This window comes from Podarcis filfolensis (genome assembly GCF_964270895.1).
Source record: "Podarcis filfolensis genome assembly, chromosome: 6".
NCBI lineage: Eukaryota > Metazoa > Chordata > Lepidosauria > Squamata > Lacertidae > Podarcis > Podarcis filfolensis.
Genome location: NC_139609.1, coordinates 62,840,085 through 62,968,160, shown reverse-complemented (window position 1 = coordinate 62,968,160; position 128,076 = coordinate 62,840,085). Strand labels below are relative to the sequence as shown.

The 128,076-nt window shown below is 42.8% G+C and overlaps 5 protein-coding genes across 7 annotated transcripts; 2 read left to right on the top strand and 3 right to left on the bottom strand.

Annotated features, from left to right (window-relative positions):
* Window positions 1-40,928: 40,928 nt before the first annotated feature.
* Window positions 40,929-42,773, bottom strand: ADORA3 (adenosine A3 receptor). Its single transcript, XM_083617569.1, has 2 exons — window positions 42,074-42,773; window positions 40,929-41,858 (listed from the first exon to the last, which is right to left on the bottom strand). Exons 1-2 carry the CDS (start codon window positions 42,400-42,402, stop codon window positions 41,234-41,236), a joined length of 954 nt encoding a protein of 317 aa, XP_083473695.1. The 5' UTR covers window positions 42,403-42,773; the 3' UTR covers window positions 40,929-41,233.
* Window positions 42,774-49,250: 6,477 nt separating this feature from the next.
* LOC310764154 (adenosine receptor A3-like) lies at window positions 49,251-55,764 on the top strand. The gene is made up of 2 exons (XM_083617575.1): window positions 49,251-49,748; window positions 53,420-55,764. Exons 1-2 carry the CDS (start codon window positions 49,420-49,422, stop codon window positions 54,018-54,020), a joined length of 930 nt encoding a protein of 309 aa, XP_083473701.1. The 5' UTR covers window positions 49,251-49,419; the 3' UTR covers window positions 54,021-55,764.
* A 1,599-nt stretch (window positions 55,765-57,363) lies between these two features.
* Window positions 57,364-66,163, bottom strand: ATP5PB (ATP synthase peripheral stalk-membrane subunit b). The gene is made up of 7 exons (XM_083617611.1): window positions 66,007-66,163; window positions 65,879-65,924; window positions 62,552-62,697; window positions 61,683-61,846; window positions 60,322-60,447; window positions 58,228-58,407; window positions 57,364-57,497 (listed from the first exon to the last, which is right to left on the bottom strand). The coding sequence occupies exons 1-7, from the start codon at window positions 66,035-66,037 to the stop codon at window positions 57,426-57,428; spliced, it is 765 nt and encodes a 254-aa protein (XP_083473737.1). The 5' UTR covers window positions 66,038-66,163; the 3' UTR covers window positions 57,364-57,425.
* A 1,069-nt stretch (window positions 66,164-67,232) lies between these two features.
* On the top strand, window positions 67,233-75,041 carry WDR77 (WD repeat domain 77). The gene is made up of 10 exons (XM_083617526.1): window positions 67,233-67,495; window positions 68,492-68,677; window positions 69,489-69,630; window positions 69,715-69,764; window positions 70,963-71,033; window positions 71,278-71,332; window positions 72,050-72,121; window positions 72,214-72,322; window positions 72,568-72,636; window positions 73,670-75,041. Exons 1-10 carry the CDS (start codon window positions 67,372-67,374, stop codon window positions 73,827-73,829), a joined length of 1,038 nt encoding a protein of 345 aa, XP_083473652.1. The 5' UTR covers window positions 67,233-67,371; the 3' UTR covers window positions 73,830-75,041.
* Window positions 75,042-82,556: 7,515 nt separating this feature from the next.
* Window positions 82,557-125,222, bottom strand: LOC310764084 (uncharacterized protein C6orf132). Of its 3 annotated transcripts, none has more exons than XM_083617338.1 (5): window positions 124,994-125,222; window positions 107,494-107,609; window positions 92,586-92,661; window positions 86,010-89,022; window positions 82,557-84,897 (listed from the first exon to the last, which is right to left on the bottom strand). In XM_083617338.1, exons 4-5 carry the CDS (start codon window positions 88,853-88,855, stop codon window positions 84,792-84,794), a joined length of 2,952 nt encoding a protein of 983 aa, XP_083473464.1. In that variant the 5' UTR covers window positions 88,856-89,022; window positions 92,586-92,661; window positions 107,494-107,609; window positions 124,994-125,222; the 3' UTR covers window positions 82,557-84,791. The 3 variants fall into 3 exon arrangements, with proteins under 3 accessions (XP_083473464.1, XP_083473465.1, XP_083473463.1); XM_083617339.1 differs by having other exon boundaries at window positions 124,972-125,220; XM_083617337.1 differs by lacking the exon at window positions 124,994-125,222 and adding an exon at window positions 123,164-123,657.
* Window positions 125,223-128,076: the final 2,854 nt, after the last annotated feature.

The window sequence follows — 128,076 nt, the reverse complement described above, 5'->3', positions numbered from 1 at the left end:
AGGCTTATCCCAGCGGGATCCTGCTCCTCGTAAATCTTTCTCTGTAAAGTCACTCGAACTCTGGCATTCCAAGAGACCAAGAAACAGAATTGCAAGGAAAAACTTGACTGTATTCATAGGAGGGCACAAAGTGCTAGAAGTAAAACCTAAACAGAAGCCAAGCCAAACCTTTATTTCTCCTGGTCTACAAAAGGCAAAAAATAAATAAATGGGGGGTATCTTCTGTGAAACCCAAATCAGATCACAACAAAAAATATTTTTCTCATATCGGTTCATGGTGAGGGTGTGAACAACAACAACAACAACAACAACATGATACAGTAGTACCATCTGTCACCATCCCCGACAGAGTGAATCACAAGTGCATAACACAAGAGTTTCAGTGCTTAGCTGTTTAACTGATGTCTTGTTTGGTCCAACAGAATGACAAATTGGGAGATAATCATTTTTCTCCATAAGGCTCAGGGGTCTAATTAAGGCTAAAGACCCAATAAACAAAATATCCCAACAATGAAGGACAGAGGCAGGTGATGCAATGATTTTAATGATTTCAACTGATGCATTTTAGCTTCTGGATGATTTGATACTTTTAAGCCCTTACCATGTGGAGGAATATTCATGTTCAGCAGCCAGTGGACCTATTACTTCTTGCCCTTTCTCCTGTCCTCTTCCCCCAAGGTATTTCACACTACAGTATTTCTTGGGAAATGGGATGGGGACAAATGGACAGCCACAGCAGGTCACAGCACAGTTGTATAGAAGGGAGACTCCAGGAGATCAGACTTAGGAGGGCCATATGATCAGGGTATCTATGAGACGTTCTCTCCTTCTCTGCTGAGCGCATGCACCAGGGATAGAACTATCTCTCCAAAAGGCTGCCCTTCATTTCAATGCTTCGTATGTGGATACCTTGCCTATGCAAAAACAACAAGTGCACATTTTAAAAGGGAAAACAATCTACTTAGCATATTGGCCGCTTAAGGCTGCAGGAAGCAGCAGTTGCAGCCGGCCACAGACCACAGCTGCAGGCGCCCGTCTGGTATCTGGGCGGCCAAAGGATGGCATCATTTCCTCTTACACCAGCCACTCAGGATTCTAGGGGGTGCCTGTGATTTTGACTAATCATGGTCAAGCCTGGAGGTGTGACCTGGGGACGCAGAGAAGATTGATGACTTGTGTCTAGTCTGCTCCTTGGACATAAAAAAAGCCATGCTGGGGTTCCTCTCACAGTTGGAGCTCAGGCTCCCCACTCGCCACCTGTAGCTCTGTGTGTGGGTCTGCCTGTCTTAGACCTTGCTATGAAAGAATTCAGTCACTGTATTGGGGGCCAGGGAAGAATTTGCCTTCAGAGAGACTGGGCCTGTCTGGGGGTTTTGCCTACCTCACAGCAATCATTACAACTTGATGGTGGATAAGGCACGGGTTTATCCTTAGTATGGTTGGACAGCGGGTCGGAACCTCCACCACCAGCAGCTGGTCCAGGGAAACAGGGTATCCCTTAAAGGATTGTAGAGGTGCTTCTGTCCAAATGCCCAGATGGAGGTGAGCAAGCCATAGATCCACCCAGGTGATCTTGGGCAGGGTCACCCTGATTTGGTTAAACCTGCCAATATAATCAACCAGGATACACTCCCAATGCCTGCACTAAAACCTGTTGACACAGCTTCAACTTTCTTGAAGTTGTAGCCTATTTAAATCCCAAATGGTAGCCCTGTGTTTATTGCAATTCTGCCAGCTGTAGAGCCCACAGCTTCTGGCTTCACTGTGGCTGAGGCCCATCATAGCTTTTACCACATTGCTCAGGCTTTGCGTGGAGGTATCTGTTTGTTTAAATGAGACTGGGTGGGTTTTAAAATAGCCTGGTGTTTAGCAATAGAAGGAAGTTATGATAAAAACAGCAGAGTATGATATGAGAAGTGTAACAGATGGCCTTCCTCTATGTAGCTAGCTTCCCCCAGTTTTCTGTTTCAGGGCATTGAAATTGCAGACTTGCAAACAGCCACAGATCAGAAGAGATCAAGCCAAACACAGGCCTCGCAGGGTCACTGCTGGGAACCGGATGCTGCCCTGGATGGACTCTAATAGACTGCAATTCTTTGCACACTTTTCTGGGAAGAAGGCCTACTGAACAGCATGGGACTTACTTCGAAGTAAACATGCATAGGATTGTGCTGCTAGTCTATTTCGGCAGGCTGTGCTAGATGGTAGACAAGCAGACCAACCCAAGGAAATTAAAACTGCAAGGTTGAAAACCAAAAACAATGAATACTTCAGAATTGTGATGTCTCAAAAAAGAGAAAGAGCAATATTTTTCAAACCTCGATAAAACTGACACACAAATCCCTTCTAAACTTGAGCCTCAATAGCATAGCCACACAGAGTCTATGGCTCCTGCTCGACTTTTTCTGCCTGTGACCAAACCCCACACGCAAACATCATGGCCACTTTGCCTTCCTGACTTTTGCACATGCCCAATATCATGCCAGTTATACATATTTATATTGACTTCAATAAAGTCATGATCTTTGCTTTGTAACTGAACCTGCATTGGCTGTATATAGACCTAAAAAAGGTAAAGGTAAAGGACACCTGACAGTTAAGTCCAGTCGCAGATGACTTGGGTTGTGGCACTCATCTCGCTTTACTGGCCAAGGGAGCCGGTGTTTATCCACAGTTTTTCTGGGTCATGTGGCCAGCACGACTAAGCTGCTTCTGGTGAAACCAGAGCAGCGCACGGTGATTCAGAACACAAGTGGGGCAAAAAAGAGGAGCAAGAAGTCAGCAGGCTGCTCTTCTTGCCCCTCATGGGTTTTAATAGCAAAATTCATGGGGAAAAAACAGCCAGTCTGGTAGTGTTCTAAGAGGGCCGTGTTCCACACTTCTTGGTGATACAGCACATGCCTTGCCTGCAGAGGGTTCCAGGTTCAGACTCTGGCACCTCCAGCTAAAAGGATCTCAGGTAGTAAGTGATGGGGAAGGCTTCCATCAGAGACCCTGGAGAGCTACTACAAGCCAGCAGAGTCTGTGAGGAGCTAGATGGACCAAAAGGGATGGGGAGAACGTTGGTTCAGTTCACATTTTAATGCGAACCTGCCTAAATGGGCACTTTCTGAACCAACACACAAATCAAAACACAGCTATCCTTCAAAATGCAAACTCCTCTGAATTGTGTGACACAGTCCTTCAAACAAAAAACTTATATTATGAGCCATTGGGAGAAATGTGCACAAAGACGCTTGTGAATTTTCATGAGGAGCATTTTTAAAAAATCACAAACTGGGAATGTGGTAAACTCAACTTAAGACTGGGAAAATGAGAAAATGAGATAACTCCGTATCAACAGATTAGTCTTTCCCTAGACTGGCCTGATAGAAGGCAATAAGAAAATAAGAGTTTAATGACTTTCCTAGAAAAGTAAAGTCTTGATCAGGGATATCATACTACCTAAGACTAGCTAGCCCTCCCATCCAAGATGGAATGGCAACTTCTCTCAGTTCTCTAGAAAACAACTAATGCAGGCTTACCTGTTTCTCTTGTGTGCTAGTGGCCCCTTCATAATTCAATTACCAGTGATTTATCCTGTCTCTACAACTGTGAACGCATACTTTATTTCCCCTCTGGCTTTGCAGGAGAAGAGGACAGCATGCCAAAACCTCGTGCAGCAGATATACTCAATTCCTGCTTTGGGAAATGCTCGGGTTTTCATCCACCAGAGCTGCAGTTGTTGAAAAAGGAAAGCCGAGTGCATTTTTTCCATTTCACAAGAGTAACAAAGTATTAATCATAAACATTGGTCTAGGTTGCAGGCTATAAAACATGGAGTTCAGCTGACAGAATGCCTCATAAACTTCCCAGTGCTGAGATCTAGAAGACTTTTGATTTACTCCGTGTATCTGAACTGAGGCAAGCTGCAGCACACGGCACATTTCGCCCTCTCTGCATCTGGATTCTTTCAATGACACCGAGACAACCCTCTTCCCCACCCCCTTGGCAGAGCAATTTTTTAATTATTAATTCCTACGGTGGTGCTGAGCCATTTCCTTTGTCCACCAATAACCGTGCCCTGGTCTCAGATTCTCTCTGTGGTGAATGAATTTTGATGTGGAATGTGGCTTGCAGAGAAAGGTAAGTTTCCTACCATGTGACTCTCCATGTGGAAACTGACACGGAACAACTGGTTGGGAAGACTGCATCAATGCAGTGGTTGAGTATTCAAATGATTCCTCCTCTTGTCTACCTGACATTTGAGGCTAGGAAATGTGACCTGCCTTCCTGACTCTTTTCTGCCAGGTATACCTCTCAGTTATGGAAGACTCAATCCCACACCACTGTATTTCTAAGGCATTGCATTGTTATCTCATCCTCCTTCCATGGAGTCCTAATTGGCGCTGTGGGTTAAACCACAGAGCCTAGGACTTGCCGATCAGAAGGTTGGCGGTTCGAATCCTCGTGACGGGGTGAGCTCCCGTTGCTCGGTCCCTGCTCCTGCCAACCTAGCAGTTTGAAAGCACGTCAAAGTGCAAGTAGATAAATAGGTACTGCTGCAGTGGGAAGCTAAACAGTGTTTCCGTGCGCTGCTCTGGTTCGCCAGAAGCGGCTTTGTCATGCTGGCCACATGACCCGGAAGCTGTACACTGGCTCCCTCAGCCAGTAAAGCGAGATGAGCGCCGCAACCCCAGAGTCTGTCACGACTGAACCTAATGGTCGGGGTCCCTTTACCTTTAAGCACAAATTTCAAAAATGTTTGGCCTGCTCTCTATTGAGGCAGCATAAGTTCCATCCCTGCCAGGCATCTTCAACTGAAAAAGACATGATAGCATATGATAGGAAAACTGTCTCTTCCTGGGACACTGGAGAACTGCTGTCAGTCAGAGTAGAAAACACCTGGTATAAGGCCGCCTCCTGTGTTACTATGAGGGAGCTGTTCTGTGTTCCATGATCTGCATTTATGCAATTGATACCAGGTTGCTGCAGACTTGCAATAGAAGGGAGCAACACTCTAGGAAGGAAAATGAGAAAAAAACACTAGGAACAACATTTTTTTATAAAATCGGACCATTTGCATAAAACATTCAGGCTTGTGAAAATGTTCCCTTTTGATTTAAATAATAATATCAATCCTCCCTTGCCACATGAACAAGCACTCTCAGTGCACAAGTAGCACAGCTAAATTCTGAGTTATACCTGCTGCTGTTTACCCAAATTGCCAGTCACGTGCATTTTGAGGCTGTACCAGCAACGGATAGTTTGAGATGAAGGGTTGGAGTAAGATAGCTCCATCCAAAACACCAACATGTTCAAGCACAACTTGTGATCTGTTGCAGCTTGATGTGCTGTCATATTTCATCACCGGAACAACGTTTCTAAAACTTTGTAATCTTGTTAGTGAGATGTTCAGTTTGTTTGTGATCTGTGCTGATTCATCTCCTGACCAGGAAATCCTTCCTGCTATCTGGCACGCATCGTTCTCAGCCTGAGGAACCCATCTGCATGGCTCCTGAGAACCACTGGCAGGTCCCCTCTCACCACTAAGAAATGTGCCTCAATCCCCTTGCACTGAGCTATTGTGGTATGTATTGTTGTACTAATCCTCTCATTCTGACTTCTCAGCGCATTAATCCACTGTGGCATGTGTCCACAGACACCTTATGTAATGAGCCAAAAATAACTATCTTCTGTCAAGCTAAATTTCCCAGGCCTGGTGCATCCCACAAGCTAGGATCCTCATTCTAGGCTCTCCTCCTCCTAACCACTAGACCTCCAAACCGCATACAGTGTCATGTGCCGTATAAGGCTGCCTGTAGGCTTTTCTGTCTTGAGAGCCTTTGCAGAACTTAAAATGAAATCTCTCACGATGGTGAAGATGCATTAGAAAAAGAGAAAGTGGAACCGAGGTGCAAATAAAAAGAAGGCAAATGTGGTTTTTCAGATTTCATTATTTTTATGCCCATTATATTGTTTTGCATGAAGGCTAATTCCAGCATTGGAACGTGAACCTGTGCTCAGACCTAAAATAGGTGATGTAATGACAAAAATAAAAAGGCTATCTGAAATTGCAAATTGCCCAGCTCTGTGGGGCTTCAAGATCTTCATGAAATTTTTTAGCAGTTTTTGCATATAACATGACTGTTCAAACCAGCAATAAGCCACCTGGGAGGCAGGGGCAGCTTGCAAACCCTTGGGGTTATCTGAGTTTCAAAGGTGATTTCCAGACATGCTTGAATCCAGCCCCCTCCTTTTTTGGAACCTAAGAGCACAAGTGTGAGTAATAATTCCCAACTTCTTTCTATTTCACACACGCCTCCATTCATCAGATTAGCACCAGACCCCAACCAGTCACCATCCTCATGTAAATTCTGTGGACTGCCTGCTTATAAACCATGTAAAGCCACGATTGCTCTTGACTCATGGAGCATTTCCAGTGTGTGAGGTCTGACTTCAAATTGCTTTCTCAACCCGACAGTCAATCCCAGTTTCCTCCCTGAGTCAGAAGCTGAAGAAACACTGTCTGGAGGTTCCTCGTTAGCCCATCTCTACTCACTCCGGTCCTGTTAGGCATGGTTTCAGTCTGCTCCTCCAGCCTTACTCATGAACCGAGTTCCTGGCTTGTGCGTTCAGGAAATGTACTAGGCAGGAAATAGACTGGGAGCCATTTCCTTTCCTGTGCGGGAGGGAGGTGATGATGAGCCTACAGAGAAGGTGGAGCCGCACATTAACACAGCTGGAATATAGAGAGCTGCATGGTGCAAGGATGTTATTCTTGGGTCGTGGGAGGAGAACGATTGCCAGCAAGGAGGCTCCAGCGCCTTGGGCAATAGCACAGCCAGCCACTCCCTTGGAAGAGAGTCATTGTTTCCTATTTCTGCATAGCAATGAAGCAGCCACTTTCAAAGATCAGCACAACAAGCAGACAGGATTTGATCTGAGAGCTCTCCAATGCAGAGACCTCAGTTTCTGAATAGCGATGAACATGAGTGGGTGGGAATGTAGCGGTGACCTTTCTAGGCCACTTGGTTATGAAGAGACATAGTGGGGAAAAGGATGGAGGTGATTTGTGTGTGTGCCTGTTCCCTGGGCTCTCCTGGCTCTCCTTTGGCTGGCAATGACACGGGGCTCAAGCTCCTGGAATTTTATTGCAGATCTTATCAGTCTAACAACTCACTGATTGAAGGACAAGAGCATGCAGTACTTTCTTTAAAAAAAAACCCAACAACCTCCGATTAAATTGTAAACATGTGATGGTTATTAACATCAAACCAGTTTAATTCCACTCACCAAATGACGGCCAAATCAAGAAAGCAGAGATGGCCGATGTTTTATGTCTCTTTTTTAAAAGAGCATTTTATTGATCTTTTAGTGAAATAGCATCGATCAAGTCCAACAAAACCTCTAGAGTGTTACGTGCTTATATCAGTCCAATATAAGAAGGAGAAAAATGAGCGAGGGCACTGTCAGATTACTGGCTCATTGAATATATTGCCAAGGCTTTAACTATCTGTGACACAGCCTCTCCATAAGTAGGCAAGAGTGGCTGGAGGTCTTACATCAACGTCACTTCTGCTTACATAATTGATACGTGGGGGATCAGGCCAATGGCCCATCTAGTCCACAGTGGACAACTGGGTGCCTGTGGGAAACCCCCAAGCAGGATTTGAGCAGAAGAGCACACACACACCCCTTTCCCCTGGTTGCCTGCCACTTCTATTCAAAAGCACTGCTGCCTCCGACTGTGGAGGCAGAACATAGCCATCATGGCTACTCGCCATTGATAGCCCTCCGGTCTAACCCCATTTTAAAGTATTTTTGCATTCCTGCACTGTCCCATTGTGGACTTATAACATTTAAAAAAATAAAATTTTAATTGCCTCACTTGATCTGCAAGGGTTTTTGCACACTAAACAACAACCTGTCGTTGCAATAATGGCTGCAATCCTAAGCACATTTACCCCAAAGCATACTGAATTCAATGTGGATTTCTTTAGAGTATATATGTTCTGTATTCTTCACTGTTGGATAGAAGAAGGTGCTCCTTGCCAAGCAGGGGTAAGAATCTTCTGAAATTTCCCCTGCTAACCTGTCCTTCCCCTTTCTTTTTGGCCTCTGGCTTCCCTAGAGGGCAAAGGTGGGAAACCTGTGGTCCTCTGGGAGTTGCATGACCTCCCACGAGGCAGCCCCAACAAAGTCAGTGGTCAGAGATCATGAGAGTTGCAGTCACAAGTTCCCTTCCCTGCCTTAGTGATAGTGAGTTGCCCAAGGGTAGATTTCTGAATGCACATTTATTACCCTATGACTACAGTACACAAGTGAGGACTTGCATGCATAGAAAAGATGTCACAGGTTTGACAGAGCTAGCATACCCTTAAATATAGGACTTCATTTTTTCTAATCATTTGCATGCTCACCTGGCAGTCCTCAAGTGATAACAAGAAGTATACCATCATGTATGGATCAGCCATAAGACCATGTAAAAAATATACATAGCTGAGATGAGCGTGCAAAAACCAGTTCTAACAACAACTACAGCAAGGCGCATTTTGTTTCAGGACCTACTAGCATCAATGGCTCGGGCAACCCATTCAGATGGGCAAGGTACAAATAAAATTAACAACAATTAGACATGACATCATAGATCAGATCTCTCAGTGTCTTTTTCTTTAATTAAATTATTATTTTTCACCGCCCTTCATCGTAAGATCTCAGGATGGTTAACAGAATAAAATACAGGATAAACAAGTATATAATTTATTATTAAAAGCAAGTGGGGAAAATCTGATTTTGAACATGGCGCTTTTGCCCCTGTGCTAGGCACAGCAGAGGAGGGGGAGGAGGAAATTTGCACATGCTGGTGTATTTGTATAGATACAAATAATTACTATAATATAAATAGGAATACAATACATCTAACCACTGCGGGAAAGGCGGTGACCCAGGTGCATGCTTAGCCTGCTATTCAGGCGGCAAGTGTTGATGGGCACCTTCAGGGCCCCTGCTCTCCCCTCATATGATTATTTGCCTTTAAGTTAGACTTGGATCAGATGGGCCTTCCAGTAGAAGACCCCTTCTAACAGAACTTTTCCTCCAACATCCCTTCAAATATAAGACTAGCCTCTATAAAGTCAGACATATGGCCTCCCTACCCTGTACCTGTTTTCCAGCCCCAACCAATGGCAGGGCAATGATATTAGCCACCAAGGAGACAAAGGCAAGTACCCATATTTCAGCTGGGGATGGGAAAATCTGTCGATCTCAGTTTTTCTCGGTTTCTCATTGTTCCAATCTTAGTTCAGTTATTCATATTTATCCATCAGTTTGTGAATTTTTACAGAAAGTCCAAATGCAAATCTATCAGCAAATTTCTCTCCATGTGGATATTTATACAAATACATATTGCCTACATATTACACATTTTTGCAATGCCATTTGCCCTAATATAAAGCACCCTTGCATGTTATTTTCACTAAGATATACACTTCTATATTATCCCAGTGTATATGTGTATTCTTTTACACATTATCTAGCTGGAGAACTGCATTGCAAAATTCAGAGAAGTGTGAATTTTGAAGGATTGCTGTGTTTCAGTGTTACCTCGGGTTAAGTACTTAATTCATTCCGGAGGTCTGTACTTAACCTGAAACTGTTCTTAACCTGAAGCACCACTTTAGCTAATGGGGCCTCCTGCTGCTGGCGTGCCACCGGAGCACGATTTCTGTTCTCATCCTGAAGCAATAGTTCTGGGTTAGCGGAGTCTGTAACCTGAAGCGTATGTAACCCGAGGTACCACTGTATTGTTTCAAAAAGTACAAATTAGGTAGGTTTGTCATTCAATTAGAACTGAATTGAATTGCCCCCTCCCTAACTGCAGCTTATTTTTGCCCCTTTGTAGCCAATACAGCATTGGGGGGGGGGCAATTTTCCAAAGAAAAATGGGATGAGAAGAAAGAGTTAAACCTCCCTACCACCACCAGTGCTGTAGCCCCAATCCAAACTGCCTTATCAGCAAAACAAAGGACATTGGACCTCCCACATCACATTAACGTCAGCCCTGAAGATGTGTGGAACTTGTGAATTGCATGACCTGATTCATACAAACCCCCCGAACATGTTCAACACACCTTCGGGAGGATGATTGGCAAATGAGAGTATGTGGAGTTCAAAAGACACAGATCAAGTTTCTGTCAACTACCTTTTCTTTTCACCAACACTTTTCACCCACTTTATGATGTTCAGCTTAAGATACAGATCAGAAATACTGAAGTACAAGGTGCCCCCATCCATTTTTTTTTTATAATATTTTTATTTTTTTCCAAATAGACATAACATACATAAACATACAAAGACAAAAACAAAACAAAAAACATGTACCATTTCATGTCCTAATTTCTTATACTTTTCTTCCCCGACTTCCTCATGCCTCCCATTTCTGTATTCCAAATTCTTATCAATTACTCAGCAAATCTTCCCTTATTTTAATTTAAATTTAAACTAATCTTCCTTATTCTCCTTGTCTTAACCATTGCTAATAGTAACCATTTGCTTTCCAGTCCAACATCATTCTAACTTTCATTAATTTTGTAATATTTCTTTAAATAGTCCTTGAATTTTTTCCATTCTTCTTGCACTGCTTCTCTTCCCTGGTTTCGGATTCTGCTCGTCATTTCTGCCAAACCCATGTAGTCTATCACCTTCATCTGCCATTCTTCCAGTGTGGGTAGCTCTTGCGTCTTCCAGTACTTCGCGATGAGTATTCTAGCTGCTGTTGTAGCATACATAAAAAAAGTTATATCCGTCTTTAACACCCCTTGGCCGACAATACCCAAGAGAAAGGCCTCTGGTTTCTTGGGGAAAGTATATTTAAATACCTTTTTAAGTTCATTATAGATCATTTCCCAGAATGCCTTAATCTTCGGGCAAGTCCACCAGAGATGAAAAAATGTACCTTCAGTTTCTTTACATTTCCAACATTTATTATCAGGCAAATGGTAAATCTTTGCAAGCTTGACTGGGGTTATGTACCACCTATATATCATTTTCATAATATTTTCTCTTAAGGCATTACATGCCGTAAATTTCATCCCGGTGGTCCACAACTTTTCCCAATCAGCAAACAAAATATTATAACCAATGTCCTGAGCCCACTTAATCATAGCTGATTTAACCGTTTCATCTTGTGTATTCCATTTCAGCAGCAAATTATACATTTTTGACAAATTCTTAGTACTTGGTTCTAACAGTTCTGTCTCCAATTTTGATTTTTCCACCTGGAAGCCAATTTTACTGTCCAATTTAAACGCTTCATTTATTTGATGATAATGCAACCAGTCTCTCACCTTCCCTTTTAATTTCTCAAAGCTCTGCAGTCTCAGTTTGTCCCCCTCCTTTTCCAAAATTTCCCAATATCTTGGCCACTTGGACTCCATATTTAACTTTTTAACTGCCTTAGCTTCCATTGGCGACAGCCACCTTGGAGTTTTATTTTCCAGCAAATCTTTATATCTAACCCAGACATTTAATAGTGCTTTTCTGACAATATGATTTTTAAAACTTTTATGTGCTTTAACCTTGTCATACCACAAATATGCATGCCACCCAAAAATATTGTTAAAACCTTCCAAATCCAAAATGTCTGTGTTTTCAAGAAGCAGCCATTCTTTCAGCCAGCAAAAAGCTGCCGCTTCATAGTACAATTTAAAGTCTGGCAGGGCAAACCCCCCTCTTTCCTTTGAATCCGTTAATATCTTAAATTTAATTCTGGGCTTTTTGCCCTGCCAGACAAATTTAGATATATCTTTTTGCCACTTCTTGAAACAATCCATTTTATCCATTATTTGCAATGCTTGGAACAAAAACAACATTCTTGGCAATACATTCATTTTTATAACTGCAATTCGGCCTAACAAGGAAAGCTTTAAGTTAGACTAAATCTCCAAATCTTTTTTCACTTCTCTCCAAGTTTTTTCATAATTATCTTTAAACAAATTCACATTTTTAGCTGTCATATTTATACCCAAATATTTCACTTTTTTAACCACAGTCAACCCTGTCTCATTCTGAAACCTTTCTTTTTCTATCTGTGTCAAATTTTTCTCCAAAACCTTTGTCTTTGACTTATTCAATTTAAACCCTGCCATTTGACCAAACTCTTGAATTATTTCCAAAACTCTTTTCGTGCTAGCTTCTGGCTCTTGCAATGTAAGTACTAAATCATCTGCAAATGCTCTCAATTTATATTGTTTAGCTCCGACCTGAATCCCTTTAACCAACTGGTCCCTCCTAATCATATTAAGCAAAACCTCCAGGACCGATATAAAAAGTAGTGGGGAGATAGGGCACCCCTGACGTGTCCCTTTTTGGATCTTGAACTCTTCTGTAACCACATTATTTACAATAAGTTTCGCTTTCTGTTCAGAGTATATTGCACCTATACCATTCTCAAACCCTTGGCCTACCCCCATCCCCCGGAGGTTCTTCAACATAAAACTCCAAGAAATATTGTCAAAGGCTTTCTCGGCATCCACAAATATCAAAACCGCCTTAGTGTTTATATTCACCTCCAGCTTTTCCAAAATGTCAATTATATTCCTTACATTGTTCGACAAATGCCTTTTTGGGAGGAAGCCCGCTTGGTCCCCATGAATCTCCTCCATCAAAACTCTTTTCAGTCTCTTTGCTAAAATATCAGCAAAGATTTTGTAATCCACATTCAATAACGAGATGGGTCGGTAGTTTTTAAGTTGAGTCTTTTCAGTCTCTGTCTTTGGTATAAGTGTGATATAGGCCTCACTCCACGTATCAGGTGCCCTTTCCCCCTCCATAATCTCATTACAGACTTCCTTCAAAGGCTGTATCAGTCCTTCCTTCAAAACTTTATAATATTTAGAAGTCAGTCCATCCGGCCCGGGGGATTTGCCCAGCGTCATGCCTTGAATGGCATCTTCTATTTCTTGTGCTGATATCTCCTGATTCAAAATTGTTTTACTTTCCTGCGAGACCTTTTTCAGCCCGTTTTTCTCGAGGAATTGTTGTATGTCCATTTCATTCTGCGGCCCTTGTGTGTAGAGTTGTCTAAAGTAGTTCTGAAAACAGTTCCTAATTTCCACTGGGTTGCTTATATTCTTTCCTTCCACCTCTATATTTGTCACCGTGTTGAGTTTTTGTCTCTTCTTTATTTGCCAAGCCAATAACTTACAAGGTGCCCCCATCCAGTGTCTTAAGCAAATGCTCTTGGGAATTGTATTTTTGCAAGATACTGCGGAAAAAAGTTGTATAAAAAAGTTGTGTAAGAACCACATTAGGAAACCACATTAGGAAACCATTAATCTTTTAATTTTGAAACTGGCACAACTTGTGATAAAATCCTGACTGTTTCTTGCTAAATAATAGCGGCTGTCACCATTTTTTTAAGAAATGCATTTTTCAAATCACATTATCCCAAAAGCAGATATTACATGATTCACCACAACATATTTATTAGTGTTGGAAGGCAACTTTGCCTTCCGATAGTTGATAAATTTCACAGGAATCTGCAATAACAATGAAAAAACGTTACGGCTTTGTTCAAGAAAACCACATCATTTATTCAAATCAGAGTACCACAGAAGTCTCTTTGATACAGTGATTTAATAGACATTGTGCACATGAACAGCAAGTCCTGTTCATATGTCAACCTATCATTTCCCTACAGTTACTAATGTATTCTAAACAGAGGTGGCTCCATGTCTTGGGGGCGCACTTGGAGAAGATTCCTGCAGGGAGCCACCCTCCTTGAATAGCCTAAACTTCTACTCCCCCCGTGGCTGCTGCCCATTTGCTTAATTTGTCCTTCTGAACCCAATCTGTTATGCTGACCAGAGGGAGAGGCCAAGACATGTAGAGGGAGCCAAGGCAGCTTCTCCTGTTGCTGCTCTGAAGTACCACTAGCAAGCAGGGTCACAGGACTCGGGGGGAGGGTGTGGCAGGAGGGATGTCAGAGAATTCCAACGAAAACAGAAATCACTGATGTTTGCTTATTTGTTCCATGTTCAGAATGGAAGTCAATCCAGTGAATATGATCTGTGTTCACTATTGTTGCTTTCAATCTACAAAAATACATAATTGATTATAATCAAAATCTTTCTTGGTCGTGCACATTGTGTTCTTTCTGCATTAAAATGAATGGGGTGGAATACTGTAATGACAACACAACTTAACACACAATTTACATATTTATGTACTTCACACCTCAAAGTAAATTGTATAAATTCCGTAATTTATTCATCCTGCTGCCCACTGGGGCTAATGTATTATTTTTTGCAGAAGACAAACTGCAGCAGAAAAGAAGCAGTGCTGCATGTAATAAATATAGGGTGAAACAACAGCAACAACAAAAAGCCTTATTACAATCCCAGTGGGCAGTTGTTCTCTGTTGGTGCCCTGATTATATGCCCTACCTATACAAGGGCAGATAACTGATCAGTAGCGGCTAGGGTTTTCAAACTGGTTTTCAAACAGTGAAAATCCAGACAGAAAAGTTTTTGAGCCTTTTTAAAAGGAAAAACACCCAAAATGACACTGCCAGCATGGGTTGCTATACAGCTGGATTTTCCCAGATATTTTAGCGATTCCTGCCTCTGACTGCAATATTCCAGATATGTCTGGGATATATATATATATATATATATATATATATATATACACACACACACACAAACACACACACACATTTTACTACTGAAGGAGAGTAAGCTACTTTGGTTCAAAAAGGGAACATCCAATCCTATGCATGCTTGCTTAGGAGTACGTCATACCAAATTCAGTGTGACTTGCTCTCGCGTGTGTGAATAATATTGAAACCTTTGTTGTTTTAAAATTATAGATAATTTACACTTTGCTCAACTATTAGGGCTTATCCACACTTACCTTTCCTCCATGCTTTCCAGGCACAGTCTGCACTTTAAAGCTCTTTGTCCAAGTGTTCTTCCCCCCCCCCCTAGACCTTTCCCTGCAAAACCCCACTTTTTAAATCCGTGAATAATCTGAATTGTCATTTGTTCAGCTTTAAAGAGTGAGATTTCACAGGGAAAGCTTGAGGACAAAAAAAGGGGGGGGGAGTGCTTGGGCATAGAGCTTTAAAGCATGGACCTGGGCCTGGAAAGAGAGGGGTGAAAAGGAGGTGTGGATAAGCCCTTAGATATTGTCTTGGGGGACTGGTTCACTTTAAGAATTTATATTTATTCCACTTGACAAATGTCTAACAGGAGATGTTTTGCATTCAAGGCATGCTCATGGCCAGCTCTGCAAAACAAAGGGCTTAAGCGGTCCCTCTTGTGGTAATCTGTGGTTCATTTTCTCTTTGTAAAGCGTGTGAGCAGTAAATTAAACAGGGAATATCTGCCATCACAACAAAGAAAATAATTTACTATGGCTAAACCAATATTTGAAGAAAGGCAATGGAAAATTAAGCATAAGGACAAGATGATGGAGGACAATTCTGAAAGGTGAAAAGGGAGCCAAAAAACCCACAGTCAGATTATAGGAGCAGAACATTTCCTCTAGGAATGGGACATGGTCCTCAACATTAAATTTCTTGTTTGCATTTCTTTCTGTTCTTAACAAGCCAACATAAGCACACAATTCCAGGAAATAATGAAAAAACGCCACTTTTCTGCTGCTATATTAGACCCCTCTCCTTGGTTCCAAATGCTTATCACATCTTTTACATAAGAACATAGGAGTCTGGATCAGGCCAATGACCCATCTAGTCCAGTATCCTGTTCCAGTGGCGTAGCGTGGGGGGTGCAGGGGGGGCGGCCACACCGGGCGCAACATCTGGGGGTTAGGGTTAGGGGGCGCAAATCCACGGGTTGGGGGGGGCAAATCCATGGGTTAGGGGGCGCAAATTACTTGCCTTGCCCCGGGTGCTGACAACCCACACTACGCCACTGTCCTGTTCTCACAAAGGCCAGCCATATGCCTGTGGGAAACTCCCAAGCACAAGAGCATTCTCCCCTCCTGTGGTTTTCAGAACTGGTATTCAGCACCATTATTGCTTCCAGCTATGGAGGGGGGCAGCGCCTTCATGGGTAGTAGCCATTGATAGCCTTCATGAATTTGTCCAGCCCTCTTTTAAAGCCATCACTGCCTCCTGTGGGAACAAGTGTTGACATTATAGGGCTGGGCTTACCCTGGAGAAGGGAAAGCTTGGTTTCCTTTCTCCACTCGAGGGTAATTAAAAAATGCAAATATTAAAAGTGTACAGAAAAAAGCAAACAAATTCATCTACCAGGTGCTTTTGCTTATCCAGCTCCCCCCTCCAAAAAAAATTCTCTGTGCATTTATTTTATAGTGAGAAATAGCAAGGTATCGTGTTGCTTTGGGCTCCATTGAAATGAACAGGAGCTGTGCAAGAGCTTTGATGTGAGCTTGAGAGAGAGAATATCCTGGAGGGTTGTGCCTAAAATGGCTGCTTACAATTACCAGATGGTACTGTTGAAGACCAGTTTCTACTGCCTACAAATTACCCATTTGATATAGTGATGCTGCTATTCTCGGAGCCATTTAAAACAAAGTTTGCTTTAGGTCACCTAGAAACCTGAAGTGCTGGGAATTATTCCCTTACGGTGCTGCCTCTCATATCTAACTTGCTTCCGTAATGATTGCCATATATCGTATGTGGTCATCCTGATGCCAGTCTGGCAGAGGAACTGGATTTCCTCCATGAATTGGACTTCCACGAGATAAGAAAACCAAATATTTGCCAGCGTTTAGCAAACAGCCGCAGAGAGAAAGGCACAGAGATGCATTGCAGCAAATGACATTTAAGACATTTTCTTCCACATAGGTTGCATTTTAAGCAGAGTACAAAACACAAAAATTACCAGGCCGGTAAGCTGCTACTCTGGAGTGAATGTGGCAATGTAACACAGAAAAGAACCATATTCACATGATCAGGCTGCATCAAAGATCCGTCTGATGTAAGAGATGGCCTACATTCAGTCTGTTTATCCTGCTTTCCCACTTTTCATTCATTCTGTTCTTTCTTTGCCCGAGTGGGCTGCAATGTTCTTGCATGAAACTTCTTGCTATGTTTGCTATTTTTTCTGAAGATCTCTCCCTGGGGGCCCCTCCAGATGTCCTTTTTATTGTGCTTTAATGATGATTTGTGCTCACGATGCCATTGTGGCAGTCACACACAATTCTGCTTTCAATACTGTTTATACCTCCAAAAACTCCGGCAGTCACACTGCTTCCTTTCCAACCAGTTCATATCCTACAACTTCCTGCTGTAATCCCATAGGGTTTTCTGGATCACAAATGGTCTAGTTTATTTATCTTCCACTTTCAATGCACAATAGCCTCTCCAGGCAGCAGAAATGTGGTAGCACTGGTGAAGCATCACAAAACAAAGTGAAGCAAAATAACTCCACCAATAATATACCACTACAGTGTCCATAACATGTTTCAGAATGCATATGCAGTAAAACACCAGCTGGGAGATGGCCAACACCTTACAATCCAGCACTAAAATAATCTGAACTACAGCTGCACTTAAGTGACAGTTGAACACTCTCTCTCTCTCTCTCTCTCTCTCTCACACACACACACACACACACACTTATTTATAAGACTCAGATAAGTTAAGGGACCACCCAAACAAGGTTCTGCTTTATTGATACCTTTGAACGAACCATAGAATCACAATTGGAAGCATAGCTGTCAACTTTTCCCTTTTCTTGCGACGAATCCTATTCGGAATAAGGGAAATTCCCTTAAAAAAAGGGGAAACGTCGACAGCTATGGTTGGAAGAGATCCCAAGGGTCATCTAGGCTAACCCCCTAAAATGCAGGTATTCTGCCCACAGCCATCCCTGGGTGGGCTCAACCCACCAATCCCCTGGTTAACAGCCAGATGTATTAACCTATTGCATCTTCAGTTCCTCTGGTAAACACTCAAAGTTGTATTCCTACCCCCCTTCCATTTTTTCCTACCTAGGGTCTTTAAGCACCATCCTACAGACAAAAGTAAAGGAGTGGGTGCCTTGTCTTACTGTGCTCTGATCCCCATTCTCAATATTTCATCTTGAGCAAAATCTTCCCAGCCGTTCCATCATCATCTCCTGCAAGATCTTCCATCATGATGCATTCTTTTCTTTTCTTTAACTAGCCTCCAAAGAGCCATCAGGCTGCATGAAATAGCCACTCAATGGTTTGCCTACATTACTCAAAATCATGACATTATAACTTGGCAAACAATAAACTCTATTAATTTCTCCCCTGCTTTAGAATGAATGTTCTGTCCGGAGCCAGCCTCTCACTGAGCAAAGCAGATTGCAACGAAGCTCAGAGCACTCACCCAGCTGGGGCTCAAAGAAACTCCTGTTGCAGACTCCCCTGATGTTTCTGAGATCACAGCAGCAACACAAAGAATGACAGCACATTCGTCTTGGAAACAGTGATGCTATAAATCTAGCTGTAAGCCAAATCACCAGGAAATGTTGGCAATCCCAGCGGGGGCAGCCAGGGCAAATTGGGCAGGCTTGGGGACTGGATAACTTTTTAAGACCAGGACTTACAAGAGATGGGAAAACTGAGATGAGGAAGGTGAAACAGCTTGATCTCGCTGGGATTACAGATCACACCCACACTCAGGCTTTCTGAGAAGCTATAAAACCGTATGCAATCACACTAAACACTTTGAGTAGGATGAGGCAGGTTTACTGTCCGCCACATGACTGTTCTATAGGATCTGCATAAGCACAGAACTAGAGCACACCATTCATCATCTTCAAGGTGTCCCCGTTCTTTTTTCCTTTTTATTAAAAAATAATAATTCTAGTCCTCAGGTCTGTGCAGATAGACTAGAAAGACATGGTCAATCCCTAGTGAATCCTTAGAACCTGGGATGGGAAGAAGAGAAGCTGAGCATGATCCCAGTGGGCAATGGTAGGATTACAGTGTCCTGGCTCTTTTGTTCCTTGCCATGACTACCAAAAGAGGAATGAATTGTACACATATTTCCTGATGTGCCGTAATTCTTGCAGGTTGCAGAGTTTTGGTCATCTTGGTCCATTAGCTGAACTACCTAGGGGCAGAATCTTTGTTTCCCTGCTATAATAGCTTCCTAAGTTAACAAGTTCCTATTACACACCATCCTGAGAAGACTGAAGTGCCTATCCTAGCTCGGGCCCCTCCATTGCTGATTTTGAACCTGGGTGCTAATGGAGAAGTGTAGAAAACAAATCAGTACCATGTTTTTGCAGGCCCACAACAGAACTCCTCTTGCGTGGATCAAGCAGTCCATGTCAGTCCCATTATAATTTGCACTTGCCTGTGAAATGGCTTAAAAGAGACTGATGGAGGAACCATCACTGGAACTGATCAAGTATAGCGTAATGCCAAGAATATGCACTGAAAAATCCTTGGTTCAAACCTCACAGCAGCCAATTCCATACTTTGTAAACAGCTGTGTTCAGAAGAATTTTATTCCCAAGTAGGAATGGAAGCGAAATTTGCTTCACAATTTCATTTGATTCAGAATATCACATTCCCACTTTCCTACACATTATGCAGTCTGAAACACAGCTATCCTTCGAAATTTGCCTGAATCTTGTGACACAGTTCTTGAACGGTTTACAAAAATGGACGTGCGTGCATAAAAATGAAGATTTTTATGAAAATTGCATACAAAATGCATTGTATTAGGAAAAATGAATACATTAATCAAAGCTGCATATAAAAATGTGTTTATTAGGAGAAATTTGTCCTAACGTGCAAATTTCAGGAAGATTAACAAAAAAATCACAAATTGCTGCAAAATGTGGAAAACTGAATTCAAAACTGGAAAAAGGAGAACTTGAGAACTGAAACTGACTGATCCTTCCATCCATACTCTCAAGTAAGTGTGCATTGGATTAAGCCTATGTGGCCGAAAGCAAGCTGTTGTTCTTTCAGTCCCAGCCCCATATCTGCAAAATGGGGGTGATGATGACAATGCCAGGGCTATTTTAAGCATCAAAAAGTTAATGTCTGTGATGCCTATGAAAAATCTAGGCCATTGGGGCCACTAGAAGGAAGAATTAGGTTCCAAAAAGGAGGAGGAAGCAAGCACCGCTGAACATGGTGGGACTTACTTTCAAGTAAACATGCATCGAATGTGCTTAGCTTTCATGTATTAAACAAGGTCAAAACAGTAACATTCTCCCATGGGTGTATGCTGTTGTTACACTTTTTAAAAAACAAGAAGGGGGGTTTGGCTATTTTGTATTTCTGATTATTCAGAAGAAAAACAGTTGCCACTGAACCATTTACAGATCAAAGGCACTCTCAAAACCTTGAACTTCTGTTGTGGAAAAAGATAGACTTCAAAACACACAAGTTTCATCTAAAATAAGATATGCTTCCTTTCCAAAGCTCTCTTCAAACTTATTATGCTGGAATATTCTAGTGCGAGAGGAACCATCATCCTGAAACCTTTCCTGAAAGGAAATGGACAGCTTGTCTCTGGGGATTCCTAAGGGCTGACCCCCACAATATTTTTCTCTTTTGTTGGGGAGCGAAGTCTCATCTAGAGACTTTGCAGATGCCTATGCTGCAAATGTAAGAGATGGATCGTGTAAAGAAGGGCTGGTTAATCTTATTTTTGGCCCAAAGGCTCCATTCACCCTTGGCCAGCTTTCTGGGAGACTGCATTCCAGTGGTGGATGACTGCACTCTGCACACACACACCCCACATACCCACACAGATCCACTGAGGAGATCATTGTCCTCTTTTGGCTCATCAAATGATGCATCTCATGTCAGTGGTGGGGCCAGCTGCAACCCCTGCTGGACACCGGACTCACCTACCAAAGTGTATTGTTGACTTAATTTCCCCTCCCTTTCACTGCCAAATAGAGGAGGTCTTGGGGGGCCAGTCTTGGGTCAGACCAGGTCGGGCCCTGGAACTGGAGATTGCTCCACAGGCAACTTTTATAGGTGTAGCTAGACTACAACTGGAATGGAGCTCTAGGTTGGTTCTGGACATGGAGCTTCACCAGGAAGACCCAGTCCTATGAGGAAAAGTAGAAAGAACTGGAAGTGGCTAGCTTGGAGGAGGAAGACTGAGACGACATGATAAGCTTCTTCAAATAACCAAAGGGCTGTCACCTGGAAGAGGGCAAAATTTTGTTCTCTGCTGCTGTACAGGACTTAATGGGCTTAAGTTTCGATTGAACATTAGGAAGAACATCTTAATGGTTGGCAATGGAAGCAGCTACCAGGTGGGAGGTGTCTCTTCCTCCCTGGAAGTTGTCAGGTAGGAGCTGAACAAATCCAGAGCATGTTGGAGATGCTCTAGCTCTGGATTGCCTGCATTAGGCCAGTTGGCCTGCAAGGGCCTCTCCACTCTATGCTTCTGTGATGCTCCAACTCTATGATTCTAGTGCCTGCCTGTGCTGGTGGCAGCGGATCGATTCCCCATTACTGGTTAATCCACATATTTTTACACTGTTACACTCATTTAAAGCACATAGCTTCCTCCTGAAGAATCATGGGAACTATAGTTTACTCACCACAGAGCTAGAATTCCCAGCTCCCTTAAACAATTCCCAACACCCTTTTCAAACCCTATTTATCATTAAAAGGCCCCTGAGTGATAATGTCTTGTTTTGCTCTACCATGTGTGGAGCAAACTGGCAGAATGTTGCAGGAAGGAGGCTATTTTCAAATCTTTCACCCTTGTCTGAACTTCCTATGCAGGAAAAGAACATGGGGTGAGGGATTACTTTGGCTCCTATAGTACAGGAAGCGCATGATCACTTCATGATCATGGTGACTGGTTGTTTCCGCTGCTTCTTCCCACAGCATCCCGATTTGAATCAGCTACAATGCTGCAATTCACTACCCACAATCCTTCACTGCTACAGCTTTGACTCATGCTAAGAAAATCTTGGAAGCCCCACTATTGTCTCAGCACAGCAGAAGATGGTGTAACTCGGTATCTAATCATAGCACACTCCGGCCAGGACATAAAACCTACACAGAGAGCTTAACTCAGATGACAAGGGTAGTGTAGCATAGGGTTTTATCTCTCTGGTCACATGATGTATGGGCTTAGAGCTCACAAGGGGGGGCTGTGCCAAGGGAAGCAGTAGAGAAAGGAAGTTTAGAGAAGTTTTTGATGTTTGATGTTTTATCGTGTTTTTAATATTCTGTTGGGAGATGCCCAGATTGGCTGAAGCAACCCAATCAAATGGGTGGCATACAATTAATTAATTTATTATTTATTATTATTATTATTATTATTACACTTAGTTTGCCTGACTTCATGACACTCTTCAAAACTTGAGCACATTTCTAGGTTGAAAGACATCCCTTATAGTTGCATTCACTATTATTAGTGCTAATTACGGTATTCAGGAGGGGGTCAATATATGCTATTCTACTTTCAGTACTGCTTGTGCCTGCAAATATTTTGTTGCTGTCATACTTCTTCATTACCAAGCTGTGTGTCCTGCAGCTTCCCTGTATGTCCTGGACCTTTCCATACCACAAACGTCCCAGGGGTTTTGTCAGTTTTTGTCCTGCTTTTGTTGCATTCCAGTGCAAGAGTGCCCCTCCAGGCAGCAATAAAGCAGGGAGGGAAAAAGATTGCAGAACAGGTAATAAAGCAGAATGGTGTGTGGATGGTGCAGTATGGATCAACCACGACTGCATTGTTATTGTGTCAGTACCATGTTGCAGAATACACTCACAAAAGACACCGGCCCGGAAGGGGCCCTTAACACATCCCTCAGGATTCAAACACCAAACTCTACTCTGAGAAACAGTGGTGCCAGGATAGAGCACCCCACAGAAGTAAAGAAGGGAAGTGGGCAAGCATGCTACAAAATGCAACCTCTGAAAATAAATCTTCCCCCGCAAATACTGTGTTTTGTCTGAACTGTATTGCTCCAATACTCTTCCCAACTCCAGCAATGGTGCTCCCAGAGCCCACTGATTTTTTTACCTTCCACCAGCAGTGAAGCTGAATCATGGAGCACCTATGGCACTCCTGGTCATCTTGCCCTGGAACCCTTTCCTCTCTCTGGAATTACCCATCACAGCCGATAGCTATGAACTGGGCCCCATAGCAGGTTATGGCTTCCTGCTCCTGTCACTTCCAGGCACATTCTGGGCCGCTTGGGACACTCGTTATCAGGAAGCACTCGCGATGGAATGCTTGATCACATCTGTTCAGGCTGCCCTGGAAGGAGGGCATGGTTGTTCCCCAGGGGCCACTGGACCTTTGGCACTCTGGCACAACATCTGACTGCCGGGAGCCTCCTCCGCCCCCTCAACATTGAGGGAGCCTAGCCCTTTGGCCAGAGATTCTGAGGGGGGGCTCTTAAATGAGCTAATTCAAAACAGCAACACATCTTCAGCTTCCTAGACATTTTTCTTCACCTCCTTCTTCATCTCTGGAGCAGTGTGCTTAATGAGTCTTCCCTTCTCATTGACACCTGTCAGGGCCCCCAAGGAGCATTTGTTTGCCGCCACCTGTCAGGTGCATAATAGCAGGTAAATGGAAAGAAATTGAGAAGTAATTTCCTGTAACATTATGTAGGAGACAAGCTCGCAGAGCGATTATCACTCCGATGCGTTTCGTGGCTCTGTCTAAGGAGGAAGCAGGAGAATCAGCCCCCTGGAAGAAAGCGCTTTCTTAAAGGAGCTTGGGGAGAAAGTAAAACTATTTCTTAACTTCTGTTTGCTTCTTCAAAACAATGTTTATTTTATCATCAGGCCAGATGGATTTGGGTGGATATGCAATTCAGAGGGGGGAGCAAAGCTCATTGGATTTTATATACCAAAGTGAAAGCAGTAGGCAAAAGGCAAAAAAAGAACTGGAATCTCCTTCTGGGTCTCTTGATTGCTCTTGGAGAAGGAAACCTGTAGCTTCCACAGACATTGTTGGATTCCAGCTCCCATCAGCCCCAGCCAACACTGTCTGTCATCCCTGCAGCATAGCAGAATTTAGCTTTGAGACTTCAGAGTCCAAAAAGGAGGCTGAATGCAAGAAGAGCCCTACTGGATCAGACCCAAGGCCCATCTAGGTCAGCTCAATGTCATGCTTCAAGGGCTAAGGTCCACGGCACAGGAGATATACGCCATCACCAAAGTACTCACCAGTGAAGACAAGGTTGCAGATACAGCACAGCACGGTACAAACAAACCAAAGTCAAGCATGGAGAATCAGTCTAGGCCCAAACATGACCCAGGGACAAAGCCAGGCAACATTGCAAGAGGCACCACGTGGAAACCTGGAGCCAGATAACCTACACTGGAAGGGCTAAAGAAGGAGGGTTTATATACTCTGGCCTCCTCACTTTCTTCCTAACCACAGCTGCTGGTGGTGAATGGGTATCAAGGATTGCTTACACACAAGTATACCCCTCTACTCATGAGTAGATGCATGCTTTGCCATAAGTCTTCAGCGTGGACCTGAGGCTTTTGCCTTCAGGGTGCTCAAGGATATGGGGGGGCAGCTCCTCCTCCTCCTCTGACAGTTCTAGGGGTATCAGTATTGGGTTCAGGAGGCCTTGCTTGTTCCTCTTCAACCTGTGGGATGTCGGGTTTGTACTTTGAGGACTTCTTGCCTGGTACCAGGTCAAGACTACAGGGTGACACTCACAGTGGCCAGTCAGATGGGAAGTTCACAAGCAGGACATGAGGACAATGTACCTCTCCCTCAGTTATTCCTTATCAGTTGGTATTCGGATGAAGGCAGCCTCTAATCCTGGAAGTAGCATGCAGGTGTCATGGCTACTCGGCTACTCGACATTGATAGCCTTCTCCTCCTTGAATTTGTCTAATCCCCTTTTAAAGCTGTTCAAGTTGGTGCCTGTCACCGCATGCTGAGGTAGCAAATTCCATAGTTTAACTTAGGGGGACTTAGGGATCCAAAGCTCCAAGTCACTTGTGCTGCTCCCCACATCTCCTGCCTCTTCCTGCTCCTTGTCAAAAACATAAGGTGGTATCTAACAAATTCTTTAGAGTAGACCTATTGAAATCAATGGACCTCAGTCATGCCTATTGAATTCAACAAGTCTACTCTCAATATGATGGACACTGAATACATCCCTGAATACATCCCAATATCTCAGAGAGAGATTGGTTTTACTTCTCTGTGGTAAAACGGCCATTACAAAACATTCTCTTCCTCGTTGTGTGATTTCAGGTGGGGAAAGTACTGGAAAATCTGGATAAAACAATGGCATCCATGTTATTGGATAATGGAGCTGCATGTTAATATTGTGTCAGCTAAGTTTTGGCGGTTCCCTCATTGTGAGAAGCAAAGCTACAGGGAACCAGGCAGAGGGCCTTCTCGGTAGTGGCGCCCGCCCTGTGGAACGCCCTCCCATCAGATGTCAAAGCGATAAACTACCTGACATTCAGAAGACATCTTAAGGCAGCCCTGTTCAGGGAAGTTTTTAATGTGTGATTTTACTGTATTTTTGGTTTCTGTGGAAGCCGCCCAGAGTGGCTGGGGAAACCCAGCCAGATGGGCAGGGTACAAATAATAAATTATTATAATTGTTATTATTATTATTATTATTATTATTATTATTATTATTAGTTGGCTTTTGGCAGCAAAAAGGGCCTCTGGGTCATATTTTTCAACAAATGACACAGCTAAAACACAGCTAAAATTCTGCGTTACTAAAACCCCAAGATTTTCATTTAAACAGCAAAATCAAACATTATTTGTTATGAGGAAAGATCATATTTAATATTTTCTTTAATTCCCTATTGTAGCACACAAGATAGCTTCGGAGGTGCAAAACAAGTGTGCCCTTAACTCCCAGCTCCGCTAACAAAAGCTTCAAATAATTAATCTATTGATTAAAGCTTGCAACCCTAGTTAAAACAGAATCACAGCTGATTAAAGATGACAGTCAAATGACAACATTCTCACTGTCTAGGTATCACATCCTCCAGAAAACAGAATATAGCTCATTAGCGGCAGATAGTTCAGTTCACATATCTGCAAGAGAGAGAGAGAAATCTCTGACAAATGGAAGTGTGCTTTTCCTTTAGACAGGATGTCCCCAGCTTTCAAGCAGATTTGGCTTTTTGAACATCAGGTGTGTAGGACCCGCGTTGACAAGCCCAATGTTCACATTAAAGGATATATTCTGAAGGCTGAAAATACCACGAGCATCCAAACAGCAAAGAAACAACAAATTAGAAGGATGGTTTTAGAAAGGCTGAAGCCATGGAAGGGTTGGAATTGGTCAGGGTTCCTACTCTGCAGACAACAGCTCACTCCACCGGTGGTCAGGAGGAGAACACTGAATGGATAATCCTGAGGAGTTGAGCCAGAATCAGCCGCATCACAGGGCTGCATTGGGAGTCTGCTGGCTTCTTGCAACATTCAGCCTCAGTTGTCCTGGAAGCTGTAGGCTTTTTAATGGGTTTTTGTAGATTCAATTCCTAGTATCTCCAGGGATGGCTGGAGAAGTGCATCTGAAATCCTGGAGAGCTACAGGCATTACTGAGCTCAAGGAACTCATATGTTTCTAAACTGTTTGTAGCACATCTTAGCTTTTCACATTTTACCGTATTTTTCACCCTATAGGACGCACTTTTTCCCCTCCAAAAATGAAGGGGAAATCTGTGTGCGACCTATGGGGCGAATACAGGCTTTCGCTGAAGCTTGGAGAGTGAGAGGGGTCGGTGCGCACCGACCTCTCTCACTCTCCAGGCTTCAGGAAGCTATCAGCAAGCCTGGGGAGCCCGCGGGAGTTCCCGCAGGGATCCCTAGGCTGCGGATAGCAGCCTGCCGCCCGGCGCGCAGAGCGCCCTGAAGCAGAGCGCCCCTCGCGCCGGGCAGACATCCGCAGCGTGGGGAGCTCTGCAGGAACTCCCGCAGAGCTCCCCACCCTGCGGATAGCAGCCTGCCGCACGGGGCACGGGGCGCCCTGAAGCAGAGCGCACAGCGCACTGGGCAGACATCCACAGCGTGGGGAGCCCTGCAGGAGTTCCCGCGGGGCTCCCCATGCTGCGGATAGCAGCCTGCTGCATGGAGCGTGGGGCGCCCTGAAGCAGAGTGCCCCACGCTTCGGGCAGACATCGGCCAGCCCCACAAGCTCAGGGGACAGTGGGGAGGCGCAGCGCCGCCATCCCGCTGTTCCCCGACCTGGTTTGGGGGGGGGGAATAAAGGGAAAAAATTTTCCCTTTATTTCCCCCCCAAAAAACTAGGTACGTCCTATGGGCATTTTAAATTGGGTCATGCTACAAAACATGATGGAAAGAAGCAGAAGTTCCAGCACAGGAAAAATGGATACAAAAACTTATGGAATACTGTATGCAGAAATGGCGAAACTTACTGGAATAATAAGAAATCAAGATAACAAACTTTTTATAAAAGAATGGAAATGGTTTATTGAATATTTTCAGATAAATCGCAAACAGATAAAAACATGAGCAGGATTATTGTAATAACCTGCAGTTTCATAAGAGTATATATTTAAAGTAGATAATTAAATGAATGTGGATATGCAGAAGATATTAAAAAATAAATTTAAGGAACTGCAGAAAGAGGGGGAAGGAAGTCAAACTTTGAAATCTTAAACTGATTGTAAAACTAATGAAATGTATAAACTTGAAAAGTATAAATAAAAACTTTTTTAAAATGCTACAAAACATGAAAAGGTGTCTTGTCACAAGAAACAGTGAGATTAATGCAACAGAGGAAAGACCCTTTGGGGAGGGGGGTGTAAGCATAAAACAACAGTACATTCTTCTAATAAGGATAGAAAGGTTATGTGTTTGTGTTTGCCTATATGTGTGTTTTTGCAATGGAATTTCAGTCATTCCAGGCGCCAGCGACACCTGCTCTCCATCTGGTACGGAGCAAAGGCATTCAAGAGAAACTTAAGGAAGCATTGTGCTTTCCACTTGATTTCGTTGGTGTGACCTAATGCAATGAGACAAGGGCCAATTCATCTTTGTGCGATGTGTCGCAATGCGAAACATCAGCCTGCACTAATGGAAAAGGGAAAAAATGTAGCCTGAGGAGTCAGAAAGGGTGTTAGCTACCTGCAGAGATGTAGGTCAATGGCATACAAAGCCATTTGGAAGTTCTTGGAAGCAAGTACAAGTGGCTGGGTGAGAAAACACGGCTTGGCATCACCTTCCCTTGTCTGGATGAGAGCCTTCCTAGTGCAGATGAAAGTGGACAAACAAGGAAGTGGGTAACTCAAGGAGTCGTAATGATTTCCAGGAATGGATAGGCTTTTCTCTGCCCTTGTCTCAGATTGGCTCAAAAATAAACTGAGGAATTCCCCTCCCCCCAATTATGGAAATAGCTTGTCATATTTCCAAGTTACTGTAAAGTGGATTCAGATTAAGGCTGAATACACACCGTACTTTTGAAGCTCATTTAAAGCACCTCCCGCAAATAATCTTGAGAACTGTAGTTTACCACCCAAGAGCTTAAACTGGAAAGAAGTCAAGCTATTTTGCAATGGGACAGAGGGAATAACCTGGCTTGCTTCCGAGTCAATCTGAGACCAGGGCAGAGTGCAGGGTTGAGATCACCCATCCCTAGAAATAATATTAATGATATAATAGAAGACTGTGAAATGTATATATGTCTTGCATGGAATGGAAGTTAAGACAAACACATATAACCTGTGATTTCTATGTTGTTGTTTGCATACAAGTGACTTTGCAATCACCTTAACTCTTCCCGTAAAATGAAGGCTTTCTGACCCTAGAATGGTGTTTCGAATGCCTTCCTTCTTTTGCATCACTTTAGTTTATAGCACAACTAAATAGTACTGACTCCCAGCTGCCACTGACAGCGCACAAGGACTGAGTTTTTCATCTGTCTGAGAGAGAAGGAGGCTATCTGCACATAGCCTCTTTGAAAGAATTCTAACAGCCAGCCATTAGGAGTGTGCTTGCTCTTCTCCCCTCGAAAGAATACCATCGCCCTACATGGAAGCAACAAATATCATGCAAGTCCTCTGTACTTACAAGGAGCTTAGCAAACTTTGCAGTGGAGACCTGGCAGCCCATCTCCCGGAGGCTCTCTGCCCAAAAGCACTTGTAAAACTTCTGCTCACCCCCATTCCCTTTCTGCCCACCCCACAGGCCTGCTGTACATCCACACGCAAGAGGTTGGATCTGTGTTTTTGAAACCTGTCAAGTTGCCGTGCTATTAATCTCTCTCCCAAGCCAGGCCGCCGGCAAAATCCCCCGAGAGAGAGCGATGCAGGAGACTCTGCCATTGTTTACAATGTCAAATCTTTCCGGGGAGGGACAATATTTGCCAAGTCTGCAAACTCTTGTATTTGCTAAAAGGGGAAGGGTATGCTCTAAAGTTTCACAGTGTCAAAGAACCTTATCTTGACATGTGGCTCCAACTGGAGGCTTGCCAGGAAGAATCCTTTATTACACACACACACACACACACACACACACACACACAGCCCACACCAAAAGTTTTCTTGCAACTCTTTAACCCAGGAACTGGTTTTAACTCGGACGGAGACGTGCCCTTTTCCTGATGCTCAGACTTTGGGGCCAGTTTATTGTCCAGTTTTTCAGGTATTATTCAGAATCAGATGAAGAATGATGCCAACATCTTGCATCATGATCAAAGCAACTTTCATCATTGCTCACTAGAACTCATTCACAGAGCTGCCTGGGGTTGTGGGATGGACGGCTCAGGCCATTTTTGTTTTGCATGTGTTCATTCATATGTCTGTTCTGTGCCATTTCCACATTAATCTGTGGTTTGGTTTTTAAATACACACACACACACACACACACACGATATTTATTATACACGGGGTGGGATTTATCCCATCAGAGGAAGCCCACCCAGGAATTTCCACTTGCACATTTGGGCTTTCCCCACTCTCATCCCTCTGTGTGCCCTTGCACTCCCTGAGAACCTCCAGAGCAGCGTGTGGGGTGAGGAGAGAAGGGATCATTCCACCTGACAAGCCAAAATGCTTGCGGTGATGGAGCACAATGTTGAATTCCCCCCACAGCGTTGCATCCAACTTAAGACTCATTGAAATTAACGACACTGAGGAGGTCATACGTATTACTTTCAATGGGCCTCATCTGAATAGGACTAGCATTGGATATAACCCATACCTTAACACAAATTATGGTATTTAAATCTATTTTCCCCCTTAATTTACGCATTTCTAAGCATATTTTAACCTAAAATATTCCATTTTAAAATACATGATGGTACCTTTTCTCAGCCAGGAACTACACTGTAAGATCTGAAGAAATGTGAAATCAAAGAGATAATCACATTTCAATCTATTAGATCAGGAGGTGAGAATAAGGTCTGTTTACTCAAAAATGTGAGCTGAACGAAGGTCTCCTCCATCCCTACCATGTCAGCTGCATTGAGCCAATTTCACCATTCGACCAGTAACTGAATGAAAACTCTCCTGTATCGTCAAAGGCACAGTGGGATATATTTTTAAAAGAAATACTGAAAGTTGGTAACATAACAAGCATCCTTTGCAGAGACTGTAGCTGCCTAACAGATCCAATGCACCCTCATATCATAATGACAGCTTGAATTTTGAAAAATGGGTTTGTCTTTCATGCCCAATATTAGCACAGAACATGTCAAATGGCTCATGAATATAAATGTTGGGCTGCAGGAATCCAGTCATAGACCTGCTGAAAACAGGCTCATTGAGATAAATGAGACAACTGAAGTCCTATTGATTTCACAGGGTGGGGGGTCAACTCTAAGCAGGACTATATCTGGATGCAACCCACTGCTAGGCATATATGAAGATGCCTCAAACTGAATCAGACCCCTGGTCCATCAAGCTCAATCTTGTCTACATTGATGGACTGTGGCTTTCCAGGTTTTCAGGGACAGTTCTGCCCCAGCCCTGCCTAGAGATGAATCAAAGCTGGGACATGCAGAACAGATGCTCTGAGGCTCTAAGCCAAGGGTAGGCAACCTAAGGCCCATGGGCTGGATGCGGCCCAATCGCCTCTCAATCTGGCCTGTGGACAGTCCGGGAATCAGTGTGTTTTTCCATGAGTAGAATGTGTCCTTTTATTTAAAACGCATCTCTGGATTATTTATGGGGCCTGCCTGGTGTTTTTACATGAGTAGAATGTGTGCTTTTATTTAAAATGCATCTCTGGGTTATTTGTGGGGTATAGGAATTTGTTCATATTTTTTTTCCAAAATACCGTATTTTTCGCTCTATAAGACGCACCAGACCACAAGACGCACCTAGTTTTTGGAGGAGGAAAACAAGAAAAAAAATATCCTGAATCTCAGAAGCCAGAACAGCAAGAGGGATCGCTGCGCAGTGAAAGCAGCAATCCCTCTTGCTGTTCTGGCTTCTGGGATAGCTGTGCAGCCTGCATTCGCTCCATAAGACGCACACACATTTCCCCTTACTTTTTAGGAGGGAAAAAGTGAGTATTATAGAGCAAAAAATAGTCTGACGGTCTGTGGACCGGCCCACGGCTGGAAAAGGTTGCTGACACCTGGTCTATGCTATGACCCTTTCATTCTTTCCAGTATTCCATATTCTTAGATCTGCCTTCATGTCACCTCATGCTCCATTCATATGCATTGTGTGCCTCTTTAAGACACCGTCACATGCCAACCACTTTAGAGAAAAAGGGGGCAGATGCTTGGCTGGTGTAAATCTGCTGCCAGCCAGTGGAAGTCAAAAGAGAGCAGCTCAGTAATTGAAATCAATGAGGCTATGATCGCTCTGACACCAGCTGCAGCACTGGGTCTCTGCTAAAAAACAAAGCTGTGTGTCGCTGAGCAGAGCTTTGGGTACAAATTGCATTCTCTCAGCCAGCACATCTTATCTCCTTTCCTGTAGGTGCCGACTGACACAGGAGTGGGAAAAGCAAAGAGTCTATCAAGTTTTCCTCTCTTATCCAGAGGCATCAGCAAAAATTTCCCAGCTTCTCTCATTACTGTGCTCTACAGAGATTACTGTTGGCTTAATTAATTTGCTGCTGTTACTGTTTCATTTATAGAAGGCAGAGCTAAATTACAAAGAATTACACATCAGTTTAGCTGCAGACCTCCAGCCGCACATGCCAACATTAAAGCCACTAATTTAATTCGGATGAATAAATGGCTGGCGGGTGACTTATGGTCTCTGTCTGATTCAGCTTTTCTTTTTTCTTTTTTTCATTTGTCCGTTTATTAAAATATTTCTACCCTGCACCATATTGGTTAATCTCAACAGTAAAACAGTTAAGTGCCACCTGAAACCTTAAAATAGATTGAGTGTTCACTCATTACATTCAGTGAGTGTGCAATCTGTCTCTACACAAACAGCTGATCTGCACACTCATTCAGCTATTCCTATGGAACGTTCAATAAGTGTACAGTCTGTGTACCTGTGCATACAATTGTTGAGCTGCACCAGTCAAGAAGTGTAAATTCTTTCACACAAACACTTCCCCATGTATACAGATAACTTGTACCTGTGTTCAGTGTATTGTGTGAACAAGCCTATAATAATCCATAATAAAGTGGAACCTCGGCTGTCGAACGCTTCGGAAGCTGAATGTTTCGGCTTTCGAATGCCGACAACCCAGAAATGAATGCTTCTGTTTCTGAACATGCCTCAGAGATCTAACAGCTGCCAAGAAACGGTTCTCCATTGCCGACCAACAATTGTGCCTTGGTTGTCGAACGTAATTACGGATTGCCATTTTCCTGTGTATAACACACACACACTCCCCCCCCTCCGTGTATAACCTGACCCCTAATTTTTGGAACTCCAAATTTAGGAAATGGGGGGAAATTGCCCAGAGTTGTTGAGCTTTTATGGGGGGGGGTTGCCGACAGTTGCTCACCCGCCAGACCGCCGCTGCCAATCACATACCTCAACGAAGCCACCAATCATCTGCCTACTCGCTGCCAGCAGCCACCAATCGCCCACCCACTTGCTGCAGCAGCAGCCAATCGCCAGCATGCTTTGCCGCAGCCACCAATCACCTGCCCAATCGCCGATTACAATCTCCTGCTCGCGGCTGCCACCAATCGCACAACCACCCTCTGCACTATCCGTGTATAAGACGACCCCCAATTTTTAACAATGATATATAATTTAAAAACCTTGTCTTGGACATGAAAAAATACAGTACGTTTAACAACTGAGGTTCCACTGTAGTAATATTCAGCATAAGCAGTCAAATACTGAGTGTATACCCTCCACATGGCCCAAATGTCTGAGTAAAAAGCAAGGTTTTATCTAGGCTGAAGCATAACTGGAGCACCGTGGAGGAAAAGGCACTCTGCTGTGCTTCCACATAACGTATAGCTCTCAGAGGTGGAGCACAATCGACAGCACCCCAGAAGATCTTAATTCTCAGGAACATATTTTAACTGTCTTAAAATGCCTGCTTAAACAGGAAAGCACTTGAAATTCATCAGGGAGGAGGCTTGTTTATTCTCGGTCAGGAGGGAGTTCCACAGGATTTGGCCCACAATACTGACTGTACGACTCCTGATAGGTACAAGCCGTTTGTTTCTGCAATAATTTAGGGACAGATGAACCTGGTCCATGTCACCTTTGCATGTTTTGCCAGTATTAATTAAGGATTTCAAAGGAAACAATCTCTAAGTATTATTTAAGTGGGTGCTTCCTTTCAAAATACTGTAGAAATGTATTATTTTTAATAAATTTAAAGTGAAGCACATCATAAATGGAGAAGAGTAAATCCACCAGGTAACTAAGTGTCTATCTGCATATTAGTCTGAGAAGTGTAGATCAGGCCATTTTGTAGATCAAAGACGGAATTCCTGAACCATCCCGGAAGTTATAGCTACAGAATTCCAGGGGTCCCCTGTACAGAGACCATGAAATTACTGCACATGTGTCCAACCAACTTTTGAAGCTTATAAATGCTTACAGTTTTCTCCTCCTAATTCTAAATGTGATGAGGAGACTCAACTTCTATAAGGATATTCCACTGAGAAGTAAACTAAGGCTTAGAAATCCCAGATTAGAGAGTAGGAAGAACTGGAAGATGGAGGCGTATACTAGGCATCCCCAGATGTCCAGGAGATAGATGGCTCCCTTCACCTTATCTTCTGGTACTTTGCATGATGTAGTTATGTAAAATGCTTCAGATCCTGCACTGGAGTTTGTATCACATTGATAAGCAAGAAGTAAGTTGCATTCTGTCAAAACAAGCCTACAGTGTACTTTGCATAAATCCAGCATGAACATGCATGATGTTGAGCAAGAGTGGAGAGGCAAAGGCCCGAGGGCCTAATTCAGCCCTCCAAGCCTCTCTGTCCGCCACCCCCCGGAACTCTTCTCAGGTGACACAACCTTTTCAGCCACACCTCTTCTCTGCAGACGGCATCCTGCACAGGCCCAGCTCTTGCAACCTTCATTAGTACAGTTGTCTGGCTGGATTTGGTCCTTGAACGGTCATAAAGGCTCTTGCTTGCCTAGATGGGCAACAGAGAGATGTGTGTGAAGAAACAAGCCTAAATTTTACATTCACTGTTGTGCCTATTTTTGCTCCTGGCCTAACAAGGCAATCTCAGAAACAAGCTTTAGATATATATTCAGAGCAAGAAACCCCGTGCTGACATAGTTTACAATGTTCTGGGTCCGGCATCTTGCAGAGAAATACCCAAATCAACACAGGGACCTCTGGATTGTTAGAAACTTAATCTGCAACATTTACAAAATTGTAAAGTGACAGTTGTTTTGATTTTGTCTTAAAATTTCTTTAAATTATTTAAGAACAAAGAACACACTGCTGGTGACCTTTTTTGTATTTTTGAAGTCACACAAACACCCTTCATTGTATGGGCTGTAATCTTTGCATCTGGAACTGGAGAGCCTTAGGGAGTTGATAAACATTAGCTGAACTAAGTAATCAGCCCAGAACTGATGGTGAGTTAAAGCCATTGGCTAGTTATCTCCCTGTGGTGATGTAAGCTCATCTAAGCTAAAAAAAAAAGTCTCTGTTTTTTTCCCCATCCAGAGATGGAAAGAAGATAAAGTCCCTACCAGAGAAGAATGGCAGATCAAGTTGATGGACTATGCCAAAATGGCTAAAATGACCGGAAGAATCAGAAATCAGGAAGACCAAAATTTTAATAAGGAATTGGGAAAATTTATAATTTATCTTAAAAACCATTGTAAACAGTTAAAATCCTTAGTAGGATTGGAATAACACTTGTAGTTTAATGGTGAATTTTGGATACAATGGAGAGGCAAAAGATTGGATCATCATAAAAGATGCAGGTGGAAATGATTAACAATAGGACCCACAAAGGGGAGGAGGGAAGTCCAGGAGATTCTCTGGAATCTTATTTTTATGTTGTATGTTGGATATGTGACTGTAAAAAGTCTCTATTTATTTCTCCACTCCCATAGTCATGCATCATGCCGCTTTGCACCAAATAATTTGAACAGCCTCTCCTTCTCCATCCAATAAGCTACCTCCCTTTCTTGCCTTAAGTACTTCCTTGAAACCTATTACTTTGGCAAAGCCGTTCCTGGACTACTGTTACTTCAGCTCTCATTAAGTTTGCTGTTACATATAGAACACATGGAGCTCCTTTCTACTCACTCAGACCTTTGTCCCATGTTGCTCAGTACTGTCTATGCTGAGTGGCCGCAGCTCAGTATGATTTCAGAAAGGGAGCCTCTCCTAGCCATACCTAGAGATGCATCGGTCCTTAAAGGGTTGTTAACTGAAAGCTAGTAATGTAGACAGAGTCCATTCCTAGCTGTCTGGCTGATTTTTAAGGGCTCAATTGATTAAATAAACAAGGAGAGCAAAGCTTATGATGCAGAAGGGAACCTGCAAAAGCAATTAAATCTGTGCTCGCTTCACCTCAAGGAGGGTTTTTAAAAATAAATAAATAAATAAAAATCCCTTTTTGTGAAAAAAACATTTTTCTAAAAGCGGTTTCGAAACGGAAGGGATGGGTGCCAATTGAAATGGGAAGTGTGCAGCTTGCAGAACGGGAAGGTCTGCCTCAGAGCCTTGGGTAGCGGGTTTGCTGTCAGTCTTGGGGAGTTCCCAGAAGCCAAAAAACAAAACAAAACAAAACCCCAAACCAGATGAAGAGTATGTCTGCAGGGGGTTTGGGGAAAAGATCATCTTTGCTGCACCATTTTAGAATAACACAAACCTAATGTCTGGGTTGCTCGACTTCAGGCAGGAAACTTATGCTGGGAGACATCTGTACAAAAGACAGGCAGTTTGTGATGTGCTTGCCAGACAGTGGGCCTGTTTCACTTGGACTGAGATGCCTAACATGGCCATGTCCTGGTCAGATGCTTTTGATACTAGCCGGAAGGTGTTGGACTTGTGAGCCCACTATCCAAATATACATTCCAAAATGAAGAAGTGGGCCCCCAAACTGATGTTTGGGTCTAAATAGGTTAACGACCTTTGGACTGGAGCACAGAAATGGGTCCTCTGAGCTTTGCTGTTGCACATGTATGCTTTGCAGAGTAGTGAAATCAGCTGTTAAGGCCATAAAATAGGTCTAGGTCTACTGAATTTATGTCTTGCTTCCCACAACCATAACCAGAATGCCCTTCAAAATCTAGGGCCATTAATTCAGTGGAACGGATGAGAAACCGCTATTGGTTGAGCTCTGGTGTGGATTTGAAAACAACTCACTCGTGGATGGTACACTGGCTTGCAGTGGAACCTGACTAACCAGAACTTTGAATCCACTCCAAAGGACTTGCCAGGTTAATTTGATGGTGTCAAAGCAACACAAGAGATTTGTGGTACCTTCAATGTGAACACGTTTATTGTGGCATAAGCTTTTTGAGGACTAGAGCTGACTTCAGCAGGTGCTTGAAATGCTATTGTTGAGCAGTATGGCAAAGAAAGATGCTAGATTGGTGTGGGGTGTGTGTGTGTTCGTGTGTACAAAGATTGGAGCCAAAACTCCATGAAATCCAAGGGGTAGCAGGGGTCTGAAAGACTTGTACACAGAGGTCAAATGTACATAGAGGTAAGAACATCTTGGATCCACTATGGTACTTTTCCTGGTTTCATATATTGTGGGATGATGACCTATGGACTAATGGCACATAAGAAAGGAAGCAAACCAATGTGTGCATTCCAGAATACAGTGGTACCTCAGGTTACAGGCGCTTCAGGTTACAGGCGCTTCAGGTTGCAGACTCCGCTAATCCAGAAATAGTACCTCGGGTTAAGAACTTTCCTTCAGGATGAAAACAGAAATCGCGCAGAGGTGGCACGGCAGCAGCAGGAGGCTCCATTAGCTAAAGTGGTATCTCAGGTTAAGAACAGTTTCAGGTTAAGAACGGACCTCCAGAACGAATTAAGTTCTTAACCCGAGGTACCACTGTATGCACAAACAGCAGATTAAATGAGGATGTGGGTTTTCTTTCCACCAGGAAGTGGGTGTGGGAAGATGTTAGTCTGGCAGCACACCCACCACTTCTCATGGAAGATGACCATCCAGCAACCACCACTGGTGGAGTTCAGCACAGACACTTTTAACAGAGGAGTCATGTAGGATCAGGGCTTCTCACAGGAAACTGCTGCCATCTTGTGGTCATTTATTTCCAAGCAGCTTTGGGCTGTTGTTGGTATCCGTTTGTCTGTGGAGTTTGCCATCGGGGGTGAAGGCAAACTGTTGGAGAGTTACAACACCATCTGTGGCTGTACAGACCAATATAGGGGAGACATGTTTGTTGCAGCCGGGGCAGATGAAGGCATCTGGTTTCGCTGGAGCAGATGCATCAGGGAGGTTCTTCTGTGACCGTAACATGCTGACATTTTCAGATGTCATGGAACGCCGTATACACACCATACCTTTGTAAAGCAAATTGCTTCCCCCAGAGAATCCTAGGAACTGTCATTTGTTAAGGGTGTTGGGGTTTGTAGCTCTGTGAGAGGAATTTTATTCCACTGTTATTTTAAATGCCCCACGTGGCTTACAAAGAAGAAACGAGAGTGCAACAAAGCACTTGAAAACATAACAAAAAGAAGGGAAAAAGCGAATCACGCTAGGTCCCATACAAGGAGACGTGGAGAGAACACGTGCATTTGGAGACTGTGTGTGGCCCTTATGCTCCCCGCCAGAAACCTGCTCCCCCAAAGAGGATTCTTAGCTTGGGTCAAACTGAACACTGTCCTCTGCGTGCACATACATGTGCATCTGAACCCTCCCAGCCTAGAAATGTGCACCCTCACAAAGAGTAGGGGAAATGAGGATATGTATTATGAAGCTAGTTTTAACAATAGAATGCTATCTATCATCTGTCTGTCTATCTATCATCTATCATCTATCATCTATCTATCTATCTATCTATCTATCTATCATCTATCAATCAAGAGAGCGGGGGGGAGGGAGAGGGAGAGAAAGAGAGAGAGCGCTGGGCAAACATAAACCAATATTCTAACACAATCACATTTCTAACTTAAAGAAAGTTAGAGTGCTAAACTCTAAAGGGAAAATAACATTGAATATAGAGTTTAGCTCTCTTAGCTGTGGTGAAAAGCCTAATATTGATAGATATGCCCACTGAACTTCTTTGTACTTGACACCACCATCTTCAAGATCCCTGATGCAGATCTTAACATGTCAGCAGATTCATGTGCAAAGGGGCAATCACCTTTAGTTAAAACGTTGCAAGTAGTCACTTTCGTTTTCCTAAGGAAAAGAATATAGACTAGCCATGAACTCATGCAACCTCTGAGTATCTGTGGACTTCACTTTTCCTTCTACTTCAGTCTGACCCTTTGTAAATGTTTTTGGTGTTCATCAGTCAATTTTCAGAGGTTGCAAAGTGACACTCTCGCTTTCTGTTATTCCTCCCATCTGATGTCCTTTTATATATTAAAAAGCCACCTTTCTTGCAAGATTCAACATTTTCATAATATTGTTGTTGCACCCCATGAAAACTCCTTACAAAGTATATTCTTGTGGTTTGTGCCACTTAAGGCATCAAGCCTGATTTGGATCCAATGGCTATACCATCCTGATCAAGTCTGATCAGGCCTGACTGTCCTCCTCTCACCCCATCAACTGCTTTGATCACTGTGAGCAGCCAGGATGCAGATACATTGGTGACTCTGAGGCTCTGCAAAGCTCCAGATTAGTACTGCAGCCTTAGTGGGTTAATTACACTGTCATCCTGTCTATGCACGGCAGCTCAGAAATAAGTCCCACTGAGGCCATTGAGGATTTCTCCAAGGTATTGTAGCCTTACAGGTGAATCCTGTAGAGTCATCATTCTGCACCTCATAAAACTGTACAATTGGCTTGGAGGGAGGTTTGCTGTAAATGCTTCTTTCTTTCCTATATTAACAGACCTTTGCTTTCAAATGAATCTGTAATTCCTGTTATTATCACTACTTTGCTATGGTCGGGAGTCAGGAATCTCAGGTCTGTCCATCTGGTCTTCAGCACTCACCCTGGGCTGTCTCTCTCTCTGAGCCACACAATCCTTCTCCCCAGGCCACCCCCCTCACTGACTGTGCTCCATAAACTCCTAGACTGCTTTTGCCTGGCTGGAATGAGTCCTTGAACTGTCATAAAGCAGGTGGGTGTGGGTGTGTAAAAACCCTCTAGGTTTTTGCATGACTGAAATGTAACCTACTGTACATAGGTAAGAGTTATATCCATTGCTCCACCCACTTTTCCCTCTGGCCCAACCCACCGCTAGAATGTGGACCCTGGAAACTTGTTCACAAGGGAATGAGGCCCCTGTCATAAGTGAAGCTTTAGGGTTGTGATGATCACACAGGGTCCCCGGACGTTTGACGGTCTATTGATCCCTGTGCCACCACTGTGATTGCTTCCCCGCTGCCACCAACCCGTTTTACTCGGCTACACACGGAGTCCAGACAGTTGTTAACATTAAATCAAATAAGCAAGTTTATTTTATAAGCATTAACAAGGTTATGGTTTCAGATCATTTTTCTTGTCAGTTTCTTAATCTTAGTTTCTTTACTGACCTATACCTTCCTAATAACTTCTAACTGATTATCCCAACTGTCTATCTGACTCCTCCTAACAGTTTCTCTCACTCTCACACATCAAAACTAGACCAACCCACAAATTTATCCTCCCTCTTCCTTCTCCAACTCCCAACTGACTTCCCAACAACTCCAACTCTAACTCCTCCCCTTGGGTTCCCACTGGCCAATCACTTCACACTCATTTAACCCTTTCCTTATGACCCACCTAGGAGGGCAAATGTCACAAGGGTTATTAGGGTTATTAGGGTTACTAGAGATGCCTATTCTGATGAAGCAAATGAGTCACTACAGGGCAATGTGCACATCAGGAAGTGACATGCATTTGAAACTACGTCCCCAAAGAGACTAAACATCATCAGTACAAGCAAAATTCAACCAGTAATGAAAAGGATGGTGAATTAAGCCAGGGTCTGTTCTGGGAAACTGGTTAGTTCACGATAAGCTTTGTTACATGCCAATGGAATTGAAGGAGAATGGCAGAGCATGAGAGAAACTGAGACGTCAGGTTCCTAAAATTGCTAACAGAGAACATGAAAGCCCATTTGGATAGACAAGAAGATGTGGCTTCTCCTTGCCAATCTTTCTTTGCATTTCTAAACCACTTAATATTTTAAAGTATCTAAGTAGGATACAAAAATCCATTTAAAAAAAGGCATTGCTCCATCACAGTGGCATGAAGAACAGGGAAAAGCCACCAGTCAGCTTCTCAAAGCAGTCTGCTGGACCAGCAAATTAAGCAAAACAAAAACAAAGAAGCTTAATGATGAGAGCCCTGTGGGCTGCCCTGAGAAGGACATTCCATAAGGTTGGTGCCACAACTGGAAAGGCTCTGCTGCTTCTGGTCACCTGTCATGCTTCAGTTGGAGAATGAGATGGAAAAGGACCTCAGATGTTGAATGGAGAACATAGGAAAGAGAATGCAGTCCCTATGACAACCAGGTCCCAACCTGTGTTGGTAATTTTCAATACCAACTTTGAAGTTAACGTTTCAAAAATTAATTAATAGACCACACTAGCCACCAGACCTATGAAAGTGGCCTGTTTTCATTGGTTTCTTTATTCTGCAACAAACAGACCTACATTTTTCATAGTATTAAATTAATGAAATCAAATGTTATCCAACAAATGTGGGAGGGCATGGAATTTACAGTGTTCCAACAATCTTGGAGTCTCTCATTCAGTCATATTAAATACTCACACTGTGGAAGGAAGGAAACAAGGAATTTTGGTGAGGAAATACTCTTCCAGTGTTTTTCAGATACTTTCTTCTATCACCTGATCCGAGGACGTGTTCTCCATTTTAGATGTGTCTGGTTCTTGTTTCAGGCAGAAGACATGGGTTTTCAAAATCAGGATATACATTTTTCGGAACCTTTTGATTCTCAAGGCATACACAATGGGATTTAAGGAAGAATTGGCATGGGAGAGTAGAATGGCCACATCTAACACCGGCAGGGGGACACGACATGTTTGGCAGAAATGTGAGACGGAGTTGATAATGAGCAGAGGCAGCCAGCACACAATGAACAAGAAGAGAACCAGAGCCAAAGATTTGATCATCTTGAACTCCCTCCCATAAAGGATCCGTGTCCCTTTCATGGATGTTGCATTTTGTTTCAGCTTTGCTTGGAGGATGTTGAAGATCTCTGAGTAGAGAGCACACATGATCAGCAGTGGGACAAGGATCCAGGAGAAGAAGCTGAAGTACACCACGTAATCCATGCTCATCACCTTTGGGTAAGAACACTTCAAGTAGATGGGGTTTTCAGGCTTCCTTAGGTTCCATCCAAACATGGGCACGAGCCCCACCAACAGAGACGTGATCCAGCAGAAACTCAGAGCCGCCCAGATTCTTCTCCGTGTGACCATTGCTTTGTATCTATTTGAAAAAGCAGGTTGGTTTAAAATATTTTACAGATGGGATTCTGCTTGCAGCACCATCCTTATACTATGATTTGTCACAGACTTTTTCATTTTCGGCAGGCTGGGAGAAAGCACAAGGAGCATTACAGGTGCTACGACATTATTTTGGTGCATGGGATATATTGTAACTTTTGCAATGAAAATCCACAGCCATGACTTCGTGGTACTCACCGTATGGCCAGTTTCACTCTCAGATATCGGTCTGTTGCAATGGCCAGCAGGGACATGATGGAAGCGTGACAAAAGGTCATCAAGATGCAGCAGATGAAAAGGCAAGCGTAGAAGTGGAGAACAACCTCCAGCCTCAGCACAACGGCCAGAGGGGCAACAAGGACCCCAACGGCAATATCAGCCAGTGCCAAGGACACGATGAAGTAAAAAGTGGTGTTCTGGTAGGCTGGGATCCGTCTCACCACGCAGATCACTAGAGCATTTCCTAAGGTGGCAGTCACTGCTATCAGCACCTCAACGATGATGTAGACAATGTGCAAAGTATTCATGGACAAACTTCTCTCGGTCCTCTTCAACTTATGGAGTTATGGTGCCCTCACAGAGCAAGAGCCCAATGTAGAAGAGCTGGAATCTAAGGCTTCCCCTCATGTGCTAACTGGTCTTTTTTTAAAAAAATTCTTCCCGATACCTTGTAGAATTGCAGAAGTTAAGTAAGCTGTTCTCTTGTACTCTGCCTCTCAAAGAGTAGCTCTCATGCGGGAACCCACAGAGTAAAATAGTTCCTGTTAATGCTTCACACATTCCAACCTGCTTTGGCAAGTTGCTATGAAACAAAACAAAAAAAAAAACCATATTTGAAGTATTGATAAGAAACTGAATACTGGCACAAGCCGTGTGTGTGTGTGTTGTGTGTGAAGGTCTGTACTTTAAATAAAGATAATACAGGAAATGAAAATCTGTAAGATAAAGAAATCATTTAACTTTATCAATAGGTTTCCTGAAGCTTCTGATGTCTCATGCTTGATAAGGATGGCATTTTGATCGCTTTTCATGACAGGTTCCTAGGCACCCTCTGTTATGTTGGTTACTAAGAAGTTTTCAAAAACATCTTATTTTAACAACTTCCATGAAATGTAGCAATAAAGGGGTGAGGTAACTTTAGGAAACAATGTAGTAACATCCAACCTGACAGGAAGTTACAAACTTGGTTTTTATGTGAAAGAAATATTTAAGAGGAAGTTAAAACATTTAAGTGCCAGGACATAAATGTGCCCTTTACATTGAGGCACCTGGTGAAAACATTCCTCTTCACCTGCCAATCAGTAGCCTTTTAAAGTGAGGAGGGATGGGTTATTGCCTTTTTATTATGTGTTCTATGTTATAAACTTTCTTGTGGTCTCTTGATGAAGGGTGGTATATAAATTTAACAAATGAAAATAAATAAAAGCGGCAACAACGGGCTGTAGATTCCAAAGAAGGCCCCATACTTTTGTCTCCAACTTGACATTCCTGCCACCCAGTTACAGTGGCACCTCTAGTTACAAACTTAATTCATTCTGGTGGTCCGTTCTTAACTTGAAACTGTTCTTAACTAGAGGCGTGCTTTCACTAATGGGGCTTCTTGCTGCCGCTGCGCCGCTGGCGCACAATTTCTGTTCTCATCCTGGGGCAAAGTACTCAACTCGAGGTAACTCTTCCAGGTTAGCGGAGTTTGTAACCTGAAGCGTTTGTAACCTGAGAAAGTTGTAAGTAGAGGTTCTACTAGTGGTACCTTGGTTTACAAATTTAATCCATTCCGGAAGTCTGTTCTTAAACCAAAGCATTCTTAAACCAAGGCGTGCTTTCCCATAGCAGCGGGGGACTCAATTTACAAATGGAACACACTCAACAGGAAGAGGAACACGTTCTGCTTCCAAGGTAAAGTTCACAAACCAAATCACCTACAGTGGTACCTTGGGTTAAGTACTTAATTCGTTCCAGAGGTCCGTTCTTAACCTGAAACTGTTCTTAACCTGAAGCACCACTTTAGCTAATGGGGCCTCCTGCTGCTGCCACACCGCCGAACACCGATTTCTGTTCTTATCCTGAAGCAAAGTTCTTAACCTGAAGCACTATTTCTGGGTTTGCGGAGTGTGTAACCGGAAGCGTATGTAACCCGAGGTATCACTGTACTTCCGGGTTTGCAGCGTTCTTAATCCAGTTGTCCATAAACTAAGCTGTTCTTAAACCAAGGTACCAATGCACAAAGGCTGATACTGCTAGTCCCAATGCAACATCAGTATAGCAACAGGAAATCCTAAACCATATCTCTGCCAGCAAGCACTAAACTTCTGCTATTCTGTTCTCCATTTCCATATGCGGAATCTAGGTCATATATGCACGGAGAGCTGGCTAGCAAGTAAGATCCATATCTCCACTCAACCACATAGGCCAAGTTTGACCCACCTGTCAACCACCTGACATCATGATGGCACCAGTGGCCATTTTTGCTGCACTTTGCTAGTGTTGACTATCAGCTGATTGCTGGCATTAGGGAAATCCTGTGTACATGCCTCTCAAACACCGGCTCTAAGCCAATAGGCAGCACTTGGGAAGCACTGGGCAAGGGGCTTTGCAGGCAGCGTCAATCAGCTGCTTGGTGGTGTTTGCACAACCCCTTTCATCCAAACCATGTATTTACCTGCCCAACAACTGCTGGCATATACGAAGTATAGGGCAGGTGCTTGTGACAGCCTTGTGGGGCAAATGGGGAGCCCTAATGGCTGTAATTAGACTCACAAGCCAGAGATTCCCCTGGCCTACATTCAAGATCAATAATAAAAATGGGTTTCGGTCTCCATCCTAGCAAATGGGGGTGGCTCACATCTCAGCTTGTCTAGTATTTCCATTTAAAGAGGTCTGAAGCACTAACATATTCTCCTTTCTGAGAGAAAGGAGGACCTAACATATCAGGTGAGGGTCAACTAAGTTTTACTCAGAGGAGACCTTCTGAAATTAATCAACATGACTTAAGTTAGGTCCATTAATTTCAACTAGTCTTCCCTGAGTAAAATTTAGTTGAATATTACCCATTGCTTTCACACATACCCAACAAGCCTCTAGTCACTCCAAATCCTTTTAAATACAAATCTGATGGATTTTTTATGCGATTAAAATGCTTCCCTAAAATGCAAATGCATGTTGATTGCAATAAGAATCCAAAGGAACTCATGACAAGTACAATTTTGATCAATGTACAGTGGTACCTCGGTTTTCAAGCATCTCGGAAGCTGAACGATTCAGAACCCGAACGCCGAAGACCCAGAAGTAATTGCTTCCGTTTTCAAACGCACCTCAGAAGTTGAACGGCTTCTGCTGCATGTTGTTGTATTTTTTCCATTTACTTTGCTGACTGCCCTTTGTGCCTCGGTTGTCGAATGTTTCAGAAGTTGAACTGTCTTCCAGAACGGATTGCGTTCGACAACCGAGGTACCACTGTACATGAATCCAGAGAAAATAAATGAACGCTTAGAAATGACCACTGTGATTATCTTCGGAGGCCCTCCCGGTTGTGTTGCAACTTGCAGATATGCAACTGGTAACATCCAGGAAAAGAGCCTTTTCTGTGGTGGCTCCCATACTCTGGAATATCCCCCACCCAGAAAAAAAGGCATGTATCAACTACATTGTTACGTTTAATGTGTACTAAAAACTTTTTTGTTTAACCTGGCTTTTGCTGGTTCATGATGCCTGCTATGATTTTAAGTCTGACTACTGGTAATTTTTTGGTTCCAATAATATTGGGCGGTATCCAGCTAACTTGTTTCATCAGTGCAAGGATTTCTGCTTGCCCGCTTGAACTTCCTGACATTCTTTCCCCCTGTGAGCCCCCAAAATCTATTCTGGGTATTTCTCCAACTCTCTGGAGTGGATTTGGGGGGGGCACGGGGTGCATGCTGGGATAGGAAGTGGGGAAGTTCTGTTACACAAGCAGAAATCCTTGTGCTGATGAAATGAGTTGCAAACAGTCCCTTGTATTTTGTTTTATTATTAATATGCAGTGTCTGAAGATGATATATTAATATTTTAAACAATCACCTGCAATGCAAACAGCTAATTTGAACAAATAATATAGTCTGTCTCCCTCTCTTAGGATGGTAGCTATCAGCAAGGAATGCAATGGTTACAAATATTAGCGAACTAAATAAAAATTTAAGGAAAAGAAAATAATACTATTAAAATTCAGGTTTTGCCAAGTTAACTGTACTTATTAATTTTAAGTTTTCCCAAGCACATACAATCCTGATTTTGTGCACAGCTATCATCTGCAAATATCATTAGGTACTGGTTTCCCTATTCTTGTTGATGGGGGTTGCTAGTATTTATATTGTGTTTTCTAATCTTAAAATCTTGGTTCCTTAGATAGTGGTTAAAATACTTCTAGTAAATGGGTGTATTTATGGAGGCTGAGGTTAGATGTTCTTTCAGTCTTCCTCTGTGTCTACAGTTGCTTGGTTATCTGCTTGCACTCTCTTGCAAGATCACAAAACGAATACTAGACAACTCGGAAAAAAACCTCCTCAAAGTTATAATGTCAAGGTTATAGGGCTTCAGTTTCCAACCAATACCCTGCCCCACCCCAAGGTAATGCTAAATGTCACTCCTGTTAAACAGCCAAGGAGAAACCTGAGTGTATACAGGACACCATGATTCCAGGGAACAAGAACCAAAGTTCCCACTCTCTTCTTCCTGAAGCCTCAAGCAAGATAAACAACTATGACCAAAGAGAATTGAGGCATTCTTTAGACCAAGGCTTTGCCCAAATAGCCACACAGAAGTAACAAATATATGTTTTATTAAGAATACTAAAAGAGCAGTATAGTAAGAACCCTGTTACCAAATAAAACAAAAAAGTCTAAGAAGACCAATTCAGAATTTAGGAAGATTTGGGAAACTACATACACACAAAAATAACAAAGTCTAACTTAGCCTAAACTAGAATATATTATCAACACCGTTTGACACCCTGAAGCAGAGGTTCCCAAACTTATTTGGCCTACTACCCCCCTTTTCAGAAAATAATAATCAGCATCCTCCTGGAAATCTACCTTCTTTAAGCAAGCAGAAAGATGCAGTGACAAATTTGTGTTCTTTAATGTATCTATATTTCCACCTGCATCCCACAACATAGTAAAGAAATATGTTGTTGTAAATAAGACTATTTATTAAACTCAACCATAGTAACATTCACATTACACACAGAAAATTGCAGAGAACTGATTGATCAAAAAGCAGAATATTGACCAAAATGTCTCTGCAAGCCTCTGTAATTTATAGGAACAGGAAATGCAAGTGGAAAAAGAAAGAGTGTGTGGTTAGGACAGCCAGAAAATTGGGAAGAGGGGTGTGGGTGTTTGTGGGTGTGGGTGTGTATGTGTGTGTGTGTGTGTGTGAGAGAGAGAGAGAGAGAGAGAGAGAGAGAGAGAGAGAGAGAGAGAGAGAGAGAGAGAGAGAACACAGTGGTTCGCAGTCTGGAAGACGTTGAGGCAGAGAGGGAGCTAACTGAAGGCACCTTGAGGGTGCAGGGTCTCTCTTTAAGGACCTGGTAGGGTAGCAAATTTGTGGCCTTGTAGGAATGCCTCTTTCCTGCAATTTATGCTCCACTTCAGGGATAGGGAACCTTTTTTAGTCCAAAAGCCATTCTTTTGGGCAACCTTCTGAGGTCAAAACCAGATGCAAATGTAGCCAGAGCCATGAATGGAATTTTATCTTTGTAAGAGTAGGCTAATTTCTGCACACACTGAAGCATCCCTCTCAGTCTCCCATCCAGACAAAGTCCTCATCCACACTTACTTTTGCTCCACACTTTTTAGGCACCGGTCTTGGTTTTCCAGGCCTGTGTCCGAGCAGGGTTTTTTTATTTTTGTCCTAGTACTTTCCCCAAGAAAACCTGTATTTTACTGCTGAATTGGAGAAAACAGCAATCCTTGAAAAACCTCTATCTGACGGCAGGAAGAGAAGCCTACAGGGCTGGATTTGGCCCCAAGACCTGAGGTTACCCACCACTGTCCACTCTACTTGTATACAGTCGTACCTTGGAAGTCAAATGCCTTGTGACTCGAATGTTTTGGCTCCCAAATGCCGCAAACCTGGAAGTGATTGTTCTGGTTTGCGAATGTGCTTTGGAACCTGAACATCCGATGCAGCTTCTACAGCTTCTGATTGACTGCAGGACCTTCCTGCAGCCAATTGGAAGCCATGCCTTGGTTTCCGAACATTTTGGAAGTCAGACTTCCTGAATGGATTCCATTCGACCTCCGAGATATGACTGTATTACAAAGTCACCATCCATCTCCAGTGGTCTCTCTTGTTCATAAGTGACTAGAAGGGCTACCTTTGGAATGTCTCACCACTCAAGGAAATTGTGAGTGTCCAATAATATTTTTATCAGAAGAAGAAGAAGAAGAAGAAGAAGAAGAAGAAGAAGACGAAGAAGAAGAAGAAGAAGAAGAAGAAGAAGAAGAAGAAGAAGAAGAAGAGGATGAGCAATATGTGAAGCACAAAACACAAGAGGTACAGTCTGCAATATTTCTATGCAAAGCTCAAATGCATATAAAATTAACATCTCTGGTGCCACCTAACTCTCATCAGACGCCATGGAGTGGAAGCTAACACCACATCCAGGTGCACCAAATTAGAGCTTAAGAGCAGGAGCAAGGGAAACCTGCCTCGGCTGTGCTTTCTAGGGACGATACAAGTAGAAGTGTGGACAGGCCTTTACTGACAACACAGTCTCAGGGATCAAGTAACTGTCATTGATTTCACAGGGATGTGGGTAAATGATTGCAGCTAAATACATTAATCTAAACCAGTCGTGAGGAACCTCTGGCCCTCCAGGTGTTGCTGAATTTCAAATCCCCTCAGCCTCAGCAAGCATAGCCAGCGGCCAGGAATAATAGGAGTTGTAGTTCAGCAACTTCTGGTAGACCAAAGTTTTCCTACACCTGCACTACATTAAGCTTTCTAGTTGGTGTCAGGTGTATCTGCCCCAACAGGTAATGGAGGAAACGCAGTAGGAAACAGACATTGCATCCTCCATAGCTAACATAGGTAAGCCAGGGTGGAAATGAGATTGGCGAGTTTGACTAGAGCTTCAGCGGAGTCCTTTGCTATGCAGTGTGCTTGAAAGCTTCTGTATGTTGATATTTACATTTGTATCTATATGTTTGTTTGTTTTTTAAAAAAGAGGAAAACAGAATAAAATAAGGCCATCCCTGCCATCCTTTAGCCATGCCAAGCCTTCAAGACCACAGAGGAGATCAGAGTTCGAAAGCAAAGTGCAACTTCCTTTTCAAAGATTCAGTTCCTAAGAATTAGAAAGTGCTTATCTGCGGACAAATGTGGAAAGTGGTTCTGAGTCATTTCTGACAGTAAACAATGCTATGGGGTGCTCTGCTGCTGCTCCCTCATGAAACTGCAACTGCAGCCAGCTGTCAGAATTATTTTGGCTGTGCTTCAGAAGAAGGCTCCCACCTATTCATCCTGGACTCTCTTCACCTCGAGGGGAAAACATCTTGGTTCCCGAGATGCCTGAGGCTGTGCAAGGAGTTTACATTGCCTTCGAGGCTGTGATTGCAGTGCTGGCTATCCTGGGCAATGTTCTGGTCATTTGGGTCGTGAAGCTAAACCCAGCCTTTCAGAAGACCACCTTCTACTTTGTTATCTCGCTGGCCCTGGCCGATATTGGTGTTGGCCTCGTCATGCCACTGGCTATCGTAGTCAGCTTAGAAATCGAGATCCACTATTATGCCTGTCTTTTCATGTGTTGTCAACTCATGATTTTTACTCAGGCCTCCATCCTGTCCTTGCTCGCCATAGCGATTGACAGATATCTGAGATTACGGCTGCTTACTCGGTGAGTTCTACTTCGTCAGCGACTTATTTCTCGGGGGTGGTTTGCACATTACTGTTTAAATGCTTGGGTGATATAGAAGCAAGAGATTTTAAGGACTAATGGAAGTTGCCTTACACTGAATCAGATTGTTGGTCTCAGTATTGCTTGCACTGACTGGCCGTGGCTCACCAGAGTTTCAGACTTGGGTTCTCTGCCAGCCTAACTTGAAGATGCTGCGTATCGAATCTGGCACCTGGTGTGTGGAAAGCAGACGCTCTTCCACTGAGCTGCTGGCCTTCCTCCTGGTTTGCCTTTTGTGTTCCACCTGCTTTTTGCGGATGACTGCTGATTTTTCAGCTGGGTTAAATATATGTACAGGGTACCTTGGTTTACAGACGCTTTAGGTTACAGACGGTTCAGGTTACAGACTCCGCTAACCCAGAAATAGTACCTCAGGATTAAGAACTTTACTTCAGGATGAGAACAGAAATCGCATGACGGCGGCACGGTGGCAGCGGGAGGCCCCATTAGCTAAAGTGGTGCTTCAGGTTAAGAACAGTTTCAGGTTAAAAACGGACCTCCAGAACAAATTAAGTTCTTGACATACAGAGGTGATTTTAGAACTCTTTTGAAGGAGCATAGTTTTTAACTCTTCAGCTTGGCTTTAAATTAAATATGGATACTGTTGCCAATATACGAATCTTGTTCAAAAGGGTGCCATAACTTTCATTTCTGTTTTGCTGTTCCCCATATGATAGAAAGCTTATGCATTTTGTTTAATATGCCATGCAAAGCATAGTGTAGCCTGAGGTTTTAAGCAAACAGTGATGCAAACATTTGCAATTGTACCATTCAGAAAATTTCTAAAAATAAAAAGGCATGAGAAATATGATGCATAGCATGCATGGCTGCATTGGAATAACCCAGTCGTGCTCAGACAGAATATGCAATTCCTTTGGGTTGTTTAAAAATATATATAAAAAATCCATCACTTCCAATAGAGATTAACGGTTACATTCAGATGTACAGCCCTCCACAATTATTTATATGAAGACAAATATATTCAGCATTCCGATAGTTCTATAAAGGATAGGATTCTGGTTAGTTTCCAGTTTAAGTAATAATTCCAAAGAATCTTTATCCAATTTCCTGGTAAAGCATTTGAAACAGAGGAAGTTGCTTTATACTGAGTAAGACCATTGGTTATCTAGTTCAGCACTGTCTTCACTGACCGGCAGCAGCTGTCCAGGTTTTCAGGTGGGCCTCTTTCTCTCTGGAGATGCCAGATTGAACCTGAGACCCCTGCATGCAGATTTCCTGCCACTGAGCTACAACCCTTTTGTCCAGAACTTCTCTGTGTCAGCTTTTCCATTAATGCCAATATTTTTCAGTCCTCTTCAAGCCAGTCAGTTGTTTTAAGCTGTCTATTCGCTCTTAGTTCCTTTCAATCATTTCTGCAACCAACAGTAAGATTCTCTGATCAGCTCCCCCTGGCTCTTTAATAATAATAAAATTAATAATAATAATAATAATAATAATAATAATAATAATAATAATAATAATTTATTTATAGCCCACCCATCTGGCCAGAAAAATATTAAAATATAATAATTCATCAAATATTAAAAGCTTCCCTAAACAGGGCTGCCTTCAGATGTCTTCTAAAAGTCAGATAGTTGTTTATTTCTTTGACATCTGATGGGAGGGCATTCCACAGGGCGGGCACCACTACCGAGAAGGCCCTCACTTGCAGTTGTCCAAAATTTTCAGAAAAAAATATTTAGATAAAAATAAATCAGCAGTTGACTTAACTATTGACATGTTGCCACTATGGTTTTGATGCCCTATGCCTAGAAATGCATTCAATGTTTAGTCTGCTTAGACCCCTAAGATATCCAGGAGCAGGAAAGAAGCTGCTTTCTTTATTACAAGGCTGGAAGCAATCCTGGTAGATTCCTATACAGTGGTACCTCTGGTTGCAAACGGCTCTGGTTGCGCACGCTGTGGGTTATGAGCTCCAGTAACCTGGAAGTAGCCTCTCCTGGTTGCAAACGTTGCCCTGGGATGCGAGCGGAAATTGCACGCCGAAGGCGCATGCAACTTATGGCACTTCATGTTATGAGCAGTTTCTGGTTATGTATGGACCTCCGGAACGGATTCTGTTTGTACCCAAAGGTACCATTGTAATGGAATTGGGAATGCTACTTCAACCATCAGTGACTTTACACATCTTGTAAATACTGAGCTAGATGGACCAATGGTCTAACTCAGTGTAGGGCAGCTTCCTACCTGTGCCTATCAAACACCTACCTATTTGCCTCCTCCTCCTCATCCACTTTTTGCCACCCCTGAAGTAGACCACTTCATTGTTTATAACGAGGCATTGTCATTGTGTAAAAGCAGTGAGTGAGCCAGAATAGAAAGGGCACTCCTGAGTAATAGGAGGCTCCTTGGCAGAAGGGCAGGATATAAATTTAATAAACAAGTAAAATAAAATAATAATAAAGTGGTCTGAAATCTTCCTGTGTGGAAGGAATCTTTCCATGGCCAAGATCTTCTCTCAATACAGTGGTACCTTGGTTCTCAAACACCTTAGTACTCAAACAACTTGGAACCCAAACACTGCAAACCCGGAGGTAAGTGTTCTGGTTTGTTGCCTTTTTTCAGAAGCCGAACATGCTCCGTTTTGAGTTACGCTTCTGATTTGAGAGCCACACTTCCGTTTGAGTGTTACGCTGAGGTCTGTCTGTTTTTGCTATTTATTTTGTGTTTTTATTTTTGCAGCTTTTGTGTGTATGTGTGTGACTGTGTGGAACCCAGTTCAGCTACTGATTGTGTGACTGCAGTACATTGTTTATTGCTTTCATTTTATGGATCAATGGTCTTGTTAGATAGTAAAATTCATGTTAAATTTCTGTTTCAGGGGTTGTTTTTAAAAGTCTGAAATGGATTAATCCATTTTGCATTACTTTCTATGGGAAAGCCCGCCTTGGTTTTGGAACGGACTTCCAGAACCGACTAATTTTGAGAACCAAAGTACCACTGTAGTCCTGCTTTGGGAGTGGAGGACACAATGCAAGATCATTATCCTCCTCTTCACTAAAAAGGCTTTCTGTTGGTCTCTCTGAGAAAGCCACAGTCCGTATCACAGTTTAAACATAGCCACTTTGAAGTATCTGTTGCATTTTTGTTGTTGTTAGTACAGTGGAACCTGGTGTTATGTACCGTCCTCCTTACGAATGCTTTGGGTAATGAGGTCCTCTAACTTGGAAGTAGATGCCCCTTACTGCGAACTTTGCCCTGGGATGCGAGTGGAAGTCACATGCTGGTGGCATGGCAGCAGCGGGAGGCCCCATTAGCGAAAGGGCGCCTCATGTTAAGAACGGTTTCAGGTTAAGGACAGACCTCTGGAAAGAATTAAGTTCATAACCGGAGGTACCACTGTATTGGTATTTACTGAAAACCAAGTTAGTATATGCAAAATGCTCCAGATCAGCAAAATGCTGTCAATAAATTCAGCCGGATAGTCTCACATTTTATACAGCCTGCCCTTAAAAAACCCCAGTAACAATAAAAAGGAAACAAAAGAAAAACGGCACAGCAAAAAAGGAGGCACTATCAGGAAATAAGACTACCAACATTAGAATCTCTTGCACATTTGATGCGAGTTTGTTTTTCTCTCCTCAAAACAGGTATAGGATTCAAAACAGTCAGAAAAGAATCCGTGGAGCTCTGGCAGCAATCTGGCTCTTGTCGCTGCTGGTGGGATTTGTTCCGTTTGGATGGGCAAAACCAAAACCGAAAAACTCCAATTTCATGAACTGTACCTTCACAAATGTGATAAAAATGGAATACATGATATACTTGAGCTTCTTTGCTGGAACCCTCATTCCACTGACTGTCATGTGCATCCTTTATGCAAAGATCTTCTGCCTCATCCGCACAAAGCTGCAGCCCTGTTCAATGAATGTCAACGGGCAAAGGTCATTTTATAGGCAGGAGTTCAGAACAGCCAAGTCATTGGCCCTGGTCCTCTTCTTATTTGCTGTTTGTTGGCTGCCACTGTGCATTCTGAACTGCATCGAGCATTTGGGCCAACGATCGATCCCACAACCTCTCACATACATGGGAATCCTTCTCACGCATTCCAACTCGGTCATGAATCCCATCGTCTACACTTTCAGGATAAAGAAGTTCCGGGAAACTTGCATCCAGATTTTAAGAACCTATATCATGCACAAGGATCCGGAAGATGCTACATCACCCAGTGCAACTACATCTGAACACTCATAGCTGCCTCATGCAGATGAAGACCATTGGCCTTGTCTAGCTTTATGTCTTCTGCCCTAAGTTACAATAAAGTTACTGACAGGGGAGCTATTGCTTCCCGAGACTTTATGTAACAGTTGTTTTGGTCTGCAGCAGTCAAGAGAACGTTTCAGAAACAAACTCTACCCCTTGTTAACGCCTGCTGTTCACTGCTGTAGCATCCAGTAACACAGCTGGCAGTCTGAGGTTCTGTCAACCCACATCTGCTGTGTTCTGGTTCTACATATACATTTTGGCCGAACAAGAAGCCATCAAAGATGTGCCAGTATTGGCACAGTGTGTCAAATGTACATATTCAATAAACCATTTCCAATCTTTTATAAAGTTTGTCTTGATTTCTTATTTTTCCAGTAAGTTTCACCATTTCTGCATAGTCCATGAGTTTTTTTATCTAATCTTCTTTCGTCAGGACTTCTTATTTTGGGCAAATAACATTCTTGCCACTGTAGTCATATACATGAATAAATTCCTATACTCTTTAGGTAGTTCTACCCCTAGAATTCCCAGGAAAGCTTCTGGGGTTTTTTTTTTACAAATGTTATTTTAAACGTATTTTTCAATTCATTACATATCATTTCCCAGTAAACTTTAACCTTACTGCAAAGACCACATATGCTAGAAAGTACCTTCTTTCTCTTTACATTTCCAACACTTACTTGATTTTGATTTATACATTTTTGCCAGTTTACTCGGTATTGAGCGCCACAGCCCCGGAGTCGGCCTTGACTGGACCTAATGGTCAGGGGTCCCTTTACCTTTTTTATATAACATTTTCATAGTTTTCTCTTAAACCATAGCATGCTGTAAATTTTATATCCGTATTCCACAATCATTCCCATGTTTCCATATCTATATTGTATCCAATATCTATTGCCCAATGTATCATTGAAGATTTTACTTGCTCATCCTGTTGTCCAATCCAATAGTATCTTATACATTTTGGGCAGCACTTTAGTATTACATTCCAACAGATCTGTTTGTGTTATTTGTTCCCCAAACCCTCATTTCTTATGTCTTAAATACTTTATTCAAATAATATTGTATCCATGTGAACTTTCTTGATTAAATCCTTAAATTCTTTTATTTTATTAAAATGATACCATCACTGCTAAAACTCTTGTTTTGAAAGATGTACTCTGCTGCTTTGATCTCTATTGACAGGCGTCATGGCCAATGCTATGATGAAGCATCAAATGTTGCTGAATGTCTCAGTGGAAAGCAGGCTCTTGTAAAGGTAGGCACAGCCATGAGTACTGTATGTTGGCTGTCTAAAACGTGCTGTGAACTTAGTGGTATAGGATGTGTCAGAAGATGTTGCTATGTGCAGAAATTTTCTGAGTGAAATACCTGACACGATCACTACCAGGACAGACTTTGCCCTTGTGCTCAAGACATCGATTCCATAAAACATATTTTGTTGCATTGTGCAAAATATGAGCAAGCCAGGGCTGAACTGATACTACACTTGCTGGTACCTTTCCCAGGAAAATGAGAGGCTCACTATGGCAGGTTCCTATCGGAAGACCGGAAAAATGCTATAACATTAGCAGTGGCAAAGTTTTTATCGGTGGTTGCAAGAACCAATGATCCCTATATTCTGAACAAAATGCTTGTTTAACCTGGAGGTAGGCTGTATGAATTGTGTATTGCTTGTAACGATTTGTTGGGTCTCTGGACCCTAATAAAGATTGATGATTTGTATAAACTTCACCCAAATGCGTATAAACTTCACCCAAGCACTTTCAACAGGGAGCGAACATCAATCTGAGACAATTCCACCCCACAAAGAAGACCGTCCAAGCAGATTTCTCATAGCCAGTGGCTTTAATTATAGGTAACTGAGTTGACTGAGAATGTACTGAGACCCTGGGGCAAAAGTAGTTCTGATCACAGACCACCAAGATAGCAGATCTGAGAGGGGCCTACTCTTCCTAGATGCAGAATGTGTGCACATGTTGATGTTGGGTGTGATCCTCACCAATCTGAACTTTCTAAGGATTTCTACAGGAAAATATTTTATGCAATCATGAAGAATACCAACAGCAGTTTACATAATCACTTTCCTTCATATGTGTACTAACATACGAGCAAAATTGAGAAGTTTGTCATAGGGGATGATGACAGCATACATGTTCTAAGCTTATAAAAAACTGATTTGGATGCTATCAGATTACAGCTTCATGATAATATGCTGATGGGTATCAAAAGAGAGCAGATCAGAATGTGGTTAATCTTCAGAATGTGGTTGATCTTCTCAGTGGGGTAACAAGGAAACATCTGCATGAGCTACTGTAAGCTACAGAAGATTATCGGAGTAAGCCTTACCCCAGTTGTCCTCCTGTACGTAAGAAAGGCCATTGTTGTGCCTTCATAGAATAAAGACCTCTTTACCAATAATCACATGGCACTTCTTCGTGGACATAAAGAGATCTTTAGGAAATTGTTAAAACTAGCAAGTTCATCTGAAGAGCACAAATCAGAACTACATTCAGCGTGGAATAAGTCTACAACAATGTTTAAGTGCAAGATTGTTTGCATTGCTCCATCATAACCAGAGGGTTGTGCATAGATGAGATGCGTTTAAGGCAATAGGTAGTGAAAATACAGGTTTTTCACTAATCATAGAAATGAATGCTGCACTAAGGGAAGGGAAATTGGGTATAGGTTAGGGTTGCCATATGTCCAGGAAATCCCAGACATGTCCTCTTTTGGGGGGCCAACATACCCATCTGGGTGGATTTTTACATTTTAAAGGAGATGTCTGGGTATGGAGTTTTTTTCGGGGGGGGGGGCAGCTTGGGCAGCTCTGCACGCCACAGCTGCTGCCAGCCCAAGCTGCGGAAAGAGGCATGCGCGAGTGGGGGCAGCCCCACATGCCTGTTTCCCTGGCTCGGGCTGGCAGCAGCTCAGGCTGTCCTCTTTTTTTGCTCTTCAAGATATGAAACCCTAGTATAGGTGGAATATAGGGAGGGATACAGAAGTTGGGAAGATATGAGGGATGGAGAAGATGCTTGTAAGAGCAAGGGAGGAGAAATAGAGGATTGTTTTTTAAAAAATCAAAAAGTGTTTGCATTGTTAATTCAAAATGAAAAGTTCAGCTTGTCTTTTTCTACCTGCTACTTAAACCAAGTTGTACAGGGTTGCAGAGTGACATGAGGCAAAACATAGTTTCATTCATTCTACCTCTTGCCATTAGTTGCTCAAATTATATACACTTTCCTGATTATTTCTATGTGAAAGTAAACTGGAATTAATGGAATACCCTAAATAAATTTAACTCCGAAGCTATCAAAGAGAAAGCCCAACAAAAAGGTATATATGCTTTAATTAAGATTTGCCATCATATGGTTTAAGAGGTCATAATTGTGTTTAAACAGTTGCCTGTGCAGACTTTGACAATGCCTTCAGGTCCAAGATGCACTTAGCAATGCTCTCCTTCTCCTGCAATACAGAAAGAAATGAATGCTTTAAGAAACTTGGAAGGGAAAAAGCTTCATGGAGAATGACATGAGCAATTTTATTTGAAATCACACCATACTGAAACGATATGCTATACCTAACTGATTATTTCATAACTCAGTATTTAGTCCATCCTTAGAATCAAGATTAAAATTGTGCAGGAATAAAAAGCTTGAGATCCAGGCACCTACTTAGGCTAGAAATAATATCACACAAAAAAGGGTGAGAGCACAGCTACATGTTTTTAAAATAATGCTTTAGGGCCCATAAAGGCAAAAAATAAATTAAGGACCAACCCCGATGTTTGACAAGATCTGAATGCACACCCAATCCTCCCTAGTCCAAAAAAGCTACCAATCCTATGACTGGTACAAGTCTCACATAGACTGTTATCGAGGAACAAGATTCGCCTCTGTCCCTTTCCTTTAGGGAACAGGCAGACACTGAGATTAGTCTTTACATCTCCCATTCAAGTGCTTGGCTATTATTTGGCTAAGTTCCAACAAATTCCCGGCTCCTCCACACCAGTGCCCCAAGACACTTCTCTTGCAATCTCTTCCAATGGAAACTTTGAAAAAACAGATGTGCAGCATCTTAAACATTAATCATATCATAGGGACACACAAACCCTCCAGTAGGTTAGGCACAAACTTATTTTGTACTGTGGAGGTAACTGCAAGGGGAAACCTATAGAGAAGCCTGCTCCAAGTACCTGTTGGGCTGTAATACTCTGCCTAACGTTTTGCTCAACCCAGTTGATCATGTGATTTTGTTCCATATTCCGCTTGAGATGCTGTATTGCCACATGATAATCCAGCCGCTTCTTCACTTCTGTGTATACAGTGAACAGCCTCTCTCTGTAGTTTGTCTCAAGCATTATAGCAACATTGTTCTAGAAAAGGAAGAAATGAAATCACTTTTCCATTGTGGGCACACTACAGTATTTCTGCAAAATGAACATGCGGTATGTGCACAAAATCTTGTATTTCTTCTGTTTAAATAATTTAGAGATATAAATCAACAAAAAACATACGTGAAGAACGGTTTAGAAAATACCTCTTATCTGCATCCTACAAATACACATATAGTTAGTAAATTTAGACCTTAACCACTAGCTTTTTCCATCTTGTTTATAACATGCAATACTTATTTTTTTAACACTTAACACAAGGAAAGTTCCACAGAAAGTTTTTCCCACAAGACCATATAGCCAGCCTGTTACTATAATAGGACCAAGTGGAATATACTATACCAGCATGCCTTTAACTCTATGTGATATATTTTCCCCAATAGCCACTAGTTATATATAGAGTCTGGCACCACTTATATTTGAATTTTTGTATGATTCTTCAGTTTAGAGCACAACTGTCTACATTATTTAAGATCCAGTTCCACAAACAGCAAGGAAATACATGTCTTAAATGTTTTCCAGCTTTTTTGTACTAATAATGTTTCTTATCAATGAATCCCCAAATAGATATTTTTGAATTATTCCTTAACCACAGTACATGGACAGTACTTCATCTTCGAAACCCTAAGCTACCTAAAAATGCAAAATAAAAAGCATGTTGTATCTGGAAATACTGATTTAGGGTGGGGGATTAAAAGGTGCATCACCATCTATTTTCTCTAATACATTTTCAAACAATAATTTAATTCTGACTGGAGTGTTATCCTATAAACATGAATGTGTAATTTATATTTGATTTCATACATTCCTTTTTGTTTGAAGATTTAAGTCACTTAGTTTTCTACTGAAATATGTAGTTTTTAACTAACTAAATGAGACAGGTTTCTCTACACAGAAGTAAGTCCCATTATATTCAATGGAACTTGCTCCCTTATGATTGTGCATATGATTGCCAGCACAAGTCACTGATCCTGATTCACAAAGGTTGAAATTCCATTTTTTTGTTGACAGCACTAAATGTTTTAATCATCAATCTCATCATCATGATATCCTGATGTTAATAGCATATGTTATAGCTAATTTAGTCGAACAAATTATTACAAATTTCTAGTGATACCGCAATTGCCACCTCTTTTTCATATTAGGCAGAGATATATTTTAAAGGCACTTAGAATATTTCTGTTCAAAACTCCAGAACTGCTATCATAGGATGGAGCAAGCTAGTTTTCTCTTGCTGCGGAGGGTAGGACCGAAACCAATGACTTCAAGAAAGGAGATTCCAACTAAACATCAGGAAGAACTTTATGACAGCAACAGCTGTTTGACAGTGGAACAGATGCCCACAACACGTGGTGGACTCCCCTTCCTTGGAGGCTTTTAAGCAGAGGTTGGGTGGCGACCTGTCATGGATGCTTTAGCTGAGATTCCTGCATTGCAGGGGGTTGGACTTGATGACCCTTGGGTCCCCCTGCAACTCTACAATTCTATGACTGACAGTAGTGAAGCAAAGCAAGCCAAAGCATCAGAGGCATGTTAAAGCTACTATTACATTTTTAAAAGTTTGCTATTTAAACATTGTATAGGAACTACTTCTTCAATAACAATGGGTGACAACCAACTGCAGCACCCACTCGCACAACACCCATGGCACTAGTAGGAGCCTAATTCTTGCTATACTGCAGCAGCCAAATTCAAAGAATGGCTTGCATTAGTGACTGATGTAATCCATGGTACATATCCTATTATTATTATTATTATTATTATTATTATTATTATTATTATTCTCCTCCTCCTTCTCCTCCCTGACAACTAAACTTGTGCAACAATGTCAACTCTCAGACTTGTGCCAATGGTGCCCTGGATCTCGCACACTGTGTATTTATTTTAATACTGTACCCGCTTGGTATCAAAGAGATAGTGACGACCCTCCACCCTCCACTGCTCTTTCTTCTCCTCTTCAATAGCCGTAGTGTGTTCAGCTATCATGTCATTTTTCACGGCTGTTGCTTGTGCTATAGCATCCTGAAATAAAAAACAAGCTAGTTTGACCTTCAGAGAAATCCAGTTTTGCACTCACATCATGCACTTTTCCCTTGATGCGATGTTGAAAAAAAGCCATTGTGTAATTGTTATGATGGTAACAATTATATTGAATATTAGCAGGATTCAAGACGTGGTGTAGTGGTTAGAGTGCTGGACTAGGACCTGTGAAACCAGGGTTCAAATCCCCACTTTGCCTTGAAGCTCACTTTGGGCCAATCATTCACTGCCTCTCAGCCTAACATGCCTTACAGGATTGTTGTGGGCATGAAATGAGAATGAAATGTATCCCACACCTTGATCTCTTTGGAGAGAAAGGTGTGGCATAAATGAAATAAATAAATAAATAAATAAATAAGCAAGCACATGCAATTCTACTCCAGAGAAGTATTTTAAAGTGTAGTATACCCTCTTCTCCATTTGCATAGGAAAAAATAATAATACATTGAGACCTGCCCAGTCTCTTCTAAAATGACCTCATTCTAATTCAGTTAATTTGTAATCACTGAGTGCCAAGTTTGGACAGCATGTCTAGTAACAGCATGAAAACCGACTATCTAACTCATTTGGGAGGTACTTATACAGTGGTACCTTGGTTCTTAAACAGCTTAGTTGTTGAACAAATCAGCTCACAAATGCCGCAAACCCAGAAGTGTTCCAGTTTGCAAACGTTTTTTGGAAGCTGAACGTCCGATGTGGCTTCCGCTTAAATGCAGGAAGCTTGGTTTTCAAACAGTTTTGGGAGCTGAACGGACTCCCAGAACAGGTTAAGTTCAAGAACCAAGTTATCACTGTACTGAACATTAGAAAACTCAATCTCTCTGGATGTCTTGAGACTGCATATGATTATTACTGTGGTTATTACCATAGCACATCAGTGATGAGGCTACAAAATAATGAAGGAGTGTTGAACTACACTAAAAACTGCAATTATATTACAATAAAACTGCACTCCTATGCATAGTGAGAGCAAGCCACATGGAAATCAGTGGGGCTTACCTTTCAGTAAAGAGGCATAGGACTGCATGGTGGAGGGATGGTATGGTGCTGAACTGGGAGATACTCCTTAGTTGATCACATTATTTACAAGGAAAAGACATGACTCACATTTTGACTGACAGCATCCTATATATAGTATGCTGAGCTGTATTTTTTTAAAAAAATTAATTTTAACATGTGAACTCTTTTACTGAGTAGCAATAAACGTGTTGTCTTACCTCATTGAGTTTGTCAGCAATAGCTGCTACATCTGGACCGTACTTCTTAATTATGTAGATGAGAATTCCCACCATAACACCTCCAGCTATTGTTTCATGGTTAACTACGTAAAGTTCCTTAGAGAGCATATAGAGCAGAAGCCCAGTCCCAAGCATATAGGGGCCTAAAAGCAAGCAAATCAATACCATTACACAAGACGATAGAGACATTCAGTATAAAGGAAATTTGCCTTAATATTGAATATGCTACCCTCCCTGAACATGAGATCTGTCAACGGGAAATAACTCAGTTGCCCTTGAACTGTGACACACAAACAAGAAAACAAAAGCCCTAACTAAGTTATCAGAGGTGCTACTTCTTTCAAAATCACATTACAATCTAATAACTAATATAAATTTATGATACTTGCATTATCACCTTTTAACACACTCTCTTCTTTTTTAGAGAAAGATAAGGGAAGGAAGGAGAGATAAACTTGTACATATGTACTACAGCTCCCTTTTGGAATGTCAGCCATATCTGTGACAGCCACTGTTCTAAATAGAGATTACATTTATTGCTCAAAATAAAGACAAAATGAGTGATAAACACAATTTTAGTTGAAATAGGAAATGCAATGCAAATTTCTAAAGGCACACATCTATTCTGAGGTACTTTTCCTTATGCTGGCTGTAAGTTGTTATCAACACAACATACTTCAGAAGATAATGTGTAACCTCATCATTAGCAGAGGCACCTTCTCTGTTAAGTGATTTGTGGACTTCAGTTCAAAAATTGGATATAAAAATATTAAATAATACTTTTTAAATATAAGTTTCTTACTAAGAGCTGGCTTTCACAAAGAGTTTACTCATGCAGGCATGCTAACCTGTGACTCCTGTTTTAGGGTACAAGAATTGGAAAAGTTCTTCAGGGAATATTCCATGGCGGACTTTTCCTCCTGTCTCTGGAAGAGGTGGCACAGGAGCCAAGTGTTGCTGACTTGTGTGAAGTGGTCTGAATACTTGCACTGCCCTGCAATGAAGAAAATGATTCCATATTTCCAAATCCTTCCCCAAAAAAGGTTATACTTGTGGCTAAATAGAAATCAATAGCGTCAGGATATTCAGTAATCATCTGTTTTATTTTTTTTTTTAAAAATCTATCCTATCTTACCTTCATTAAGGAGCTCTAAGCTGTTAGCAGCTTTGAGTTACAAATCAATCCAATGTGAAAGAACATTATCAAATATTATAATAATAGAATCAGTAAACAAAACAGATTTCTCAACTGAGCTTTCTCCAAAGGCATATTTAAGGATTCAGGTCTTCACCAGGCATTATAAGGTATATACAGTAGTGACAATGTATGTCTCCCTAGGAATTCCAAAGCATCACTGTCACATCCATAAACCGTGCAAGCTGTAGCACTTGGAAAAGGCTCCAAATTCTCCAAAATCATGCATAAAATTAATCTCCCTATTATAGTTATGCTTTCATCTTATGCAAGCATAACTTAATAGCAGACTAAAAATTGTGGGGGAGAAAAAGCAACCACAGAGAGACAGGAAGGGCTAAACTTCAAGAACAAAGATAGCAACACCAAAACAAACCACTTTTAACACAGAAAAGCATGTTTCCAATGTGCCTAAACAAGACAGTCCCTTGAAGTTTGGTATCCCAGTGAAGGGAGAGCACTACGTGTGCCTCACACTGAATCATAACATGTTGTAAAAATTCTCCTCATTTTAGAAGTTGCTTGCTACACAGTAGAAGCAAGCTGCAACTTGGTGATAAAAAAATTAAAGGACCCTTTGGCACCTTAAAGCACAGATTACAGTCCATTTTAACTGTTATTCTCAGTTGCGCGCGCACACACACATATACACACAAATTTATTTGGGGGTGGGGGAATGTAAAAAGTGAGATCAGAGGGAAATGAAATGCAGAAAAATACATTGCATGTATAAATTCATAGTAGTGTTGTAACTGAAATTATAGAAATAAAATTAAAAGTTGAAATGTGTGTGAGCAAGTGAAGGCTGGAATGTGAAGGCTTATTTGCAAAAGAACCATGAGAACACAACAGAAAGACATATACATATGAACTATTGCTATAATCATTAAGGACAATGAAAGGTTGTACAGAGCTGCCTTCAGATGTCTTCTAAAAGTCAGATAGATGTTTATTCCTTGACATCTGATGGGAGGGCGCTCCACAGGGCGGGCGCCACTACCAAGAAGACCCTCTGCTTGATTCCCTGTAGCTTCACATCTCAAAATGAGGGAACCGCCATAAGCCCCTCAGAGCTGGATCTCAAGTGTCTGGGCTGAACGCTGAGGGTGGAGACGCTCCTTCAGCTATAGAAGCAACGTAACCAAATTACTCAAGGCTTTTAGAAGAACTCAACAGTCTTCAGGATGATCCACCTGTTCAGGAGATGGAGGCTTCCCCTAAACTGACCAAAAGAAACCAGATCTTACTTCTATCTTGGCACTGGAGAACCGACAATCCCCCTCTACAGAAGGTTATCAGTTTTGTCAGATGGCAACCCGGTTGTGCTTGGGGCCTTGCAGGCCTTGAAGGTACTGTGCTGTATGGCAGCCTTCTGAGTCAATACAGTCCTAGCTTGGGTTACAGACACTTCAGGTTGTGCATTTTCGAGTTATGCACCGCGCCAAACCCGGAAGTACTGGAACGGATTACTTCCGGGTTTCGGCGCTCGTGCAAAAGTGCTAAATTGCGCTTTGCACATGTGCAGAAGCGCCAAATCACGACCTGTGAGTTCGCAGACGCGGCGCTGCGGGTTGCGAACGCGCCTCCCGCAGGGATCACATTCGCAACCAGAGCATCCATTGTACATTATACCAGTGCTAGCGAACCTTTGGCACACGCACAAAAGGCGGCACTCAGCACCAAAGCAGGGCCGTTGCTGGGGGTTGGCAAAGTGGGTGGTCATTCCTCCCTCCCACGCCACTGCGGACGGTAAATGCTCCCTAGAGCATCGGGGAGTTGCGTGCCCGCCAATCAGCTGGCACGGAAGGTGGGGAAGGGAGCAGGGAAGCGACAGGTCTCTGGGCAAGAGCAAGCACACAAGAAGGGACACGCCCACGACTCGCCTGCCACACCTCCTGCTCCAGGCTGGGAGGGAGAAGCACCACTCTTTGGGGCTCCTGAAAGATGCAAGCAGGAGATTCTCTGCAGCGAAGGTGCAGATGATTGGCGGCTGTGTCAAGGACTGTTTTCTATTGGCTGTCATTGTAGCAATTTGGTGGTCGATTTGTGGCTACCAGCAGTGAGTGTGGAAACGATAGGTGTGTTCGATGACTTGAGCAACTGTAAGCAACCCCCCCCAAAAGCTCAAAAACTCTTGGCAATCTCCCCCCATTTTCTTAATATGGAATCCCCAAATATGATAATACATTATTTATACTCTACCCATCTGGCTGGGTTTATTTATCTGTTTATATTTATTTGTATGTGCGCACAGAAACAATCAATATTATCCCATATTAAAAATTGGGACAGAGGGTGGCTGTTAGTACAGCCCTCCAGTGTACACTTGTGGCCTGATGGCACATAACACCACTTTTTTTGGAGTAATACCAGTGCTTTTTTTCTGTGGGGACACATACCCATAAACATTTTGTAAATTTAACAGAAGAAGAAATTCACTGTATTTATTTTCCCCAATTAGAACTGAATTTATTTTTCCTGATGGTGATTTTCTTGAGTCAAAATGAGAGTATTCCTAAACATTTTTTTTTTGGGGGGGGGAAGCACTGAGTTATACCATAAAATTATATATCAGTGGAAAGGGTTACATTAACCCTAATGTATGAGTTGTGTTTTTTTTTTCTTTTCTAAACTAAAATCTCAGTATCCAGGTCAAATTGCCGAGTTGACATTTTGCGATAAATAAGTAGGTTTTGGGTTGCAGTATGGGCACTCGGTCTCTCAAAGGTTCGCCACCCCTGCGTTATACCAGTATCATTGAATTGCACCTTTCCGCTTCTTGTGGCCTGGATTCCCGTTCCCAGCCTGCATAATCCCTGCGAGTTTTTACGACGACCTGCGTCGCTGCGGCCTCCTGTAGAAGCCTAACCTCCTCTTTATTCCCTGTGCTTTTCCCGGAGAAAAGCAGCGGCTTCCTCCCCTTCCTCCCCCTCTTCTTCCTATTCCAAGGCCACCCTCCTCACCACCTGCATGAACTCACCCCACGGGCAGAGCGGGCGCCAAGCTCTTCAGGCCACCAGCCGGGGCTGCGGGAGGCAAGAACAAGAGAGTCAAAGAGAGAGCCCCCCGAAACCCAACAGCCCGCCCGCCCTGCAGCCCCCGCTTTACCCAGGGCGCGCACGGCCAGGCGAGACAACATCACGGCTGCTGCTGCTGCTGCCGCCGCCCTCTCCGTCCCTGTGACCCTCCCGGCGAAGAGAACTCAAGATGGCAGCCTCCGTGGAGGAGGTCTCGCGAGAGGTCTCGCCTTCTTCGCCGTGGTTTTCTGGACCTATCGGAACAGCTGGGCCGAGAGGACCAATGCGGCGAGCGTCACCGCGGAGACGGGGCAGAGAGTCGCGCGAGAACAAAAGGGGGCGGGAGAGGGAGGGGGAGAGAGAGAGAGAGCTAGAGATAAGAGTGTAGAGTTGCCGCAGGGGCTGAACTTCCGGGTATTGCCTCCCACGGGCAACGATAGGAAGCGGTGGACAATCCGCATTTGCAGCATTGCCTGTGGCGGGGCTAATGCAGCAGCTCATCTTGCGAATGCAAAGCTTGGGGGTTTTTTTGGGAAATATATATATTTTAAATATTTTAATATAAATATTACACACACACACACAAACTTCTGCTCAGTTGTGGCGTGTGGTCAGTGTCGGATTCGAAACCCAGCTCAGCCAGGAAGCTCACTGGGTTGACCTTGAGGCAGCCTCGCAGGATCGCTGTGAGGATAGCCAGGGAAAAAAGGGGACAGCCATGTGCGCCACCGTTATCTCCTCACAGGAAAAATGGGTAGCCATGCAATAAAAAAATCAATAAATGCCACCCAAGTTGGCGCTGTGTACCAGATGAAGGTGGGAAGGCGCTGGCTGGGCGTCGGCTATCACCACCCCCACCCCGACACACACCCCTACCCACCGCCTACATTTCAGGATTGCAGTTGAGAGCGTGGCCGAAGACGGCTCTTCGCTGTTGCTATCCCGACATTACAGAAAGCGAGAAGGGTTTAAAAGCAAGCGGATTGGTGCGGCGCCGTGCTAGTGCAGCTACCGTTAACAGCGCAAAATGGAAGGCGGCCAGTAGTTTATGGCAACCCTGCGGTGTGGGCCTCTTTAAATGTAGAGATAGAGATTCAGCGTTCTTAGGAACATGTGGCGCGCCGTGCTCTCCCTTTGGTACCGCGGAGTTGCTGAAGGTGAATTAAAGGTCAATTCTGGGGTGTTAACTCTTCCCTTTCTATCTCTGTGGGTTTCCCTGGGCGAAACGCTAAGGAAAATATCGCGAGAGAAGCAGAGGTGTCCGAGACCTATTCATAACCCGGAAATTGGGGAGGAGGAGAAGAAACTGAGAGAGAGAGCGAGAGAGGAGAAACGAAGCTTCGGGCGTTCTCGCGAGAGCAGCGGCGCCGAGAGCTGTCGGGGCGGGGGGCGGAACGGGGTGTCCTGGGAGCACGTGGGTTGCGCTCCAAGTTTGTCCGCGCGCGTCTCTGCGGCCATGGAGGGAGCGAAGGCGGCTCCGGCTAAGGCGGCCGACGGAGAAGCCGGGTCCGAGTGGAGCATCCCGGCCAACGCGCCCGCCTGCATGGAGCGGCACCTGGACGGGGCCCACTACCGGGCAGGTAGGCGCCAGTCGCGAGCTGCCCCCGCCGCGCCGGGGACCCGCGCCCTCCAGGCACCCTGAGCTCGGCGCCCGCCCCGTTGCTGCCGCGTCAGCCGGGGCCCCCACCGGGCGGGAGCCGGGCATCCCTTGTGGGCTCCTTTCCCCGCTCGTGGCCCCGCGTGGAGTTCGGGACGCCTCCCCGGTTAAAACCCTTTTGTGCCTAGTCTGCAGTGGACCCAGGGTGGAAAGTGATGCGACTTTGCAAGGCTGCAACATCAAATTTATTTTATTGCAAAGTCTTCCTACAACTGTGTCCCAAAACGCTCACCTACAGTGGGTCACTTCGAAAGTGGAACATTGCTTATGCTCGAGCTGTGAAGCATGGCTCTTTCCTTTATACGTCGATGCGATGTCAGTGTTAGCTGTAGCTACACTTTCTAGGTTGAGAGGGGCATTTATTTAAGGGGATTGAGCTCTGTTATTGAAAAATCAGGTTCAGGAGCTTAGTACAATGAGCTTTATCTGGATTTCTATCTGTTGCTTTACCTGTTCACTGATGTTCAATGACTATTCAGTGCACTCTAGAAGAAACCTCACACTACACCACCATGCCAGATTTGTTCCAGCTGCTGTCCTCAAAAACCCTAGTAGATTCAGTTACAGGTTTTTTTTAAAAAAGAAATAGGTAAGGCTTTGTTTCAGCTGTTTATTAAGTGACATTTTTGGATGTTGTCAATAGGATTTTTTTTTGTCAAGATGTTTTTCCATAACAGTCTAGATTCTAGGACGGGCTCTGAGCAGAGCTTGATCTTCGGTTGTGTTAGGCCTTGCCTGTTTTTCTGGTGAATTGTGATTCCTTTGCAAAGGGATCGTGTTATGTAGGAGTTTTGAATAGCAACGAGATCAACTTTGGCATTTAATAATTAATCAGTGGTAGCATTTCTCTTTATGCTAAATTTAGGTGATCCACATACTGCAAATATATCAATGTAGCTTAACTCTGTTTATTTTCCAGATGGTTCTTTGCTCCTGGGAGCTTCCAGTTTGAGTGGACGTTGCTGGGTGGGTTCTATTTGGGTGTTCAAGGACCCATCAAAAGCTCCTAATGAAGGCTTTTGCTCTGCGGGAGTTCAGACTGAAGCAGGAATAGCAGATCTGAAATGGGTTGCTGATAAAGGCATCTTGGTAGCTTCGGATTCAGGTGAGCATCAGGGAAGTGTGTCTCCTGGAACCTCTTAGTGGCTTATAAATTACGGCCAAGATCGCATAAGGATGAAGCTATACTTCCTTTCTGAAGTGGTTCTCAATGCTAAAGAGAATTTTTAAACCAAAAAGTGACATGTCTCTTTATGACTGCCTTCCAGTTCTTTTGGACTGTAATTCTTATCATGGTAACTTGGTTGGCTGCTTCCAAGAACATTAAAGAACATTCATCTGGAAATCCTGGATTTTCTACAATCACTCTTTTGTAGCAATCAAATAATTTGACATGAGATCTTTGAAGAGACTGAAGCCTGGAACAAGCACTGTCATTGCAGGATAAAAAGTGCATTGCAAATTGCTATAAAATATATGGGTTGGATCCTAAGGTCTTGTGAGTAGCATTAACTCATGGAACAGCCATTCCTGATGCCTGGTAGTGGAAGAAGAAGAGTCTCTTTTGCTGATTTCCCCCCTGGAAATCATCTACTAATGGAATAACATAGGAGGAGCTGGTGGGGGGAAATGGAAAGCAGTCAATATTGCTTCTCTTCTTTTTCCATGAATGGAAGTTTCTGCTTCTTGTGCCTGAAAGGACACTCCTGGATCCAACCCTGTCATTTTAAAGCAGAGTTCCCTGCGTTGGGGCTACTAAAGTAGTTTGGTGGTGGGTGTGATTTTGTTTCTGGTGTAGAAAAAGTCGTCTTTGGTTTACCAATAACGTTAAGTAATGGAGCCCACCACTTACCTACTAAGTATGTAGGGCTTTCATTAGGTATTCTGCTGCTGACTTTGATTCCCATTTTGTTTAGGTGCCGTGGAACTTTGGGAACTAGATGAGAATGAAACTCTGATCGTGAACAAATTCTGTAAGTACGAGCACGACGACATTGTGACAACAGTGAGTGTCCTTGCCAACAACACACAGGCCGTCAGCGGCAGCAAAGACTTCAGGTGATCCCTTTGTGGTGCTGCTTTTCTGCTTTACTGTAAAAGTATCCATTCTAGTTTTTAACCTGCTCTGGATTTTATGTCTAGTGTGAAGATCTGGGACATCCCTCAACAAACAGTACTCAACACCTATAGAGGTGAGTGCTAAGCTTGATTTATTTCTTTACTTTTATTACTTTATCCTGCCCTTCCTCCCGAGCAGATCTTGTATGTGATCCAACCATTCCCCCAGTTTTATAGCCACAAGGTGTCAGGCTGCATGAGAATGTGGGTAGCCCTGTGGCTGACATAATGAGCTTTATGACTGAGCAGCAGAGAACAATCTGAATCTCTTCAACACCCCCGCAACCGCCTTCCAGTGTTGAAGGAAACACTGTGGCTTCTGTGTGTCTTATCCATGTTGCATGTTCTCTCCAACATGCTTCAAGAGACCAAATGCAGTGTAGAGCTTCCATGGGTATGTTTTCAAGCTGTTAGTGTCCCAAATTATCACAATACTGCTGAATGCTAGATGAAAGCAAAACAGCAGGGGGAGGGGGAGGGTGTAAGAGACAGACTTATAATCTTATCTGATGAATAACACAGTCATTGCAAACAATTTCTCAGCAGGTGGTATTTGATAAAATAAAATGGCCTTTGCTCCCTCTTGTGTGGGATGATTTGATGCTGTTTAGTCATTGATCTTTGCAGGATCACTTTCCATTCTACAGATAACCGAAGAAGAGTCATTTAATACTACTTAGTTCCTTTGGGTTTTTTAGGGTGAATCAAATTGGCTAAAGAAGTTCACATTCCCAGAGCTTAAATCTTGGGCAGTGTAATTTGGGGAGAAGCAGCAAGGTGATCTCTCTAGAGATTTGTATAATGTAGTTATTGCTCTTGCAGGAACACAAACCCACACCTAAATTAACCCAGTGATTCCAGCAGAATATATCTGATCTAAGAGTTTCACAGTAAAATTTGCAACAGCAACTAAGCAACCAGAACCCCATTTTTTGTAACTGGCTTTGCACACACCAGCATTTTTCATTTGATCTATTATTCCAAGTTAGCCTTCTGACCTCCTGAAGGCCTCTTGAGATGTTACTTTGGGAGCCATGTGATGCTAATTGTGACTCTTTGATTCACACACTAGCCATTAGTCCTATCTTATTTCCGCCGCCCCTCCAAGCAAAGTTGTCAATTTTAACATGCTGACTGTGGGAGAATGGTTCCTTCTCTTCCATTCATGTGCAGTAATGCCTTCTACTCACAATGCATCCAGCCTTGAATCACCACCTAGACAAGCCCATATTAATGTAGTATATTGTGTGCTTTTTGTTTAATTTTGGCCAGCTCATTCCAGTCCAGTGACATGTGTGGCCTCTTGCCCTGGAAAAGACACCGTGTTCCTGTCCTGTGCAGAGGTAAAACCAACTTTTGTTTCTAGAACTTTGTAGATTCAAATTCAACCTATAGGTGAAATGATTTGGATATCTTTGATATTGTCAATATGAGCACAAAGCTAATGGAATTACACAGTATTGAGAGAGAGAGATAGGCCTGACAAAACTGAGAAAGTTCCTATTTAGGTTGGAAACGGTGGTCCATACTTTCCCGCTACAATGATAATTCTGCTTTTAAGGCTTATTTTATCTCATTATTTTTTAGGATGGCAGGATTTTACTCTGGGATACCAGATCACCAAAACCAGCAACTCGGATTGGTATGTTTTGGGGCGTTAGATTATGTCTGCATTTCCTGTGGTTTAAAAATAATATTTTATTCAGAGTTCTTGTTGCCCAGAAGAAAGTTAAGTGTGAATTAAGGAATATAATAATAATAATAATTTTATTGAGTGGCATTCAACTAAGCTTTCCTCAGAATAGACCTACTTAAATTAAAAAAAAAACAAAACTTGACTTAGTGAGGTCCATTAATTTCTGAGGAATGTTCTGAGAATTTGCACACTCCTTTCACAGTTCCCTATATCCCCAGTTTACACTAACTACAGTTAGGACTAAGAGTTGTATTCAGTGTAGCACTAAGCAAATGGTTTAGTCACTGCAAAGATTTCTTCTAGTTCTTTGGAATGGTCCCCCTCTCCCTCTCCATGCCCCCTAAGTCTGTTCTGGGATTTCCCCCCAACTCTCTGAGCAGATTTGGTGATGATGCAGTTGTGGAAGTCTCATTGTGCTTGTGGTACTTTTTATGCAAGCAGAATTATATGGTTGAATACTGCCAGAGCTCAGAATCATGCTTTGCAGACATACTTCTATTACAGAATTCCATAAATATTGAGCTGTCTGGAATTGGTGGGAAGAGCAGTTTCTGTTTTTCCTTTCTATCGCCACCCTTTTAAGTCCAACGCTTACAGTCTGTCAGCTATTTTAGAGAACTTTGAGACTGACCAGAATTTCCCTTTTTTCCCTTCCCTGTGTAGCCTGCAGTGCCTTTAGTAACCTCCCTACCTCCCTGGTGTGGCATCCACATCGAACGGACACTTTTGTATTGGGTAAGGAGTACTTATTGATGCTTGTTTTCCAGACGGGGCAAGAAAATGTTTGTGTCTCTCTAATAATGCTGCTCTGCTTTACTGTTTTGAAGGTGACGAAAGTGGGACTGTTGTCCTTGTGGACACAAAGAACACAGACTCTGCCCTAAGCTCACCTGTGCACTCCCGAAGCGTCACCGGATTTGCTTTTTCTGCACATAGGTATGATCTGCAATATCAGTTTCTAGATACACGCATTGGTTTCCTGGCCAGAGGCAGGGAACTGAATAGACATTATTGTTTCTTGATTGGCAGCTCTGTAAATTCCTGAAATTCTTGTTCACATCTACAGGACCTAGGGAAAGGTCAAATTTTCCTAGTGAATGCATTTTTATATTGCTTGGCATATTGGAGCTAAAAAAAACCAACCACCATGTGTAAACACAAACTTTTCATTTCTCCTCTAGCTCACCCCTATTGGCTTCCATCAGTGAAGACTGCTCAGTAGTTGTTCTTGACTCGAGCTTCTCAGAAGTGTGAGTACAAGACCGTCCCATCGATCCTTGCCCTGCTCTCCCCTCAGTATCCTCCTCCTGGGCTCAGTTACATTTTCAACAAACTGGCCACAATCCTGCGAAATACCTGGTGTGGCAGCTGCGTGCACTTGGACAAATCCAAAACGGCACCATAAATGAATTCCTGCATCCGTTTGGTCCATTACAAATGTATAACTAGCAATATGTCTGAAGTCATTGGTCAGAGCCAAAGGCCACCAAAGCTGTCATCGCTGGCTAAGGAGGAGGGATGGTATAGGCATGGTAAACCAGGCCCACCCCCATCCCTACTTACCCTGTGGAGGTAGTTGCTTGGAAGGTGGCTGAGGAGTTGAAGTGAAATGAGGGCTTCCTCACCCTTTTGGTCTCGTCCCCCGGGTCAGCAGTGTCAGGCAAAGAAGGGGAGTAGGGACGGTTTACTGAGCTTGGTACATCTTTGTTTAGCAGAGACAGCCTAAATTGAGGCAAAAGGGTGAGGCAATAACACTGCCCATCTTGCTGCCTTGCAAATTGTCTTCCACCATGGGTGTTGGGGACTATGTTCAGTACCTACTCTGCTGTCCGTGTACATTGGCTTTCCTCTCTTATCAGCCACACTGTAGCCAGGAAGAGATGGAAACCATGAATTGGCGCTTACAGAGCATTGTTTCTTGCGCCTTCAGCCTGGAGATAATGATGTTCCAGCTTGACCAGGGAATGATGATGCTGAACTCCAACTCCCATCATTCCTGATCGTGGGCTGTGCTAGCTTGGACTGATGGAAGGTGAAGTCCAACAACATCTGGAGGGTCACAGATTCCTCACCCCAATCCTGCTGTTAGAGCAGTTGTTTTGTTTATTTTTTAAAAGCCATTAGAATCTGCAATCTCATTTTGCATTAGCATTTGAGTCCAATTATTTTCTATTTCTAATAAATTGCAAGAAACAATGCCAGCTCGGGGAGGTTTGTTCAATATTTGGAGCTGTAGTGTTATGTGTCTGGGGTAGCACCACTAATGTTTTATACCTTTCCCAGTTTTAGAAACCGGTCCCATCGAGACTTTGTGAAAGGCTTATCGTGGTCACCATTAAACAAAGTCTCACTGACGACGGTTGGATGGGACCATCTGGTTCTACATCATACAGTCCCGACGCAGAATAACCATCCTTCTGGAAAAAACAACATAACTTCATAGATCTGTGTGTTCCATTTGGGGTCATTCTCCCTGGAATAGCATCTTTTTTGCTTTCGGTTTTTTGTTTTTGTTTTGGTCGAGTCCTGGGGATGAATATGGCCTTTGCAGCGATGAAGAAAAGTCCTGTAGCAATTTCATGTTAAGTGAGCACTAGCTCATTTCAACCACTGTTGCAGCCAATGAGATTCTTTGAGCATCAGAAGTCTGATTGATGGTGACAGCACAGTACAAAATCATAAAGAATTGGGTTCATTTTGTTTTAGTTCTATTTTTTTAGAACCTCCAAAGTTGTAGAGAAGTGTGTGTGTAGCCCTTTTTTGAATGGGGAATTAATACAACCTTGCAGGAATTTCTAGGCTTTTTGGGGGAGCAGCCTTGCATTGGGGTTTTAATTATGACTTTGAGAGACTGTGAGGTAATCCTGCCAAAAGTGGTCTAAATTGTCCCATCTTGAGGATGCAGTGTATTGTGATACAGAATCTCATCTGGGATAAAGTTATGTAGATATAGACATGAAAGCATGCTATATGTGTAGCCAGACAGTGGGTGAGATTGGACTCATGGGCCCCATCAGTGGAGAGTTTGAACTAAGGCTTAGTTTTTAGGTTGTGTCCTTGGAAGCGGGGACAACAAAGCATTCTTGTAGAACATTGGTTTTGAACTGAGTGCAGAGAATTGTGTGCAAGATTGGGATGGGGTGGGTATCACACCGCTCTTCAGCTCTTGAAGCCTGCGGAACTACTTGCTCCCAGCTCTCAGGTTACATTATGTAGAGCAAAGCAGATAAGCTGATAGGAAGCCATTCCCCCCCCCCCTTCAGAATTAGAAACTGACAACGTTGGTGTTTGCAAATCTGTGTAGTTGTTATGTGAAATCCCAACTGTTGTTCTGCGTCTACAGCCAGTTTCCAAACAGGAAGGCTCATCTGTTGTACATTTTGTTTTGTTTAATGTATTCACACCCATGTCCCATTGTGGAGTAGAAGATGTAAGGTGCGCATGCTGCTGTGACACATCATGGTTTTGTAATGGGAGAACTGTTGGGAGGGCATCCCCTTGTCTTCCGTTATTTTCTGGAGCAAAGGAAGACAAACTGCTTATTTGATGTCGGCAGCAAGCACTACTCCAGGACGATTGTGACATGAAATGGATAGAGATGATCGCACGCAAAAGGGAAGGCAGTTTTTGAAATAAATCCCTTTTCATTTTTAAATGAGCCGGTTTTCTGTTTTATTTGGCAGTGTCCTCATTATGCCTCTTATTTTGAATCCTCTTCTAAATGGAACTTTGCACTCTTTGCAGTGATATTTCAAGATGTCAGGTACTCACGTGGCCATAAAAGTTCAGATCCTGTTTTTGCTCAGTTGTAAAGCTTTCCACCCTAAAAACATCACTGAACTCAAATAATTAAATATTAAGTGGCTTCAGATGCACACATAATTGCAATTCATCCAGAGTGACTTGGAGGGGAAATGATTCCTGTTCATTTCAGTGGCCTCTTGACCTGGACCATTGCTCAGCCATTGCTTTCTTAGGTAACCCTGAAGTTGCCTGTTGGCTAGAAGGCATGCATAGTACTCTTGTGTCCTGTTCCTCAGCTCCCCATAACCCTACAGTAGCACCTTGTCACTCAGGATGACTGGACCTGAGTCTCAAAGCACAGCTTTAAAAACCCCACCCACAAGGTCAAGCAAGTATATCCTTAAGCTGTTGTATGCATTCACAAGATGTACTGTTTCCTGTGGATTATGAACAACATAAAGGCCACATGTCAACATAAGACCATGAATTACCCCACAGTGTCTTCAATTACAAACCTTATTAAGTCTGAGAGGAGCACTAAACCAAACATTTTGTAATTTCAGGTTAACACTTGTCCTAAATTTCTCTCCCCACGCTCTTTCCATTTTAATTCTGGGGCAGTTTCAGACATTCACTGGCCATGACTGCAGTCTGTTGAGCTGTGTTTCTCCTATGTATCTAAGGACTAAACTACATGTTTCACTAGTCACCATTTTGAGAGGAGCATAAATTAGCCACTTTTAAAGGAAATAAACAGCAGGTCCTGAATCCATATTGTCCTCTCACCAAGGCCAATTCGGGGGGTGGGCTGGATACCCACTCGGTCCAGGGGCTCAATCTCAAAGGGGGTCTCAAATTTAGACACTTGTTAATTTGGGGGACACGATTCGCAACCTTTTTTTACACAAACTGCAATGTGAGTAACGAGTCACTGGTAGGTGGTGCACATGTTCCACTTGTGTTTCATCACAATTTTCCCTTTAAAAAAAATGGAAGGAAAAAAGGTCTTGCAAAAAGGTCTTGCAAATGTGAGCCCCCACATATATCACCGATGTCACTTCAGTGTGGCAGAGGGGTTGTATCGAATCCTGCACCTCAAAACAGCACCGCCACATCCTGCTGTGCCTGCCTAGTATCTGAACTCTGCCTTAATAGCTTTGTACATTTTTCTATACTGGGTTTTTCTCTGTACCACAAGGTGGCAGCTGTTGCTTATTTCTTAGTCTAAAATGGTCAAGGGTTTCCCTTGCTGAATGTGAGATTCCCATGCAAGTATAACCTGAAAAGTTTGGTGAGGGAACTTATATTGATGTGTGACTTTATCTCACATTGTCTCTTCCATTCTGATGAATCCTGCTAAAGAAACTGCAACAGGTGCCTGAAAGATTGCTAGATCTGAGGAAGTTGACTCATCTACAAACACTTAGACCACAATAAACCTGTTAGTCTTTAGGGCAGGGGAAGCCAACCTAATGCCTTCCAGAAATTGTTGGACTACAACTCCCATTTGTCTCAGCCAGCTTGACCCCCTGGTCAGGGATGGTGAGAGCTGTAGCCCCAAATTCCTGGAGGGTACCAGGTGGGCTGCCCATCCTTTATAGTGTCACAAAATTTTTTGTTGGGTTTGCTGTATGAGCTAGTTGATAGAATTAGCTTGAACGGTAACGTTGCAGCTTTCTGAAAGTGTGGAAAATTACACAGCCCTTTGTAGAAAAGGCTTAACCTTTCAGCTGCATCCTTATCTTTTGAATCCTTATCTTTATGACCGGCCCAGCTGCTCACTTGTGAGTAGAAACCCTTTTGGCAAGATTGTCAGATGGACCTGCAATGTGTGGGGCTTCCCTTAAGTTTGATCTGGAAGCTGCGCTTAGTGCAGAATGGACCGAGACCTTGTCACCATATAACATCTGCAAGCAGAGAACTGCTCTGATTTGCTACCAGGCCAAGCCCAAAAGGTGTTACTATTAATATATATAGCCCTTAACAGCTTGGGACCAGTCTGCCTGCAATATAACTTTGCCCCATATTTGCCCAGTCAGTCACTTCAGTCTGTGAAACTTGCACCCCATAATATTCATTCTGCACTTGTAAGTAATCAGTATTTTAGTGTGGCAGTGCCTACACATTGAATCTCCCTGCCTATTGATTCTGGGCAGGGGCTTTTTGTGCTTTTCGGCACCTGCTAAGCACGTTCTTGTTTAGACAAGCTTACCTACATATGCAAAATGCTGTCATGTGTTTTAATTTATTTTTAGTCTATAGCTGATTTTTTTTATTTTAAAAAAACCTTTTAAATAGTTCCTTTTAATTGTTTTTACTAATAATTTTTTCAGTAATTCTTTCAGCAGTTAGGAATACGCTCCTTGGCTGTGTGCAGAAGAGGGGAAATATTGATTCCAAATATTTTTAAATAGACAGTTTTCAGCAGAGCGTGGAATCCAGTAGTGTTCTGGGCACAAGGCTTCAGATGAGAGTCAGGTTTGGGTCTCGGCTTAGTATGCCAAAGTTGATTCCCAAACATGTTTGGTCAAATTCTGCCTCTTTTCTTTGCTAACTTCCTGGGATCTTACAGTGCCTTTGCCGCCATTTTAAAATGACATGAACACACTTGTACACTTAAGAGGCCCATTATACAAAATCAAGGATGGTTGTGTTTTTTAAGTTTCAGACAGTTTTGCTTTGTGCCTCTGAGAGGATTAGTGCAAGTATTCGCCATTTCAAAAGACTCTCCTGTTAGGGCTTGCTGAAAGTAGTTGTATGGACAGCTTTGAAGACATGTGTTTTCTATTTATAGCTTGAGTCTTTGTAAGCAGCAGAACAAGCTTTTCTGCTCATGTTGTCCCATCAGATGTGCATCTCTACTTAAGATGACTCATCTGGTCTTGATATTAAAGACAACAGCAAGGGAGGTGGAGGCTGGATTAATATGGATCATCTACCTGGAAGCCAAAAACCTATCCCCGGTTGCCTACAAAAGCAGATTTTGTGTGCACTACCAGAATGAGATGGTATCTAAAGCAGTGGTAGGAAGAATTAATTTGTGGGCCCAATTAGGCCTGTTCAGGGTAAACTGCACACCCCTTTCCCGTGTCTGGCTTCATAGGATGTTTGGAGCAGGAAAGTTTTGAGTCGTTTGAAAAGGAAGGCAGCTGAAATTCAGCATCTTTTAAACCTGATGCTTTTTTCTGTCAACCTGCATGGCAACAAACTTGGCATGGCAGTGGTATGCCTCTGAACACCAGCTGCTGGGGAGCACTAGTAGGGAGAGTGTTGTGCTCATCTGTTCACAAGGTTCCCACAGGCATCTTGTTGGCCAGTGTGAGAACAGGATGCTGGGCTAGACTGGACTGATCCAGCCCAGCTCGTAGACCAGGCTGCTTAAAATATGAGAGAGTTTTATGTGCCCCTCCCCTTCCCAGTTTATGATACATCTTCCACAAGCATGTCTGCACAGCTGCAAAGATTATAGCTTTACTTTTTTAAAAACTGAAAGCAATACTTCAAGGCTATACGTACATTTCATGTACTGTACTTGCACTGCATGATGTGGAGATTTTTGTCTGCTCTCTGGAATGAAAACGAGGAGGGCTGCAGGCTAGAGCTGTAAGCCAAATTCTTTGAAGCAAAGCTTATGCACACAAAGTCTGAGTCCAATAAGCTCTGGCAAAAAAACCATTGACAAAAGCCACCTTATTCCATGCATATCTTTTTTTAAAAAAAAAACCCACTAGGTTATGTTGCATTTTCTTCTAATCCAAAGGCTTGGTAATGTTGCAGCATACAAAGCAGTACCTGCAGTGAAACGATGGATATAGTTTTGCTGAACTTGGTTTAATACATTGCTTTGGTTTTGGGTGTTCCAATTGAAGACAACGTTTTATTATTATTATTTCTTAGTTGAACAGTTACTGTACAATCCTATGGTAGGGTGTGGTGGCGACCAAAGGCAGTAGTGCCTGTCCAAGCAGGGTTGGAAATGAGGTTGAAGGAGCGCTCCTGCAATCTTCCCTCTTTCTTTATCAGTGTCCCTGCCCAAGGAAAGTATTTTCCTTCCCATTTGAAACAATCTCCTGTGCTGTCTTAAATTTGTTATGGGTTTGGAGGGCCGTTAGGCTGTTTAGGAAGGAGCTGGATCCTTTGGGAGCCAATATTTTATCCTAGTCACTCCAAGACCAGATGTGCCAGCTTGCGAGGGTGATTTGGGGGAGCTGAAGTCGTACGCGCAATGCCAGGACATCAAGAGGAGCCGGGGGTGGAGCTGAATGCAGCGGCAAACCATCCCCAGTGCATCTTTTTTTGGGCTGTACCGAAAAGGGCCATGACCACAAAAAATTCCACAGCAATGGAGCCAGGGGCATCTGACATCAGATTCTGGAAGAAATCCAATTTCTCCTTTGGCTCCAGGGATGTTCTCCCCGGAGCTTGACTTTTAAAATTAAGCTTTGGAGTTCAACTTTTTATTTCAATTTGTTGCCTCACAGGATGAAAGAAAACCAATAATTTCAAAATCACCTCTTGTCAATAGGACTTTTGTCAGAGCAGACATTTTACACAATTGCAGTCAAAATTACATTTGTTATTCCACAAATGAAGCTTCCAATATTTCTCATATGCCAGGTACTGCAAACCAGAAGCCCTTCACAGGCTTTGTCAATAATTTACAAGTGGTAAGTTACTGATTCCTTTGGTGTTCATTAATGTTTAAAAATATAATATATTCTTTGCTACAGCAGTTACATTGGGTACCAATCTTTGGCAGTACTATTTAAATGTTTAATATATGGATATGTGGGTTAGAATCCTATGCTGTCTTATCTAAGAGGAAGACCTTCCGAAAACGGGGTTTACTGATGACATGTGCTGTTAACAATAGGATGCCACGGAACGGTCAGGCTTTGATCCTGAGTTCTGTGGTTTATAGAACACCGACACAATTTGAAGAAGGGGCAGCAAAATATTCAGTGTTGGGAGTATTAATTTTGCATTGGTATTGCTCACCATTTTTGTGCAAAGCTCTTCAATGAACTATATGTATCATGCTGTGCTCTTTTCACACTATCACACAAGAAGCATGCATAATGATGCGCAGAATCATGCACCTTCATGGATTAATGCGTCCAACATAGATGTGACGGCTGCCAGTATTACAGCTTGTTTAGTACTCTGCATTGTTGTTCATGCACAACTCACTGTGGATTAAAGCCACTAACAGTAATATTTGCATTCTCGTTTTACTCAGAGCAGAAAAGTAGTTTGGAATTTATTGTATTTTTATCGAATATTATCACTATCGAAAAAAGAAAGCCAGTTATTTTTGATTGTTCATATAATATATGGCACTTAAACACACTATGGCTTCTACAAGTACACACACTTATTGTAAAATTGTTTTTTAAGTGACTATAGTCGAGAATCATTCTTAATTTTAAGGCACAAGAATATTGAGTGAAATTTACATATACATATTTCCACACATGTACACACATTATCTGGAAAAGTGTATGGATGCAATTCCATACACACTTCCCTGGGATCAAGCCCCACTGAACTCGCACAAGACTTACTTCAGAGTAAACATGTATAGGATTGCACTGTGAGTGAACTAAAGAAGAGATGCTGCATATGGAGGAAAATTAAAAAGTGCATTCAATATGCTTATCTAGGGTTGCCATATTCCAAACAGTGAAATTCTGGAAAGAAAAGTTGTTGAGCTCTTTTTGGCAAAGTTGTTGAGTTTGGGTTTCTTTTGCAGGGGGGGGGGGTTCCTGGACGTTTACCCGATTTCCGCATGGGCAGCTGCCAACTGCAGTATTCCGGATATGTCTGGGAAATTCCAGAGGTATGGCAACCCTATGCTTGTCTCAAAGTGCTTTATTTTTCCATAATACAATTTCTTCTCTACATGTTTTACATCTATTTTACAGTTCTTTACATTGCCTTATGATGGCAAACTACTACACAAGCTTGTTTCAGCTTTATAACTTTTTAAAATATGGTGATCTTTTACAAGTATTTGCAATCTGAAATGAATTGAAAAATCCTCGATAAGGGCTGAGAATACAAGTCGCTTGTTCCCCTATCTCATACGGATATTCGCTTAGCAGCAACTAATTTAGAACATTGCATGTCTGGAAAAGGCAGCCTCCAAATCAATAATACAGGCAAACCATGCATGCAAGTATAAGGCATTGAGACTATTTCATGTTACATATCCCCAACACTGCTGTACATTGTGCGGGGCGGGGGGCTATAATGTTTGGAAGACACTTGAGGGACTTGTGTGCATGATGGAGAGAGTTTTGCAGCTTCTAAAAATAATGGTTCAGGTCTTGAAATAAGTTAACTTAAGGAAGCTCATGGAAATAAAGTTTCCCATCCCTTCCTTTCTACCCACAACTCATCCCATATTGTTGAGGAGGGCCCCAACAACCCTCCAGAGAGGATTTGGGTATGTGTGAGGGCATATGACACCATGCAGAAGGACAGGATGGGAAACATTCCTTCTGTTAACATATTTTAAGCTAAGTTACGTTACGATCCAAGTCTATGGGTTCATGTGCAGAAAACGTGCGAGAGGTGGGGCAGGGCAGGGCAGGGCAGTAATGCATGAAAAAGGCAACTGTAGCACCATGACATGGCAAGCTAAAATCCCTTAAAATACAGGACTCAAAGGTACAGGAACCCTTTCCTGTGTGGTACTTGGCCACTGTATGTATGAAGCAGTCCTAGGGAACAGAGTAATAAAGGTAAAGGGACCCCTGACCATTAGGTCCAGTCATGACCGACTCTGGGGTTGCGGTTCTCATCTCGCTTTATTGGCCAAGGGAGCCGGCATACAGCTTCCGGGTCATGTGGCCAGCATGACTAAGCCGCTTCTGGCGAACCAGAGCAGCGCACGGAAACGCTGTTTACCTTCCCGCAGGAGCGGTACCTATTTATCTACTTGCACTTTGACGTGCTTTCGAACTTCTAGGTTGGCAGGAGCAGGGACCGAGCAACGGGAGCTCACCCCATCGCGGGGATTCGAACCGCCGACCTTCTGATCAGCAAGTCCTAGGCTCTGTGGTTTAACCCACAGCACCACCCGGTGTATGTATGAAGCCGTCCTAGGGAACAGAGTAATACCAGCCACCTAAATAAACTGAAGTGACCAGAGGATGAATGGCTGCTAGGAGGAACGCAGAGAGAAGAAATACCATGGTGCATCTGCAGCAGCACAACTGGATGTCTTCATCTGCCCCAACTGCAACAAAACATGTCTCTCCTGCATTGGTTTCTACAGCCACAGCGAGTGCTGTAACTCTCTAACAGTTTGACTTCGTTCCCAAAGGAGCACTCTTCTATTGTCTCCCGAGACAGACGGATGTCATCAACAACAACAAAATAAATGGACAAGAGCCAAGACTAATTGAGACAGGAAAGAGTGTTTGTTTTCAGGCCAAATCAGCAAGATTTATATGAGTGGTATCCAGCTAAGTCAGACTTTGAATAGAGCCACAGAATTCAATAGTCTTAAGTTAGCCAGCCTGCACATTTTATTGTTTACAGTATTATCTACAAGTGTGAAAAGCTATTCAAGAGGAAGGGTGAGATGTAACTTCAATAAATAATAATTGGGTATGTAATAGTTTTCTTGCACAATCCACAAATTTTTTTTTGCGAGGTGGGTTTTTTTTTGTTTTTTGCAGTCTTGAAAGTCGCTGCTACTGCATGTGTCAACATGGGACTAATTTAGGAATAAGATATCCAGGTTTATCATGTAATCACTGACAAAAACATGACACTTGTCAGCCATTAAACAGAGACCAGACCAACAAATTCAACACATAGAATGAACAGCTCTCATAAATGGGCAAACAAGCCAAGGTGGGTTAATGCAATCCCATAATTAGCTTTTTGGAAGTAAATCTCATTGACTCAATAAAACTTACTCAAAGGATCAGGCTGCAAGGCTCACATTTACAGAGCTGAACTTTAAACCTGCATTGCTTCCTCGATATACATCGATATATAACTTGGATTTAATTTTTATAGGTGCCAGCACCTAAAGTTTTTAATGCCCCATAATGTTAAAACACACACACCTTAAAACCAAACTGTTTGGTGCCCACTTTGACATCTTTTGTCACTTTGTATGTAAGATGTTCAGACTGCAAAGGAGATGGGTCCAATCTCCTTAAAAAAATTCCAGGACAGCAGAAGAAAGATACAGCCTTTTACGCCTCCCATTCTGTTCTTCTGCCCATATCATGTTGCTTGCTGTGATTAGTTTTCCACCACAGTAGGCAAGGCAAAGGTGAAAGGACCAATGGAGGCACAGGTCAGGGGTCACAGTGACTGTTCTTTTAAGGAGACAAACAGGATCTCCAGACTGCATCCTGGCAAATATGGCATTTCGACTCATTTTATCCTGGTGCAGTTTCTTAATTAAAACCTCTCCCCAAAATTCAATTAACAAGTTGCATTTTAAAGTGACAGTAATACTCTTACTGTCTTAATATTCTGTATTTGTATTGTATGGGTATTAGTGAATGCTGTGAAGTCTCATTCTCATCTCTAGAGGTGAGTCATACAAAACGCTAAACTCCCTAGTCTAAAAATTGACCTGTAGAATTGTCTGAAGAAGGTGCAATCTCAATTATTTCCAATGGATTCAATAACACCTGGGTCTGACAATGCCTCCTAGGCTAGCAGACTTCTCTCAAGGTTCCTGTGTTTTTTGTACTTGCATGACAAATGGAAATCCAGTAAGTTTGGCTTTTTCTGGCATGGAGATGCAGTGATGAAAAAAAAATCCTAGCAGCTTAATTTTTTCTCTTTTTGTGGAGTTATTAAAGCGGGGACCGAGAACTAATGGCCTTCCAGAGGTTGTTGACTTCCAACTCCCATCAACTTCAGCTACAATTGTAAGAGATGATGGAAACTGAAGTCCAATATGACCAGGAGGACCACAGGTTCTCCATTCCTGTGTTAAAGCCACAGCTACCAGAAAAAGTAAGCAACCTTAGTCCCTCTCATCTATTTGCTTTCTTCTGCTTTATCCCTCTAAACCCTTCTTCCCCTTCCCTACTACTATGCCATCTTCTTCCAACCACTAGGCTCTTCAAATTTCAATTCTTGGCCCCACATACCTATTGGGGCCACTGCCATTTAACTCTCCCACTTAACCTTGGCTCCTGCTCTCCTTTTCTGCACCTAGATTCCTCTTCTGTTCCTTGCCTCCCACTAGGATGAAGGCATCCATCCTTTCTTTGCTGCTTCAAAGTGTCAGATGCACTTCAAGAAGGAAGATGGTGCTGAAAATTTCTTCCATAAACTGATAGTCTAGATATAATCTTCTACAGGCCAAGCTGGCACTAGTCACTAGGAAGTCTATGTAATTACTTAAATGCTTTAAGCAAAGGTTGCTGAGTGACTATGTGGCATAAGTTGCCCCCTTATCCATTTTGCACAGAAGCCCTTAGAACTCATTCTTACCTTGTCCCTAATAACTTACAAACAGTCTATTTACAAGCGGACGCTTGGACTACTTTCAGTCTAGGACAGGCTCTTGTGCATCATTTTACAGCTATCAAAGGAAGAGCCAGAACAAAGCAGAGAGGACGAGGCCTATAACTTGGCCAAAGCTGGTGCAAGGCGATACAGCTTCCTCGTACATGCCTTATCGAAGACCTCCTTGGTATGAATAAGAAATGGGTTGTCGTGCTCCAGGCCTGACGGTAAATGTATTTGCAGTTCCACTATATTGTTGATTTCCATGAGAGGATCTGAAGGGGGGAGGGAGAAAAACAAAAATGTTACCACATGAACGGAAATAATTAATTATACAATATAATACAAAGTCCTGAGAAGCAATATGGGATGGGAAAGTAAGAAAATGATTTTTGCTCAGCCCCGGCTCAATGCATTTTGAATGTTTTCTATGCAGTCAATAACCTTGGCAAACAGACATGCTGATTTTAAGAGGAAAAGTGCTTCACATGTGCAGTTTTCCTTGCTCTTCACCTAAATCTGGTATTGTGACTACATACCCTTCAAGAGTTCTGATTTTCCTGGGACATCCCAGAATTACTTTGATCCCAGAATGTCCCATTTCCCCCCTCCAGTGCTGCCACCGCCAAGCTCAGAAAAGAGGTTTTGCTGGCACTTGCAGTGGTGCTTCACTTCTGCATGAGTCAGCTGGAGAAACAAGGCTAATATTCCAGAAGTCCTTGTCTTAGACTCTGTGAAAGGATTCTGCGGAACTGTAACAACCCTTCATGTGGATTATTGGACTCTAGGAACTGACAGGTGGAATAGACACTTATACATGTATGGACCTGATGCATGAATGGAATATAGAATGAACTGATCCACTGGGTCTTCTGCTTTTTTCATTGAACTTTATGAGACTTCTGTTGAAATCTACAATTTGAAACAATGGATAGTATACTGTATTTATTCAAAAGTACAGTCGGTTACGTATTGTGTGGGGTACTGAGAAGAATGTGATAAAAAATGGCCCGTCAGGGATTTTCTACTCTTCTCTAGAGAGGGGGAAAGGACTGGATCTACTAGGTCGGGGGTGGAGAGCCTCGGGTCCAGAGAGCCATACATAAGCACTTCTAAGTTTTGCATGGCTGGAGTGGAGCCAACTGTACAAACATAGGAGTCATAACCCTTGCCCCCACCCACTACTGGCAGGCGGTCCCTGGAAGGTTGCCCACCGCAAGCGTATGAAGCCCCTGGCTTGAAAAGGGTTTCCCCACCCCCACACTAAACAGTGCGTACTGGAGGATTTTATAGTTGTCGCCTGCATGCCTACACCTTGCCAGCAGCACTTTCCTTGAAGCTCCCAGATCACATTACAATTCCTGCATTTATGGCAAGTGGAACATACCTGCCAGCGGCTGCTGTGTTGCTAGTGTACTCTCCGTTCTGGCCTTTATACATGGCTTCACTGGCAGCATTACTGTAAGTCACCATCTTCCCAGGTAATTCCAGGGACACCCTTCGCCCTTGTGTGCTGTTTGGACCATTCCTGTGTGTGGAGTTGGCCCGGCGCATCCCTTCCGCGGCCTGAGAGTTGTATGACATTGTACTGTGGCCGTAGGAGGAGGTGGGTGTGCTCATGCTGCGAGAAGACATGGTGGGCCGGCTATACGACCTATCCGTCTCTGTCACATAAAGGCGCTTCTTGATCAGAGGACGGGTGTTGTCATAGGAACTGAGGTAGCTGGAGGAGTAGCTCCCACCTGGGTAATGGTGACTGTATCCACTGGGCCTCATGCTGTTTTCCAGAATTGATTTGGATGTCAGGGAATAACTGTTACTGTAGTTATAGCTTGAAGGGTTAGAATTAAGTTGCTTATTTGAGGCCTGGTTGCCACCTGCAATATTAAGGGCTTTGTGATTCTCCTCCCCTTTTGAAGAATCGTCTGGGACCACTTGGGCTTCGTTGCTGAACTCGGGTGGAGGGGGAATGATCTCATAATCAAAACCCTCTTCCACCTCATCGTTGTTGTCTTTGGCATGGTTTTGGGGTGCTGTGAGAGAGTGCAAGGGAGCTTCCTGCCTGCTGTGACTTAGGAGGCCTTGAACTAACATGGAAGTCCCATGCCTGTTTGATGAGGGAAGATTCTGGGAGACATTCATCTCCTTGACCTTCTGCGCATTCCCACATTGTTCTGAGGCACTGGAAAATGTCTGAGGCTTCTGATCCCTCTGCCCCTCTGACAAGCCCAAGGTGCTGCTGTCAGGTATTCCTGCTCCATTACACTGCTTGTTTTCAGAGGCTGCAAGTGATTCCTTTTGAGGAGACTTTGGTACAATCGTGACAGAGTTGGGCTTGGAGTCACTGTAGTAAATAGTGGGTGACCCAGTCTCTGACTGGCTGTTGCTGTGCAACTTCTCTGATAACTTGAACTGGGGCCTCTCTGACAAGTAGCTGTTCTGTCGGGAGGCAGAGGCAGAAGATCTACCTCTTTGGGCCCTCTGTTGTGCAGCTAAGAGGAGAGCCATTGGGGATCCCCTCTCTACTTTTTCTCCTGTAACAGGGTGAACCAAAACTTCACTATTCATTTTCTCTGTCTTCCAAGAGGATGTGGATGTCTCTGAGGGCCTGCACTCAGCTGAGTCTCTTTGGTTTTCATTATGATTTGTGCTGGTGGTTCCATCTTCTGTCGTTTGGGAAGAACTCGCAGAAGCCAGACTGTCAATGGAACCAAACCTCGTCCTATGCATCTTGTATTGGAAAAGAGAGAAATCCATGTTAGGAGATGCATTTGGTAGAGGTGAGGCCGTGCCAGAAGAGGCTGCTGAAGGTGCAGATGGAACCAAGAGTTCATTCTTTGGTTTCAGAGGAGAGGCTGGGGGTTTACAAGTGTTGTCAGGTGTCGAGTGGCCAGCAGAGGTGCTAGGAATCTTAGGCTCTTTCTCTGTCACTTCCATCTTTGGTGTATTCGGACTTGCTGTGGGTTTTGGAAGCCCAGGCTCGCCACTATTGGTCTGGCTGCCACCAAACTGAAGAGTAACTTGCTTCTTTGGTTCTGGAGTATGTCTTAGGTTTGCAAAAGCCAAAGGTGGCCCCCCGTCCTTGGTTGGTGACAACAAGGCTTCCAGTTCATCTTTGAATTTCAAAACACTGTTTGCTTGTACAGAGGTGGATTTGTTGTCTAGTGTTGAGGCAGCATCACTGGGGGATGCTTTGCCCATGGAAGGTTTATTAGCAGGCCTGATTCCTTTGCTTTCGCTTTCTGTAACTGCTGGTGATTTTGGGCTTGTCACGGCAGGCCTAGCTTGTTTTGGTTCATCTGGAACAACTTGGTTGCTATTGGTAACGTTGGCTTTAGTCTTGGGAGATACAGTTCTGTCTAGTGGCCTGTCTTCCTTTCTGCACGAAGAGGACAGCAGGGCAGACAATTCATTCTTTAGCTTGTCCAGATTGCTGCGTTCCTTCCAGTCTTCATCATCAGAGGACGCCCAGTCCGAAGAATCTGTTTCTTTGCCTGGGAGTGCCTCATGCTTCAGCAGGGAGGCAGAGGAGCCATTAGAATCTGATGTCCGTTTTGAACTTCCAGCCTCTGTGGTTAACATGGAAGGCTTTTCCACTGTGGCTTTCCCTGCGACTTCTCCCTCTGGGTGAACCGTGGCTGCACTTCGTACAGTAAAGTTAGATGGCAGGGCAGGTCGGCTATGAGGAGTCAACTTGGGGAGCTGCTCATCTCTTGGACTGGATTCTTTTTCTGCCGAGGATATAGAGGACGTTCTCACGGGAGTCGGGGGAGGTACTTTTAATGACCTCGGAAAGGTAAGGTGAGGCTCTGGGCTGGATTGTGGCAATAGTGACACCTTATGGGTGGGAGTGCTTGGAGAAGCAAGGTTCGGATTGGGGGAAATGGTTTCGGGCTGCCTCAGGTTCAGAACAGTCTCAGATTTCCATTTGGACACACCATTGGAGAATGGTGGGGTGTGAAGCGCTGGTGAAATGGGAGGCATACGAGGGGCTTTGCCATCCCTAAAAGCCAGAGGTGGAGGAGTAGGAGGAATGAAGTCTGGTGGGGATGGAGTACTGGGGGAAGACAAATTGGAATATGAGAATGAAGGTGGAGCCAGGGATGAAGGAGATGGCAATGGCATTCCTGGAAGAGGTGGCGGGGGTGGAGGCACCATTGGTGGAGGTGGGGGTGGGGGCTCCACAGAAGGTGGAGGTGGAGCTTCCATGGGAGGTGGAGGTGGAACTTCCATCGGAGGTGGTGGTATGTCAACCGTTGGTGGTGGTGGTGGAGGAGGGGGAACAGGTGGTGGTGGTGGAATGTATTCATCATCCAAGTAGTTCTCTTCAAATGCCTTGGGCCTCAGATCAAGAACTGAATTGTACTTTCTGTAATTGCCATTGATCTGAGAAGCTAGTCCTAGGGAGACAACAACACATACAGTGGTGTTAAGGTGGCCTCTCATTTTAGTCAACATTAAGGCATTTTTTTCTGTTAGGCAATGCTGAGAAACTCTTTAATAAGATGGGTAGGCGGGGATAATAATAAATAATAATCATCAAATAATCAAATAATAATAATAATAATAATAATACCCTGCCCATCTGGCTGGGTTTCCCCAGGCACTCTGGGCGGCTTCCAATAAAACACTAAAATACAATAACCTATTAAACATTAAAAGCTTCCCTAAACATGGCCCCCTTTCCCTGAAAAGTGAAGAAACAGACATAAAATCATACAAGTCCATTCATAATAGTTTCTACTTTTGGTTTCCTTCCATCCTTCCATTCTAAGTAACACATTCTGTCCACCCCCTGTTTTATTCACCTTGAGCAGACCATAGTGAAGCCTGCTCACTCGCGGTCCGCTTGGCTGGCCCCGCCTCCACCAAAGCCGCTGATTGGATTATTTGAACCAGAGTTTGGTGGGAACCCCCAACAACTGCAACATCAGGGGGGAGGGCCAGCACAACCAGCTGGCAAGTCTCACGTGGCTTGGGGGTGCTGCGCGCGGTCCTGCAAAGGGCACTCACAATCGGAGGAGTGAGCGTTCATTCTGTCAGCACAAGGATTGGCAATTGCATACTGGATCTCCCTTCCCCCAACCCTGGGGGGCGGGGTTCCTCCCAACCCTTCAGAGCAAATTTGGGGAAGGTGCAGGGTATAGGAGTCAACTCCTAGGGGCCCTGGAGACTTTGGCCTCCACAATAAAATATTTGAGGGGGCCAAGCACCCACAAAATTGATGGGCATTCCCATTCAAATGGTGTGTGTACACTGTGTCATGTGATTGGTTATGTGGGGTGGGGTTTACCTGGGTCCCCACAATATTTTATTCAAGTTGGCACCCCTGGTGCAGTGTGTGGGCAGGGAGAGGAGAGGGGGCTGGGTTCTGTTACACAAGTGGAAATTCTTGTGCTGATGGAGGGCATTGGATAAGTTTTAGAATTCCATGAAACTGAGAAGACTGCTTTTGTCCCTGACAGATTTTTCTAACTAAATAGCTTTTATCAGTTTTCAGAAACTCTTTCAGATTCGGAAACTGATACAAACTGGAGATGCAAAAGGGAAACTTTATCAGTAACATGGCAACCACACAGCAGTTCTTGTCTCATTCCAGAGAATCATGTGTGCTCACATGTGGTTCAGAATCTCCTGTGCATGCGAAGGAGGTCTATGCAGGTAACTGGAGGGAGCTCAATCATCTGGATCAAAAAATCATAGAATCATAGAGTTGGAAGGGACGCTGACGATCATTCTAGTCCAACCCCTTGCAATGCAGAAATATGCAGCTGCCCCATATGAGGATTAAACCTGCAGCCATGGTGTTATCAGCACCGCACTGTAACCAACTGAGCTATGCAACCTCTCAGATGATTAGATAACTGCCTTGTTTCTTTTGCTGAGGCAGAGTAAGGGCCAAACAAGATCTAGTTCATTAAATGGACATTTACATCTAATTGAGCAGGTTTTTACAAATGAAAACAAGATCAGCTGTAGGAGGCGGGAGCTGATAATTATTGGGACCGCAAAAGGTGAGGAGAGGGAGTTGAAGTCTATCGTCCCCTGCTGCAGTTTTGGGGAAGATCCTTCCACTTGAATATGCTGTTTGCTTTGGAGTATCCTTCCCCAGCTAGTGCTGTCTGCAGTTTTAAAAAACCTGCACAGTAAATGCAAATATGCACTGAGCAAGTCACATCTAGTTTAGAGCTACAGAGCAAAACCACACATTATGGAAACGCAGGAGTCATTTGAATGGCCAGTTTTCTCCTGAAACTGCTTCTTCCCAGCTCTTTTGCTGCCGGTGCTGGATCACCTTCCGATTTGAAACATCGCTGCTTTAATTTTAGGGTGACTGGCACAGGTGAGGGGTTAGATGCTTTTCTGGCACCTATCTGTCGATGCTCTAGTTTAAACAGCCCCCAACATACCACTCGTGTAAGCTGGGCGGTGACCCAACAGAAACATTCATCTACCACTGTAACACCTACATTTGGATTTTCTAGAACAACCAGCAAAGCAATCTCGATGGGAATCTAATGGTTTTTTTTCTAATAGCTGCTCTGTGAAACTACATTCAGCACTCCACACAGCTGGTGTCCAGGAAATGTTCCTCCCAATGCAGGAACAGATACTGGAGTCTGCAAGACTGGCAGCCTTTTCCTGGGCTGATATCAAAACAAGCAGGACGAATACTTTCCTGTTTCCTAGTGAATATGAGACTGTAGCAAACAAGACTGACTTATTAACAGGGAAGTAACTTTATATTTTTAAATATGTCTGATAATTGCCATGGCTGCCTGACTGCAGAAACTAGCTGAACGTGCTCTTGAAGAGGTTGATTCAGCTTTATGATAGCTGCCCTTAACTCAGTGCCAAGCTGTCTTCCTGTTAGCAACACTAAATATTTTGGGTGATAGCTAACCAAGTGATACTCCAGGTAGGCCTATGGAAACAAATGGACGAAAGTTAGTCATCATGAGTAACTTAAGTCCACTGCTTTCAGCGAGTCTACTCTGAGTCGGACTTAGGTTCAGCATAGATTTCTAGAAGTTCTCAAGCTGGAACGTGTTCTAACAGAAACTACTGAACTAATGGTGAATATTTTAAAATAAATGTAAAGTGCTTTCTGGTTTGTTTTTAATTGATCATTAAAAATGTCCTGCTATAAAAAAATAACAGGATGCCATTAAAATGCTCATTATTGCTTTGGTATCTCATTTGCTTTGCAGGTTCAATCCCCAGCATCTCCAGGTAGGGCTGAGAGAGAACCCTGCTTGAAATCCTACAAAGTCGCTGCAAGTCTTTGTTGACAATAACACTGAGGTTGTTTGTTGTTTAGTCATTTAGTCGTGTCCGACTCTTCGTAACCCCATGGACCAGAGCACGCCAGGCACTCCTGTCTTCCACTGCCTCCCGCAGCTTGGTCAAACTCATGTTTGTAGCTTCGAGAACACTGTCCAACCATCTCGTCCTCTGTCGTCCCCTTCTCCTTGTGCCCTCAATCTTTCCCAACATCAGGGTCTTTTCCAGGGAGTCTTCTCTTCTCATGAGGTGGCCAAAGTACTGGAGCCTCAGCTTCACGATCTGTCCTTCCAGTGAGCACTCAGGGCTGATTTCCTTCAGAATGGATAGGTTTGTTCTTCTTGCAGTCCATGGGACTCTCAAGAGCCTCCTCCAGCACTATAATTCAAAAGCATCAGTTCTTTGGCGATCAGCCTTCTTTATGGTCCAGCTCTCACTTCCATACATCACTACTGGGAAAACTGAGGTAGGTGGACCAATCACCTGACTCCAGCTTCTGTGTCCCTATGACTGTGCGTTACCACAGTGTGTGTCATTGTGCTGCCGTTGCAAGGAAATCAATAGTGATGTCAAAAGATCATCAGTACAAAGGTCTGGGACAAGCTGAATTGAATGGTGTACATGTGCAAAGCAGGAGTTGTTGATTTAACAACTGTCATCTTAACAACTGTCATCTTACCTAGAGCTGGTTTTTCCTCAAAGCCTTCTGGTACTGATGGCGTTGGCACAGCCACTCCATGAGGCTCTTGAGCATTCTGAAAAACGTTGGGAAAACAGACTTCAAAGACCATAAACAACAAGTGGTGGAAGGCAGAAACATTCAGAGATTTAAGCACATGGCAAACAACAGGCTTCAGTTTCAAAGCAAACCAGAATCTATCTATCTATATCTATCATCTCCTGGCATTACAAGAGTCAATTCCATTGACGTATGGTTCTCTGGCTTTTGGCAATTCATTATTTATTTGGCATTTGTTATTTATTGATTTTGCACTGCAAATATTTGTAAATTGCTTATTGGTGTATTGCTAAGCATTAAGCAACATGGCAAAATTCTGAATAATAGGACCTGAAGGAGGAGTAGCTAAAGTTTCTCAGCTCAAGGACCACATTGTAGGATAGACATCCCTCAGAGGGCCGAATCCCTCTCAAGGAACACAGTACATATATGCTCATGCAGACATACATATGGCTCACACGCTCAGCCCAGCTACATATATACAGCACCTGGGTACAGGAAGCAATCTGTCTCCCAATTTCCCAGCTGGGAGCAAAGCCTTTTGAATTCCCCTGCTCTAATCTCAGGCAGTCTTTTCAAGTTTCCCGTCAGAGAAAAAAGAAATTCAGGTCTGGGCCTGGTGTGCTACAAGGCATGGCTAGGCAAACTAAGGCCTGGGGGCCGGATCCGGCCCAATCGCCTTCTAAATCTGGCCCGTGGATGGTCCAGGAATCAGCGTATTTTTACATGAGTAGAATGTGTGCTTTTATTTAAAATGCATCTCTGGGTTATTTGTGGGGCATAGGAATTTGTTCATTCCCCCCACCCAAATATAGTCCAGCCCCCCACAAGGTCTGAGGGACAGTGGACCAGCCCCCTGATGGAAAAGTTTGCTGACCCCTGGTTGGCAGCCTGATCTGGCCCACAGGTTCTCCAGCGCTGGTCCAAAATGAACAGATTCATGTACTGATCTGAAATATGCTAAGTTGGTTCCCAGATGTGATCTGTTCACAAGTCAAAAGGGGACCTTTTACAAAATGGTTTTCATGATAATGGAAACCCCCCTGGCCATGTTCCCTCTTTGCAGGCTGCTCCCTTGCAAAGCTCAAAGCAGAGTTCACAGTTGGCCTGGGCTCTCCCCTCTGCTGTTTATGACTATGAATAATAATAATAAATTTACTGCCCTATATCCGCAGGTCTCAGAGCAGTTCACAGGTTAAAAACACAAAATATATAATTAAAATAAAAACAAAAACAACCCAATAACCCCTATCCCAACACATTTTAAAAGGGCATGGAATGTCAACCAGCCAAAGTGGGACATTATTGCCTGGTGCCTAAAGGCATATAATGAAGGTGTCAGGCGAACCTTCCTGCACAGCAGATGTGGCTTGGCTTGGGACACTAAGCCTGATCACCTAGACTGTCTGCAATGCTTGTGAAAATGTCAAGATAATATTGGGCTATACTGGACACCCACCTTCCTCTGCTCTTTCCCTGAAAGCCATCATAGCAGCCCAGAATACTGAACAAGGGATTCTGCTGGAATCCAGCCCCATGGAATTAGACTCAACTCGCCTCTCCACTGGTGATTCACTATTGCCATCATTCCACAAAAAAAGGCATTTAATGCTTTTGCTACTCTCTGAGCCTACACTAATGCATCTAAATTACAGGGAGGTCAGTGTTGGGAGTTGAAGTCATGCTTCCTTCTTTTGGGGACAGTGACTTATTTAGTAGCACTGAGTTTCTGCCCCACCCAAGTACAATGAACCTGCATCAACACCATTCCTTCAGCGGTTTAATTCACATATGGAATTGGGACCCTGCAGATGTTGTTGGATTCCCACTCCCATCACCCACAGCCAGAATGGCTAACAATCACTGATGATGGGGGCTGCAGTATGACAACATCTTGATGGGGGCTGCAGTATGACAACATCTAGAGGACCATGGGTTCCCTAAAGGTAAAGGTAAAGGTAAAGGACCCCTGACAGTTAAGTCCAGTCGCAGACGACTCTGGGGTTGCGGCGCTCATCTCGCTTTATTGGCCAAGGGAGCTGGCCTTTGTCCGCAGACAGTTTTTCCGGGTCATGTGGCCAGCATGACTAAGCTGCTTCTGGCGCAACGGAACACTGAAACCAGAGCAGCGCACAGAAACGCCGTTTACCTTCCCGCTGGAGTGGTACCTATTTATCTGCTTGCAATTTTTGACGTGCTTTTGAACTGCTAGGTTGGCAGGAGCTGGGACCGAGCAACGCGAGTTCACCCCGTCGCGGGGATTCAAACCACCAATCTTCTGACTGGCAAGCCCAAGAGGCTCTGTGGTTTGAATGACAGTGCCACCCACTTCCCTGACATGGGTTCACTACCCCTGTATTATAGTTGCCCCACTACTAGTCATGGGGCAACATACTCCACAGTGTTTGCAAACATGAGTTGATCAAGGCAAGAGTCTTCATTTTACTACATAGGCACAGCTAAGAACATCATATCAGAAATGAAGCAGTTCCAGGTGCAAATATAATTTGGAAAATCTTTAAGCACCCACACTATTTTTAAGACACATACGTAATGTAGCTTCCAGTGCACCAAGTTCAGCACAGTTACACTGCTGAAAATGCTGGAAGTGTGCCTGGAGAATGCAAGCGCCTTTCCCTCTTAGAGACACTTGTGCCCATCATAGAAAATCCACCTTTGCATGTTGCACAAGCTGCCGCTTCATCCTACCATGTTCCCTGGTCATTTGTGTGAACCAGAGAGGGACCAGTACAGAGAAGCATTATATGGGGTGGCCACGTGTCCTTCTAGAAAAAGAGGTGCTGGAATGTACCATGAACACCTCCCTTGTTCTCTTATAATGGCAATGGCGCCCACCTGAGAGGTGCTGGAACTGAGTCCTGGTAAGTTCCAGCTGAAAAAAAGCCCTGTGTCCTTCTTTACAGAAGATTATGTGAAAGGCTAGCAGAAGGCCTCTATTTGAGGGACTGTCTGATCAAAGTCCTGTTGAAAGACAGAGAACTCTAAGAAGAGAGAGCAGCAGAGGTCTTGATGATGACATTTAGCACCCAGACAGAAGCCCCAGCAAGAACATGGGTCACCATGTCTCTATGATGAGGTGTATTTTATTTGAATTTAAATTATAGTAAATATTTCTAAATGTGCACCTATGAATTAACATGTAAACACTATGCAAATCTTTGTGCTGTTCTGTCCTGTCCTCTTTTTTGGCCATCTTAAGTGCAATGCACCTGTTTCAAGGAAAACAAGAAGTTCTCTTATGATGCTTTTCACTAAAATGCTTGTACTCTACATCATCTCATGCATTCTTTTAACACTGGGTGTTCTTACAAATAATGAGGAAATGGGAATTCTTACTGGCGGCATTAAAATGCTCTGCTTCATTTCAAGGGTTTTTAACTGCTCTGCTATGCATACACCCTTTGATAATTATTAAGCCAAAAATCTGTGCTTTTCACTGAGCAGTTTTCATCATTCAAGGAGACTGCAACCAAAGACACACCACCCTATACAACTCAAACCAGAATGTCAAAGAGCAGATAAATTGTTACAACCTCCCTTCTCTCTCTTTCTTTTTTGGTAAAGCAATGAGCTATGCAATTGATGAAGACCAGAACAAACGTCATAGTATCCTGCCTTGCAGTTGCCACAACTGTTAAGTTGTGGGTGAACATATCAGACGACACAGCGGCTCTTCAAACAGCTCTTGTTTATTCACAGGCCAGAACAGAACTGAACTGAAGGGTTCAGCCAGCCTGCTTATATAGAGCTCCAGTACAATGTAACTGTAACAACTTTCCGTAACTATCCAATCACTGAATGCCACTTTCGATCCCTTATTTGCATATGTGGACCTGAACTATCTACAGTATCCCCCTGCTGGCCCAGGGTGAGAACTTCCGTACATAACAACAACCTACTAACCAATGAAATAGCTGTGGGGCCAAAGACCTTGAACTGAGGAAAGCTTTCCTTCTAACCTATGCAGGCCTGCAAATAACGTGGAAGCAGAATGAAAACATTTACCAGTAATAAATTGTTGCAAGTTTTGTTTTTAAATCTAATCTGGTAGTCTCAATTTCACAGTGTTAATTGCATGCTATGAAAATGTGCATATTTTTAAACTTTACTAGTTTTGTAAATAAAACTCGAAAATGTTTGTTTGTTTTATCATTTTGAAAAGTTAGTAATTTCAATGTCTTAGGTGTTACGAAAATGTGCACATAATTCCTCATTCTCATTGCCCTGCTCTCCGCTGTCGAACCACCCTATCCTGAAATCATCTCTTCTTACAAATCTTTCAAACCAATTTCAGCTTTTGTCCTCATTCCCCATATGTCTGTCACAGACCAAAGCCAACCCTCTGTGTTTCATTATATTTTAAGGTTACCTACCATTTCTGTATTCATGTACCTGAAACTATTATTAAGCCTAAAGTTGATTCACTTGGCACACATCTCCAAACCTGTCTCACCCGCATGTCTAACCTGCTTAGGCCCATGCTATACATTTTTTTAGGGACAGAGGAACACGAATAGCAGGATTGGGTTCAGGTTGCAGTGACTAGCGGGCTTGAGAAGCATTACTTCCCTACTTTAAGGAAATCCTGCAGCTCTGAAATGCTTCTGGCTTCAAAGTTGGGAAGAGTCTGGAGCTGTTAGCAGAGTTGATTGTATAAGGTGCGCCTCTCAAGTAAGTGCCCAATGATGCTTTGATCCTCTTCCATTCTCGCCCCCAAACCAACACCACACTTCCTGCTTTTGGTTTCAATTGCCTTTTCCTTTCCAGTGGCCTCAGTCAGTCAATTCTCATGTAAAGTTGTATGCAAGTGTCAGACACACCAAATCGGAACATCTCACACCGACATGGGGATGCTAGTTACAGGTAGGTAGCCGTGTTGGTCTGCCGTAGTCGAAACAAAATTAAAAAATTCCTTCGGGTAGCACCTTAGAGACCAACTAAGTTTGTTACTGGTGTGAGCTTTCGTGTGCACGCACACTTCTTCAGATATGGGGATGCTTATGATCTCTATTATGCTGTCTGCTGCAGTGCTAATACACACACACACACACACACACACACACACACACACGTTCAGTGTGGTGAGTGTGGCACCACTGAAATTAAGAAGTAAAGCATCAGCCAGCCCTTTGCTCTAGTTGACACCTTATGGGTTGAAGTGCTTCCTCATTGAAGAGAATCAATGTGGTATAGTGGTTAGCATAAACCACTAGGGCCTGGGTGACCAGAGTTCAAGTCCTATGTTACAGGGCTGTTGTGAGGATAAAATGGGGAGAAGGAGAACCATGTTGCCACCTTGAGCTCCTTAGAGGAAAAGGGTGAGGTATAGATTTTAATAATAATAATGCACTGAAAATGATAAAAGAAGCTGTGACTGGAAGGTTGTGGTTCCGTTCCAAAGCAGAAGGTAGCAGGAAAGGCACAATATTTCTAATCTAAGTCTTATTTCATGCCAAATGAAATGTAAAAAAGAGAGAGAGGTTTCCCATCACTGAGTTTGTAAACATTTTTTTAAAAAAATTATTTTACCAATACAGATACATACAAGGCTTAGCCAAACCATGACCAAGCACAAACACACGAATCTGTCTTATGGTTGCAGGTTGCTGTTGTTAAAGAAGGGAGACCTTGATGATGATCCTGGGTTCAGATGGCCCACTAAGCCAGTTCTTGACATAGCTGCTGCTTTCGTGTGCTTTTTAGCCTGGTGAGGAGCTAGGTGAGTGTGAGTTCCTTTGCAGGAGCCAGCATAACATGCCAGCATAACTCTGGCTTACAATGATGGGCAAACCACCTCAAAATCCATGATTATTTTACCCATATTACAGAAGGTGGAGCTGTGTCAGAGAGTATGTGGATTACTGTGCCAGCCTTGCAAAGTAACCCAGTGTTGTTATACTCATTCTGCTCAAAGAAGAGAGAAGGGCAGTGTGTAAAAGCCCTGAAGTGTAATCCAGTATTATTTTAAATTCTGGTGTGCTTTTTTTTTTTAAGGGTAATGTAGTGCAGTTGATTGTATTAACTGGACAATTAATTAAGGGCTAGAAGGGCTGAAGGGAAGCAGGAAAAGAACTGAGTTTCAGCTGTGAATGGAAAGGCATCATCTGGATGTCAGGTAGACTCATGGATGGATAGCATGTCTAACTGTTGAGAAACAAGGTAGATGATAGACCTGAAATACATGTTTCTCAGAGGCCAGGTCTACTCAGGTCTTAACGCTGTTCCGTCACCAGATCTACCAGAAATAGTAGACATGCTGTGGTGCTAGTTATGATTGATTGTTTATAGCGTTGAACTGAAAAAAATTATGCTGACATCCATGCTTTGGTCTCTTCTCCTCTGTTATCTATTATCACACTAGGACCTTCTATCTGGATTCCTTTTTATGCTTTAAAATTATGCCTGTATTTGGGAATTGTTGCTTTGCACGTGTATAATTCTACCACATTTCTAATTTCAGCAACCATGACAAAGCTGTTTGGATTAAGTACAGATGTCGCATGTGCATTATTTCAAAGGGCTAACTTTTATTCTAGAACATCACATTGTCTCTATCCAACATTATAGAGACCAACATGCACCTGACGAAGTAGCCTCCGGCCCATGAATGTTTATGCTTCAATATATTTGTTAGTCTTTAAGATGCTGCAAGAACTAATGCTGTTATTGTAAACCATGGATGTCACTTTAATCCAAACCACCATAGCTCTGAAAAATTCCTTGGATTTCTCTTTAAAAAGAAAGAAACTCTGGCTACTCAGGAATTAAGCTTCTTTTTACTCCAAAGTACAGGAAAGTTATGATACAAACCACAAGTTTGCAACAGTACAATAAATAAAAGTTTGCTGAAAAATAACCTGAAGTCCCATACAAAAGGTTATTGATTGTACAGTGGAATATGACCCTTGATTTCACAATTCCAAGTGTTGCACACGCACACACATTTGAACACACAAATACTTCGAATTCTCAAGCTAACCTTAAGAGATTCTGTTAATATTTAACAAGCATTATTCCAGGCCAAGGTTGAGATTTGTTTGATGCCCCCCCCCCCAGCAATGGGAACAGTTAAACTTGGTTCCATTAAAACATTGTGGGCTGTGCCAAGGAAGGCTGTTCACTGCATACTGAGTGCTTTTATTTGTTTTATTAATTTAGTCCACCTTTCTTCCATGATGAAACTCAATCCTAACAGTCTGGAAGTGCCAAAGGAAGAAAGAAAGAAAGAAAGAAAGAAAGAAAGAAAGAAAGAAAGAAAGAAAGAAAGACCCAGCAACAACAGAGCAAGTGATCACCATCAAACGCTTAAAAAATAATAATTAGGTTTTAGGTAATTCAACTGAAAAGTATGATCCCTGGAACTGAGTTGCTCTCTAGGGACCACTGAGAAATACACCTCCTTCATCATTTGGTCATTTCCTCATGGATATGTCTAGTAAGCCCTTTGTTACCTTCATATTTTAGAGAGTGCTGTGGAATAAAGAGCCAGCAGTAGTAGCAGGAGCAGCCTTACCCATACATTTATCTGACTCATCAAGGGTCACTTTCACAACACAGGGCAACTTGAAACCAGCTTTTCAAGCTTGGAGAATGTAAATCATGAGCAATTCAATGCATCAACCATCGTCTGTGGGACAAGTCTAATAACAATACTGAAAAGCTACTGATGGTTGTTTGGGAGTAGAATAAGCCTTGGACCAAGATAAGACAAGACCCTCATTGTCACATATGAACCATCAGAGGCGTTCTCTGCATCCCTTCTTTCTGTGGAAGTATGGTGGCTGTGTAAAAGAGGAAGGGCCCATTCTGTCATGGACCAAGACAGCAGAATCTTCCCCTTGTCCAAATGTTGCCTGCCTGGCTCGATCTCCATCTGCCATTTTGGTGGGCAGTGATATTCCACTGTGTCTTTGGGATGTCTTTTGAACTGGATGTCTTGTTTTACTGTTATTGAGAGAGTGTAACTTTCACTGCTGAATGAAGTTTCAGAGGCAATATTCACAGCTGCTTGGGGCCATTTTGTAAAGGAAAATGAGACAGAAATCAACAAAACAAACACGTGGCCCACAAACGTAAGTGTCAAGACGGGCCTAAAGACACCTTGCTGTTCCATGTGACTGTGGCATACAACCCAAGGCATGCACTCAAGGATGCTAGGCCACAATTCTTGGATCACACATTGTTTCACTGGTGCCACTGAAACCCATCTTTTTGGTTGGTTCTACTGTTTGGCCATCACTACGCTAAAGGGGAAGAGCCAAATTATCAGGGGTGGTAGAACACATGCCCTGTGTGCAGAAAACCTCACTCAGCTAGAGCTAGGAATGTTCCCGCCCTGAAACACAGAAGAACTGTTAGTCATAGAAGGCAATACTGAACTAGGCAGACCCATGAGGCCCCCTGCTTCCAGATTCTTAATGCAAGTAACTGGGAGGAGAAACAAGATGGCAGCATTAACCAAACCCTCCAGCTTTTAGTTAAGTTTTTATGGTTTTAGCTCCATTGTTTTTAATGTTTTTAAGCGTTTTATGGCTTAGGCTTATTGCTGCATCATTCTTCCCATCTTATTTTACTTAATTGTAATGCAAGTAACTACCTTCTCTTATTTCTTTTTGGAAAAAGAATCTGGCAAGTTCCAATCTAGTTTTTATATCATTGCTTCCTCTTACATATACTCTTCCTCCTTCAATTGGAGCAAAGTGGTAGAAGGAGAAACTCTGGATATGCAGAAAGCGGGGCAAGGGGTTGTTCTTAATTTTGTTACTTATTTATACCTAGGGTGCTCTTCAACAGAAAGGCTCAAAGGCAAAAAAGTTTAAAATGAAATTATAAAAACAGTCCCATTTTCAAGCTTAATTAAAAACAATATTAAAAGGGCACAAAAGTGACAGTGAAAAGCCAAGAGAAGCAGACTGGCCCTGTGCAAATCTGCAGCTACGGATGCTGGCTAAGACATGCTCTGGCAAATATTGCTTAGAACACAATTCATTTCTCACAAAAATATGAAAAAAAGCTTCCTGGATGCTTCACTCTGCATGTGTGAGACAGGTGAGAGACTTGGCATGCGCGAGACACATGCCAAGTTCAATACAGGGCATGGCAAGGAAGTTTTAGTTTTACAGGGGGTTATTTTCAAAGCAAAGGAATATGGATGGGCTTCCATCCAATGCTGGGTGTACACAGTTCTTAAGCCAGTTCAAATATTGACTCATACCTACATCCATGGCAGCTGGACAAACCCTCATTCCTTTCTGAGACAGAATTGCACAGCTCTCAATGTCTGTCTAAAGGAAGGGTTTGGCTTTGAAAGTTTCAGATTTATACATGGCTGAAGACATGGGCTTGGGCTCACATACTTCATTTTTTAGGCTCATTTATCCCTTTAACCCAGTGCTGAAGAGCCTAACTGCACATTACATAAAAATGCATGAAATGAAGCTACGTGGCCGTTCTTTGTAAAGAAAAGCATCTTCCGGAAGGGTGAGTCTGAGGAGAGATGCATCAAATATGTCTCTGTGGATTTTCCCTTCCTTTTGACACTATTTTAATCTTTGTGGTGTTCCAGATACATGCTCACAAGAATAGCATCTGCCTGAAACCAGTGCGGACTGGTCCATTAGAGTGAATGGGGCACTGCTCCACCAACCTCAGTTTCCCCTCAGCCAGTGCTCACTTGCCGGCCTTCTTACTTACAGCCAATCCAGGTGGAGGCACTGCCTGACGGCACCATCTGCTTATAGCTTATCCATTCTTCCATTGTCACTTTCCCTCAAGGAAACCTGCTCTTTAGCACCAAATTGGAACAAATGGCAATCATGTTTTCCATTGATTTGGCCCGATTTATTGCTAAAGAGCGGGTTTTCCAAGGGAAAGCAGTGGGGCACAGGGCTTATTTATTTGTGTAGCTTATTTACTACAGCTGCAATCCTAAACACACTTACCAGTGACTGAACACAGTGACTTTTGAGTAAACATGCATAGAATTACACTACAGTTCCCCTAGGACAGTCACCCTCTTTCACCCTAACCTATCCCACAGGATTGTTGTGATGATAAAATGCAGGGTTTGGCATATGGAGAAAGGGAGGGATTGTCATTTTCCCTGAGCAAAGCCAGTCTTAGTCTTTTCTGCTGCCCAGGATGAATAGCCTCACTTGTCCTCCTCACCGAAACACTTGGTTGGCCACCTTGTCTTCTGGCAACGGTGGTGGAAAAGTGTTTTCAAATTATGCTGGGCGTGCACATTACAAATAAGCTTCCTAGTTAATTGAGGATGATGTCCTCTTTGCCTTCAAGCAACCACACTAGGATAATTTTATGTTACCTCAGCAGCACGGGAGCTGCTGGAGTGTTTCTCATCACTCCCATATCTCTGGGCCCAATGGGAGGAGGCTGCTATTTTGTTCCACACCAGGGTGAATAGGTCAGAAACATTTGCAGCTCACATCTTTCCCAGAGTGAGATAAATTGAGCTTCAAGGGCAAACAACAACACTATATTAAAATATACATAATGAAGCCCCAGCATTTTTATTTTGAAAGTGGAAAGTAGCCTGGGGAAACCATTTGAGTAAAGTAACAGCAAGCTTAGCTGCTTCTTACCACTCATCTTCCTGTTCAAAATCCCCCATTTGCTTTCCTACCTTTATCATAACAGATTTAGATCCCTCCCAGCTAGTGGGGAGCAGTATAGTTGGGCAGGGAGCTTTTGGGTAGAAAAATGGACAGCATGGTAGGAGCTAAGCACTCCTTCCCTCTGCCACTCCTGTAGGCAAAACTGGATCATCCTCAGGCTGTTTTTATTTGCTTTTTTAAAATGAAGATTTGTTATATGCACTTGCCTGCAGATTTCACCGTTGGGGGAAAATGCATACCACCTTTTCAGGGTTCCACAGGAAGCCCAGAAAGAACAAATGGTTCATGTCGTCCTCCCATTTGCATTGATGTGTGACTCTGAAGCTTCTCACCCAACTAGCTAAAGACTGCAGGAAGCGGGAAAGGAATTGTGTTGATGCAGTTTAGAGCTTAGGGACTGCCCCCCAAAATCAAAACAATTAGTCAAATCTATGTGATTCAAAATCCAGTGGTCTTCTACCAAAAAAATAAGTCTCGTAGTTTCTTTATCACTTTAGTCTCATGTGTCTGTAGTCAAAGTGGAAGTTCTAATGTAGCAAACATGGATCTATTTCATGACAATGCTTGTAAGGGAAACAGTTGTGGTTTCTCTCCACAACAGTGTAAACAAGTGGGCAGTCTCCAACTGAAATGCATGCATGAATTCACCCCAAAATGTATGCTGAAATATTTCCATTTCATTCAGCAGCATTATGTGAGGCATCCTCAGAGTTCATTCATTTATTTCCTAAATGACGCCTGAGCCATGATATTCCCTCCCACTTAATGATGCCTTTGGAGCCATCTGTTCAACGTCACTGACTTCTAATAATTCCTCCCCATGCCCTTTCTCTAGTCAGCACCACTTCTTGGTATTGCAATTATTCAAAGGACAATTCAGTTAAAGAAACACATGAAGGAACAGACGCCAGCTAAACACATGTCTGTCAGGTAGGCATTAGGAACTGGAAGTGAACATTCAAGGCATCCAGTCTTCATATCACGAAACGCACCACTTGTTGACTTGCAGCTGGATGTGCAAACTGACTCCATGGAAAAGCATTATGGAGGTCTAATTGGAGGCATTTGATCTTTGCCAGGCCTTTCAAACATGCTGCAGTCATCAAGTGATGGACATGCATTTGGGATCCACCAGCCCTTAGTAGAGATTGCCTTTGCACTGGATTAAGAGCAATTCTGGATAACAGTTCCAGAGAAATGCTGCTCCCACTACTTCAAGAGGCCCATATGTGATGCAGGATATCAGGTTTGTTTTTAGCAAGGCACAGCTGAAGATGACACTGGCAAATCACATGATGAAAAACCGGTGTGGAATTCTGCTTAGTATGTGTGCCTCTCTGCATGGAGACAAGCACTGCAAATAGCAGAAGAAAGTCAAAACTGCACGTGAAGCCACCCTAGTTTAGTTTAGGATACATTTTCCCCCAGACATGAACTTTTCCAAAATCATGGGAATCTCCTCTATAAGAAATTATACAGGCAGCTAGTATCTTGGTGTTTCGCCAAGGAGTTTATGCTGGTTTTCCTTTACCTAGTCATTTATGGAATATTAATTGAGCAAATCTTAGAAATAGTTCTAAAACAAAACTGTTTCCAAGATTTGCTCAATCTTGGAGCCTGTATTTTTGAGTTTAATCTTGTTTTTCGAGTCTGAATCATTGGTACTTTATCCCATTTTATTTCATCGACAGCTTCTGGCTGGCAAACAGTTGATAAAATTGATACACGCAAAATTATCTGATCAATTTTGGCCTTCTGTCTATTACTGCAAAGCCACACAGGCACAGACTTTCTTATCATAAACATGCTATTTGCCTACCAGGTTTAAAACCTGGTGTTATCAGGATAATATGCAGAAGTGGTGCTTTCCCAGCCTCTTCTCTTGGATTTGCTGTAGTCAGCAGAACTGAAGAGAAGGGTGGGAGAAGGGACTGCTTGAGCAAAAGGGCAGGAGGCTTTGCAGCAGCTGGAAACTCTCTTGCTGTCTCTGAGCTTTTAGAATGTCAACAGTTAACGGGTCTCATCTTAGAGGGGCAAGCGGAATTAATGGGTCTCACCTTAGGTCACATTCTTACCATGCATTTAAAGCACTATGATACCACATTAATTAGTCAGGGTTTTCCCCGAAGAATTCTGGAAGCTGTGGTTTCTTAAGGGTGCTGAGAGTTGTTAGACCCTACACCTCTCACAGAGCTACAGTTCACAGAGTAGGGAACTCTGGGAATTGTAGCTCTGGGAGGAGAATAGGGGCCTCCTAACAACTATCAGCACCCTTAAACTACAGCTCCTAGAATTCTTTGGGTGAAGCCATGAATGTTTAAAACAGTATCATAGTGCTTTAAAGTGTGGTATTAATGTGGTCTTTGAAGACAAGTGGAATTAATGGGTCTCAGAGGGATAAGTCACTCAACAATTAAATGGTCTCCAGCACTAACTAACCCTATCTGATACCCACGTCTGTCTGCTTGGTTAGCTAAGGAGGGAAATGAGACTAAAATTTCACTAGGAAAATGCATTTGTTGGTCTGCTCCCTCCAACAGCCAACTTAACTATAGCAAACTTAGTACCACACAGCATTTCTGCTTGAATTATCTTAAATATTTGTCTCTTATTTCAAACATACTGTATGCTATTTCCAGCTGCTTCTTGTTGTCAGAAGCAGCAAATCTAATGCTGGTGCCCAACACAAATTAAATGAGTACAATACAAACCAAGGAACCCCTGGGATTGTGTTCCCAAAAGTATTGTTAAAAAGAGCAAATGAAGTGGAACAGCCAATTAATCACATAGGCTGTGCAGTTTGCATGTTAAAAAAATATAGAATTCAGCATAAAGGAACTATAATGTCAAGACCTGTATAAATTATGAAAATTAAGAAAAAATGGGGGGGGGGGTTCAAAAGGGAAAGCACACCAAATTCTGCACCCAGTGCCAAGTTCTGAATTTACTTTTTGCACTGGAGAAGAATCATAGAATCCATATAGTCCATAAAGTTTCTCCATTCCACACTTGGATAAAAGTAAACTTCAGAGAGTAGCACTCTTACTCCTTAGGAAACATCCAGCATATGCACTGCATGATCATTACTCAAATTGAGGGATGACTACAGTTCTTAAATTGTATTCATGGAGTTGTGGAGGATTGTAATGGTGTTCAGCAGAGCATACATATAATCCTCCTTCAGACCTTCCCACTCAATGCGGGAAGGTCAAAGTTGAAGGAGGTGGTGAGACTGTCTCCACAGGTCCAGCTTAAGAAAACCTGAACAGGGCTACAGTTTTCATGTTCATTTTGCCATTTCAGCTACAAAATTAGTATCCCTGCTCACACTTCCTCCTTCTTCTATGCTTTTTCCTTCTCCCCCCACCCCACGTTTATTAGTCATTCATTTGATTAATTTGAGGCGTCACTGAAGTCAAGATTACCAGGCTGTGACACAACCAACAGGGAAAACTTCAACACGCATACAAAGCACAAGGCCCAAAATGATTTCCATTGCATTTGCATGAAAGGTGCAGATCCAGTCAACCAAGTTGAGAACCAGTTGAATGTATGCTGAGAATGTTCCCTGTACCTCATCTAAGCCTTTTCTGCCTTGGGCACCATCACCAGGAAGTTCTCCAGCAGTTCTACTTTTCATTTGTGTTTTTTTTCTCTCTCTCTTTTGTGAGATAAGTTGGGAAAGTATGGATACTACGTCGTTTGCAGTGGCTTAAATTTCTCCACTCATGATAGCCTTTTAAGCCCATGTCCTACCATCTGAAGCAGAACATTAAGTAACAGCTTTTACTGGATCAGTGTGCTGGTGAGCATAAGTAGACACAGCAATCATTTAATAAGTGGTAACTTTTCCACAGTGTACATGTAAGCACCTAGTAAGCTGGCTGACTGCATCCTACTCAAAAATGTTTACCACACAGCCAAGGAGCTCAAGGTGTTGTACATGGCTGTCCCCTCTCCATTTTAGTGTGGGCCTGCTGACCAAACCTCAGGGGCACAGGGCACCACTCAAAGTGCCCCATCAGAAGATCTACTGAAAGTCACCCCCAAACTAGCAATGGACCCCAAACTACCTTCTGCCCGCCTCTGTCTTACATTGCGTCTCATTTTATAGAAGCAAAATGGCATCTGCGTTCCATATATACCATACAAACTAAAGCCAAACCAACCTGCTACACATAGCAAATACTCACAAGAGGTAAGAAAGTCAACAAAGGTCGGACTCTTGGACGTGGCTTAAGTGTTGCGGTTCCAGAATCTGTCACTGAAGCAAAGCGATTATCCCCATAATAGATGCCATCCACTTCACCTGAAACAAGAAAGAGAAGCAAGTTAGCAACAAAAGGCAAACAAACCACACATTGTTTTGAAGGCGTGGCCACGAACCCCATCACCTTGAGGGTAATGGGCAGAACTCCATGAGTTTATGTAAAAATCCATGAGTCACTGCTTAAATGGGTATCTTGGATCAGATAGCTATCAAGACGACAATTTAAGTTGGTCAAGTCTGTAATTTCTTCTGCATTGCTCCATATTGGAGCCACTTTTGTTTGTCCCCTGCAAACGGATCTTGCTTGTTAGGTTTGTCAAAGTGCCCAAGGATGTTCAGGGTTTGCTTGCATGGAAAGCAAGTATCTCAGATGAACTGACTGTTAGAATAACAGGCACATCAGGGCACCAACAATTCAGAAGCACCTGAGATTTACAGAATCCCTTGGAGCCGAGGGTCTCTTCACAGGTTTTTGTAGAAGACCTAAGGGCCATTTGACACACTATACAGAAGCAAATAGGAGTTTGCTACTAAATGTAAACCTAGAGCTGCCATCAACTGAACTCTCCATAGAATAGATAGATAGATTACATGTGCTTGCAAATGTGTTGCTGGCATATCCATGCCAGCAAGAATACATACAGTAAGATAATAAAAGTGCTATGCAAATAAAAAATGACATCTTAAAAATGTCATCTTTTAAAAAAACACTTTAAAAAGCATATTCTCAGCTACATTCCTAAAATATATAATGGTTCAAATTCAACAGTCACCTATGAATGGCTTGCACTGGTATAAATTGTGACTAATGGTTGCATACTATTGGCAGTCAACCCATGTATATTACTGAAGGTAGCCACAATCTCTAAATATGCATGTATGACTTCTATCATTCATAAATGGTGCTGTTTTCATACGTTGTTGCTGTTCTCAGGTATCCTGTTAGCATTTAGCTTTTCCTTCAAGCAGCTTAAGTTAACTCATTGAGCAACTCTTGTGGGGGAGGTTAGGATGACAGGTAGTGGCTTCCTCAAGGTCACTTAGTGCAGGGACCTGTGGACCTCTGGATGTTGTAGGACTGCAACTCCCATCAGCCTCAGCCAGCATGGGGAATAGTCATGGATGATGGGAGTTGCAGTCCAACAATATTTAGAGTCACAGGTTCATTCACATTCATACACACACAACTTTGTGACTGAGGATTCTCACCAAGGTACCTTCTGTTGAAATAAAATACTCTTTATTTTACTATATTCTGTGCTGGGTCTCATGTATGCACAAAAAGCAACAGAAAAAGGAGTCCTGAGAGCCAAGCTCCAGAACACCCCACTTTTTCTTCTTCTTCTTTTAAGTATGAGAACAAGGAATCTACTGAAAATCTGGTAAAAAATACTTTCTCATTGATTTCCCCCATTCAAGTTCTAGCATATAAAGCAGAGGGCTGATTTAGCGGATGGGCCAGGTTCTGCTCTCAGTGGCCCTCAAATGGTGGCCTTTGGCTGACAGGCTTTGGCAGGAGAAGGGATGGGACTGTGGTGCCAGAGCGCAAGCAATGTGTCGCTAACCACACCACCTCCGCTGCTGCACACCCCCATGGGCAGGGAGTCTGTTTTCAATACACAAGTGCCTTGGGTTACTTTATCATTCAGGCATAGGCCACAGAGGGACAATAAGTCCCCAGTGTTGCTTGAGAATATCACTGCTTTCAGCTTTGCAGCCAGCACCCGCAGTGCCTTTTGTCTGGTGCCTTTGCAACAAACACCAAACACAGCAAGTGAATTCTTCTCAGACAAGTGAATTCTCCATTCAGTGAATTTAATAGAGTACACAGTAGGAGGTACAGGGTGAGGCTTTGCATGAAACTGCCGGGTTTTTCTTTGCCTGGCTGCTTCATTCTTTCCTAAGAACGGCAATGAGGAATGGAAAGAATTAGGAAACTATGCACGTGGTGACACCTGCGCCCTTCATAATTACCAGTAGAAATGTTCCTGCACAGCCCACTCGTTGGGCAAACAGAGCATCATCCACTGGGCACCAGCCCCAGGTTAGCCAAGACAAATAGCTGCAGTGGCTCTTCCTCATGCCACTGCTGCAGCAGGCAAGGTAAGAGAGGGATACAGAGGAGGTACACATAAAGCCAGGAACAGGAAACAATTCAGAGGGTGCAGAATGCAGATGGTTGACACGTTTTGGTGCCTGGGGCAGAAAACTGAGAGGGTGGCAAGAAGATAATAAACAAGGTAGCAATCATTGACAAATGGCTGTCTTTTAATGTTACCCCAAATCTGGTCCTCAAGGCAGGTCACCCTTCTGTGCCTAATTGTAGGGACAGCCCTAGAGCACAACTTGGCTCCTCCATTCAGGTGCATAAAACTATCACATTATCGCTCTGTTAGTGCTAGAAAGGTGTTTGCTTTTGCATTTTATTATCTGACTTATGGGTCCCAGCTGGGACATCGGCTAATATCACAAGAGATATGGAAACAGATAAAAGAGCTGTGAGATTTTAACCAATTGGATTGGTATGAGTTTTAGCCACTTAGTTGATTAAATCAGTTGATTTCCCTCCAAATATTTGTATGTAAGAAAACTTCTAAAACAAGAAGCATACTTTATGTTTGTGGACGATTGCCACATATGAGCAGAATGGGTCCCCTCATCTGTGAAAGTGAACACAAAATTCCACTTTCAGTATTAAGTTTTCCCAATAATATTTACTAAGAATACTCCTTTTTTAAAAATGCTGCCAGATTAATTGGAGTATAGTTTTAATCCATTATAATTTTTTAAGGCTACGCACACATATTCAGGAATAAATCCCATCAAAATCTGCAGAACTTCCAAATAAACATGTTGATAGATTAACTCATTCAAAATTGCACTTCTATTAAAAGACATTGGAACAATACACTTTAAAGCCAGCAACATCAAATTCCTTGATAACAGTGGTGGCGGCAGGCTAAAGTCAAGTCAACCTTCAAGTAAACTCAGTCAATGCACCGCACAGCCTCCAAATAGCCTGCACCCCCTTTAAAAAAGGCTTGTAAGATTGGCCTCTTAAGAAACAGCATTCCAAAGACAGGGGACCACCACAAAATATAGTTGCCACTGGAAGCTCCCAGTTGCCATTCCCAACCCAAAATAGTGCTGAAAGGAGAGCAAATTACCACTGGGATGTGGAGGAGCCTTTACTTGGTTATCTAATATATTAAATTCTTATATTATATATCCTCCCAACACACTGCTAGCAGTGTAGTTCAGTGGTTGAATACACTGAGGAGTGCTTCAATCATTACACATTAATTTCACGGAAGCACTTTCACATAGGAAAAGGCATGAAAATCATGTGTAGATGGGTGCTGAGGGCAATACAGGTCTCTGTCATTGTATGGGACCATGTTACTGCATAGCCACAACTTTTGAGACCTTCCAAGTACACCTGTGTATTATGTACAGTGCAGCAGATGTTCATGTAGCCATCACTGATTGACATAGGATGGTATGCTTTCTATTTCCTAAATCCATGTCCTTTCCACACGAGACACATATATCATTTTAAATAGCTCATGAACCAGAGTTCAGGTCAACTACATTCTCCCTCTCAGTTTCCATTTTCCAGCTATAGTAATAGTGACTAACCATCCAGGGTAGGTGTGAAGGCAAACTTAATAAAATCTGTATAACATATTAAGAACACAGTCCTATACATGTCTACTCAAAAATAAGCAAAGTTGCAATTCTGTATACACTTCACTGAGCTTAACAGGACTTAATTCTGAATAGAGATGTATAGAGTTGCACTGCAAGTCCTATTTTAAGTCAATGGGGCTCTGGATTATATTTCAGTTAGAACTACCTTCTCTGTTCCCCAGTTTTACATTTTTAGTTTGCCTTTATCTTCTTTTTGGAAATTGTATTCACCTGTTGCATGTGTGCGTTGCTCTAGAAGACCAGTTAAGTAATACAATCTGAACGCAAAACACTTCCTTTTATTCCTTTGTAGGAAGGCCCTTTGCTACCTCTAGTCTGCCCTCCGTCTAGCTTCCTGATCTGATGTTTACTCAATTTTTGTGCATGCAGCTGTATTATGGGAACTGCAGTCCACCAAAACGTCACTTCCTAACAGAGATAAACAATTTATAGTCTGCCCTTCACCAAAGGAGCCCAAGGTGGGTTACAAAAACACCACATGAACAAATGATCACTAAATAGAAAAGAAATAAAACCACAGAATTAACAAATAACGAAGTCAACAAAACAAAAAATGTGCAGTGTTGATACTGTCAACGCTATTGCTGCTGTCATGTTGCATTTACAAAATCACTGAAATATCCAGCCTTTAAAAAGAGAGAGGAAATAATAAAGAATCATGTTTCATTAAAAGGTTTTTGTGATCCTTTGGGATGAAAGGCAGGATACATACTGAAAAAAATAACAATTATAATAATTATAATTTTCTCCTTAATATTTTATAAACTGAGGCTTCTGACAATTAAGTGGTTATGAATTTTATGATGATGATTTGAATGCCCATGACTCCAAGGTTTTGGTATACCCCCAATCTGGAGGAAACAGAGTATATATGCAATGTTTATTGTGAGGTCCCTGTCATGTTTAAACAAAAGCATTTCTGGAGTCCTTAAGTCTCAGCAAATACCTGATGGTAATAGCCGCTGGAGCCAGTCCTGTTGGAAAGAGAAACTATTTGAAGTATCTGACCTCTTCTGTGGGCACACACATCCTTCCTAAACATTATGTTAATTGTAACTATTCCCCTTGTAAAGCTGACGGGGAGGAAACCTGATGACGGAATTGGTGTCAGAGCTGAGAATAGAACTTGGGGACTTCCTAGCTTCCATCCTTAAGCGCTTGCCTTGGGACCACACCTCTCTGAGCTGTTCTTTCTAGTAATGAGCACCACAACCTGTAATTTACTTTAATAAGGTTCTCAGCTGAACATTATGAATTAACAGGTATGATCAGCAGAGACACTCCGCTTCTATAAACCCCACCTCTGCTTAAAGGGCTGCTCTGCAGCACTTTGCTACTGAGAAAGTGAATGTGTTAAAGTCAAGCAGAGAGGAAGGTGCAACGTGCAGAATATGCACCATCAGCCACAAAGCAGGATGGATTGCCACATGGAAAGAAAGGCCCACACCCAACCCTATCAATTACATTTCATTGCTGATTCAGCCTTAGAAAGACAGAGAGGGAGAGTAGAAAGATAATTTCATTATCAGTCAGAGTGCCACATTCCCTGGGGCCCCATGGCAGCAGTGGACAGGGTGAGAGCACGAAGCAGGGCCGGATTTAGGCTTCATGAGGCCCTAAGCTACTGAAGGTAATGGGGCCCTTTATATGTCCAGCTGTCCTTTGTCAACAACAAATTGTCACTGTTTTTTGTGTTGAATATATGCTATATGGTAATTTATGGACCTAATAGGTATCTAAAGCCATTTGCACATGCAGAATGTAGGCACCCTACATATAGAAGTGAGGAAACCAGTGATATTTTAGGGAGCAGGCTAGCAAGCAGGGCCCATTACTTACATCATAGGAGCCTACAGAACACAAAACACTGTTGCTGTATGTAGGTTTTATTTTATTTGTTTTTTATCTTATATTTTGGAAATGTACATCCAGGGTTTTTTCCCTTTAAATTTTTTTTGGGCCCCCAAGAGAGTGGGGCCCCTAAGCTATAGCTTGTTTAGCTTATATGTAAATTTGGCACTGGGTGAGAGGCAAAGTGGACAGAACAATAGATGTGATTATACAACAAGAAACATTTCAACCATGCAGAAGTCAGAGCTTTACACACACACACACACACACACACACACACACACACTTTTCTCCAGGCAGACAAACAAGAGGCCTTATCACTGTTCAAGGACAGCCAGGCAAAAGCACTCAGGAAGAGCCGGGATAACATAAGTGTGGATGAATACAATAGTTCCCTACCCCTGCATGAAAGGATTAAGTCAGCAAAGGTATACATACACACAGTGTCGAACCATAGGCTGAGACAGCTTCTAGCCACTTTTCCTAGCAATGGACATTTGTGTAGAAATTGCAGCACACATTTCTCGCTAATGCAAGAAAAGCTGGGCATATGCTTCTCAAGGTGATACCTGTTTCTATTTATTTTTGCCTTGCTCACTAGCTTGAAGCTGAAATTCTTCAGATACCTGGTTGTCTGGGCTGTCATGATATTAGAGGTTACTGACACCCAAAGTCTATGACTCTTTTGCCTGGCTTCCTTTCTAGATGGCCAAATTAAGCTTTAAAAAGGGAGCAGATAATCAGGTTAACCTTGAAGTTAACAGTCTGGGTGAGGTTCCTGCCTGCTACAAATAACCTCATCATAACATTGATTCAACACATCTTCATAAAGAAGGTTTCCTCTAAATCGACTGCATGAGAGAAGGAAGTCAACCCAAGCTGACGGCAATAAACCAGTTGGCATGATGTTTTCAACACATCTCCAAACTGCAGCTCATCACTTCTTCCATCCATTTTTAGAACCTTTTCTGAGAAGGTGGCAAATTATAATTTGGATGTCTGTTTGTCGCAGTTGGATCACATCCAAGGTACACCAAATGGTACATATGAGGTAATATTGTACCAGTCACATGACTAGTTTAATTCCCGTTGTGTTGGTCATGCCAAAAATGACGGTTTAAATGGGAATAATAATAATAAAAATAATAAAAATAAATTATATGACACCCATCTGACTGGGTTACCCCAGCTACTCTGGGCAGTTTCCAACAAATCAAAACATAGTAAGACATCAAACATTAAAAACTTCCTTAAAGATTACCTAGTTAGTAAAAGGGAGGGGAACTGCAATTTGAGAGCAAACATTTCTTGGAGAGCGGACCACACTACATGGGAACCTGTCCCATATATTCCCCAAGTGTTATGTTCACGTTATTAATCAAATTCTTAAAATGCTTATTAGGGAGTAAGGACCATTGAATGGAATGGCATTTATGACTCAGTAACCATGAATAGGATTGTGCCACATGGTTAGAATCCTGTGCACACTTACCTAGGAATAGTCCACTGTACAGTCTACATATTCTAAATCAGTTTCATTCTTTGCTTACTAAATTGCACTGGCCTTGTATCATAATGCATGAGAATTATATGTACCATGTACAGCCCATATTTCTTATCTCATGCCTGTGTAATCTAGAGGCTCCAAGGTTTTCACAAACTCACAAAAAGGTTCTCTGTGAGCTGCTCTCTTTACCTATACAGCAGTGCAGTCTCTGCCCACACAGACTCTATTCAGGTGGCTCATCTGCCTTTCCTATGTTGCAACAGCTTGCCAAAGGCAGGTTTAGGGTGCCGTGGGAAAACCAGGCAGCTGCAGTATCCACCAACCTGTCCACATCTTTCATTCAATGCCCTCACCTGGAGACCAGGTGCCTTAAGAAACTTTGATGCAGAGTTGTATCCAGATTTTAAGGGTGTGTGAGATGAATTGCATCTATATCCTTCTAGTGGGAAGTTGTTTGCTGAAAAACTGCATCTATACAAACCTTGCAAAAACAAAAAAACAAAGGTGCCAAGAAATGATTGGTGCAGAAATGTCCCTGTGCAGAAAATGTCCCTATGCAAACAGCAAGGGTGCTTCCAGACTACCACTATTCAATCACATAATGGCAAATTCAAGTTGTGCATTAATAGTGGAATGGGAGGTCTTGGACAACAAACTCACTTTCCCAGAAGATTGGACTTTTTGTAATAAGGAAAACAATGGGAAAATGCACTCAAAGGTGTGGGATACCACTTGCTTTGATGCAATATCATGCAACCTCCCTGCAATCAAGGAAAGGAATGTTCATTAAATAGCCAAAATCATTTAATCTCTCTGCAAACAAATGGGGTTGAATGCTCAGCAAACATGTCATCTGCTTCAGCTCATCTGGTACTTAAGGAATGGCCAGTAAAATAACAACAAAGAGATAAGTACAGAATTAAGGTGGTTTTAAGGACTAAATATATGCAACTCACTTTGTGAAACAGTTAGTATAGGGTTGCCATTCGTCTTGAATTTCCCAGACATAGCCAGAATAACTTTGGCCAAAAAAGGCTCAACAACTTTTGTGCTCAGATCTTCACTTTTTGAAATATGGCAGCCCTAAGCTGGTAGTGAATGCTTAACTAGGCTTGCCATACGTCCGGATTTGCGGGTGTCAGGAATTCTACTTTTTGAAATATGGCAACCCTATGATTAACCCTTTCACCTCCCATCATTTTTTGAGTCGAAATCCCCTCCAGCGTCTTCCACCAAGGGGTTAAAAAGGAGACAAAAATGTGTTTGAAACTGGAGGTGGGGAGGAAAATAGGTGGAAGAAAATGACTCCCATATTGGAGAGGAACTGAACTCCAAAGAAGTCTTTGGGAGTCTGTCTACCCCTATTCCCTTTGCTAGGCTAAATGCACCCTTTCCTTTAAATCATTTACAGCGTTAAGCTCTCTGGACAAATCCTCATGAGCAAGACCTGTGCCAAGCAGCTGGCCTGGAATGAGAAGGAGGCTGAACATTGGATAGACAGAGCACTCCTGTGAACCAAAAGCTATGATACCCGTACTGACACCCATATGGGCATGTCTGTTCAGCATGTGAGTCAGCTGCAAAAACCAACTTGAATAACATGACAGAACTCAGCTGGCTTTCTCCAGGTTTTGGTATATTTGGCCAAGGTCTACGCCTCCAAGATCATTGACAGTCCACAGATCCTCACGCCATCCCTGCCCAAGGCAGTAAGAACTGCCAAAGTCCTGCAGGGACTGAAAAGAAGCAAGAGTCCCTGTCAATCTTTGCTCTGCTAGTGCAACCTCAAATTTCAGATTCCAACAGGTTTGTCCACTTGATATGAGGGCACCACAGAACTGGCTTCAGTCTTATACAGGAAGCTGGGGTCCTGGCTGACTCCAGCTACAAAGGCTGCTGTGGAAAGTGCCAGAGACCATCTCCCTAGAAGTCCTGAAAGAACTGATCCCTGCTCTTAAGTTGGACCTTTTCCATCTGATCCAGGAAGGGAGAGCCCTGACCAAGTTCAGCGCTGAAGGCTGCCTCTGTTGCTCCTGGTGCTTAGAGATTTGGGTTCCATACACACCATAAATTTAAAGCAGCCCTTACAAAAAAGAATCCTGGGAACTGTAGTTTGTTAAGGATGCTGGGAATTGTTAGGAGTTACCTGGGAGGAGTGAACTAGTTTCCAGGGTTCTTGGGGTGAGGAATGTGCTCCAAATGTATGGCGTGTGCAGACCCCGACAGGGGTATTATTTAGGGGTTATTGTTGGGGTCAAGATTTAGCTTCAGAGATGTATTATTTTTGCTGTTATCTGCATTACGCTCTTGTATTTTTATTGGTAGACCTTATGATGAATGATCAGTGGATTGTTTAATTTTATTGTAGATTGATTGGAGAAGTTTTCCTTAGTCTGTTGTTCATATAACTGTACTTGTTAGTGCATTCTCTTATTATAATGTTGTTGGTGTTATTAGCTGCTTTGAGCACGATTTATCATGGAAAAGTGGCATACAAATAAACTATGATGATGACAATCCCTTTGGAAATAAAAAAGGCCCAAAATCTACTGAAAGCAGAATCAACAAGGAGTTGCAACTGGTGAAATGGGCTGTGGTCTACAAAAGCTTTTGCCATGATAAATCTGTTAGTCTTTAAAAGATATCACAAGCATCTTTTGCTGGTTTTTAAAGCAAAAAGTCTCTTGTGCAGGATGCAGAGAAGTGAAAATAAGCTGTGCAAGAGACAGTACAGAAGAACATCGCTGTGGCTTGCATTTGTCCAGTTCCACTGAATGCAGAACCATACAACCTCAGGGCGCTTCCACATTGTCCCTATTTTCAGGTGGGATTCAATCAAATACTGGCAAATTCAGGTTGTGTGGTTAAAACTGATTTGGAACTCTTGCGCAAAAAACTTGCCTCAGAAACCTGCCTTTTTGCAGCAAGAGAAAGGATGGGAAAATAAATGCTCTGGAAAGTGTGTGATAACATTTCCTTGATGCAATGTTGTCTAGTCTCCCTGTAAACAAATCATAATTAATGCTCAATAAAGGGCCAATATTGTCTAATCTCCCCGTAAGCAGATCAGAATGAGCACTAAGTAAACAGGTTGTCTGGAAACAACCTCAGTTAACGTGCGGCTTTGCAAACTAAGCCACCTTGAGTCAGGAAAACACGACAAAGCCTTCCGGAGACTGACAAAGAAAACTGTCAGGCACAATGGGCAACTGCGGTCACTCTAGTTTCATATCTCATCATGGGAGAAGTCAAACAAAGAGGGGGTTCAGGGCATGAGATCAGTGAATGCTATCAGAGAAGAGTGTAAACAGCCCCCAAAAGGGAAAAATGGTCTTCAGTTGAATCAATCAACATACTGGTAAATACATACAGTACAGCCTACATGTCTACTATTTCCTGGTTCAGTAAAACAAATAAAAAATAGAGTCTGTTGAAGGGTCAAGGAGGACCTGTACCTTTGCTAGCTGAGTATCCTTAGCCCTGCCCCCTGCCACAATGACTTTGATAGTTTCACTAGGAATGGTGATTGTCATTAAAAGTGTGGGCATATCTCTTTCAGATATAAATAAGTGAATGTGCCCTGTGCTCTCGGTTCATTAGTATGACCATTTGGTAGGACCCTATTTCACTTACTATTCCTCACATTCCAGTTTTATGCATAAACACTGAACACAGAGGACAGGACACATTTATTTAGAATCATGGAATTATTATTTTTTTAGAGTAGCGACCTTGGAAGTCATCCTGTCCAACCGCTTGCCTGTGTAGGAGTCTTGCCACGATAGCATCCCTGACTGATAGCCAACCAGCCTCTGCTTAAATATGTGCAACAAAGGACAGCCCAACATCAGATATTTAAACATCCCCAGAAACGATAGACATTGCAGATGTTCTTTGAATGTGCCGGCCACAGTAGAACATATTCTTTTCTACGGTCCATTGTACAACCAGCTACACAAACATGTGCTATCCCCTTTTTTTGGTAGTCTAACATCACGGCACAATGAAAATATCAGATTCTATCTGTCTGACATTAACATGGAAGTAACTGCAAGGGTGGCTGAGTTTTTAGCAATAGTATCTCTAAGAGTGGTAAATGGCACTATTTAGCGGGAAGAAACTCCAATGGAAATCCTGGTTATTACATATTTTTATATGGTTGTTTCTTTGTGTGTGTGTGTGTGTGTGTGTGTGTGTGTGTGCTGTTTCTCCTGAAGTGCACCCAAAATCTAGTCCCTTTTCTTTTCCATTCCACTCATTCTAGTCCTACCCTCTGAAGCAAGATAAAACAAGTTATTTTTACCTCACACTGTCATTGCCAAAATTATTTCAGAATTATTGAAACTAAGAGGGTAGGGCTGTGCATGGCCCTCTGATCCTATTTGGGACCTGATCTGTTACTGATCTGATTAGGGATGGTCCAGGCCCAACCCAGATCTGGGTCCTGAGCTAGATAGGGGGCCTGGCACAATTTTTAACTGATGAAACATGCAGTTGAGTGGGGGAGAAGAAAGTGGCTGAAGCTCAGATGCATCAGTCCCTTCCTTTCACAGCTGCAAAAGCTGATACAATGCTTTAGCTTTTTGATGACAGACAGGATCCAACCTGGAGCTTCTTCAATCCACTCTGGCCAAATCTTGGGTCAACCCAAATCAGCCCGAATTAGTTTGTGATCCAGCCAGAGAAGTTGCACAGCACCGGTAGAAAATGCTAATCGACCTTGTTAAGAAAGTGGAATTCACATCTACTTTTTCACTATTTCCTAGTTTGCTTGCAGACAGCTGTTTATTGTGTATTGGGTTCTCCTCTATCCTGCATCCCACCCCCCCAGGGCCCACACAAAGCCATTGAACTGTCACTATTACCCAAATGCCTGATTTTTTTCCAAGTGTGCTTCTAGTCATTCTGAAAACTCTAAAATTGCTCTTCCTCATATAGTCCTGGTGAAAAATGAAAGAGTAAATGTTTTTGGCCCTAAAAGGAACATTTGAGCAGCACCCTCAGCAATAAACATCCACAATGCTCAATTTGTTACTTGGAGAGAGGAGGTAACAAACAGTTATGCTTGTTGAGGATATAAAGAAAAAATGGTGAAATAATGGATAAGTTTCTAGTTTTCTGGTTACATTTGCCCAAGGGGCATAATCCAGTTCAATAGAATCCTCTGCCTGAACTTGACCCTCTCAGATAATTTTATATATATATAGTTGTTTGGAACTATTTCTAAGACACATCTATGTTGTGTCAGTATAGCTTAGTTGGTAGAACATGACACTCTTAATCTCAGGGTTGTGGAGTTGAGCCCCATGTTGGGCAAAAGATTCCTGTGTTGCAGAACACTGGACTACATGACCCTTCCAACTCTATGATTTGCTGCATTGCTCATGCGAGGTGTAGCTTTCTCTTTATGCCAATTGCATCCATAGCTTTAAGGGAGGTGTAGCAGAGAGGGCGGGGCCAGGGACTAGATTCAGGAATCTCTGAGTCAGTGACACACACAAGCCCACACCCATCTCCGGTTGGATAACCTGTGTTTACTTTGCAACTCATCAGACACAAACTAAGGTGGGGATTAAAGCATTCAATCTCTTTTAGCCCATGCAGCATGAAAAGCATGCAGCAAACATTTAAGGTGGTTGTATAACACAGGCCTAGGGTAACCTCAGTGCTATCTTGACCCAGTGGTGCTCCTCAAATTGGGAGCTTCTTCAAGGTATCTCAGTAGAAGTCAGTACAGACTTGGGACAGTTCTGCATAACTTTCCCACAGTGGTCCACAGCAAATCACAGGTGGCCGCTGGCCAGAGCCATCCTCACAGACACCCCCCTCCTTTTTATGTGCATGTTTTGCTCTGTTTTGACTGGATAAGGGGTGGGGGTTTCTTGCTCTAGGTGGGTGTTGGCAACCATTCAAACCACTCGGAGTGAGAGCACGCATTTGTTTGAGAGTTGGGGCAAAAGGCGTTAAGTTACTCAAAAGCCACAGAGTGAGTCTGTTGGCACAGAGTAGGACCATTTGTTAATATCCCAACAGGTGACTGCTTGGCTTTGAATATGTTGGTGATTGGATTTGGGGATGTACCTATAGGCTGGTTGATACAAACGGGTTCTGACAGTTTATTCCCCCAACGCAATCTTGCATATCAAACTGCATTGATATAGTCCATTGTGACTAGCAGCCATTTTCATAATGGCAGGGTGGTAGAAACTTTTGGCAGCTGCTGAGATGGCGGGATGGTGGTGGGGAGACTGTTGGCCACTGCAGAATGTGTCCACACACAGTCCATCTGGAGCAAATATTTTTTTGTACAATGTTCTTCATGAGATGGACTCCAGGGAAGGTGAGAGAAAGCCACATTTCTTATTTGAACTGACCATATGGCAAGCTTACCAGCACGTTCTCCAAGGGCATGGAGGACAACACAAAGATAACGCTCAGGGCAGACTCCCCTCACCTGGTGGCCTTCAGAAGATTTTTGACTACATTTCCCATTATCCCACATCCTTGGCCATGCTGCCTTGCATTGCCTGGAGTCCAAAACACATGAATGGCAGCAGGATGAGGAAGGTGAACTCAGACCATCCAAAATCAAGTGAGCTAAAATAATGCCTTCTAAGCCATTTACTAAGGGGGCCCAATGTTTTGTTTGTTTGTTTGTTTCCTGCCCTTCATTCTAAGGTCCCAGGCCACGTTACAACTTTAAAACACAATATTAAAAACAATTTAAAACAACTGTCATAGGAGCATAGGAAGGTGCCTTCTCCTGAGTGAGATTCATCTGGCTCAATACTGTCTACACGGACTGGCAGTGGCTCTCCAGGATTTAAGAGAGGGGACATTCCCAGCCCTCTCTGGAGATTGAACTTTGGATCTTCTCCTTACAAAGCCAATACTCTATTGCTGAACTGCAGCCCTTCCCAAAAATTGCTCCTACTTCATTGCTTTTGCTATTAAACTAATGCTGAATGTACACAGTTTTTAACCTACTCACATGGTTTTCTTTCTTTCAGGGTTGACATTGCATACCCTAACTGAGGCTTCTTGATCCAATAGAGACAGAACCACACCACACTTCTTGTTTTTGCAGTTATTGTTGGGCCAATTGGTCCATCCCCCTCCCTATCCTCGAACTTATTTTAGAATGACATTTGTCACAGAGATGGAACTCGGGAAAATGCTGCACCCCACTGGAATCTGCTGTCTGAAATGACAGCTTCTCATTGCCTTGTGTAAGACGGCCTATCTTAATTAAACAATATTTAGGTTTCTGCATGTTTATTACGTAACCCAAAGGACACCTACAGCCCAGAAAAAGGAAGCGTGCATGGACGGGAAACAAGAACAGCAGCAGAGAACAGGAAGAAGAGCAACAGATAAATCCTGAGGGTGCAATATTATCATTATCGTTCAGTCTTTGCCCACCACATGGGAAATCCTGGACACAGAGCTCTGCGATTCTGCAAAGCATCCTATAAGATCAGATACCAGAAAGAAGCTTTAGCACCTATAAGAGCTCCAGTGTTGGCAGACTTGGAGCACAACTTATTAATTAAACACTGTGTAACTCCCCCCCCCCCCCCACAGCAAAGAAGTGACTCATTCTTTGAACTAGAAGCAAGCCAAAGGGCAAAGCTTCACATTTCATTTCATCCCAGAGAATTTGATTCTCCCTTATTATTACTTAGGTCTCCCTTTCATCTGAAATGTCACAGTCCCGGACACTGTGACAAAGTCAGTGCCACTGCCTAGCGTGAACCACACACAGCTACAAGTTTCGCAACACTGGTGGCCTCCAAAGGCGCCATCTATGAAGAACTCGGCTGCGCACCCTCCATTTGTTCCAACAGCTCTTGTGTGAGATTTCTGACACTCAGCCTGTTCAGACACTATTCAGAGTTGGCACCCACCCATCTGAGCCTCCAGTGTGCTGTTCCACAATTACAAACTTCAAGAGAATAAATACAATATGCAGAATAAACACATCTGCTGCTGTCAACACCAGAGAGACCTACCAGATATCCCTGTAAAAGCTCCCTTTGGGTTTTAGTCAGTGCTAACTCTAATCTCCCACATAAAAATATGTCAGAGATTTATTTACAACTGTCTGGTGGATCTGCTACTTGTCTTACGCTCTATTACACCCATATTCCTGCTCTACAGGAGACTTGCTGAAATCTGCACATTCTTCTTGGTGTTTTTTTTTTTTTTTAAAGAGAGTGGATCACAGGCTGCTAATTTGGTTTTGCAGGTTCCAACAAGTTTCTCCTTAATCCAGTCATTCCTACCAAAGGCTGTTGTTTTCCGACTGCACAGCTTATTAATAAAGCTTTCTCAAGGCCCCGATGGAAGTATCCAGAGCAACATCAAAACTGCGCACCCCACCTCTGAGTGTGCCGGTAGCCCCCCACAGTTGAACATCCTACAAGCTGAAGCCTGATTTGGGGGGAGTGGATAGTGGAAGGGCGAACACGCTCCTCCGAGTCCTCTCCCTTAAAGCTCAAAACAAAAGAGAAGCCATACTGACCAGTTCTCGCCAGGTTGTCAGTGGTGACCTCCTGAGTGAAGATCCAAGGGGGGTTGGTGACGTAGAGGGAAGTGGTGGAATTGTTGCTGGCATGTTTTTTCCCGAAGAGCCTGCTAATAGTCCCCTGCACAGAGTGATTCTTCTTCATCCTGACTGCTGCCTTCTCCGGCGTGTCTACAAACGCTCCCTCTAGCAAAACATATTTCCACTTTGCTCAGCTACCACCCAGCACACACAGCTCCAGCAGGTGCTCGTCTGCTGAGCTAACTTTTCAGCTTCTTTAAAAGCTAAGCCACCTGAGCAGGTAGAGAGGGCTGGCTGCTCTCACCTGGCCACACCCCGTAGCAGCTCCTTTGCTCACATTCTTTCCGTACTGCTACAATAAGCCATTGTTACACCCAAGGCAGCTCTTAAGCCTGGGAGCTCGTAGAGGTCTTCCCTAAGGCATTGCCATGTCCAACGGGGACTGAAAGGTTTACGATGTTTCCTGGTTTAAAAAACAAAACGCAGCAAAATCCAGAATGCCTCCCAGGTTTTTAGAAACAAAGCCAAATAAATAAAAAGCATTGGTCTCAAACACATGAATTCTCCGACTGACCACACCAATATTGGTTTAGGATTATCACCTTTCCTGTTTGGTTAGTCTCAGAAAAAGTTACGTTTCTAAAGCGCTCTCTCTCTCTCTCTCTCTCTCTGTGTGTGTGTGTGTGTGTGTAATCTATAGCTACAGTCAGATAAATATTATTTTTAAACAAAGATATAAAATATACAACTGTAAGAACTTCCTACTCATCCACAGTCACTGCATTTCTCCTTTTGTAAACTCTATAGAAGCTTGAGCTAAGGCTTTGGTCAACCTCCCCAAGGCTAGGAAACAACTTCTGGAAAATTCTCTCCTTGCAAAATATCTTTTTCTTTTTTAAAATTGACTTTCAGAGGGAACAATGAAAAGGTTACTTTCACAATGAGAGAGGTGAAAGAGGTCTACGGAAATGCTCTCTTCACGAAGACTCATCTCCATCCCCTCCATCATGTTTAACACATGTCAACACCTGCTATTTCCTCATCACATGGCCATTTCCCTGTCTACATGAGCCTCCCCCAGGAAATGTGCTGTGATGTCCCCCCATGAAATTATGAAGGGCATGTTTACTGTACATTAAATTATGGCATCAGAGACAAGTAACCAACAGGAGGTGTTTGGGGGACGTAAATCAGAAGATCTCCTGTGGCTTCTGAATTGTGTATTAGTGTGGTCACTCCATTTGGGAGCTTCTGTGTCTCTACAAAGCATGGCGGGTGGCGCTGTGGTCTAAACCACTGAGTCTAGGGCTTGTGGATCATTTCGAATCCCTGTGATGGGGTGAGCTCCCGTTGCTCGGTCCCAGCTCCTGCCAACCTAGCTGTTCGAAAGCATGTCAAAGTGCAAGTAGATAAATAGGTACCACTCCGGTGGGAAGGTAAACGGTGTTTCTGTGCACTGCTCTGGTTTCACCAGAAGCGGTTTTGTCATGCTGGCCACATGACCCGGAAAAACTGTGTGTGGACAAACGTTGGTTCCCTTGGCCAGTAAAGCGAGAAGAGCTCCACAACCCCAGAGTTGTTCGTGACTGGACTTAACTGTCAGGGGTCCTTTACCTTTACCTTTTTATGTCTCTACAAAGTCTCCAGGTTGTTAGTACTGAGCACTGTGAATCTGCAAATTCATATTTAAAAAGCAGAAGTAGAGCACAATCTGCATTGCAATGTTTGGAATCCAGTTTCTTCATTTGAATTTTCAAACTCAAATTTTTAATCCTGAAACTCACATTATGGTGCATCTTCACTTACTTCAGCATAAAAATTATAAAGCAGAGTGGAAAAGCTGTCCTGAAATTCTCCACCTTATTTGCCAGTGTCAAAATTGTGTGCGATGGCGGGAATCACTTCACCAAATATTCTGTCAGAGGAGGAGGAATTTTCCACTTTCTTTGTGGGTGAAGTTTGATCTTTGTGGTGGCAGTAGCACAGTTTCTTTCCTCCTTTTTCTAAGGTTTGTTTTGCTGCTGTTGTGGTAACTGCACTGGCAGCCTGGCCACCGTTATGTTCTCTTCACAGTGAGCTGGACCTGGGATCATTCCAGGACACTGTGATGGTGGTGAGGAATTGTGACCACCACAAAAAAAATGGTAATGAATATTCAGAAAATGTTTGGCAAAACAACCTTTTTTTCCTAAGAGTTGAGAGTGAGAAAAATAAAGTTTTCCTCAGAAAAATATATTTGGATAAATTTTGGCCCTGTTCTAAAAAATTCTACTGACGAGTTCAGCTAAACATGTTAACATCTTTTCCACAGTTCCACCTCAGGTACCAGCTGTTATGGTTGCTTCATTGTGTCAATTGGGCCAAATTAAAAAGATGAGAATACATGTGGGAATCTTTTCACATTTGAACTCATCACACTTAGAACAAGCAAAAGGCTTTTTCTTCTATATTATTTCAAAATTCCGATTCACTTTTTGTAAATTTGAGAAACCCAACAATCCACAAGCTCGTGAAGGAATACAGACTGAAGAAAATATTATGGCAATGAGGCAGCTTTTACCGTAAGAATTTCCTCCCCCTAACTTTAACACTATATTTCTGTCTCTTAATCCAGGGGTGGACAGATAGCGCTCCATTGGTAGGCTATTGGCCAGCAAGTACAATTTCAGCAAGGTACATAAAGGATTCCACAATCACATAATATGAAGGTCCCTATTAAAGGTCTGGGAAAAATATAAAGAGTTACTGGAACCTAAAACTCCGTGGTGCATATCACCTGTTGAAGCATTGTCACTCAAAATGTCCTCAAAGAAAGGAATATGGCCAACATATAGAGAACTATTAATTGAACAGGAAGGAAAATTAAAATTGAAAGAGCATGACAAAATAAAGGAATATCTACAGAGTTGGTTGCACCATAGACAACTGAATGAAATTTTTAAAGAGGATAATAAAAAAGGATTTGCCTATTCAGTTTCCAAATTCCAAAGGGATGTTATAGATGATAACTCTAAACTGTTAAAAAAGGCATACGGCATACTTCTGGAATGAGAAACTAAAAATGAGGAAGTTAAATTAGTAATGATTAAATGGGCACAGGATATTGGGCATAATATACAATTTGATGACTGGACAAAACTTTGGAAAGTGGACTTGACGTTTACGGATTGTATATTGTTACAAGAGAATTATATGAAGATGATGTACAGGTGGTATGTTACACCAACAAAATTGGCAAGAATGTATAAAACAGAACAAATAATTGTTGGAGATGTAAAGAAGGGGAAGGTACCTTTTACCATATGTGGTGGGAGTGTAAGAATATTCAAATGTTTTGGGAAATGATATATAATGAATTGAAAAAAATATTTAAAATGACATTTATTAAAAAACCAGAAGCTTTTTTGATAGGAATTTTAGGTCAACTGCCAAAAGAAAAACAGACATTATTTATGTATGCGATGACAGCGGCAAGAATTCTGATAGCACAGAACTGGAAGACTGGAGATATACCATCAAAGGAACAATGGCAAGAGAAGTTGATGAACTATGCAGAGTTGGCAAAGTTAACAGATAAACTGTGTGAAAAAGACAGTAGTGATTTTGAAAAAGAATGGGAACCTTTTACATCAAATTTGCAGAAATAACAAAAAAATAGTCATTGGTAGGACTTAAATAAACATTTGCAATTTTACTTATAAAAAATAAGAAAGCTAATAGTAGGACAAGATAGAAGTATATATAAACAACAGAATGTAATATGAGATGTAATAAACCAGGGATGGAAGTTGAGGGAAGTCAGTGGGGAAGGGGGAAATTGAAATTTGAATGTAATGTAATGATTACAGATATATTTTTTTTTAAAAAAACCCAATAAAAATGATTTTAAAAAACCAACCTCAATGCAACACTAATACCATTAACATTTATACTGCATGCTTCAGGCTTTCCCATGCATTATCACAGTAATCCTTACAACAGCCCTGTAAGGTAGTCTAGAATCATTATCCCCAAGTTACAGATGAGTGTCAGTGGCAGGGAGAATGGTGTCTTATCCAGAGCTGGATTTAGGTTTGATGAGGCCCTAAGCTCCTGAAGGTAATGGGGCCCTTTATGTGTCCAGTTGTCCTTTGTCAACAACAAGTTGTCACTGTTTTTTGTGTTGAATATATGCTATATGGTAATTTATGGACCTAATAGGTATCTAAAGCCATTTGCACATAACAGAATATGTATTTTATCAAAGTAATTGTTGAACTGAAATACAATTAAGAAGTAGTATATGAATAGTGAAATACAATTAAGAAGAAGTATATTTTTGGGGGGTCCTCAAGGGAGTGGGGCCCTAAGCTATAGCTTGTTTAGCTTATACATAAATCAGGCACTGGTCTTATCTAATGCTTCTTAAATGTGTTTGTGGCTGTGTCAAAAATAAATTTGAACTCAGGACTTCCTGGGAATCAGAAACTCCTGGAGGTCCAACAGCAGATCTCAATCCACTTTCTCCCCACCCATTGTTTTACAGCACATTCACACTATCTCAAATCAGTCCTGGTCTGATCCAACACAGAAAGTTCATGACACATTTTATCACCTGCTACAAACTGATCACAACCTTCCAGCAAGACTGAGGAAGTAACAAGAGGGCACCACAGGGTACATCTGGGTACCTCAGGCAGTGATCCGTATCAGTTATTTGGAAACAAATTCCACTGATATTTATGAGAGTTCTAAGCAAATATTTGCACATTTGAGCAAATAAGACAAAGATGAAAGAGAGAGAGAGGCCTGGTTCACATGACATACTAAGCCAAACTATGTCTTACTGGAAGCAAGTGGACAGTGTCAGCAACCACTGTTGCTGCTTTCCTTCTCCTTGGTTATTTTTA

Coding starts and splice junctions, on each gene's coding strand:
- WDR77 (XM_083617526.1), top strand. CDS start 67,372: ATGGAGGGAGCGAAGGCGGCTCCGGCTAAGGCGGCCGACGGAGAAGCC. Junction 68,678..69,488: donor CTTGGTAGCTTCGGATTCAG/GTGAGCATCAGG, acceptor CATTTTGTTTAG/GTGCCGTGGAACTTTGGGAA. Junction 72,122..72,213: donor AACGGACACTTTTGTATTGG/GTAAGGAGTACT, acceptor ACTGTTTTGAAG/GTGACGAAAGTGGGACTGTT.
- ADORA3 (XM_083617569.1), bottom strand. CDS start 42,402: ATGAATACTTTGCACATTGTCTACATCATCGTTGAGGTGCTGATAGCA. Junction 41,859..42,073: donor AGAGTGAAACTGGCCATACG/GTGAGTACCACG, acceptor TTTTTCAAATAG/ATACAAAGCAATGGTCACAC.
- ATP5PB (XM_083617611.1), bottom strand. CDS start 66,037: ATGTTGTCTCGCCTGGCCGTGCGCGCCCTGG. Junction 65,925..66,006: donor CCTGGCCGTGCGCGCCCTGG/GTAAAGCGGGGG, acceptor TGCCTCCCGCAG/CCCCGGCTGGTGGCCTGAAG. Junction 62,698..65,878: donor GCGCCCGCTCTGCCCGTGGG/GTGAGTTCATGC, acceptor TCTTCATTGCAG/GGCAGTGCAAGTATTCAGAC.
- LOC310764154 (XM_083617575.1), top strand. CDS start 49,420: ATGCCTGAGGCTGTGCAAGGAGTTTACATTGCCTTCGAGGCTGTGATT. Junction 49,749..53,419: donor AGATTACGGCTGCTTACTCG/GTGAGTTCTACT, acceptor TCCTCAAAACAG/GTATAGGATTCAAAACAGTC.
- LOC310764084 (XM_083617337.1), bottom strand. CDS start 123,311: ATGAAGAAGAATCACTCTGTGCAGGGGACTATTAGCAGGCTCTTCGGG. Junction 92,662..107,493: donor TGTTGACTTTCTTACCTCTT/GTGAGTATTTGC, acceptor AACGTTTTTCAG/AATGCTCAAGAGCCTCATGG. Junction 84,898..86,009: donor AACACAGCAGCCGCTGGCAG/GTATGTTCCACT, acceptor TCCCCCCTTCAG/ATCCTCTCATGGAAATCAAC.